The following is a 131,510-nucleotide window of genomic DNA, read 5'->3' on the forward strand; positions in this document are numbered from 1 at the left end:
TCTCTTCCTAGGCCTGGTTTTGCTAGCATGGCTAAACCCGTGGAAACCTACTTCATCTAGACCAGCTAAGCCGCCCTGTTCAAAGATGAGTTCAAAATAAATGTGTAGACTTGGCCAGTTATCTCAAACCGAATCTATTCCAAAAGATTAATGATAAAGTTAAATAGCAGAAAGGGAGAAAGACCACCATAAATCAGTTGATAAAATAATTAGAATATGGCAAGGAGCAAACATAATTTCTTTTAATGAAGAAAAATAGGTTAAATTTTTAGGTGACATTTCTAGAGGTAAGATTTAAGGGACTCAAATTTAAATAAGAATATAATCAATCATGTAAGATTATTAGAAAGACCTTGAGGCGCTGCCTCTAACAATCCTCATCTGCACCCTTCACCCAATTCTTTGGGGAAATAAAACTGCATACAGGCCTCACCTGAACAAACAGTGTCACCTCTATCCCAGCTTCAGGGCTGAAAACTAATTATGGAGAAAAGAGTGACTAGCGACATGCTTTTCGGTGATGACAGACATGTTCTGTATCTACACTAATGTAATGGTCACCAGCCACATATGGTTACTGAGAACTTGATGTAATTAGTGGCAACCATCTTGTATAGTGCAGATCCTAGAAAAACAGATGTGGGAAGTAAAATGGTACTGCAGCAGAATATACTGAGGGGTTAGAAAAACTGAACTAAATATTTCTTGTTTCCTCCCCACTTCTATTATAGCAACTTCTGGAGTTTTCGGGTTCCTCCCGAACTATGCAAAAGTTAAATGTTGGAGGTGATTCCATCTTGGAGATTCCATCCTTTTCCCATTCTACTCATTTCCCTAGAAAATTCTTGCTTTGATTATAATTTAGCCTGGCCGGTGTGGCTCAGTGGATTGAGCGACGTCCCATGGACTGAAAGAAAGGTCCCAGTTTGATTCCTAGTCAAGGCATGTACCTGGGTTGTGGGCTCAATCACCAGTAGTGGCGTGCAGGAGGTAGCCAATCGATGTCTCTCTCACACTGTTTCTCTCTCCCTTTCTCTCTCTCTAAAAAAAGTCAATAAAAACATTTTTAAAAATTGTAATTTATATGCTGGATCACCTGTTTTTCCCAACCTAACCTTCTAAGCACTGGATTTAAGTAACCAGTTGTGTACTTGACATCTCCAAATGATATCCTGCAGGTATTAGAACATATCCTCTTCTTAGACCCCCCAAAAACTAAAAGAACCTGGTCCTGCTGCAAAGTTCCAGTTTCGTAAATACATCCAGATGCTTAAGCCATAATTTGGGGAGTAACCTTTATTCTCTAATTCACCTTTTCCAATCAGTCATAAACTCTTACTAATACCTCCTCCTCAAATGTGCATTTCTGTCCTTCCCCACCACTACTATCCCAACCAAGGCCATTCTCTCACCTAGATCATTCCAACAGGCTCCCCTCTGGCTGCTTGAGCTCTGGTTCTGATTCCCTTCAACCCATTCTTCTCACGGTTGCCAGAGTGACTTTTAAAAAATACATATCAAAAAACATTAAAAGATTAAAATTAATCAAGTTATGCACAGGACTAATATTTGTTACCTTTTCTAGTAAGTTTTCTATAGCCAATTAAATAGTTCTCACTGGGTAAGGTCTCCTTTACCCTTATAGCTTTTGTTCTAATGGATCTTTTAAAATACAAATGTTATGAGTCAGTATCACAATGTTCTCTTTCTAGGAATCCTGCACTCGGTTTCCACTTTCAGTTACTAAGGCATCTTAGACAGCAGAGAGGACTTTATGAAAGGTTACAAAACACAGAAAGCATTTTCTTCATGAAGGCTAAGAGAATGAGGAATCACCTCTAAAGCTAAATGTCTCCATTATAGGACAATCATGATTCTAGAATATATTTGTTATACAGTCTAATAGTTTTAAAAAACCCAGCCCTGGCTGGTGTGGCTCAGTTGGTTGGAGTGTCACCCCATACACCACAAGGTGGCAGGTTCCATTCTGGTCAGGGCATATACCCAGGTTTCGGGTTGGATCCCTGGTAGGGGCATGTGCAGGAGGTAACCGACCAATGTTTCTCTCTCCCCCTCCCTTCCTCTCTCTACCATCAATTAAAAAAAAAAAAAAATGTAGTTTTGGACTTTATAAATAGTAAATATAAACAATGTAAATAATTATATTGAAGGTCACTACTGACCATATAAAATATTTTGTTGCATCTTTTGTGCGCCTATTTTTCTGCACCTTACACATGACAACTGTTATTTTCAGGTTTCTCAGATTAAATGGTAGTAAAGAATCGTTGCTTAATTCCACATTTTTGTGGTTCAATGACATAGCAAAGAATCATGTGTAACTTCAGTTACATGAAGCACTGGCAAATTTTTAATGGCAAAAGCCTTTCAAATACATTATCCATATTAAGTACCTTACCAAAGAATGACTAAAAAGGTAAGATAATTTTTATATAGCCAACATAATGAACAATTCAATTCAGGTCAAAAGTACATTTTCTCAAGGCTGTTTATATCTTTTAGCCTTGAATCACATAATTCAAAATAGCGCAGGATGTACCACAGCACAAAACCTGTCCATTAGTGGAAGTTTGCTCCTTACTAGCAGAAAAGTCAGAACTGTTAAATATTGTTTTTAGATATTATCATTTTTATAGAGTTCTATCTGTATCTTATAAACTGTGTACTGTACTGTGTAAATTGAGTAGCTAATTAAAAAACAAGTTCTTCCCTGGCTGGTTTGGCTCAGTGGTTAGGGTGTCAGCCCACGGACCAATGAGTCACGGGTTCAATTCTGATCAGCAACACGTTCCTCGGCTGCTGTTCATCCCTGGCCCTGGTTGGGGTTGTGTGGGAGACAACCAATTGATGTGGCTCTCTTGCATTGATGTTTCTCTTTCTTTCAAACGCCCCCCCCCCCCCCAAAGATAAATGGAAGAATATCCTCGGGTGAGGATTTAAAAAATAAATAAATTAAAAAAAAAAAAAACTAGTTCTAACACCCAAATTAAAATATAATCAAAGGACACTATTCATCATACAAAATATTTTGTTACATTCTTATTTAGCAATTACAAGACAACATTTTGAACTCTGATTGAGTTTTGAGGTAAGAAAAACACTAAATGAGGAAACATTATATATTAGTATTCTATTCTATTAAAAACAAACAAATAAATTATTTGAGCCATACATATTCCCTTTAATGGTGGACACCAGGTTTTAAGTACTAGCTAGATGAATAGACTTACTGAAGAGTTATTTCTACAAAACCATGAAAAGAAAAATATATTGACAACTAATGTAAATGTTATTTGTATATTAAGCCTGATCAGACCAGAAGGTTAAATTGTTCACATGAATAATACCAGTAACGATAAAAGATAAATTAGATAACATATGAAATATAAATAATGGTCACTGCTAAAGCACCCATAGACTCTCATTAGGTTTTCCAAGTAATTTTTAATAGTACCTATAACATATAAAATGCTTACAATGTCATTTAAATATTATTCAATTGTCAAAAGGATTATTAGGCTGGAGCTCTAATAACCTGCATGAAGATCAAATACTCCCATTAGCCCACTAGGACCACTGTGCATGAGGAGGTGGGGAATGGTCCTTTCTCAAGACTCTTTACTTCCATCTCTCAGAAATTTGACGTATATTTATTTTGTTAGAACAAGGCACTTTATTGCCATCTGCTGAGGAACTTTGATAATAAATACAGAAATCTGTGATATGAGTAAGTTCCCCCTAAGCATGTGGTGGTGTACTCCACACAACCTGCCAAACCTGTACCTGGCAGCCTTGTCTGCACTCCTCTCAATAGCAGGCACTGTTCCCGCCACCAAACTTAAAAAAGTCCCCAATCTGGCCCTGGCTGGTTTGGCTCAGCGGTTGGAGCATCGGCCTGCAGACCAGAGAGTCCCGGATTCAGTTCCCACTAAGGGCACGTACCTCGGTTGCAGTTTGTCCCTGCTCTGGTTGGGGTCGGTGGGTAGCGACCAACTGATGTGTCTCTCTCACATCGATGTTTCTCTCTCTCTCTCTCTTCCCCCCTTTCTCCCTCCCGCTCTGTCTGAATATAAATGCAGAAGTGTCCTCGAGTGAGGATAAAAATAAAAATAAAATTTTAAAAAGTTAAAAAGTCCCCAATCTGAAACACAGTAAACTACTATCCAGTTAAAGTCTTGACACTAACAAGCATTTACATTAAAAAGTTTATATTTAGAATGTATAATGTCAGCAGAATAACAAGTATGTAAAGAGAAAAGTTCTCAAGGGTAGTAACAACCAACTTCAGATTTAAAAGTTAAAAACCCACCCCCCCCCCAAAAAAACCACTTATTTATATTTTAACATATTTCAAAGTTTAAAATAAACCCACAAATTTTTCCTTAGAGTTAGTATTATCAGAGTTAGAAGACATTCTATTCTATAACAAAGTACTGTTATTTTATAAAACATTCTCATAATACTTTATTTTTTTTTATCCTCACCCGAGGACATTTTTCCATCTTTTGTACAGACAGAGTGGGAGGGAGAGAGAGGAAGAGAGAGGGAAACATCGATGTGAAAGGGACACATCGAGTGGCTGCCACCCGCACGACCAACCAGGGCCGGGGACAAACTGCAACCAAGGTACATGCCCTTAGCGGGAACCGAACCCGGGTCTCTCCAGACCGCAGGCGGACACTCTAACCGCTGAGCCAAACTGGCCAGGGCTCATAATACTTTATTAATCTAACATTCAAGATACTCCCTTAAATACCAAATCAATGTCCCAACTCTGCATATTCAAATTCTCAGAGATTTGATAACCAAATATTGTCACATGTTTTCCAATTGTCCAAACTGGCTTTTAAGGGCTAAACTAACCAAAAGAATACAGCAAGAAAAAAGTTTTAGATATTTGGTATACTACTTTGTCCTCTAGTACAGACAGAAGGAAACCTTTCTTTACAAGTTATTCATTTAAAAATTTCAGGAATTTAATTTTCTGCTTATTTTAGGACTGTGCCATTTACTTTTGTCTAATTTTAATCATGCAAGAGTAACCATATATCCTGGTTTTCCAGAGACAGTTCTGATGTATGGTTGTTGGTTCAATATAACAATTGGTAGCAAGCCTCGTCCATTTCAAAGTGTCTCATTTAACCCTTGCTGGTTTGGCTCAGCGGTTAGAGCATTAGCCTGCAGTCCAGAGAGACCCGGGTTCGGTTCCCACTAGGGGCCCATGCCTCAGTTGCAGTTTGTCCCCGGCCCTGGTTGGGTTATGCGTGCGGGAGGCAGCCACTTGATGTGTCCCTTTCGCGTCAATGTTTCTCTGCCTCCAACTCTATCTGAACAAAAAATGAAAAAATGTCCTTGGGTGAGGATAAAAAAAAAAAAAGTGTCCCATTTAATATACTTTAACCACAACCCATTCTTACTATTATAAATTCTGCAAGCTTAAATTTGGATTCAATGTACATGGCTTAGCAATAACTGAGATGAAAAGTAAAAGTTGTAACAAATGTATCAGAGAAAGACTAGATAAATTGTGGTGTATAACAGTTTGTCCATTTTAAATGATTCAGACAAGAAAATAAATTAGAAATATGCAATTACATTTTCAGAACTCATTCCAATTGCATCACCCACTTTTTAATATAAGTATGAATAAATGTTTTGTGTGTATTTTCTCCTTCAAGAATTTCTATTTTCTACTGCTTCATTTGTATCCATCAAGTTTATAAATTAGTTAGCATCTCCCCCTTCTTTCTGTATGAAATAATCATTTGGGCTTTAAAAAGTATTAAACTACCACAAAAGGACTATTTGACAGTCATTGCTGTTTTGCTACTATACAGGGTGTGGCAAAAGTATGTTTACAGTGGTGAGTACACAAAAGTTTATTCTTGTATTATTATTTTCCATAAGAACTGTAAACCTACTTTTGCCACACCCTGTATATTAACAAAAGGCAAAGTTCAGAGCAAGGTGACATTCAAAGACATTTTTAAAAAACTTACTGAGTCTCATGAAGAGACTAAATCTAATTACTTTAAAAGGAAGTTTGGAATATGCCAATTCGTCCTACTGCAGTTCAGGAAAAGTATTACCTCACATGTAGTCAACAATATCCCTTATATTCTAATTAAATATTAAATATCTTGATTTCACAAGGATATCCCAATTACAGTCCACTTTAGTTTCTTGTTACAAGAAGTAAAGAAATTCATGGGCTCCTCCTACAAGGTGGCAGCCATACCCAGGACATATGTTTTATGCTTCTTAAAAAAGTTTTATAATTCTTCAGCTATATATGGTTTCCCTTATAACATCACTTTCTACGTCTAAGATTTTGATCATTTTGCATTTGTTACAGGCCAATATGAATGAAGGTAGGGTAACCAAAATGTTTTAACAACTGTATCTATTTCCATTTTTAAGAACCCCCCCCCCCCAAGACATTAAGTTACTCCCTGTAAAGTTCAAGCATCCTGGATATGCGATTTTTAAAAACGACACATACACACAAGCTCTAGGTTGAGCTATAATAAACAAATTCCTTTTATAAACAAAATTTTAACTGAAAAGCCACAGTAGATGGGGGGGGGGGGGGGAGAAGAAAGGATATTACTCGGTAAAATCCAGTGACATCTACAATAGTTTTACAGCACATTTAAGCATTCTAGGGTTTTATATCTTCACCTGCCTTCCATTTCTTAGTTGTTCCTTAAAATTTTGCCAATTAAGAATATAGGTTCTACCTCAAACTTAATCCTGATTTTGAACACCAGGAAAAGCAAAACAACACTCCAAATTTCTATCATAGTATCATGGCCTTAATTCAGAAATGGTTTTCTTTACAACACAATGCCCATCTAAATGTAAATTTTAAAAAAAAATTAAAAAAAGGAAATCCAAGCAGCAATATGTAATTACACATAATAGTTATTCATTTTATGGGATGTGTTTTTTAGGATGATATCTAGAATGCACTTGCTATGTGAGTCTCTTCAAAAATTAAATCGGCTTAGACTGACACTACAAAAAGTAAGAGTACTGTATAAGGGGCACGCATTTACAATACTGCCAGCCTTAAAAGCAGTAAGGCAAAAGAAAATACATCAAAGAGCACATGCACATCTTACAGAACTCCCAGTGAACAACCAGTGGCTTCTATGCAATGTGCCTCTTTTCCATAACTGTATAAACAACTACCAAGAAAGGAAAGATGAGATTAAAATCAATGGTACTGAACTGAATTGTTTGAAGCCAGTGCCCCACATGTGGGGAAAAGTGCATTTAGTTCAGCAGCAATACAGCACAGTGTGAAGATTTTGTGCTTAGACGCAGATATTCCAGAACTGAAAGATATACAAGGCAAGTCAAGATATAAAACCATAGTACACTGTTAAATAACCTTGAAACATACATATATTGCAGTGTTCAAAGAAAAACATTCATTTTCATTGTACAAGACTAGGAAGAAATCCTTAAAGTCACCTACTGTAGTTTATGATATAATAAATACATATCTATATAGCATTGTATATACATATATAGAATGTGTGTGTTTATGCATATATTTTTTTTTTTGCCAAATTATTCTGTTATTTTTTGTGGACCTGCAACTTTTAGGAATGAAAACTCCTTTGCACTACAAGTTCTCTTCCCCAAACTTAAGAAAAGATATTTATATTAGAAAAGGTCTCAATACCCTCCCCCCAACCCAAAGACTCAATTCAAATATCTTGCTTTACAATTGATCTGAGAATCATAAAGAAATTCTAGAATTTTGACTGTATCTTTTCACTTTGCCAGTTGTTTCAAAAAGCAAATATCTTTTAATATTTAAACCAACTGACACAAATTCTTTAACAGAGGATATAAACTCTAGATTTGACTGATTAAAACAGAGCAAATCAAAACAACAACAACAAAAATCCAGTGATTTACTCTGACTGTAAACAATATATAAAATTTAAATCTCAAATTTCAAAATAAGTTAAAGAAAAATTCTACCTTCAGGGCCTACAATACTATAAAGATCTGATCATTGGTAAGGGGAAAAATGTATACGAAAGTTGCAACAAAATTATTTGCCCATTATTTTTGCTAAGAGAAAGTACATCTAACTATACTACCTCTGCCCCTTAAGTTTAATAAATTCATAATTTGTTTACAAAATGTTTTAAGCAAACTGGCATATCATATTACACAACAGAAAAACATCCATCAAGTTCAGCAAAGAAAACTTATATAAGCCTTTTGTACAGAATAAAAAAAAAATCTAAATGGCTATGATTCCTCTATTAGCAGAAACACATAATGCAGTCTTTATAAATCTGCCAAATATATCAATATCTACATAAATAGATACATGTATAGATATGAAACATAATGGCAGTCTATATTTGAACAGTGTGTGGGACCAGCAGATTTGTATCAGACCATGGCACGATATGGACCCTGCATTTTTAGGAACTGAATGATGAAAGAAGGACCCCCAGCAACAATCTGAGGTGGAAGGTGACTGAGTGGACAGTTCTCAATACTCATGATTGAAAGCTTGCTGCAAAGAGCCAGCTCAAAGGGAAGGCTATGCAGGTTGGGGTTGTCGTTCAAATACAGTTCTTCTAGGTTCTCCAGTGTACCTGTTTAAAAAAATCAAATCAATTATTTTTTAAAATTTGTTACTACTAAAACAATTCAGTGGCATGATGCTATCCTGGACATTATATATACCGAAATACCCATTTCCTCGTATTTTCTTGTCCTAATTTTAAAACTCTACAACTGCGGATCTCAAACTTTGTTGCATGTTCAAATCAGCTGGGGATATGTAGAAAACCCTAATAACACTCCATATCAGTTAAATCAGAATCTCTTCCTTTAGGGATGCTTCTTAAGCTTGGAGCGTTTTTGTTTGAAACTTCAGAGGTATGTTTGTTTATTGTACAGTTGGTGCCTGTAATCATTTTTCTGTTGTAGACAATGTGACAATCTCTCATTAATAAATTTCTCGCCCTGGCCGGTTTGGCTCAGCGGTTAGAGCATCGGTCTGCGGTCTGGAGAGACCCGGGTTCGGTTCCCGCTAAGGGCACGTACTTCGGTTGCAGTTTGTCCCCGGCCCTAGTTGGTTGTGCGGGTGGCAGCCACTCGATGTGTCCCTTTCACGTCGATGTTTCTCTCTCTCTCTCTCTCTCTCTCTCTCTCTCTCTCTCTCTCTCTCTCTCTGTTCCTCTCTCTCAATCCCACTCTACCTGAACAAAAAGTGGAAAAATGTCCTCGGGTGAGGATGATAAAAAAAATAAAATAAAAATAAATTTCTCATGTGGAAAGGTTTTTGTTATTTGGTGTAAATCTTTCACTAAGAGAGTTATCACATATTTTTAAATGAGCCAAAAATCAATTTATATACTCTTTTAAAATTTTTTCTTAGAGAATCTTAGGATACTCATACTTTCTAGGCAAATGTCCTAAGCAACTGCATGAGGCCGGCTGAATAAATACACTAGAAATAAAAGTGTAAAGTTGCCTCATGTGTTGTCAATTTTTCAATTTCAAAATTTGTGTTGATAGTGGTATGTAGAATAAAAATAATGGCAACCAAGTAATGGATTTGCTTACATTTAATATTTAATATTCAGAGAACGCTATAAGAAGTTACTAGCATATCATCCTTATTTTATAGGCAGGAAACTTGAAACTTAGGGTTCCCCTACCTTATCCAGAGTCACAAAGCCAGATTTTGAATTGTCTGATTCACTTCAAAACCATTCTTAACCACACTAATCTATAGTGCCTATAGAACAGCATGGTATAGATGGGAGAACATAATACATAAAATTACTAATTTAAAAACTGTGTGACCTCAATCAATTAACTATTTATAAAATTAATTACAACGTGCATTGCCTCAAATTCAAGGTGTTTAGGTGTTTATGTCAATTATATAAAGTAACAGATATAAAAATACTTAGAAAATTCTAAAGTATTCTCAAATATTAATATTGATCAAATATTATTATTAATCCTCAAACCTCATAAGGAAATGTTCTTTTGGCATAAGACATTACTAATTTAAAACAAGGCTGTGTAATTTTTAAATTTGGAAGAAATATAAAATAACTCTTTGAAATTAAGATTATACTTATTAGAAATATAAGTATGCTAAAACATTCTCAAATACAACATTAACCCTATGAAGAAACCTAACCAAAACCAACCAACCAACCAACCAAACAACCCACTAACCACTGGTGCTCTACTGAAAAAATAAACAAAAAACACCTCGAGCTTGCTGAAACCTGTTGACAAAAACAGATTTGTCATAATTATCTGAAGCACTACTAGAACACACAAAGAGAAATTAATACAAAGTGAAGCATCCAAAGAGTTCATACCAATTTCCTCAGGAAGATGAGTAAGTAGGTTCTCTCCAAGGCCTAGATGTGTGAGATTCGTAAGGTGACCAATGCCTCTGGGAAGAGTGCTCAACTGGTTGTTTGTCAAGACTAGTTTCTAAAAGATCAACATAATAAAAGATGGTTGTATATATATTTCCAACAACTGATGTAAATTTAAAATAATACATCTACTAAATCAATAACATAAACAAACAGGGAAATTAGATTGGATAAGACAAGAATCACTCAATAAGTTTTTCTTTCAAAAAAATATCATTTGGGCCCTGGCCGGTTTGGCTCAGCGGTTGGAGCATCAGCCTGTGGTACAGAGAGACCCAGGTTCGGTTCCCGCTAAGGGCACGTACCTCGGTTGCAGTTGGTCCCCGGTCCTGGTTGGTCGTGTGGGTGGCAGCCACTCGATGTGTCCCTTCACGTCGATGTTTCTCTCTCTCTCTCTTCCTCTCTCTCCCTCCCACTCTATCTGAACAAAAAAATGGAAAAATGTCCTCGGGTGAGGATAAAAAAAAATATGTATCATTTGGGTGCTGGCTGGTGTGGCTCAGTTGTTTAAGCGTCATCCCATGCACTGAGAGATTGTCAGTTCAATTCCCAGTCAGGGCACATGCCTGGGATGCAGACTCAATCCCTGTTAGGGGGCATGCAGGAGGCAGCCAATCCATGTTTCTCTTTCATCCATGTTTCTCTCTCTCAAACAAATAAAATAAAATATAATAATCATTTGTTAGGAAGAAAAAAGCAAACAGGTTAAATAAACATAAAGACTCAGCCCTCGCCCAGCTGGTGTAGCTCAGTGGTTGAGTGTCAACCCATGCATCAGGAGATTGCTGGTTTGATTCCCAGTCAGGGCACATGCCCAGGTTGTGGGCCCAATCCCCAGTGGGGGCATGCAGGAGGCGGTCAAGCGATGTTCTCTCTCATCCATGTTTCTCTCTCTTCCTCTCTCTCTAAAATCAATAAAGAAAAAAAATTGTTTTTTTAAAAACAAAAACAAAAAACTCAGCCCTAATGCTATAAGAGTAAAATCAGTCCAAGAATTAAATCAAATTCTAAAGAAAAATGTGTAATTTAGAATGCATCCCAAAAACCTGAAAGATATAACTATAAAATCATCAGGATGTTTTACCTGTAAATCCTTAAGATAAGCAATTTCATTTGGTAAGGATTCCAATTTGTTCTCTTCTAGATCCAGCTCTCTTAACTTCCTAAGGTTTCCAAGACCATGGGGAAGCTTCTTTAAAAGATTGTTTGATAATATCAGAACCTAAGGAGAAATCATCGATAGTGTTTGGCAACTCATAAAATAGAATTATATATTACCCTGTGTGACTTAAAATTTATTAAGCAATGCTAATTTTCTAAAAATTGAATATTAAAGGTAAATTTCAATTATATCACATAAAACAACTTACTATTCTAAAATGATCACCAGTTATTGGAAATAAAATAAATTTTATTTGATTAAGTCAAAACTAAGCAAAAATAAAGAATTTAACTTTAAATTAAATATATATGTAATTATTAACTTACAAAAAATATATATACAATTACTAACTACTTACACTAAGATTCATATAGTTAATGGTACTTTGATACTGAATTAAGTTTCTAATAGGAAAAAATTTATTCAAACCCCTTACAAACCATCATTTAAGAAAGTTAACAGTTGACTTCTAAACTGCCTACATCAATCTACCACAGTTATTACTTGTGGTATATTTATTTATATTGTAGGACATCCTATAATATATGAAAGAGGGAAAAAAAGGTTGAAGAGGAGAGTCCCTGTTCTCAGAGAAGTTACAATGGGAATGTAGAGGAATAATACTGGGTATGGGGATAGTGAGAAGAATACTAAATGGAAAGATCTACATAACGTTCTGGCTAATTGTTCACACAAAATTATTTTCTCCAGCCCTGGCCGGTTTGGCTCAGCGGTTGGAGCATCGGCCTGCGGTACAGAGAGGCCCAGGTTCGGTTTCCGCTAAGGGCACGTACCTTGGTTGCAGTTTGTCCCCAGCCCTGGTTGGTCATGCGGGTGGCAGCCACTCGATGTGTCCCTTCACATCGATGTTTCTCTCTCTCTCTTCCTCTCTCTGCCTCCCGCTCTATCTGAACAAAAAATGGAAAAATGTCCTCGGTTGAGGATTTAAAAAAAAATAATAATAATAATTTATTTTCTCCAAAGTTATACTACCTCCAATAAAATAAACATAAACACTAGTGCTCTACTAAATATAATAAGACCAAGAAAATAATAATAGCAATTATCATTTGAGTTTACTATTTGCAGGGCACTATACTGAATGCATCAACTACAACCTTATAAGAAAAATACTGCATATTATCCCCATTTCACAGCTGAGGCAACTGATGCTTGGGAAGGTTAAATCCATAAGTAAAGAGAGACAAAAGTGAAATTGTACTCAGATCTACTTGGCTTCAAAGCTCACGCTTTTAACCATTATACCATACTACTTCACCTTACTCAACTAAAAAAAATAAAGCATGGATACAGAGAAAAAATTTTTACATATGTATTTACTATTAGTAAGCTTTCTCATCAAAACAATGAAAATTCTAGGGACTCAGAGGAAGGCAAAATCATACTTAACTAAGGAGATGACAATAAAATGGACTTTTAATTATGGAAAAAAATTTTAAAAGAAAAAAAGGGAATAAGAAGAGGGCATTCTAGATATTGAAAACAGTAAGACTAAATGTACAGAGCTACAAATATACACGTGTTTCCAACAAACAAAATAGTCTATTTAACTAGAAAATAAAACAGCAGGTAATTAGGATGGAAAAGTAGGCCAGAATTGTATGAAGGGTTCTGAATGCCAGTCTGAGGAATCCATAATTACTTTGATGGACAACGGTGCAGAGTTCTTAAACAACTAAGGGGGAAAATATGTTCTAAAAAAGTGCTGGTTGTCTTTTTTTTTTAATGCTGTTTTAGAAACCTTTTATTTAAAAAACACTTTATAGCACTCAAACTTACCAACTTTTAGTGGGCAAGAGTAATTCAGAAGCATTGAGCCCAGATTAAGTCAACACCTCATCATCCTAACAAAAGTGAAATTGAAGAGGAGAGTCCCTGTTCTCAGAGAAGTTACAATGGGAATGTAGAGGAATAATACTGGGTATGGGGATAGTGAGAAGAATCAGGACTGTATGTTTAAGACAGCTATAATATTTCTAATTATGATCTTCACCCAAACAGAAATTGCTTTTATTTAAATTGGAAACTTTATATGTCAGCGGTTCTCAACCTGTGGGTCATTCGACCTTTCACAGGGGTCACCTAAGACATAACAGTAGCAAAATTACAGTTATGCAGTATCAATGACAATAATTTTATGGTTGGGGGTCACCACAACATGAGGAAATGTATTAAAGGGTCGCGGCATCAGGAAGGTTGAGAACCACTGTTATACGTGAGATAACTGTGGAAGGATCTAAGGAGTTCTAAATGCTCTTTTATACACACCTCAAGAGAAACAAGACCAGACACATCCTCAGGGATCTTTGTGAGCTGATTAGTGGCTAAATTCAATTCTACCATACTGGTCCAAGTTCCAAAATCCAAGGGAAGTGATGTCAACTGATTGTCCTGGTAAAGACAAAAAGAAGCATCTGAAGTATAACCACAATTAAAAAAAATTTTTTTAAGTTGCAAATATACACCTGATGAAAAGAGAATTCTTAATTAAGTAGAAAACTTTATTCCCCTTTTTTAAAATAATAAATATAGAAAGAACAAAAAGCAGTAAGAACTCTAAGCCTCCAAAGTTTTTCATACAGTAATTATGTTTTTATTTTGAGGTAAAATTGGAAGTTTGTTCCCTATGTAATTATCTGTATTAGATATAGAAAAAATATACCATATAAACCAACACTTGAGATTGCAAAGTGTTGTTCTCCCCATTTTGCAAAAATGTACAGAAATCCCTGAATAAAATAAGGATGCTCATGAGCACAATGAAAGAATAAACATCTAATTTGGGCCCCCAAGGAAACCAGATAACCTCAGCAATTTTAGAGATGCGGAGCAATAAAGTACGAGAGGGAAAAAGTCTTAATAAGACAACAAATTAAATCATTAAAACATTAATTAAGTATTCACAATTTTACTTTAAAAGTCCATAAAAAAGATGATAAAAAATATTTATCATTGAATAAAAGCAGATGATGAAATAGTATGGTTCTAATTTTGTTTAAAAATTAGATATAGTATATACAGGGGGAAAAAGTGAAATATAGGTCAATGATGCACTATTTCTTTTTTCTGCTTCCTCACATTCATTTACAAAACACATTTTCATCAATAATAACTCTTACCACATTGTTGGGGGTACTGGTATTGAGAGGAGACCATCGGTACCCCTTATACCAGTTAGGTATCAATGAATATGCCAATATATTAACAGTGATGCTACCTCTCATGGGTGGGATTATTTTATGTCCTTTTTATAAATCTGCATTTTTAAATTTTATTTTTGGCATATATAATGATTACTTGTCTTATTTTATACAAAATCATCCAGAAGAGAAATCCCAAGTAGTAAACATCCATTTGAAAACCAAGTTTTTCTCTTATTATAGTATTTTAACTTATCTGTTTAACATTAAGAAACTTATTATCTATCGATGCCCAAACTACTGATAGTTAATACAATGATAAAACGTTTTCACTACAAAAACTTACTACTGGTGCTAATATGAGGAAGAAAATGTTAGGCTTTATTTCACGTATTTCAAAAAAAACTTTTGGTAAACGTTATAATTTTGAAGAAAAATTAAGACAAAGCTCTATGCAAAGCTTTATTATTTCATTGAAAACAACAAGCCTTACCAAGCTAACATATTACATTAACATCATATCCATAAAAAATGTATAACCAAATGCAAAAACAAATGAATACCTACCTGGACTGCTGTGTTTTAAAACTCATAAGTTAACCATCAAATTAATGTCATTACCACTGTTAAATCTCATATAACCAGACTGATTAACAGTAAGTTTTATACTTGTTTAAGATTATAAGATTATTTTGAATTTCCACTAGTTCATTTATTATATACTTTCAAAGAATTATCATAAAAGATACATCTATTTATGAACAAGTATAGATAGAATCAAGAATCATTGTACATTTAGACTGTAGTTTAAAGAACCACAATTATGTTGAAATGGTTCATCAAAGACAAAAGGATGTATTATGTACAACAGAAAGAACACTATAACTGGAAGCAGGAAATACAGGTTTCCTGAATTCCTACCTCAGCCACGAATTACCTAAGTAGCCAATTTACTTATCACTTCTGGCCCTAAAGTTTGTTTTCTGAAAATTAAATCACTGAACAAATCATTTTTCACCTCTTTCCTCCTTTTGTAATAAACTTCTTTTTCCTTATTAGAAATGTAAAACTCATTCACTGTACAGAATATATATAAGCAAAAAGAAACTAAAGATACCCATAAGTAATTCTGATATTCAAAGATAAACATTGTATTTGTTATCAACACTGGCTATATATATGCATATAAATCTATAGACATTTAATATATAATTAAGCACATTAAAAACAGCTTTTAAAAGCTATGTGTGGAAAGTGTTACATGACTGAACTTTTCTCCACTAAATAAATTGAGAATGCTTCAACAGGTATTTAATGTTCTTCTAAACTAGAGTTTTATTATTATTTTTAATTTTTTTTAAATCCTCACCGGAGAATATTTTTCCATTTATCTTCAGTCAGAGTGGGAGGGGGAGAGAGAGAAACATCGATGTGAGAGAGACACATCGATTGGTTGCCTCCCGCATGACCCTGACCAGGGCCAGGGACCAAACTGCAACGGAGGTACATGCCCCTTGAACGGAATTGAACTCGCGACTCTTTGGTCCACAGGCCAACACTCTAACCGCTGAGCCAAACCGGCTAGGGCTAGAGTATTATTTTTAATGGCTTCACAATATTCCATTGAAATTATACAGGCATACCTAAGAAATATTATGGGTTTGGTTCCAGACCACCACAATAAAGCAAATTATGCAATAAAGCGACTCACACATATTTTTTGGTTTCCCAGTGCACTTAAAAGTTACGTTTATATAAAAAGCATATTATTTGGGAGAGAAAGGAAAATATTATCCATCATTAGAATTTTGTAAAAATTATAGAAAAAGCTTAATATACCATGGGAATAGGATTCAAAAATTCAGTTCTATGTGGCCAGTTCCTAAGTTCTGGCTCACAAATACATTCATAAAGTTAACGATAGCTTTGTTTATAAATCAGAATACCAATTTTATTTATTCAGCTCTGTTCAGGTCTTATGATAGCAACTGAGGTCATACAAGGAGGGTTAAGAATAAATCCTTGCTCACAAACGAGATTAAATTATTGGTTTTGTGGTGCATGTCAGAAGAAGCTGAGGGAATGGTTAGCAGACAGGTAAGCAATTAATTATATTTCTTTGATGAATAAAATAAGGGCTAAAAGTGTAGGTAGGTATAAACATGCAATGTAGCTCATTGTAGCACACACACAAAAGTTACATTTATACTATACTGTAGTCTATTAAGTGTGTAATAGCACTTTGTCTGAAAACAGCAATATACATACCTTAATTTAAAAATACTTCATTGCTAAAAAATGCTACACATAATTTGAGCCTTCAGCAAATCATATAGTCTTTTTGCTGGTAAAGGTGATAGTAACTGAAGCATGGGGTGGCTGTGGCAATATCTTAAAATAAGACAACAATGAAGTTTGCCATATCAATTAACTCTTCCTTTCAGCCTCCCTAACCTCTCTCAGCTTTCAAAGAATTGAAGAGTTAGGGTCTTGCTCTAGATTAGGCCTTGGCTTAAGGAAATGTTGTGGGTGGTTTATCTTCTATTCAGACCACTGAAACTTTCTGCCTATGAGCAATAAGACTTTTGTCTTATCATTCATGTAATTCACTAGAGTAGCACTTTTAATTTCCTTCATGAACTTTTCCTTTGTAGTCACAACTCAACTGGCACAAGAGGCCTACCTTTCAGCTTATATTGGCTTTCTACATGCCTTCCTCAGTAAATGTATTCATTTCTAGTTTTTCATTTTAAAGTGAGAGACATGCAACTCTTCCTTTCACTTGAACATTTAGAGGCCACTGTGAAGTTATTATCTGGCCTAATTTCAATATTGCTGTGTCTTAGGGAATAGGGAGTGGGAAAGAGATGGGGGAATGACAGGTCAGTGGAGCAGTCAGAACACACACAGCATTTATCAATTAAGTTGGCTGTTTTATATTAGTGGGATTCGTGGCACCTCAAAACAATTACAATAGTAACAACAAAGATTATTGATCACAGATTTTCATAACATATATAATAATTTTAAAATCTGTAATATTGCGAAAATTACCAAAATGTGACACATTTTGAGGAAATATGCACCTAAATATGCACCTAAAGAGGTTAACATGAAATGAGCAAATGCTGTTGGAAAAATGGCATGGACAGATTTGCTTGATACAGGGTTGCCACAAACTTTCAATTTGTTAAAAAACACAATATTGCCCTGGCTGGTTTGGCTGAGTGGTTAAAGCATTGGACTGCGGACCAGAGAGTACCGGGTTTGGTTCCCACTAAGGGCACATACCTCGGTTGCTATTTGTACCCAGCCCCGGTTGGGGCCGTGTGGGTGGCAACCACTTGATGCGTCTCTCTCACATAGATGTTTCTCTCTCTCTCTCTTTCCCCTCTCTCCCTCCCATTCTATCTAAAGATAAATGCAAATATGTCCTCACGTGAAGATAAAAAAACAACACAGTATCCTCCTGGCAGGTTTGGCTCAGCGGTAGTGTCAGCCCACAGACCAATGAGTCGCAGGTTCGATTATCTCAGTTGCGGTTCGTCCCAAGCCCCGGTCGGGTCATGTGGAAGGCAGTCAGTCCATGAGGCTCTCATATTGATGTTTCTCTCTGTCTCTCTCCTTCCCTCCCTCTCATTCTATCTGATGATAGGTAGAAAAATATCCTCAGGTGAGGAATAAAAATATATATATATATATATATTTTTTTTATATATGTAATTTTTTTTTCTTTACTGATTTTAGAGAGACAGGAAGGGAGAGGGGGAGAGAGACAGAAACATCAATTGGCCACCTCCTGCATGCCCCCAACTAAGGATTGCGTCCACAATCTGGGCATGTGCCCTGACCGGGAATCGAACCAGCAACCTCTTGGTGCATGGGTTGACACTCAACCATTGAGCCACACAGGCTGGGCATGTCTGTAGTACTTTTAAAAAATGAAATCTCTATTAATATTATAAGTTGGTACCAATTAAATAGAAAGCTCTGCAATAAATATGCCTATAATTATGCTTTTATGGACAGTTATAGTTATTTCTTTAGGATATGCACAGTTGCTAAGGATATGCACAGTTCTAAGATATTTGTTATCTAATACAAATTGCCCTGAAGTATCCCATCAGCAAGAAGCAAATACCCATTCTCCACATGACAGAGAAAATGTAAATATTAGTAGACATGCCAGTCATAGTAGCTCTCCCCCACCCCACCCCCAATATAAACAGAAGCTTACCTTCATATTCAGTTTACTTAATACTTTCGCTCTGGAGAAAATTCCAAATGGAATTTTATTGATTCGATTGTGTTCCATGTTGAGGGAATAGATGGTGGAAAACTGAGATGGACCACCTACTGGATATAACTGGAAGCAATTTCTAGCTAAGGTCAAACTATTCAGTTTCACAAGACTTGATAAAAGGCTCTGTAAAAAAGTGAAATAAACAGAAGAATTAGAACTGTAAAAAGACTTATTCTGTAGTGTATAGAGCAGAAATCCCAAACACAAATGCCTTAAAGGGCCTTGCAGGTAAAAAAGTGACAGAGGCTGGTTGGGCTATTCTATGTTCTGTGATGCCTCATGGAGAGTGACAGTCACTACTCAACTCTAGCTAACTGTTCCTTGCAGGAATATGGAGCCAATATAGTCAGGTTTTCATATTTTACAAGAAACAGAAAATTCACTTACTTATAGGAACTTTTCTGATTTTTATTCTTTGGCTCACTTTATTTAAGAGATGCCTCATGAGTGGCCAGTTTGAGACCTCTATAGAACAGAAACACTGGACAGTTCCTGGTTCTGCCACTTGCTGTTGACTAATCCTTTCCAGGTTTTGGTTCAGTACTTATCTCTAAACTATAAACTATAAACTATTAACATCATGCCTGGCACAGAGTAAGCAGTTATTTAGTATGATTTCTTTTAGGAATATTAAATTCAGAAGATGATTATACTTCCTGATACTGTATAATACATTGCTTTTCCATATAGTAAAATTTCTAAGGAAATATGCACCTAAATATGCACCTAAAGAGGTTAAGGGGTACATAACCCCTTATCGCCTTACCTGAGCCTCCCACCATGTAACCACAGTGTTAGGTGTTTAGGTATTACAAAAGAATCTCTGCTATTAAGAAGACTAAATCCTACTTAGAGAAATAAATCACACAGATAAGAAAAAGAAAATAATACATAAATCTACATTATATAGACTAAGCTGTTACTATTCAAAGTCTGAGTCAAAGAAGAGCAAATCAGCATCCATTGGAAGCTTGTTAGAAGCTTCCTTGTTAGAAGCAGAGTCTTAGGCCCCACTCCTGCAGAATCATAGTATGAATACTACAATTCCCAGGTGATTTGTATACTCATTAATGTTTGAGAAACACTGATATAGCTTATAAAACAATTTTGAATCTAGGCTCTTTTTTTTAAATGAGAATAAACATGCTTTTATTTATTTTTATATGTTTTTATTGATTTTTTAGAGAGAGAGGGAAAGAAACATCGATGTGAGAAACATCGACTAGCTGCCTCCTGCACGCCCCTACTGGGGATGGAACCCACAACCCAGGCATGTGCCCTGACCAGGAATCGAACCAGGACTTCTCATTCCATGGGACGATGCTCAATCACTGAGCCTTACCAGCTGGGCCTGGTTCTATCTTTTAGTAGCTTGTAACTTGGGTCAAGTTATTTCTCTGAACTTTGGTTTTACTCATTTGTAAACGATGATGTCTTATTTTATAAGTCATAGTAGACTTTTTTTTTTTTTTTTTATCCTAACTCGAGGATATTTTTCCATTTTTTGTTCAGAGAGAGTGGGAGGGAGAGAAAGAGAGAGAAACATCAATGTGAAAGGGACACATCGAGTGGTTGCCACCCACACGACCCAACCAGGGCCGAGGACAAACTGCAACTGAGGTACGTGCCCTTAGCTGGAACCAAACCTGGGTCTCTCTGGACCACAGGCCGATGCTCTAACTGCTGAGCCAAACAGGCCAGGGCCAGAGTACACTTTTTATTATTTGTTTGTTTGTTTATTTATTTATTTATTTATTTGGTGGTACGTGCCCCTAGCGGGAACCGAACCTGGGACTCTCTGGTCTGCAGGCCGACGCTCAACCACTGGGCCAAACTGGCCAGGGCCAGAGTACACTTTTTAAATAAATAAAATACATATATAGTTTTATAATATCTAGCATATTTAAGTCCCTTCTCTATTTTTTTTTTTTAATCCTCATCCAAGGTTATTTTTTCATTTATCTGCAGATAGAGTGGGAGGGAGGGAGGAAGAGAGGAGGAGAGAAAGAAACATCCATATGAGAGAGACACACTCATTGGTTGCCTCCTGCATTACCCCGACCAGGGCCAGGGACTACAACCAAGGTATGTGTCCTTGACAGGAATCGAACCCAGTGACTCTTTAGTCCCCAGGCCAATGCTCTAAGTGCTGAGCCAAACCAGCCAGAGCGAGTCCCTTCTCTATTTAAATTGAAAGAAAAGATGAGAAATGCTAGAAAAACTGGAAAAGCAGTAAAGGAGACTGAGAGTGAGCTAAATTTTAAAGGATTGTTTAAAAAGTTAAATATTTAGAGAAGTAGAAGAAAACACTCTGAAATAAAAGCCCAAGCAGGGATAAAAGCAAGCAGTGTGAAATTATGCAAGTGTATGTGTGTTTTAAATAATGTTCAAATTTTAGTTGTCCACCATGAGGAAGCTAAAATTTCAGTACCTGACATGTGAGGTGATTTGCATGGCCAGCTGAAGGAATGTAATAACTGCATAATTAAAGGTGTAATTATATGGTGAACTGAAACTTGTTCTTTATACAGAACGTTAAGAAGCTACTCAACATTTGTCTCCTGGTGTACACAGATAAAAGGAAGAGCACAGATAAGAGTGCTGAGAGCCCTGGCCAGTTTGGCTCAGCGGTTAGAGTGTTGGCCTGCGGTCCAGAGACCCAGGTTCGGTTCCCACTAAGGGCGCGTACCTTGGTTGCAGTTTGTCCCCGGCCCTGGTTGGTCGTGCGGGTGGCAGCCACTCGATGTGTCCCTTTCACGTCGATGTTTCTCTCTCTCTCTCTCTCTCTCCCACTCTACCTGAACAAAAAAAAAAAAAAAGGAAAAATGTCCTCGGGTGAGGATAAAAAAAAACAAAGAGTACTGAGAAAGTTTTGTTATGGCAGCCCATGCAGGAAAAATGTCTGTATCATACTTGACTGAAAACAAAGGAGTTTTTATTGAGTCTCATGGCAAAAATGTTATTCTTACAGCTTACTTTACTGAATTGATATCTTCTACTTAAAAATGTTAATACCTGAGGATATTGGAAAAGGGGTAATAGGAAGTTAGCTCTCCAACCTTTCATTCTTATATTGTGAATCTTTGGGGTTATCACTGCTTTAGAGTTTGACACATCTAGGTTCCCATCTTAGGATCTTCACTTACTAGTTTGATGAATTAATTCGATAATCAATATATCTCTCACCATATTCCCAGAAAAATATGTGAAGTAACAAATTTGGCCAGAAACATAACTTCTCTTATGTCTTATTTCCCCATCTATTTGATAAGAATACCCCAATAATTAGTAGGATTATAATGAAGATTTGAATGGGTTATAATACATACAGAGCTCCAAGCCTTTTGCCTTGAGCATTAAGTTCCTTTTCCCATGCATATATGTCTATATTAAAACTCGTCCATTTTCAGATAGTCTCCAAATTGAAAAGTATATAGTCATTCTGTCAGTTCTGATTGCAGCAGTATAATGAACCCCAACTAGAAACACTCTCCTGATTTTTCTTGCCTAACCCAGCTTGAATGTCTACACTAAGTGCTATCTAGTGAATTTTGTCTTCCTTACTGTATTTATTATAAATGCCGATAATTAGATATTTGTATTAGAAATATGCTCTTCCAAAGCACATATACTATGTTACTACTACATATACTATATTTGAATAAACCGCAATCAAGTGAAGTGGTGAGGGACGACTGTATATAAATAAAGAATCCTACTTCGCAGAAATTCATTTATTGCGGTAGAGCCTGGTACTGATTAACCACGATAAATGAGGCCCACTGTAATACTTCCCCATATTTGGACAAGGCCAAGCAAGGGTTCCCCTATAGTTTCTCCATCTGAAAAGGGCCAGGTTAGCCCTGGCCGGTTTGGCTCAGCGGTTAGAGCGTCGGCCTACGGTCCACAGAGACCCGGGTTTGGTTCCCGCTAAGGGCATGTACCTTGACTGCAGTTTGTCCCCGGCCCTGGTTGGGTTGTGTGGGTGGCAGCCACTCGATGTGTCCCTTTCACATCGATGTTTCTCTCTCTTCCTCTCTCTCCTTCCCGCTCTATCTGAGTAAAAAATGGGAAAATGTCCTCGGTTGAGGAAAAAAAAGAAAAGGCCAGGTTAAACACACACACACACACTCCTTTTTCCACAGCCAGACTGAGGAGAGCTGTCCTCTTTATAATTCTATCGAAAATAAATCCCTTTTTAAAATTAATTAATTTATTTTTATTACAGATGCTTCTCCTTTTTCCCATTGACACCCTTCTCCTCACCCCGGCCCCCTCTCCCCACCTTCACAGTATTGTTGTCTGTGCCTACTGGTTATGCATATATGCATAGCATATCAGTTCTTTGGTTAAAAATAATAAATAAATAAATCCTTATTTCACTCACAAAATATTATATATGAAAGTTTGGATCACAATCTCTGTATCCTAAGAGGTCCCAATAATTATTAGTTTCCCTTCACTTACAGTAAGACTAAACATATATAAATATTTTTTTTAATTTCTCACTGTGTAATTTGATATATACCCAATCTTTATATTCAGGCACAGTGAAGTTGTAAAAGCAGTCAATCTTACCTAAGCTCACAAATCACACCCTGAAAGCATCCCAACAAGATCTAATTACTGTGCTAATTGTTTGTCTTATTATAGATATACATCACTTTTAGAAAAGGGGTGATGACATTAAACAGCAGAACCTCACCCATTTTGACCATTCTAAATTACCACTATCACAGAAAAACAAAAATCCATACAGACTAGTTGTCAGGGCTCTATCTACACTCTGTGGATTCTATTCCTTATTCCACTTAAACTGCTGCTAACAATAGTACTCTTTTGCCACAAGTGAAATTCTGTCATAATAGTTTTAGTGAACTGGACCAGCGTAGAAACTACAATCCTGAAAAACTCATTTCTGTACTCTGACAAAGCTGCTTTCTGACATGCCAAATACCCAGATTAATCAGAACCCAATTAATAAGTGTACTTTATTTCTGTATCCCTAAGAAACAAGTTGAATATATTTGTTATATAAACTAATTGTTACAAACCTATAGATTCATCTACTCAAAATGTTCTTTCTAAATCAAAGTATAAATCTGAAAAACATTCATCCAAAGCACTTTTTATTCTTCAAATATACATACACAAACACCATGGGAAAACTAGCAAAAATCTAAAGATAATAGGCCATTTATATTAGACAACTTTAACTGTTAGAACAAAAATATTTTGCAAGAGCTTACTTAATCCATAAGTCCACAATTCCATTCTTTTCTGTGTTAGAATACTCTAATAAGATATTATACTGAATAACCATAAGCAAACATACAAGTTGTTGGGTATGAAAAAACAGTAGGTAGCAAAAGAAGGCAAGGCAAGAGTGAAAAAATAGTAAAGTTGAAAAGGAATTTTTAAAAAAGTATCTTGCCCAATTAATCTATGAACAAAATAAGTGAAACTATTTTTGTAATAGAACCAACAAAACCCATATTAAAACTAATGTGTTATGCCCTGGCCAGTTTGGCTCAGCGGTTAGAGCGTCAGCCCTCAGACCAGAGAGACCCAGGTTCAGTTCCCGCTAAGGGCACGTACCTCAGTTGTGGTTTGTCCCCAGCCCCACTTGGGGTTGTGTGGAAGGCAGCCACTCGATGTGTCCCTTTCACGTTGATATTTCTCTCTCTCACTTCCTCTCTCTCCCTCCCACTCTATCTGAACAAGAAATGGAGAAATGTCCTCGGGTTAGGATTAAAAAAAAAAAAAAAAAAAAAACTGTGTTAAAAAAAAAAAAACATTTTGGTGACCGATAGATGCAAAATAGGCTTTGATATTATTGTATAAGCAGGGTAATAACGGGTCAAAGAAGTGTTACAGCTAATATTAATCTTGATAATAAATAGTATATTCTATGTAGTTCATTCTTTCATTTATCATCTTTCTCCAGTACCTTTTTTTTATAATAACTGAACTGGGTGGGGTACTAAGTTTTGTTTTGTTTTTTTTTAATCCGCACCCGAGGACACTTTTCTATATTTTGTTCAGACAGAGTGGGAGGGAGAAAGAGAGAGAGAGAAATATCGACATAAAAGGGACACGTCCAGTCGTTGCCACCTGCACAACCCAACCGGGGCCGGGGACAAACTGCAACCAAGGTACGTGCCTTTAACGGGAACTGAACCTGGGTCTCTCTGGACCGCAGGCTGACACTAACCACTGAGCCAAACCGGCCAGGGCTTGTTAATTTTTTTTTCTTTATTGATGTTAGAGGAAGAGAGGAGAGAGAGAGAGAGAGAGAGAGAGAGAAACATCGATGAGGGAGGGAGAACATCGACTGGCTGCCTCCCTGCATGCCCCCCACTGGGGATAAGGCCCACAACTTGGGCATGTGCCCTGACCAGAAATCGAACCGCCGACATCTAGGTGCATGGTCAACACTCAACCACTGAGCAACACCAGCCGGGCGGGGTAGTGAGTTTTAAAACCAGCCATATAACTTTTCCTTTACTATAGCTTTTATTGCTAGTTTCAAATGACAAGAGAAAGATTTATGTGGTGCTAAAGGGGAATGTAACATATCAGTTTTCCACCTTAGTTTCTCCCTTCTACACATCAAAAACAAAATTGAATATGTTCCTTTAATTATATCTATTCTTTCTTCTTCAGAATTTTTATCTTAGTGATATATATATATACAGCACACTCATTTTTAGGCAATCTTGATCATCAAATTATTTACCCAGCTGTAAAGACTTACTAGTTTTCCCTTCATTATTTGGCAGGCTTGTTTCTACTTCTTACCTCTGGTAAAGTAGAAATGTTATTGTTCTCTAAATTTAATTCTTCAAGTGCACTGCATTGTGCTAGTGATCTGGGTATTGCTGACAGTCTGTTGTATCTTAGACCAAGACGACTTAAACTGGACAGGTTTCCTGTGAACACACACACAAAAAAAGAATTTTATTTTTTAAATATGATGAGCTTCTCACTGTCCTAAGCTATCAACCAGATATTTACAAATTACTGCGAAACCCTATTTCAGCAAAATCCTTAACTTCAGGTACCAAGGAACAACACACTCCACCAATTAGGATGATATTGAAACACTTGTGTCCACTTGTCTTAGAGAAATAATGAAATACACCATAAGTCAATTATAAAAAAATAAGTAACTAGAAAGTACTGGCATATTTTATTAGTCTTTAGATAAGACCTAATTGAGTAATATCAATCAGTGTATATTTTAAATTTATAAGTATCCCATTTGTATCTGTGATGATGATCCAACATAACAAGTAGTTATATATTAAAATCTACATTTAATTTTTAAGAAAAAATTTCCAAATATTTAATGGTATTATTTAAAATATACAATGCACAATTATTCTGTGAGATAAAGGTACAATATTTTCCAGGAGTTTAAATACAAACATACCAAAATTTCTCTGAAAAGTTGACCTGATGGTAAAATATTTCTCCAAATTATTTCTTTAATTACAAACAAAAGTCAAAGTTCTAGTATCTCTTATTATCTAAGTATGCCAGGCTTGAGCGCAAATTAGCTACTATTGAATACATAAAAAAAGCAGAGCAGAAAAATAGGCATTTTCTAGTTTTATTGCCAAGACTACATATATGGTAAGCTACATGAATCAATAGGATATCTGCTATCATAAAGATTTAAATCAAATTTAATTTCTAAAACAATATACAGTAGAAAATATTATTGATCTCCTTGTAAGTTAGAATTCTGGCAGCATACTGTTTTCACCACAAGTTGGCATTTAATTACATTTGGTCATATTCTGTTAGTTGTTGCATAGATTAGTTACCTCCCCCAATAAACTGAAAACTCTTTTGCTATATATTTCTGTCTCCCCATAGAATATGTTTTCAGTGCTAAGTACACAAGCAGACATTCATTCATACCTTCTTTATAATTATGGAAGCCAAAATATTCCACTATTTGTCCTACTTTCCATTAGGAACAAGATACAAAAACTTAAAATTATATGAAAGGTTCATAAAATTCTCTTTGACCCATTCTCATTTTTTAAAATGGCTTGTCTAAAAAAATATACTTTACTAAACATAATTTTAAAATATATATCAGATTTGTCTGATCTATCTGAATACAAATAAACTCTTCTACAAACATTTGCAGTAATTTTTTTTGGGATATCCAACCTCTACACAGCCCTTTCCAGAAACAAAGGATTAACAATTCCAACTCTCTGCCTTCTTTCACCCCACCAAATCATTTTTAAATTATAAAATATAAGAATACACCTTATTCTCTTTCCACAGACAACCATGGTTTGTAATCTAATATGTACTTATTGAGACCTTTTCTTTAAGCATTTACTTACACACAAATGTAGGGATTTTGTTTTGTTTGTATATAAATGGGATCATTCTTTATGCTCCCCCAATATAACAGGCCATAGTAAATATAGATAAACCTCATTTCATTTAACCTTTGTAAAGTATCCTAGTTTTGTACCATTAACTCTTTAACCATTTCCTAATTGGATGGCATTTGTTTCTAATTTTTAAAAAGGAATTCTGTAATCAACAACCTTATATATATATCTTTGTATACATGTGAAAGTATTTCTGATATATCAGAAGATACAGATATTTTAAATCTTAATAGATAGCATCACAGGCTATATCAGTTTCATTCCCACCAAAAGTGAAGGACAGTGCCCATTTACTCATATACTTTTAAAATAAGTAAGGAGGAAAGATATCAATATTTATCCCTTGCTTATTCAATGCCCATGACCACTATAGCTACAGCAAGGCTGGTAAAAGTGGAACTGTTCCTACTAGCTGTGATAATATCTGACCGTAAAGAACTTCAAAATCTTTTGAATGAATTTTAATTTGTATGAAGTTGAAGATAAAAGAGGCAGTCAATCTTAAAAACAAAACAAAACCTAGAATAAATAAGACCAATCCTTTCTTTCCTTTGTACCACTGCGTCCCCTATGGAAGAAAGCTGTTCCACTGTAATAAAATGGTTGACCCATTCATTAAGGGGTCTTTGAAATCTGCCAGAAGAATAAAGGGCTTGTTAACAGTAAAAAGTCCCCACAATTTTGCTCCATCAATTCGCATGCCTCATTCAATCACTGTTTACAGTAAAATAGTAAACAAATACAATATTTTAACCATTTTTAAAAAATTTTCACTGAAACCTAAAAGCTTTTTTTAGTAACAAAGAGAGTATAGTAACCAAATGCTTATCAACTCAAAAGCCCAGTAAATAGAACCAGATTCCTAAAACTTCTAGAATTTAAAAATTACAAAATGAAAATAAATGATGGTGAAATTGCCATATAACATCTAGTACCAAAATTCATGGTTATTTAAATAAAAAATGGTACCTCCAACTTTTCTAAACCTCTTCCTTTTTCCCTGTGTGTTTGTGGTAGAAGAGGCTGAACTTTTTAAAATGTAACGTATGAGAGAATATGCTATTCTGATGAAGAAATCCACATTTGCAAAAGCTTTATCACTTTCTTGAGAGCATGGCATGTTCAAAGACTCATCCACATTTTGCCAAAATCTACTACTCTCAGAAAAATTAAAAAGGTGGGAAAAATTAAGGATGAAATATCAAAACTCTCTTATGCCAGAAAAAACCTGACATCAGAAGTCTGGCATTTACTGTGATTCACCCCCTGCAGTGTGGTTTCAACCTCTAACCTCTTTCAATGAGTGGTTTTAACCACAAACTAAACTGCAGCTTAGAAATCAAGCCATAGCTTGCTTTAATATTGAGCCATTGCAACTAAATAAAATCAATGTTGCTGAGGTTCTGTGTATAAGTGTAGGCTGATCACTGCCAATCACTGGCATTTAGCTTTTAAGTACTTAACTTTGTTAAGCTGTTCTGTGCTCCACTTTGACAGCTTGCTTTCTTATGCTGTCAGATTTTTAAAATATGTCAACATCAAATGGCGATGAATTAAAATTAAATGCTTTCATTTTCAGCAAATATAATCAGCATCTTTAGGTTAATTCAACATAACTTTTGAGTAAGACTCTAACTTATATAGCCTTAATCTTATTTAATAAAGTAGCAGAAATGCAATAGAAAATAGAATTCAAACAATGAAATAATATCAAAGGTAAAAATTTTTTCAACATTAAACTGAAAAACCAAAAGCACACTGAAAAATAAGCAATACAAAAATTCTTAAGTGCCAAAACCCCAAAAGAATGCCACTATTAAAAAGAAAACCAGTAAAGTTGTTATATGCAAGCTGCACTATAATTACCTAAAACCTAACTACTAAAACTCTACTTGTTGATAAAACCATGATTACTGTAACATTTCTTCAGAACCCAGTGCAACAAAAAGACCTCTGTGAATTGTTCTGGGCCCTAGCCTGAAAGGCAAGGTCTTATTGCATAGTTCCCTCTTTATCTCATTTTGAGAAGAAATAGAAAGTAAAATATTTTTTCCTATTTCAGACAAAATCCCCTCCACCCCCCGCCAACACACACACACACACCACCCCCAACCTCATAAAACCACCAGAGATCTCAAAAGGCTTTAAGATGATCAGGTTCATAGTTTGCAACCAAATGACTGTTAAAATGAAGTTTAATATTTTCTTTAGTTTATAACTGATTCTTGAGTTAGAAAACATTTACATGAAAGAGAACACACTTTTTATTCGCCAACAAGGCACACTAATGGTTAAATCAGAGAAACTATGTTTTTAAGTACGCTGTCACTTAACTGCAACCAGCTGCCCCCTCCCCATTTCCTTTGGCCTCTTCTCTACATTATATGAGCTGTCAGTGATCCTGCCACTGCTTAGCATGGAAGTAAAGGGCAGTGATTACTGCCAAGGAGTGATAACTACTCTAAGAGTGTTCATGTTAAATAAAGAAGCAAAACATCTCAGTCTACATTTTTTTTATCCTCACCCAAGGACACTTTTCCATTTTTTGTTCAGATAGAGTGGGAGGGGGAGAGAGAGAGAGAAAGAGAAATATCGACGTGAAAGAGACACATTGAGTGGCTGCCACCCACACAACCCAACCAGGGTTGGGGACAAACTGCAACCAAGATACATGCCCTTAGTGGGAACCGAACCCGGGTCTCTCTGGACCACAGGCCAACGCTCTAACCGCTGAGCCAAACCGGCCAGGGCTCAGTCTACATTTTTAAAAAAAGAAAAGGCACCCTCCCAGTGGTCAGAGCGTCGGCCCGCACACTGGAGGTTGTAGGTTTGATTCCTAGTCACGGGCATGTACTTGGATTGCAGGCTCGGGCATGTACTTGAATTGCAGGCTCGATCCGTGGCCCTGGTCAGGGCACATGTGGGAGGCGGCAACCAATCAATGTGTCTCTCTCACAACGTTTCTCTCTCTCTCTCTCTCTCTCTCTCTCTCCGCTCCCTCCCTTCCACTCTATCTAAAAAAAAAATCAATGGAAAAATATTCTTGGGTGAAAATTAACAAAAAAGAAAAAAAAAATCCTTAACTGCTTGTTTCAAGTAATGGTAGACTAGGTGGGAATTCAAGCAAACCCTGCCACTGGGGGGGGGGGGGGGGCCAACTTAAAACACTTCTAAAACAAAAATCAGACAGCTAACAAAATATTACCAATTTCCAAGCCAAACAGCTAGGAACCCAGAAACAAGCAGAAACACTGGAGAGGATTATATCCTCTAGCACTTCCCTAGCTAGAAGATACAGCTGGAAAGGCTAAGGCATGTTTCTGCCAAGAGTCAAAATCTAGTAATCAGCCCTGGCCAGTGTGGCTCAGTTGGTTGGGTGTTGTCCCATGCACTGAAAGGTTGCCTGTTCAATTCCTGGTCAGAAAACATGCTTGGGTTTTGAGCTCGATCCCCATTAGGTGGTGCACAGGAGACAGCCGATAGATGTTTCACTCTCACATCAATGTTTAACAATAAAATCTTGTGGTTTTTCTAGTGGAAAAATAAATATGGTAATCAATATCAACTAGGACCCTATAGGGTGGGGCCCTACAGGGCTGTACCCTAGTACTAAAGGTGAACTGAAAGTAAAAACAGCCCTACAATTAATTAGTTTGCAGCCTGCCTTTGAATCACTCAGAGGATCAGAAAAACTCAAGCCTTAGAACATAAATGAATTAACATGGTCCCTTAGGTACTGATAGAAGGAAACAAAAATCCTTCTGGAGAAAGATATATTCATAGGCCTCATTCATATGATTTAGTAACAGAACTTCATGAATATTCATTACTGAAATTATATAAATTGAGTACAGATATCATTTTTCTGAAAAAAAAAAAAAAAAAATTATAGTAACCTTATACCACATCAATAACTAAAAAGGTGTCCAAATTTTTCAAAATTCCCTTTATTGTTTGTATAAATTATTTATAGGAACTTAGAAAAAGAAACAAAACTGTAAATATAGAATATACCACAGTAAGCACAATTCAACTTTTTTGCAGATTGGCTAAGTCTTTGAACACATTTTGCACTTCAAAACATTATGCACATCTCTTCTCTTAGTCCTTAGATATTACAGATGAACACACTTTAAACTATATTGGCCACGTTTTAAAAACTAAACAGCAATTTTATTTTTCAGTGTGGTCTACTTTAGCAAAGCAGGGACCACACCCTATATAATAGCATGCAACATTCTGAAATCAGCAGAAACAGAAAACCCACCCATTCTGCAATTTAACCACAGAGCCACAGCAGAATATATACATACAACTTAATTTTCTATCTTCTTTATAATCCAGTTAAACTCACTTCCCAAAATCAAATTATTTTCTTTGCCAGGAAATGGAAATAGTGATTTTTAAAATACTACCTTCTAGAAGTTTTACTACTTTGACAATGTTGAATTCTAATCTTTAAATATTATCAAAATGGATCAAATGTGGTATTTTAATGTCAAAGTAGCTATAAATGATTATCATTATCTTCTTTCTCTTCTCATACCATACCTATTGTATCTGGGAGGTCTAGCAGTTCATTGTGCTGCAAGTCAAGGTTGGTTATCTGTGTGCAGTTTCCAATCTCCTTTGGAAGATGTTCAAGTTGATTGTGAGCTACATCCAGCGTAATGAGGTTACATAATTCACCTGTAAATTGACCAACATAAAAATTTAGTAAGAATATATTAAGTAATACAAAAAAACCCTTCATTTTCTATATCATAAGTGTAGTTTCTTTTGGAAAAAGTTAAAGTCAAACAGAAAATCTAAAACTGTTATTTGAAAATGGCATTTTACAAATACTGAGTCATTATGTTGTACACTTGAAACTAACATGTTGTATCTCAATTATATCTAAAAAAAGAAAATGATATCAGATAAAATTAAAATGTTGACTGTAATCACTTTACCATTTATAACATATATTTGTTCATTCATGGTTTTTCTTTTAAGGCAACGGCTGGAGACAATGAAAAAAGTAAGATGAGCAAATCAAGTGCATAAAACTCTGAAAACTGGGTGTGGTGTACATTAAGCCACAAATAAAGACAAAAAAGAGAAGAGAGAGAAGTTAGATTTTATCAAAATTAAAAACTATGTGCATTAAATGACACTAATACGAGAGTGAAAAGCAACCCACAGAAGGGGAGAAAACATATGCAAATCATATACCTGCTAAGGGATTAATATATAATAAACTTCTACAAGTCAACCAAAAAACTACAACCATTTTAAAAGTGAGCAAAAAACTTGCATAGCTATTTGTCCAAAGATACACAAATGGTCAATAAACACATAAAAAGATGCTCAGCATCACTAATCATTTGGGAAATGTAAATCAAAAGCATAATGAGATACCACTTCACACTCATTAAGATGGTTTTATAATTAAAAAACAGAAAATAAATGTTGGCTTGGAACCTTTGTGCTTTAACTCCAAGAGTCCCAACCCCATATTCTCAGGGTGAAGAGAGAAAAATCCCTTTATGTTTCGCCTAGGCATATCACATTCAAAGGGCAGAAAAATCAAAGACAAAACATTTTGAAAGAAGCTAGAGGAAAAAAACATCTTCCGTACAGAGAAATACATTAAATCCCTTTAGATTTGTGTAAATCACCACATGATAATATTTATTTATTTTAAGCATCTATTCTCTCCAGAAAGTATCCTCCAGTAATACGACTCTTTGCAAAGTCAAAAAATCATGTTAATACCGACACATTAAGAAGAATGTCATCTAATAATACGAATACTTCTGTCTCACAATCTAGTCATTCTTTGAAAATGCTTTAAACTCAGAAATTGTGATTTAATTTTTTTAACAGCATCAGCACACAAAAATAACATGTAAAATTTGGTCTGTTAATGCATCGACTACAATAAACTCACAACTAAGTTCTATATATTACTGTGAGTTATATTTGATAATTAATTTAGATTTCCGCAGAAATCCATGTATAAATTTTAAGAGACTCATGGAAAACATATTCTCTTAAGATAAACTTCAGGGAGTTTATCTTTATAAAACATATGAAAATCTAAAATATTTTCAAAACTAATCCAAAATTTCCTATTTAATGCAATTAACAAAACATTTTTAGTGTGATTTTGAGGAAAACAAAGGCATTTAAAATCTCTCTCTTTATGCCCAACCGGTGTGGCTCAGTTAGTTGAGCTTTGTCCCATGCACCAGGAGGTCACTAGTTTGATTCCAGTCAGGGCACATGCTGGGTTTTGGGCTCAATCCCCAGTAGAGAGCCTTCAGGAGACAGCTGACCCATGTTTCTCTCTCTATCTACCTTTTCCTTCGTCTTTCTGAAATCGATAAAAATCTCTCTCTCTAGAGTAATACTCAGCTTTCCTCCCTCTATCCCTTTCTCTCTCAAAATCTATTCAAAATCTTAAAAAATAAATAAATAAAGGCTTTCAGACAAACAAAAGCCTACAGGATTCATTATGAGAAGACCTGCACTACAATATATATTAAAGGAAGTTCTTTAGGCAAAAGGAAAATATTAAATAGAAATTCAGATCTACACAAAGAACAAAAAGTACTCCAAGTGATAAACAGATGGGTAATTATTAAGTTCTTTTCTCATTTTTTTAATTAAAAAGATAACTGAAAAGTATACTGACATGTCAAAAGGCACAGGAACCAACCTAAAAGACTTCATAATTACCAAGCCTGGAACAATTTGAGCACCAAAATGATAAAAATAATACTGAAATAAAACCCATAGAATAGAATGAGTTCAGACTTATATAATTATCTGAATGAATAAAGAAATAAATAGAAGGAAAAGCTCTTTCTTGTACAAGAATTTCAATTAATAAATGCAAAAAGTGCCCAGGCCAGTTTGGCTCAGCGGTTAGAGCGTCGGCCTGCGGTCCAGAGAGACCCAGGTTCGGTTCCCACTAAGGGCATGTATCTTGGTTGCAGTTTGTCCCTGGCCCTCCTTTCATGTCGATGTTCTCTTGCTCTCTCTCTCTCTCTCTCCCTCACGCTCTATCTGAACAAAAAATGGAAAAATGTCCTCGGGTGAGGATTAAAATAAATAAACAAATAAATAAAATTAAAAAAATAAATAAATGCAAAAAGCTAAGGGAAGTAAAAAGATCACCATCAAATACCATAATAATTGTTTCAGGGACGATCTACCAATGAATGCTAAAATTAGTGCGCAAAAGATTAATGTACAACATCAAACTAGTCATGAGAAAACACCATACAATTAGTACACTTCAAAAGTATCAATGTCATGAAAGAAAGGGAAGAACATTTAGTACTTCTAACTGTCAGAGGTTGGAGGAGACTACACACATGACTCTTAAAACGCAATGTGGGATTCTGAAATAGAAACACATTAGTTGAAAAACTGGTGAAATCAGAATAAAATTTGTAGTTTAGTTAATAGTATCATACCAATGTTAATTTCTTAGTTTTGATCACTGTATAATGATTATATAGGATGTTACTATTAGGGGAAGCTGGGTAAAGGGTATGTGGGGAATCCTCTGTACTAGTTTTGTAACTTTTCTGTTAAGTCTAAAATTTGTTCAAAGTGGAAAGCTTAAAAAAGATACAGTTTAGCCCAGGTGGTATGGCTCGGTGGTTGAGCATCACCCCATGCACCAAGAGGTCACCAGTTCAATTCCCGTCAGGGCACATGCCCAGGTTGTGGGCCAGATCCCAGTGGGGGGCATGCAGGAGGCAGCCAATCAATGTTCTCTCATGAATGCTTCTCTCTCTCTAAAATCAATAAAGAAAAAAAAATTTTTTTAAAGATACAGTTTAAAGCAAAAACAATAGCCATGTATTATTATGGGATTTATAATATATGAAGAAGTAAAAATGAATGATAACAACTGCACAAAGAATGGGAGAAAAAGAGTGTTTTATTTTAAAGTTCTTAGGATATATGTGAAGTTGTATATTATTATTTAAATATAGGCTGTTAAATTATGATATATACTATAAATACTAGAGCAGACACTTAAAAAAGTATCAAAGATGCATAACATGCCAACAGTTGAGATAAATGGAATTTACAACAAAAATCCAGAAGAAGGTAAAAATGAAGGGGGAAAAGGACTAAGTAACAAATGGCACAAATGGAAAATAGCTCGATTTTAATTCAATCATATTAACAGAGTAACTGTATTAAATGTAAATGGTATAAACCCTTCAATTAAGCCAAAAACTGTCAAGACAGGATAAAAACACACCACAGCTAATTATATGCTGTCTATAAGAACCCATTACTTAAATATAAAAACACAAAAAGGTAAAAATAAAAGGATGGAAAAATGATATACAATGGAAGCACCAATCAACAAAGAAGTTGGAATAGCATTCATTAATATCAAATAAAATAAAATTTTGAAAAAGAAAAATTCCCAGGAATATTACCAGAAGTAAAGATAGATATTTCATAATAAAATGTCACCTCGTTAAAAAGAAAATAAGCCCTGGCCGGTTTTGCTCGGCTATTAGAGCATTGGCCCACGGATCACAGAGTCTCGGGTTCGATTCCAGTCAAGGGCACGTACCTTGGTTGCTCTGTGGTCCCTGGCCCTGGTCAGGGTTGTGTGGGAAGCAACCAATCGATTTCTTTCTCTCTCTCTCTCTCTCTCTCTCTCTCTCTCTCTCTCTCTCCCTCCCTCCCTTCTTCCTTCCCTCCCTCCCACACTATCTGAAAATAAATGGAAAAATATCCTCAGGTGAAGATGTTTTTAAAAAGGTAATAAAATCTTAAGTATATATACATCTAATAACAAAGTTTCAAAATACATAAGCAGCAAAAAAAAAAAAAAAAATTAATAGCACTAATGGGAAAAAGACAAATCTATTATAGTTGAATATTTCACCACTCATTTCTCAATAATTGACAGAAAACTGACAGGGGTATAGAATAAATGATTAACATTATCCTCTACTAGACCTTGTTCCAAAAAATAACAGCATAATGCACATTTACCAAAACAGACCGTATTTTATAAATCAGTAACAACAATATCTGAAAACATCTCTCAAATACTTGGAAATTGAACAATTAACTTCTAAATAATCTACAGGTAAGAGAAGAAATAAAAGATATTTAGAAAAATATTTTCAACTGAACAATAATGATAATAGAACATATCAAAATGTGTGTGAAAATAGTGCTTGGAGGGTGATTTATAGCTATAAATGCTTATTCAACTGACCCTAGAACAGGGGGGGACGAGGGGGTATATGGGATACCAACCCCTGTACAGTCAAAAACCCACATATAACTTTTGACTCTCCAAAACTTAACTACGGTTGTCCCTCAGTATCCATTGAGGAATGGTTCCAGGACCTTCACAAATGCCCAAGTCCCTTATACAAAATGGCATAGAACAATGCACAGCTGGCCCCTCACATCCAAATATGAATGGAAAATATGGTTTTCCATCTGCAGTTGGTTGAATCCCTGAATGTGAAATCCATGGATACAAACAGCCAATTGTGCATTTATTGAAAATAACCCCGTATAAATGGACTCAAGCAGTTCATCAAACCCATTTTGTTTAATGATCAACTGTATAACAAATAGGTTTGAAATCAACCTAACAATTTAAGTAGACAAAGAAAATCATATTAAAACTTAAGGATCAAAATATTAAAAACAGAAAACAAAACACAGAAAGACTTACAGATCAATATCCATGCCGTATACAGATGTGAAAATCCTTAACTGAATTTTAATAAATTAAATCTAACAATATATGAAAAGTCCCTATTAAAATGTACTTAGTAGACACTCAAATATGCTAAGTATTTAGGTTTGTTTGTTTATTTCAAAAGTTGTGACCTTACCTATACTATCATTTGACTCTTCATTAAGGATGCTTATATTTTAAAAATAACTCTTGCTCCTGAATTTATAGGAATATTTTTCAAATACTGAATTTAGTTCTATAAAAATCACATCAAGTCTTACTAACATTTATTTGTAAAACTACATAATTAAAAAGGGCTGGAAATACCTATCACATAAGCTTGAATAGATTTAGGGACTTAGGTCAAAATTTATACATTATTTAAATTTGTCTTATAGGTTTAATTCTTTTTACTGCAAAGAAGACTTCAGTAGCTCCTCTAAGCTACTGCTTCTGCAACTTAGCAACATGGACAACAGTGTCAACATTGCTTTGAATGAGTAACATGCTGTCATCAAAGTACAATGACTGCCCTCTTCCCCCACACCTCAGCAGTACAGTAGTCAATAGTATCCTATCAAATCATTCCTCAGATAGCTCAGAGGCTATTTTCTCTGTTCTCCTCCTGCCTCCATTAGCAATAATAAGATCTTTTCCAGGTTTTTATTGTTTAATGAAAGACCTGACAATTTGATAACAATAAGTTAACAGTTCATTTCTAGGTCTCTAAGGTCTCCTATTAATCCCGGTCAAAAGGAATTATTTATTAACAATCTGAATTCCCTTTCTTGGTTTATTTTTCTTGCTAAACAAAGTTACTCATTAACACTTGTACAAAATACTCAAATGAGGTAATTAAATAATGTCACCTGGACCATGAAGGCAATTTTATAACCCCTGGCAGTCCTGGGAGAATTTCAAAAATTTTAGGGAGTAAGGGTTATAGTTTGAGTTAATATTGGAAAATGGGTAATAGTACTAGGCTTCATTAAATTCACTTTACTGAAAACTTATTTATTATCTCTAATAGTTCATAGAAAATTATATATTTGGGAGTTAAAATCTCTAAAATACTTCAACCTCTTTAAAAAATTATTGTGTTTTTTTTTTGTATTTTTGTATAGATATTGATTATATATTATATATTGATTGTATATCTAGCTTGACTTACAAAATGTAACACTGTAGTACAATAGTTACTATACTGCAATGTGTTACTGATTCAAATGTGTAAACAAAATTGCTGATTCTACTTTCTCATCTGAATCCTATGAAAGTTGTTTATGAGTGAAAATGGTATGGGTTCTCAAAAGGCATATGCTTCAGCATATCAGATCATTCTACACAAAAAGGGTTATTTTGACAAATTCACATGAAACTTTACGTTATATAAATGATACAGCATTTTACTGAATATAAAATGTAGAAAGAATAGCTTTTAAAAAAAATCCTTCTTAGCTATCTTACAAAGAATAATATATTAGGGGGAAACTTTAAAGAAAGAGGAGAAATACTAAACTAGGCCATAATTCAATGAAGGAAAGAAAGAAAATAAATTGTAGGAATATTAATATGAGACAAAGATGGAGTTTATTTCTGGTTTCAAAGAGTAACCATTTCCTTCCTAGAATAAGAAAATTCTTTAAAACTTCCTTATCCAAAATTTCCTGAACCAAATTGATCAGTTATTCATACTCACTACCTGATGGCCCTCTAATCCATCCAGGCAAAAAAAAAAAAAATTATTTTTATTATTATTATTATTACTTTTTACAAAATCACATCTCTAACATGAAACCTAAAGGAACCAGTTTCGGGGGACAGGGAATGATTATATACTGTTTTTCCTCTGAAAACATAATTTCTTGACTCTCTTGGTATACATGAAGAGTCTCTTTCAAGGTAACAAATGGTGAAAGGAGGTATGGACACAAAGAATGCAACATTGATCTACAAAAGAAAGCAGTAACTAAGGTTTCCATCTCTCTACTTAATACAAAGACATACTTTATACAAAAGAAGAAAAGTAAATGAACATTATCAAATGTAGAGTTTTCTTGGCTACTTTATATATTATCTCTGGCTCTTCATATGCTTACATGTACTATCTGTTCAGTATTCTTTTATTGTTTTCTGCCAATGTTCACCCATGTGAATATTTATCCCTGGTATCAAATCACATGGCATTAATAAAGATGTCATCAATGCTTAAACAGATAAATGTTCTGATTTTAATATAATTTCCCTATAGGCAGCAGCACAATACAACCTTGTGCAATGGTTAAATTCCAAATATATTATTTAAACTAAATAGTCACTGTATTTCAAAAACTTCTAATTTCTCACATTCCTTAAATATACTGTTGAACACAAACTGGATGGCATAACTGAAAGTGGTATATTTATAAAACAAAATAATAAAAACCATTTAATATGCATACTATAAATCTAATATATATCAATAATAATGTGAATCTAATACTTATAAATGAAAGTTTAACAGAATAATAATTTACATAAATTCTGAATTCTAAATTCTCTTATAGGTTTTCACAAATTATATTAAAGGTGTGTAATATTTTTTAAAATGTCAAATTTCCATCTTACTTGATCTTTGTGCCTGGGTCTTATTTTGTAAACATTCTCAAAAGTTGATTTTATGTATTTTATTTAGCAAGCAGTAAAGACAGATCTGCATCACAGAAAATAACTATTTTTGTCTTTCTTTTATAATAATAAAAGATAGCTTTCAAGATTTAAGAACAAATCTGTAGTCATCAGGAAACTGCAAATCAAAACCAAAATGAGATGCCACTTCATACTCATGGAATGGCTATAATAAAAAAGAAAGAAAATAACAAAGATGCTGAGGATGTAGAGAAATTGGAACCCTCATATACTGCTCCTGGGAATGTAAAATGGTTCAACCACTTAGGAAAAGAGTCTAGTAGTTCCTCAAAATATTAAATACAAAATAACCATATGACTCAGTAATTCCACTTCTAGGTATACATACCCAAGAGAAATTAAAACAAATGTCCAAACAAAAACTTGTACAAAAATGTTCATAGTAATTTTATCTATAATAGCTAGAAAGTAGAAACAACCCAAAAGTTCAACATAACCGATGAATGGATAAATAAAATGTGGTATACTCATGCTATGGAGTATATTCAGCAATAAAAGGAAATGAAATATTAATATATTACAACATGGATAAATTTTGAAAACATTATGCTAAGTGAAAGAAGCCAGTCACCAATACCTTATTTTGTATGATTCCATTTATATGGAATGTCCAGAATAGGAAAATCTACAGAAACAGAAAGTAAAGTAGTGTTTGCCTAGGGCTAAGGGGTTGGGAGAAAATAGGAATGAAGTGACTGCCAAAGGGTACAGAGTTTCTTTTTGGTATGATGAAAATGTTCTAAAAATTGTTTGTAATGGTTGCACAGTTCTGTGAACATGCTAAAAACCACTGAATTGTACACTTTAAATGTGTGAATTGTATGGCATACGAATTATATCTCAATTAAGCTGTTAACATCTTCCCTGACTCAAAAAAAAAAAAAAAAAAATCTAATGCAATAGCTTTCAACTGTAGCTACACTTAGAATAGCCTAGCTTATTCTTTAAAAGGACAGATCTCCTAGACCTCCCACACCACTAAATCATAATCTATGGGAGTGGGACCCACTTTTCCAGACTAGTGGGGGCAGTACAACGAGATCTAGGTTCACATACTGACTCTGCCAACTAACTTCCATGATATTCAGTGAATTATCTAATCTCTCTATATTTTCAGTTCCTTCTTCAGTACAATGGGGGGTAGAAGTACCTATTTCCTTGGGTTACTGTAACGATTTAATGCGATAATTTATGTAAAGTACACATGTACAGAACAGTGTACAGTATATGACATATTGTGCTCAAACAATAGCTATTTTTCTTATTACAATTATGTTACTTTTACTGAGTTTTTTCTTGTTCCCTGTAAGGAAAAGACAATGCAACCTTTTGCAGTGTTCATCCCAAATCTATGCATCTAAGTTAAACCTTATAAATCTTAACTCCATATAAGAAGTATTAAGTCTTACATTTAAAAGCAGTTTACATTCTACCTGAGGCCCTTCTGGAATACAATAACATTTATGAAATTAGTAGTTTTACAGAAATACAGAAATTACAGCATAAACTTTAATAATGTTACTAATGGTGGGAGCCTGCTCATTAAAAAGCATATTCTATGGTTATTTTTTAAATTACAAATTTAGGAATAAAAGTAAAAAAATTAGGCACACAAATATCAGTTATTTAATTAAATAAAATTGCCACTTTAGAAAACTACATTCATTTCTTAGTAAAAATGCTTAAAGACCTATAGGCTCAAGGACAAATGAAGTAAATTTAAAATCCCATGAAATAATTCCTTGCTTAAGAATTCCTTGCCCTGGCCGGTTTAGCTCAGCGGTTAGAGCGTTGGCCTGCGGTCCTGAGAGACCCGGGTTCGGTTCCCGCTAAGGGCATGTACCTCGGTTGCAGTTTGTCCCTGGCTCTGGTCGGTTGTGTGGGTGGCAGCCACTCAATGTGTTCCTTTCACATCGATGTTTCTCTCTCTCTCTCTGTTCCTCTCTCTCCCTCCCACTCTACCTGAACAAAAAATGGAAAAATGTCTTCGGATGAGGATAAAAAAAAAAAGAAATGTGTTCTTGCCCTGGCTGGTTTGGCTTAGCGGTTAGAGCGTCGGCCTGCAGACCTGTTCCTGCTAAGGGCATGTACCTTGGTTGCAGTTTGTCCCCGGCCCCAGTTGGGGTTGTGTGGGTGGCAACCAGTTGATATGTCTCTCTCACTTAGATGTTTCTCTCCCTCTCTTCCCCCCTCTCTCCCTCCCATTCTATCTGAAGATAAATGCAAAAAATGGCCTCGGGCCCTGGCCAGTTTGGCTCAGTGGTTAGATCGTCAGCCTGCGGTCCAGAGAGGCCCGGATTAGGTTCCTGCTAGGGGCACATACCTCGGTTGCAGTTTGTCCGCGGCCCTGGCTGGTCGTGCGGGTAGCAGCCACTCGATGTCTGTCTCTGTCTCTCTCTCTCTCTCTCTCCCCCTCCCACTCTATGTGAACAAAAAATGGGCAAATGTCCTCGGGTGAGGATAAAAGAAACAAAAAAGAAATGTGTTCTTAATTCCCAGGTAATCTGATAACATCTCGGGGTGGGGGTGGGGGGACTTCATATGAATTAAAGCCAAAGTTTTAGAGTAGAGCACAATATATACGTAAAACAACAACAGAGACAGGAAATAACATTTTTTATTTCCATATAAAAAGTTAGCATTTCTTTCTCCAAAAGCCTATAATTCTTTTCCACAATGAGCCATACATACAGGTCAAATTTTGACTGAATCTGGTATAAAATCAAGTCTTTCAACAACCATATTCCTATCTGAACACATGGAAAGGAATGTTTTCATTCAAATTTCTGTGAACACTTTAATCTCATGAGTGAGTGACTATGCTTTGTTAAGTACAGTGCATTGCTTCAGAAAATCTATCTTGGATTTTTCTAAGTACATTTTTTTTTTTTTAATTTTTTCTAATCCTCACCCGAGGATATTTTTCTATTTATCTTCAGCTAAAGTGGGAGGGAGAGAAAGAGAGAGAGAGAAACACTGACTTGAGTGGGACACATCAACTGGTTGCCTCCCGCACAACCCCAACCAGTGCCGGGGACCAACTGCAACTGAGGTAGAACCCACGATTCTTTGGTCTGAAGGCCGATGCTCTACCAGTAAGCCAAACCAGCCACGACTAAATACATTTAATTGAACCAAAATTAAATTAAGATTTTAAGTGTTTGGTTGGAGTCTAATGTAGTAACACCATAACTAAAACTTAAACTGGATCTTTTTCAAAACTAGATTAAATCTTTTAAAATACCCACAGAATAGCATATCTCTACAAAGCTGCAGAGCCTAAAGACAGAAAGTTTCATTTATCACCCCACCATAAGACCAATGCTCAAACCAACAAATATTTAATTCAACTGTTTTATACAGAATAAACTGGCCTTTCATACAAAAAGAAAACTTTCCTTAAAGAGTTGCATAATCAGTCCTGGCCGGTTTGGCTCAGCGGTTAGAGTCAGCCTGCAGTCCAGAGAGACCGAGGTTCGGTTCCCACTTAGGGCACATACAACAGTTGCAGTTTGTCCCCGGCCCTGGTTGGGTAGTATGGGTGGCAGCCACTCAATGTGTCCCTTTCATGTCGATGTTTCTCTCTCTCTCTTTCCCTCCCACTCTATCTGAACAAAAAATGGAAAAATGTCCTCAGGTGAGGATAAAAAAAAAAAAAAAAAGTTGCAAAATCAATTTTATGTCATTTTATTAAAATTTATAAAAAAGGGCCCACAAAGACAATACCTTTATCTGTTTCCAAAAATTGATAAGCCAATGGTTTACTATATTCCAAATGTTTCTAAAGTTTTCCATAAGTAAAAATATCAAGACAATAAACAATAAATTTCTTTTTAGTGATTTGTTTACACATGTGTATATCCTATTTTTATCCTACTACCATTCTTTTAAAAACATTCCTTTAGCCCAGCCAGTGTGGCACAGTGGTTGAGCATCGACCCATGCACCAAGAGGTCACTGGTTCGATTCCCAGTCAGGGCACATGCCCAGGTTGTAAGCCAGATCCCCAGTGGGGTGTGTGCAGGAGGCAGCAATCCATGTTTCTCTCTCTCTCTCTCTCTCTAAAAAAAAAATCAATAGAAACATTTTTTTTGAAAAACATTCCTTTGTTTTAGTACAATTTAGCATTATATAAAAAAACGGGAATGAAATTTATAAGATGCTAACAGTGTCGCATTTAGTATATGAGACTTCTCTTCTACTTTTCTGTATGCTTGGACTGTTTTTAATGAACATGTGGGTACTTTGAAAATGAAAAAAGTTCTCCAATTTTTATATGACATTGTTTTTTCACAGGCTCTTTTATGCCAATCTTTTGCACTAACTTAGGTAGAAAAGTGAGGTAAATTTAAACAGACGTTTTTCAGGTAAAGAAGGAAAAGTCAGAAAATGGGAAAATGTAGCCTTAATGAATCTAGTAAGATTACACGTGTACTTTAAAAACAGGTGGTAACAACTTAAAAATTTGGCAAACATCTTTTCTCTGCTTCAAATTCACTTTTTCTTCAATGAAAATGAAAGCAGATTAGGTTTGTGGAGAAAAGGCCTAATTGCATCTATATTCTAACTCACTTTATTAAGTCTAGAAAATATCTCAAACCAAGTACTATTATTATTGCTGAAATATTAAAAATAAGATGGAATTTAGAAAATAGATGTTTTAAGGCAAGTACCAGATGTTTAGTGATATGAAAAAGCACCCAATTAAATTATTTAGCATAATAAATATACTACAAATATAATAGTAAACCAAAGACTCTTACCAATTTCAGCAGGTAGTTGTTTGATTTTGTTCTCTCGAATGCTAAGCATGCTGAGTTTTGACAGGTTTTTGATGTCCTTTTCCACAGTAGTTATACGATTAAAGCGAAGGTAAAGAGTGGTGAGAGAATCTAGCCTATACACCACTGAAGGAATTTCTCTCAGTTTATTATGCCGTAAATCAAGCATCCGCAGCTTTTTCAAGTTATCAAGAGAGTCAGGCAAACTGGTAAGTGAATTTTCACTTAGAGCCAGTGTCATGAGATTTACTAGACAGCCCACTTCTGCTGGAAGGGACTGCAATTTGTTGCTATATAAATAAAGTTCTGTTAATTGAGTCAACTCTTTGATTGATGACGGCAATATGTGTATAGACCTCTTGGATAAGTCCAAACGCATTGAGTTCTCTTCCCGACATTTGTTGAGCTCTTTAATTACCTCTGCATTGCTAGATTTTTTTCTAGTCCCAGGTGCTGGATTTGGCCGTTTGATAGTATTGTCAACTGAAAAAGCCACCCCTGGTTGGGCAGCACTGGAGTCCTTCTTTCCATCTTTGGCATCTTTCCCTTTGGTCTTAGGTTCTTTTTCTTTGCTCTCTTTCCCAAAACCTCCAGAGGCTTTTGCCTCCTTTTCTCTTTCCTTTGCTGATGGTACTTTGGGATCTTTCTCTTTAGAGTCTTTTTCTTTTCCTAAACTACTACTCATGGTGACTCAAGCTTGGGCAAAACTACATGAACTCCTTTTATTTTATTTGCCAACAACAGTAATTGGAATTTAAAGTTGAAGAGACAAAGATCCTATGGAATCAAAAAGGTTCTGGCTTGAAGAAGTAATCACCATAGAGTAACAGCCATCTGTTGTTACATGTTGGATCTATTCCCATTTCTGATAACTCATTCCATCTGGTAAAATGGTGCTGGTCAAGCAATGATTCATTAGAATTCCTGAAACACACACAAAGAATATTAATATATTAGATTATAACTTATATTAGGCAAATGAGCTCTGAAAAATAATCATACAATTTTGCCATTTTCCTATGATATTATACAGTAAATATTTATCAAACACTTATTATGCAAAATCCTTTGAAAAACTATAAAAAATTAATAAGGTAGGTCCTATCCTTAAAGAATTTACAGTCTGAACAGGAAGAGGTAAGATAAGTACACAAGTTACTACAGTACAAAACTTTGTTCGGAGTTGAAAAGGGGGACAAGTCACAACAGCAGCTAATGTTTGAGTGCTTTCTATGTACAAGCACTATTGTAAGGAATTTACAAATATTAATTCATTTAATGCATTTAACAGCTCTTTGAGATAAACTGTTATCCCTATTTTATTTTATTTTTATTTTTTTATCCTCACCCGAGGACGTTTTTCCATTTTTTGTTCAGATAGAGCGGGAGGGAGAGAGAGGAAGAGAGGGAGAGAGAGAAACATCGATGTGAAGGGACACATCGAGTGGCTGCCACCCGCACGACCAACCAGGGCCGGGGACAAACTGCAACCAAGGTACGTGCCCTCAGCGGGAACCGAACCCGGGTCTCTCTGTACCGCAGGCCGACGCTCCAACCGCTGAGCCAAACCAGCCAGGGCTGTTATCCCTATTTTAGTCATAGGGACACTGAGGCACAGAAATATTTTTAACTAGCTTGGTAACCTTGGAGAAATGAAAGAGCTGAGATTCCAACATAGGTAGTATGCATCTACAGCCTATATTCCTAACCACTACACTAAAACTGCTCTATCTGCAACTAATTACAGAAAGGATTTCAAAGGTGGTGATGATAGAATATAGAGTAGTCTGGTTAAAGAACAAAATGAACAAAGTGAAATATGTATAGAGAACAGCAAATAGTGCAGGAAAAAGGGCATTAAGAATGTGCACTTAAACAAGCACTCTAGATGACTCCGATGCAGGTAGATCTGGGGGCCATCTTTCAGAAACAGTAACAAAAAAGCAATCTCCAATGATATCTATATCCTAGAAACCGGAAAAGTTAGGATTCTTAAAAGTAGAAAAAGTTCACTGGTGAAATGACTGACCAAAGGGATCCACAAAGGCTGGAGAGATGAATAAAATCTTTGTAAAGGAATTAGTCCTCCCTAAACATTTCTAAATTTAAAATACAATTTTTGTTTTGTAGTTCTATTATTAACTTTATAACTAATTGATCTTTATTTGATACTAGGGCTTAAAGATCAAAGACACAATTATAACATTTTACCTGATTAGCTTCAAAAACTAAAAGATGTTAATACAATTTTATCAAACCACAAAATGTATTTGATAGTCCACGTCAGCAATCTTCAAACTTTTTTTTTTTAATCCTCACCTGAAGATGTGGTTTTTTAAAAACTGATTTTAGAGAGAATGGGGGGGAGGGGAGAGCAAAACATCAATCAGTTGCCTCCCATACCGTACCAATCAGGGATCAAACCTGCAACCTTTTGGTGTATGGGAGATGCTCCAACCAACTAAGCCACCTGGCCCAGGCGGTTTTCAACCTTTCCCACCGCATGGCACAATAAACTAATTACTAACATTCTGCAGCACACCAGAAAATATACTTTTCTGCTATCTGACCAAAAAAAAAGTATAATTTTGATTCATTCACACTGGACAGCTACTGTGTTGGCTGTTATTTTTTTATTTGACAATCCAAGGGAAAAGAGGTCAATGCCCCTGACCAAATAATCAGGTACCGCATGTTTTGAAAATTCTTGCAGCACACCAGTGTACTATGGCACATCTGTTGAAAATCACTGGCCTAAGTGCACAGGATTGTGCTAAAAACTTCTATACAGAGGATGTAAGATCTCTCCTATACAAGGTTACAGTTTAGACAGCCAAAACATTCACATATAACAACTAAATAACTGATAATATTGATATTATTAACTCCTCAGATGAGTAAAATATACTATAGCACTTTTGAGAAATCATTGGTTTGAAATCACTCCCATACTGAAAATACATATACATACTTACATGTGTGTGTGTACATAGTTTCTCCACCATCAGGCTTCGATCTAGATTTTCCAGGTTTACAATTTGTACCAAAACACTCTCCATTCCAGTCTTACATACTACTGACACAGTTTGCTCAAAATGATTTTTTTGCATTACCATTATCTTTATTCAACTTGCTCTGTCTGCTTGGTGATCCTTTCCTCCTCTATGCCTCTACTCCCTAGTCTCCCTGGCTATTGCATTTACACACTACCCTCATCAGTTTTCTCAGTTTCCTGAACATATGGTACTGTTTCCTCCCTCCATGCCTATATTCTTGTCTCCTCCTTTGCCAGTATGCCTTCCCCTATATATGTCACACCTCTTCCTTTTCCAGGCAATACCTTTCCAGATGAATCCATAAACATCTTTTAAGACTTCTAGGAGTCACTTCTTCCAGAAAGTCTTTCCTACATTGCTCTCATGAGGCTAGGTACCTCCCAGGAGCTTTCATGAACGTCTATCACTATATAACATAGTGTGTGTGTGTGTGTGTGTGTGTGTGTGTGTGTGTGTTTTAATTATTGGTTTTATTTTTAGTTCCTAGGTAAATCTTTACACACTTCAAATTCTTGTTAACTTTCACAACAGCAATATATATTTGTCTTTCATATATATTCATTTGTTTCTGTTAGATCTGTATTTTTCTTATTTCCTTAATAAAACTGCAATAACATTTTTGAGTGTCAAAAATTACAAACGCCCATTCTCCATCCTGGTCAAATCAGAACTAAAGCAACTGAGCTTTGTAGAGCAAGGTGAACATCTACCCCAGTGATGGTGGAAGGTGAAAAATCACAATGTCCCATAGCAGAAAGTCAGAGCCCAGGCAGACTAAAGAGGGTAGAATACAGAAAACCTACCCCCATGTTGGATTTCAGAGCCTGAGTGAGATGAGGAAGACAATTCCACAGGGGCAGCTCAGTAGGGAATATCAGAAACCAAACAGAACAAAGTGGACATCATCATATGTTGGCAATCCACAAGAAGTGTCAGAGGCCAAGTGAGGTGGGTGTACTCACAGGGAGTTGGCTCAGCATGGAGAATCAGAATCTGAATGGAGTCAAAAGAGTGTACACAGGTGGTGATGGACCAGTGTATGGTACTGGAGTGTAAGGGGAGTAAATAATGAAAATGTCTACATGGAAGGCTGGGGTGGTTAAGGGGTAGGCTATGCCACAGAGAGTTAAGAATACAAGCAAGGTGAAGAGGGCATCCATGATACAAATACAGCACTAAAAAGTGAGCAGACAATTCACAGAAAATACTTAAGTGGCCAATGCATACTGTTTCAAAACTACTCAATATCACTAAAAATTTGGGAAATATTAAGAGATATTACTGCCATCAGGTTAGCAAGTAAGAAGTCTGATAAAACCAACTGTTGTTGGAGAATACGGAGCCCCGCCCCCCAAAAAAACACTCTGCTGGTAAAAGTATCAATTGTTTAAACTATTTTGGTGAACAATTTGGCAAAAACTTTATGAATTCAAAAATGCCACATCCACCCATTTAGATCCATCAATTCTACTGCTAGGTATTTACAGCATGAAACTCCTGCATGCTTGCATGAGGAGCCTCAGTGGCAAAGTCACTTTCCACCGTGGTAAAAATCACTATACCTAGAGAAAGAAACTCGGACAAATCTCAAAAACAATAGTGAACAACAGCCCTGGCCGGTTTGGCTCAGCGGTTAGAGCGTCGGCCTGCGGTCCCGAGAGACCCGGGTTCGGTTCCCGCTAAGGGCGCGTACCTCGGTTGCAGTTTGTCCCCGGCCCTGGTCGGTTGTGCGGGTGGCAGCCACTCGATGTGTCCCTTTCACATTGATGTTTCTCTCTCTCTCTGTTCCTCTCTCTCCCTCCCACTCTATCTGAACAAAAAATGGAAAAATGTCCTCGGGTGAGGATTAAAAAAAAAAAAAAAAATAGTGAACAACAACAACAGAAACAGAAAAATGTTAAGTTGCAGAATAATGCATAAAGAAGGGTTCCATGGCCCTGGCCGGTTTGGCTCAGCGGTTAGAGCGTCGGCCTGCGGCCCAGAGAGACCAGGGTTCGATTCCCGCTAAGGGCACGTACCTCGGTTGCAGTTTTTCCCCAACCCTGGTTGGGACGTGAGGGTAGCAGCCACTCGATGTGTCCCTTTCACGACGGTGGATCTCTCTCTCTCTTCCCCCCTCCCCGCCCCCCCTTCCTCCCTCCCACCCTCCCCTCCCCCACTCCCTCCCTGCCACTCTGTCTGAACAAAAAATGGGAAAATGTCCTCCGGTGAGGATAAAAAAAAAAAAATGGCCCAGAGATCCCACTTCTGGGAATCTATCTGAAGAAACCCAAAATATTGATTCAAAAGAATATATATTCATTGCAGTATTATTTTTTAAGAGCCAAGATTTGGATAGAAAAGCTGCCTGGACACTTGAGGAAGATGGCGGCAGGCAGGACTGGAGCAGGGCTGAGTGTGAGCGTGAGCCAGTGCGACAGAGCGCGTGAACGGCGTGTGAGTGACCAACCTTGAGCAGCGCAGAAACGCGGGGCAGAAGGCTCCTTGCGGTGGACGGAGAGCAGCCGGCTACCACAGTGAGCAGCTCGTCAGCGAGCTTCTCCCCGCGTGGCCAGGGGCCCCGCCATTTTGGAAGATCCCCGGAAGATCCCCGGTCTTCTCTGGGAGGAGAAAGCCGGAGCCGCTAGGGCGGAGCAACCTAAGTCCACCAGAGTGACTTGCACCGTCAGTCCAGTGGAGCCCGCTGTGTCAACATGGACCAGCCCACAGCAGTGGCGCCTTCAAGGTGCCTGCTGCGGTAGCCGGAACTAGCCAGGACCCAAGCACCTTCCCCCACAGCAGCAGTGACTGGGCAGGAGTGAAGCCCCACCCCCAACGGGAGCTGAGACACACCCTCAGCAGCAGTAGCGCCAGCTTGGGAGCCCAGCACCTTTCCCTACAGCAGCAGTGACTGGGCCGGAGTGGAGCCCCTCCCCCAACAGCAGCAGAGGCTTGGGAGACGACACCCATGCCCAGGTAGCAGCAGCACAGATGAGCAGCTGAGACCCATCCCCAGCAGCATCATCAGAGGCTGATAAGGAGCGTGCCCTACCCCAAGCAGCAGCAAGGCTCGGGCAGCAGAGACCTGCCCCTGAAAACTGTGGCAGCGGATTTGGAGTGGAGCCCCTCCCCCTGGCAGCAGCAAAGTCCCAGGAGTGGAGCATCCTCAGGCCCCAACAGCAGCAGAGGATTAAGACCTGAGAGCACCCCCTGGCAGCAGCAGTAGCAGTGCAAACCAGGAGCTGACACTTGCCCCCAGCAGCTACTGATCAGGAACTGAGCTCCACGAGGCAGCAGCGTACCCCAGCAGAGTACCAGAGAGACCCATGAACCCCCAGTAGCGTACCAGTGGAACCCACACCCCCCAACAGTGTGCCAGCAGCACCCCACGCACCCCAGCAGATTACCAGCAGGACTCACAACACACCCCAGAAGTACACCGGCTGGACCCATGCACCCCAGGCGGCAGCAGCACAGATCGGCAGCTGAGACCCATCCCCAGCAACATCAACAGAGGCTGATCAGGAGCGGTGCCCCAGTACAAGCAGCAGCAAGACTCGGGTGCCAAGACCTGCATGTCAGACCAATATCAGCCACCAGTTGTCAATCCTCCAGGTCCCACAGCAGTCAAGAAGCACCATACACCAAAACAGTCTGGGAGGCACAGCACACGCTGACCTGCCTACACATTCCTACATCCCCCACTGGGCCTAGAAGTACCAGACTGTTAAAATGGTGAGACAAAGAAACAACTCCCAAATGAAAGAAAAAGAGGAATTACCAGAAAAGGAACTATAGGAAATGGAAGAAAGCAACTTGTCAGATAAAGAATTCAAAGCACTGATTTTAAGGGTGCTCAAACAATTTAGTAAGAAGTACAAGCAACTTAATAAGAATTATGAGGAGCTCAGTGGGAACTACATCAGCTGAAAAAAAGAGGTAGAAGCTTTGCATAAAAATCAAGAGGAAATAAAGAATGACATAGCTGTTATGAAAAATACCTTAGCCTTGGCCGGTTTGGCTCAGCAGTTAAGAGCGTCAGCCTATGGACCAGAGAGTCCCGGGTTCGGTTCCCACTAAGGGCACGTACCTCAGTTGCAGTTTGTCCCCGGCCCTGGTTGGGGTCATGTGGGTGGCAACCACTAGGTGTGTCCCTTTCATGTCAATGTTTCTCTCTCTCACTCTCTCTCTCCCTCCCACTCTATCTGAAGATAATTGCAAAAATGTCCTCGGATGAGGATTAAAAAAAAAAAAAGAAAGAAAAAGAAAATGCCTTACAAGGGTTCAATAGCAGATTAAAGCTGAAGACCAAATCAGCGACTTGGAAGACAAGGTAGAAAAAAACACCCAAACAGAGCAGCAAATGGGAAAAAAAAAATTAAAAAGAGGAGAGTTTAAGGGAGCTTTGGGACAATACAAAATATAACAACATTCACATTATAGGGGTACCAGAAGGAGAAGAATCAGAGAAAGGAATAGAGAACCTGTTTGAAGAAATAATGACAGAAAACGTCCCTAAACTGGTGAAGGAAAAAGTCACATAAGTCCAGGACACACAGAGAGTCCCAAGCAAGATGAACCCCCAAAGACCCACAGCTAGACACATCATAATAAAAATGGCAAACATTAAAGACAAAGAAAGAATCTTTTTTTTTTAATCCTCACCCGAGGACATTTTTCCATTTTTTGTTCAAATAGAGTGGGAGGGAGAGAGAGGAAGAGAGAAAGAAAAACATTGACGTGAAAGGGACACATCAAGTGGCTGCCACCTGCACAACCAACCAGGGCCGGGGACAAACTGCAACCAAGGTACACGCCCTTAGCAGGAACCAAACCCGTGTCTCTCTGGACCGTAGGCTGATGCTCTAACCACTGAGCTAAACTGGCCAGGACAAGACAAAGAAAGAATCTTAAAGGAAGCAAGAGACACAAAGTTACCTACAAAGGAGCTCCCATTATACTGTCAGCTGATTTCTCAATAGAAATACTGCAGGCTAGAAGGGAGTGGCATGAAGTGTACGAAGTAATGCAAGGCAAGGGTCTGAATCCAAGACTACTCTATCTAGCAAGGCTATCATTCAAAATTGAAGGAGAAATAAAGAGCTTCACAGACCAAAAAAAAAAAAAGCTAAAGCATTTACCACCACCAAACCAGCATGGCAAAAAATGCTGAAGGGACTGTTGTAAGAAGAAACAGAGAGCGAGAGAGAGAGGAACACAGGCATAAAATAAAAATGGCAACTAATAACTATCTAACAATAATAACCTTAAATGTAAATGGCTTAAATGTTCCAATCAAAAGACATAGGGTTGCCCTGGCCGGTTTGGCTCAGTGGTTAGAGTGTCGGCCTGCGGTCCTGAGAGACCCGGGTTCGGTTCCCGCTAAGGGCGCGTACCTCGGCTGCAGATTGTCCTCGGCCCTGGTCGGCTGTGCGGGTGGCAGCCACTCGATGTGTTCCTTTCACATCGATGTTTCTCTCTCTCTCTCTCTGTTTCTCTCTCTCCCTCCCACTCTACCTGAACAAAAAACGGAAAAATGTCCTTGGGTGAGGATAAAAAAAAAAAAAGACATAGGGTAGTTGATTGGATAAGAAAACATGACCCGTCCAGCCAGTGTGACTCAGTGGTTGAGCATTGACCCATGCACCAAGAGGTCACTGGTCAGGACACATGCCCAGGTTGTGGGACAAATCCCCAGTGGGGGGCTTGCAGGAGGCGGCCAATCAGTGTCCTCTCTCATTGATGTTTCTATTTTTCTCTCCCTCTCACTTCCTCTCTCTCCAAAAATCAATAAAAAGGGAAAATAATAATAATAAAAAAAAAAACACAAAACACGACCCATGCATATGCTGTTTACAAGAGACCCACTTCACAACAAAATATTCACACAGGATGAAAATGAAGGGATGGAAAAATGTTTTCCAAGCAAATGGAAATGAAAAAAGCTGGTGTAGCAATACTCATATCTGACAAGATAGACTTCAAAACGAGGGCCATAATAAGAGACAAAGAAGGTCACTCCATAATATTAAAAGGATCAATCCAACAAGAAGATATAACCCTGGTAAACGTATACGCACAAAATACAGGAGCACCAAAATATATTTAAAAACTTCTAGAGGGTTTCAAGGGAGAGATCAATAGCAATACATTCATAGTGGGTTGATTTAACACCCCACTGACACCACTGGATAGATTTTCTAGACAAAAAATTAACAAGGAGTCCTTAAATGACGAACTAGATCAGTTGGGCTTAACTGATATTTACAGAACATTTCACCCCAAAGCTGTAGAATATACATTCTTCTCAAGTGCACACAGGACGTTCTCAAAGACAGAACACATGTTAGGACTCCAAGTAAGCCTCTACAAATTCAAGAAGATTGAAATCATATCAAGCATCTTCTCAGATCACAATGGCATGAAACTAGAACTCAATTACAACAGAAACACACAAAACATTCGAACACTTGGAGGCTAAATAGCATGTTATTAAACAACAAATGTGTTACCAAGAAAATCAAGGAAGAAATGAAAAATTTCCTGAAAACCAATAAAAACGAACCCACAACACAAAATCTATGGGACGCAGCAAAAGCAGTCCTGAGAGGGAAGTTCATAGCACTACAGGCCTACCTCAAGAAAGAAGAAAAATTCGTAATTAACTTTCTAACCCTACAACTTAAAGAACTAGAAATTAAACAAAAAGAAAAAGCCAGAGCAAGTAGAACGAAAGAAATAGTAAAGGTCACAGCAGAAATAAATGACATAGATACCAAAAAAAACAAAACAATTCAAAAGATCAATGAAACAAAAAGCTGGTTCTTTGAAAAGATAAACAAGATTGATGGACCTTTAGCCAGACTCACCAAAAAGCAAAAAGAAGACCCAAAGAAACAAAATCAGAAATGAAAGAGAAGTTAACAGCTGACACCACAGAAATACAAAGGATCATCAAAACATACTATGAACAATTATACACCAACAAATTGGACAATCTAGGCAAAATGGACAAATTTCTAGAAACGCACAATCTCCCAAAACTGAACAGTGAAGAGATAGAAAACTTGAACAGACCAATAATAACAAAGGCAATTGAAGATGTAATTAAGAAACTCCCTGTCCGGCTGGTGTGGCTCAGTGGTTGAGCGTCGACCCATGCACCAAGAGGTCGCCGGTTCGATTCCTGGTCAGGACACATGCCCAGGTTGTGGACCCGATCCCCAGTGGGGGGCATGCAGGAGGCAGCCAATCAATGTTCTCTCTCATTGATGTTTCTATCTCTCTCTCTCAAAAAAGGAAAAAAAAATTAAAAAAGAAATGCAAAACCTCAAATCTTCAACAAAAAAAGAAACTCCCAGCAAACAAAATCCCTGGCCCGGAAGGCTTCACAGGGGAGTTTTGTTTTTTTTTTTTTTATCCTCACCCAAGGATATTTTTCTATTTTTGGTTCAGATAGAGTGGGAGGGGGAGAGAGGAAGAGAGAGAGAGAGAAACATCAATGTGAAAGGGACACATCGAGTGGCTGCCACCCACACAACCAACCAGGGCCGGGGACAAACTGCAACCGAGGCACATGCCCTTCGCGGGAACCGAACCCGGGTCTCTCAGGATCGCAGGCCGACGAGCCAAACCAGCCTGGGCTTCACGGGGGAGTTTAACCAAACATTCAAAGAAGATCTAATATTCATTCTCCTCAAACTATTCCAAAAAACCCAAGAAGACGGAAGACAGAAGACTTACAAACTCATTTTATAAGGCCAGCATAATCCTAATTCCAAAACCAGATAAAGACACTATAAAGAAAGAAAACTACAGGCCAGTATCCCTGATGAACACATGCCAAAATCCTTAACAAAATATTAGCAAATCAGATCCAACAATATATCAAAAAATTATTCATCACGACCAAATGGGATTCATCCCAGGGATGCAAAGATGGTACAATATTCGCAAATCAATAAATGTGATACACCACATAAACAAAATGAAAGATAAAAACCATATGATCATATCAATAGACGCTGAAAAAACATTCAACAAATCCAGCACCCATTTCTGATAAAAATGCTCAGCAATGTGGGAGTAGAGGGATCATATCTCAACATAATAAAGGCATATACAAAAAAACCTACAGCCAACATCATACTCAATGGGCAAAAACTAAAAGCATTCCCCTTAAGAATGGAAACAAGACAGGGATGCCCACTTTTGCCACTCTTATTTAACATAGTACTGGAAGTCTTAGCCACAGCTGTAAGAAAGAAAGATCTCTTATCCTTTGAGATGACATGGAGGGACCTGGAGAGTATCATCCTAAGCGAAACAAGTCAAGCAGAGAAAGACAAATATCACATGATCTCACTTATTTGTGGAATATAATGAACAAAACAAACTGATGAACAAAACAGACCCAGAGACAGAGAAGCAGGGCACTGACTGATAAACCTCTGAAGTGGGGGGAGAATAAACCACAGAACTTATATGCATGCATGTATGCGTAACCAATGGACATAGACAACAAAGCTGGGGATGGGGCGGGGGGGGAGGGGAGGAGAAACATCTGTAACAAAAATAAATTAATAAAAATAATTTAAAAAAAAAACACTGCGTGGCCAGAGTGGCTCTGTTGATTGAGCATTGCCCCATGCCCCAGGAGGTCACCAGGTCAATTCCCAGTCAGTGCACATGCTCAGGTTGCAAGCTTGATCCCCAGTGGGGTGTGCGGGAGGTAGCCAGTTGATGCTTCTCGCTCACTGATGTTTCTCTCTCTCTCTCTCCCTTTCTTTCTGAAATCAATAAAAACACATAAAAAAAAAAAAAAAAGCTGTGGTATATTTACACAATGGACTACTATTTGGCCATAAAACAAAAAAAAAGAAGGAAATATTACCTTTTGCAACAGTTCATGGATGGACCTGGAGAACATTAAGCTAAGTGAAATATGTGAGTCAGAGAAAGACAAGTACTATATGATTTCACTTATTTGTGTAACCTAGTGAACGAAATAAGCTAACAAACAAAATAGAAACAGCCTCATAGATACAGAGAACAGACTGACAGCTGTCAGAGGGGAGGGGGATTGAGGGGCTGAGTGAAAAAGATGAAGGGATTAAGCAAAAAAACCCATAAAAACAGCCCTGGCCAGTTTGGCTCAGCTGTTAGAGCATTGGTCTGCGGTCCAGAGAGACCCGGGTTTGGTTCCCACTAAGGGCATGTACCTTGGTTGCAGTTTGTCCCCGGCCCTGGTTGGGTCGTGTGGGTGGCAGCCACTCAATGTGTCCCTTTCACGTCAATGTTTCTCTCTCTCTCTCTTCCTCTCCCCTCCTCCCTCTCTGTCTGAATAAAAAAATAGAAAAATGTCCTCAGGTGAGGATAAAAAAAAACCCACAATAACAAAACTCATAGACACAGACATCAGTATGGTGATTACCAGAGGGAAATGAGGTGGGGGGATGGGAGAGGGTAAAGGAGGGGATAAATGATGATGGAAGGAGGCTTGACTTGGAATGGTGAACAATAATACAATATACAGATGATGTATTATTATAGAATTGTACACCTGAAACCTATATAATTGTATTAACCAATGTTACCTCAATAAATTCAATAAAAAAATTTTTAAAACAATGGTTCTATTTGTACAAAGTTTTAAAACATACAAAAATATATATTGTTTGTGGATTCTTACATATATATTGTTTGTGGACTCTTTATTCTTACAAATAAAGGATTGAGAAACATCAAATTCAGGATCATGATTTCTAAGCTATAGTTGAGGGTAAAAACCAAGGTAAGGTAGTATGTTAACCCAATATTTGGTAAGTTGAATCACCGAGTCCAAAGTTATGTTTCCATTTTGAAGTAAATGTTCGAATGAACTCTGAGTCCTTCCCCTGGCTGTTTGAAAGATCTAGAAAGGTATCTTCACTAGTCATTAGAATATTAATTTATAAATACAATGAGAAATAGTATTATATCTATCAATGAAAACATAAAGAATGGTGCTGGTGAGGATACAGAGAAATAGACAATCATAGTTTGCTGCTGGGCATATGATCAAGGAAAGCCTTTCTGAAAATGTGACTGCTTCATAATATGATTAGGGCATTTTTTTTTTTTTTTTTTTTTTTGTACAGATAGAGTGGGAGGGAGAGAGAGGAAGGGAGAGAGAGAGAGAAACATCGATGTGAAGGGACATCGAGCGGCTGCCACCCGCACGACCAACCAGGGCCGCGGACAAACTGCAACCGAAGTACGTGCCCTTAGCGGAAACCGAACCCGGGTCTCTCCGGACCGCAGGCCGATGCTCTAACCGCTGAGCAAAACCGGCCAGGGTGATTAGGGTATTTTTGTTTATTTGTTTGTTTGAAGAAAAACATGAATGTATGTGAGAGTCACAAATTTGTGTAGAAAAAATAAAAGAATATATCCCAAACTTTAATTGCTTACCCTCTCTGGAAAGACATGGGAGTTAGCGGTGATGAGAGAGACAGACAGAGGAAATGGCAGGGAATAAGGAAAAGAAATGGAGGTTGAGAGCAAGAGCTAAAAGAGTTTGGACTCTGCCATCTAGGACCTTATGAACAGTACATGGAGGACACTAATGACATAGATATGCATTCTGAGCCTGACTGACCTGGAAAGGAAGTTATATGTTTGCATGTGCCTCAGTGTGCCAGTACTGAACAAAGACAGATGGGTCATGAAGCCCTCAGCTAAACTTTTTCTCAAAGGCAAATCTGCACTCTCTTTCACCTGCCCAGTCCTAATGGTATTAAGACTTGTTACCTCAGTTCAGGTTGAGAATTTATAAACCACTATCAATGTGATTACATTTGATTTCCAAATTAATCCTGTGAAGTAAGCACCCCAAGTAGTGTTACTCCCATTAACAGATAAGTTAACCAAGATTTATGGAAGTTAAATTATTTGATCAATAGGATGGTGTGAATCTTACACTAACTCCACTAATAACAACAAATAATACTTATCGAGTACTTACTGCATGCCAGGTGCTGTGCTAAGTGCTTTCAACTGTTATCTCATTAAATTCTTGCAATAATTCTGAGGAAGATGACTCCTCATTTAAAGATTATGAAACTGAGTCTCCAAAGCAATCAAATAACTTGTCAAAGATCCCACAGACCACAAGCCTGACATACTTCTGACTCCAAACCCATGTCTTAACCACTATACTATTTCAGAATACATTCAGTAGATATAAATAATCATGTACACAATCAGGATTAGATACATAAACCAAGGAAAATTATTCACAGAACAAGATTTGAAAAGGTAGAATTGCTTTCTAAAGCCTGAGGAAACATTGACTAAACAGAGCCAACAACAAAATATTATAGAAAATTTAATTATCTATCTTTAAAAAATTATTTTCCCCACCTCATTTAAGACCTAATCCTATAGAGTACACTATTAATTTACTGGTGGTTTTGGCATTTAAATATGTCTATATGTGGAATTCATATAACCTTGAGTTCAATTATTTTTACTGAGCAGTATCTTTCTGAAAAGTATGATTAAAAGAATATATTTTATAAATTAGTTTAAATTCAGTACCATAGAGTTTAACTCTGGAGTCATTTAGGTCCACTTATCCATTAATAGTAGAATATATACATAAATGTTTCCCTAACTGACCACTATGGAAGTAATAGATGATGCAGCTCAATTCAGAAAAGAACCTGACTCAAGCATCCTTGGTCCATGTACCAATTCTTAAAAACTAGCACTGATTATTCCTTAGTAGTAATATTGTTAAGAGTGCAGGTATATTTTAAAGCTATTTTTCTCTTGCCTAGGAGAAAGAGAGTAATTCAGATAAGCGAGGGGGAACTGCATGTTCAGACTTACTTGGTGTGTTCTATCTATATTTAAATCTAACTTTACATTCAATTCTCATGGTAAATAAAGCTATTGTCTAGCTATTTCTATCTCAAAAGAAATATGATTAAAAGTAATATTGGGGGGGGGGATGCAGTAAAAAAAGAAGATGACGACCAGCCCTGGCCAGTTTGGCTCAGTGGTTGGAGCATCAACCTGAGGACCAGAGAGACCCGGGTTCAGTTCCCGCTGAGGGCACATGCCTCAGTTGCAGTTTGTCCCCAGCCCTGGCTGGGGTCGTGCAGGTGGCAGCCAGGCGATGTGTCTCTCTCACATTGATGTTTCTCTCTCTCTTCCTTCCTCTCTTCCTCCAGCTCTATCTGAAGATAAATGCAAAAAGTGCCCTCTGGTGAGGATTTAAAAAAGAAAAGGACCAAAAGATCTGGAGCTAGTAGATCTGAGTTCTAAATCCATTGATAAGTTACAATGTGACCTTAGGCAAATGCTACATTTCTAAGCCTGCTTTTCTATCTGGGAAAAAAAAAAAAAAAAAGAGCTTGGGGGCTACATAATCTCGTAGGTACCTAAAGCTCTAAAACTCTGATTGCTAAGTCTTAACAGAAAGCAGTTTCAAAGATCAATTTGGGGTGTTAAAAAATTACTTTCTGAGTATAGTTATATACCATTTATCCATATTAAAAAGTTTATTAGGCCCTGGCCGGTTTTCCTCGGTGGTTAGAGCATTGACACATGGACCAATAAGTTGCAGGTTTGACTCATTTTGATTTGTCGCTGGCCCTGGTTAGGGTCATGCAGGAGGCAGCCACTCGATATGTCCCTTTCAGGTTGATGTTTCTCTCTGTCTCTCTCTTTCTCTCCCTCCTACTTAAACAAAAAAACAAAAACAAAAAATAGGAAAAATGTTCTCGAGTAAGGATAAAAAAAGTTAAAAAAATAAAAAGCTTATTAGGTCCTTATGACTGCAGGTAATCATAACTGTCAGGCAAACACACGTTTTAGAATACCTAACAATATGCTAATCTGAAAATGTTCAGTAATACATTCTCTGAATTTCCCAAAATCTATTTCTACAATATTTAGGTTTAGGATAAGGTGTGTTACAAATATTATTATTATACTGTGTTTTTACAGCAGAAATTACCAGTGCTTCTTATATAATATATAAAATTTCCCAATTTATAGGTTATAGACTAGTTATCAGTATTCTTCATATGAAAGATATTTTCTGTTATTTATTAATGGAAATATTAATATAGATGCCATAAATATTTCCTTTCTGTTGATTTTTCTTTTAACTTAATCATGGCATTCATAAACACATATAAAATCTTAAAAGTCTAGAAAACACCCAATGTATTAGGATGGTTTTCACTTTACCTCTGCATCATTTTTTAAACGTATACAATAAGCATTCACTCCTTTCATAATCAATGAAAAAAAAGCTATTTTCATTTTGAAACAGAAAATATCCTAACAGTGCTAGTTTGGTTATGTTGACTTTTAAACTGAGAAAGGATACAGGTCATTAAAAATTCATTTATAAAGAAAATCTGAATATGTAATACCAGAGGAGGTCAACATAATATCAAAGCCTATTTAAATTAGTCTACGAGCCCTGGTCGGTTAGGCTCGGCGGCAGAGCATCAGCCCATGGACCAATGAGTCATGGGTTCAATTCCAGTCAGGGGCACATACCTCAAGTTGCAGTTTGTCCCCAGCACTGGCCAGGGTCATGCGGGAGGCAACCAGTTGATGTGTCCCTCTCACGTTGATGTTTCTCTTTCTCTCTCTCTCTCTCTCTCCCCGCTGCCTCTCTCCTTCCCTCCTTCCCTCCCTCCCTCCCCCTCACTCTATCTGAAGATAAATATAAAAATATCCTTCGGTAAGAATTAAAAACAAAATAAATTAGTCCATGATAGCCCATGAAGAACTAAATATATCCAGCACTTCAGATCTGAATTATAATGTACATTCTTTCTACAAGAGATATTCAAAAGTCCATGGAGTGATCTGATTCACTGAAGTTATAAACCAAGTTTTTGGTTACTGACAGTTCAGAAAACCATTTTCTCTAATTATAAATATTTAAATTTTTAGAAGTATAAAAAACTATTTTCATTTAGTCAAGATGCTGAAGCACAAAGAGAAGGCCCTTACACCAGTCTTGAACATTGGGAGAATCAGTAAAGGTTCCTTTAACAAGATAACAACTAAGCCCTGACCAGGTAGCTCAGTTGGTTAGAGTATTGTCCAGATATGCAAAGGTTTCAGGTTTGATCCCCAGTCAGGGCACATACAAGAATCAACCAATGGCCCTGGCTGGTTTAGCTCAGCGGTTAGAGCATCGGCCTGCGGTCAGGAGAGACCCAGGTTCGGTTCCCGTACCTCAGTTGCAGTTTGTCCCTGGCCCTGGTTGGTCATGTGGGTGGCAACCACTCGATGTCCCTTTCACGTCAATGTTTCTCTCTCTCTCTCTCTCTCTCTCTCTCTCTCTCTCTCTCTCTCTCTCCCCCCCTCCCTCCCACTCTATCTGAACAAAATATCGGGGAAAAAAAGTGTCCTCAGGTGAGGATAACAACAACAACAACAAAAAAGAATCAACCAATGAATGCATAAGTAAGTGGAACAACAAGTCAATGTTTTCTCTTTCTCTCTCTCTCTCCCTCCTCCCATTCCTCTCTCTCTAAAATCAAAACTCAATCAATAAATTAATTTTTTAAAAAAGATAACAGCTGCCTTGGCCAGTTTTTCTCAGTGGTTAGAGCGTCAGCCCGCGGACCAGAGAGTCCCGGGTTCGGTTCCTGCTGGGGGCGCGTGCCTTGGTTGCGGTTAATCCCCGGCCCCACTTGGGGTCATGTGGGTGGGAGTATGTCTCTCTCACGTCTATGTTTCTCTGTCTCTTTCCCTCTCTCCCCTTCCCCACTCTGTCTAAAGATAAATGCAGGGGTGTCCTCAGGTGAGGATAAAAAAAGATAACAGCTAAGGAGAAATCAGTAAGGACAAGAGGGGCAGTCAAGAATCCTGGAGTCATCCTGACTCCTATCCCTCCTTCAACTCTGACATTCTAACAATCACCAAATCCTATCCATTCTTTCCCCCACATTTCTCCTGACTCTTCAACTTGTCTTCATTCTCACTGCCACTACTCTGCTCCAGGGTTTACCAAATTTTTTCTAATAGCTTTGTAACTGGTCTTACCACATCCACTCCCCCCACCCTGTTCCTAATATAATCACTAAACTGTAATTAAGAGTAATCCTTCAAATACTCACATCTAATTGGGTTAATGTTCAATTTAAAACACTTGGGGGAAGAGTGGGTGGCCCCAACAAACAAAGTCCTCAGGATAAAATCCAAAATTCTTAGCAGTAATTACCAATCCTTTCCAGATCTGGCCCCACCTTACTTTTCCTGCCACAACTCTTGATATTTCCCATTTTGCACTCTAGTCACATGAACTTCTTTCAGATCCCACAGCAGGTCCTGCTATCTCTGTCCCCAGGACTTTACACAAGCTATTTCCTTCGGCCAAAAACACAGGTTTACAATTCTTCACTGAGAGAATTCTTGTATTCTTCAGATCTTAGCTCAGAGGTCTGGGAAGCCTTTCCTGATTACTCAAAAGCCTTTCTGAATACCCCTTCCTCCATGCTTCCACTTAAAACTACCCCTTATAACACTTGTCAACTTAGTTGTCTGATTCCCTCATTTAAAGTAATGGGAAAAGAGGGATCCTTCTTTTTCACAGTTGTATCCTAGTACAGTACTGAGAAATTGCCCTGGCTGGTTTGGCTCAGCGGTTATAGAGTCGGTCTGAGGACCAAAGGGTGGTGGGTTCGACTCTGATCAAGGGCATATACCTGGGTTGTAGGTTCAATTCCCAGCCTCATTTGGAGCCATGCAGGAGGTAACCAATCGCTATGTCTCTCTCACATTGATGTTTCTGTCTCTCTCCTCCCCCTTTCCCCATCTACTCAATCTAAAATTAATGGGAAAAACGTATATATCTTCAGGTGTGGATTAACAAAAAGAAAGAAAAAAAAAGAAAGAATGCATAACACATAATAGCAGTTACATTCATTAAGAGAATTATAAATATTAGTTAACTTGGTTTTACCTGCCCTACTAGATAGCAGGCTCCTTACATATAGAAGCAATTTTTACTCTATAAAGTGCTCTACAAATTAAAAGATATTGTGAACTTTTTATTAAGTACACAGTGACCACTCAATAAACACTTGTTGGATAAAGACAGGTGAACAATAAACAGATAAAAGTCTTGTCTCATGCATACTTTCCCTATATTCCACTTAAAGCTAACTAAAAAACACTTAGATTTTTATATGCATACCTAAAAACTGCAAGATTTGGATTCTCCTTTGTTTAGAAAGATATGAAACACTTCTCATTCTATTAAGTATCTTAAAGGACAAACATAAACTGTCTCCCCTCCAAAACACATAAAGTTATATATTTTTGTTATTCAATACTAAAAAAGGAATCCTCAAAACTGGAAGAACTAAGATCAGGAAAGCACCCCAAATTAACATGCTTGAGGAACATTATTGTTCAGAAATAAAAAAAAAAGTAAATAACCCCACATTCTTAAGCAGCATGAGCGAACCTGATGTAAGAGTAGTCTTCATGAAGGCTAAAGAAATGGCTGGCTATGAACAGCTCACAGCACCTTCAAACTCATTCATTCAACTTTTTTTCTCCTTTGGTGAGGAGAAAAGATGAAATAATTTGGATTGACATGGAGAGTGACAGGGTTAATTTACTTTATACAGTAGCAAATACATGAATTTTTCTTATGAGAAAGCATAAGACTTAAGTAATTTTGATTCCGGGCAACAAAAGTTATGAGCAAAGAACTGAAAATTCTTGTTTACCCAACCCACAATATAAGCCATAAATGGGATTACAGCTCTGTACAATACTTCAACTTACCATATATATAAATTGCAAGATTCTCCAGCAAAGTATCAAAATAAAAGCAGTGGTGGTGCAGGGGGAATTTTAAATGTCTCAATATAACTTAAGATATAATAGCAAATAGCAAATATTCTTGACCAAACATTGTCTGAAAAATTCTATGCCACACAAACACTCCCCCCAAAAGATTTACCTCTGAATATTACTTAAATTGCCTTTCCTGCCAGGGAATTCAAAACACATCACACACAACCCAAGTATTCCCAAAATATACTTTACTTTTCATTTACCAGGGACAATAAATCAATAACTGGCTACTTAATTGTTAGGATAAAGTAAGAGAGATTAAACGTCATTGCTATCCTAGTTATGCGCACTAAGGTAACTGTAATGTTCAATAACGTATTTTCAACTTAAAAAATCTTATTTTCAGTACTTTTAAGCTAAGTTAATTACATTTAACTGCTTCATTTTTGTTTGTATAAATCTACACATTCCTTCACTAGGTCTTATCTGATTATAAAGCCTTTCCATTACTCACTCTATAAACTATTTATCAGAAACTGTCAGAAAAATATAAACAAAAATAAATGTACTATATGTAACAAGATTAGGAGTGTGTGGTCTCAAGGTAGGTATTTTACATTTAAGAATCAGTTTTTAATAAGTTCCCATTACTGTAAAACAAATAGCCTTTTTCATGTCTTGAAACTTTTTAGATAAAAACCATATGCTCAACTAATTATTTTATTTATCTGCTTATCCTGATAGTTGTTAAAATTGGATCTACATAATACATTTGGGGCTTTAAAAATATATCTCTTTTATCTCTGTATTAAATTTTTTTAATATCTCAAAGCAAAAACTCTTTCTCATGTAAGATCCAAAGAAATATATTGAGCAGCCAGGCCCAGTTTAAACTAAGGCTAATAAGAAATTTCTCCCATCAGAAGCTAGTCAAAATAAAAAAAGGCAGCCCTTGCTTATATTTTTAAATATACATAAAATGACATTTTATTACTTTTGTAATTTAACACATTAAACCCAACCAGTTCCGAAATGGTTAAGTACTATTTACTATCTTATGACTATAATCCCCAAATATGATTCCCACATAGTTTATAGAGGCTTTAATGTAAAAAAATTCTTACATCACAAAGATGTAAATCATGAAGTAATTTGCAGATAGCAAGTGATATGTTACTTAAACAATGACAGAAAGAAAAAACATTATTTGGCAATACTTAATTTTAATTACTTTCAGAAGCAACTCAAATATTATCTAATTGTTAGTTATAAAAACCGGTTAGTAGTATAATCAGAAAAGAGATGGGCTAATGAACAAGTTGGTTTTATTTTTAGGAAATGAATCTAAAATTTGTGAATTATCAATTTTCATAGAATTTGAGTATAATACAGAAAAACTTCAGTAATATTAAATTTAATTTCCATTTTCTTTGATGAAACAACAATCTTCAAGCTCTTGCCATAGGAACCTTACTATTATGTCAATTATTACCATATATATACCCACATAAATATGAAAATGTCAGATATAATTGAGTTCCAATTAAAAAAAGGCCATACTTTTTTTATATTTTTGTATGCGAATAACTAGTCATGTATTAAGGCAATACTTTCAGAGCTAACTCTACAAGAATTACATAGCTGACTTTAAAGCAAATGTATTAAGTCCTTCCTTTTTCATATCATGAAAATCCTTAAACTGAAACATTTAACTCTAATATCCATTCACAGATATTATCATTAGTGTGGATCAACTCAGTCCCTTTTTTATTAACAAAATAACCTGGCAGAATTGTTTTATCAAAATCCTTTACATAGTTTCCTGAACAATGCATATAAACTAGTAAATTTCATTCTTTTTTTTTTTTTTTTTAATCCTCATCTGAGGACTTGCTTAGAGAGAGGAAGGTGGGAAATGGGAGGAGAGAGAGGGAGAGATGGGGAGAGAAGGGAAGAGAAAGAGGGGTAGATGGAGGAGTGGGAGAGAGAAAGAAATATAGACTGGTTGCTCTCTGTACACTCCCTGTCCATTCCCTGACCAGGGATCAACCCAGCAACCTTTTGGTGCACTGGGGGGCCATCAACCAACTGAGTCACTCCAGAGGGGCAGTAGATTTCACTTTTTATAGTTAGTTTCCAGTTTTAGTAGCTGGTTCTCATAGACTGGCATAATGTTGCACAACATTCTGGGGGAGATGTTTATAATTATTTCCACTGAAAATTTTAAGTTATGTACATAATCATCATGGAAATGTTTAATAGCATTGAAAAATGTTTTTGTTTCAAAAATAGTGATTTCATTTTTTTTTTAATCCTCACAGGAGAATATTTTTCTATCTTCAGATACAGTGTGGGGTGGGGAAAGAGAGAGAAACATCGACGTGAGAGGGACACATCGATGTGAGAGGGACGCATCGACGTGAGAGGGACGCATGGACAGGATGCCTCCCGCACGACCCTGACCAGGACCAGGGACGAACCACAACTGAGGTGCTTGTCCTTGGCCAGAATCGAACCCGCAACTCACTGGTCCGTGGGCTGACACTCTAATCACTGACCAAACCAGCCAGGGCTATAGTGATTCCATTTTTAAAGTCATTTCTCTCAAGGCCCAAATCGATTCTTGCTTTTCATGCCTTATTTGTAACCTAAAATAATTACCGCCTAATTTATGTCATTCACTCACCGGCCATCAGTATATATGATCATCCTTAGGTCCTCAGAGCCCAACACAAAGCCTGATACAGTCTCACATATTTTCAGGCTTCAATAAATTTTGTTCTTGTCCCAAATACTCATGTTCAGTGTGTACTACTATACACTATTATATAATAGGAGGTGGGAAAAATTAAAAAATACTGCAGCACTACAAATCATTTAGCATGCTGAGTTCCCACAGTTGCTCAGTGGGTGTTCTGAAACTAGGCCACATTTCTAGTATTAAGAATTTCAAATCACTACTTCCAAAGTACAGAAATAAATGTCTTCAAGATTAAATCATAAAACCTTACTATTTTAAGCTGCCTAGTATATAAGCATCTTATTTCTGTAAGCTTAAAATTGTAATTAACATGATAAACTAATATTAGTTTAGCAACAAAATAAGAAACAATCAGCTCTTCTATCTATCCTTATATAGTTATAGAATAGATTGCAATATTAAGATAAAATGCAATTTATCTGAACCAGAACTTAAGTGAAATTTTATCCCAGAAGATATACAAAACTGAATTGAATATAATCTATTTCAGGTCACCCAATCTGCTGCACTGCACATACTTGCAGCAAAAAAGTAATTATGACTCCAATCTAATTTTTCCAGTCCAGGTTACCAGGAAATGCCAAGAGATTAAGCTTACTCTCTTTATCAGAATAGAAGTTGCAGAAATGCGTCATTTTGTCATACCATTGCAACAGGTATGTTTTCATTCAAAACTGATGAAGAAAAACATGTTGTTACTCAATTTTACATATTTCACAGCTAACAAAGAACACATCTTAGATAATAAAATATACTACTGCTAATTGTAAAGCTATAACATTATACTGCACTGATTCTGTACTGTCAGGTAATTATTTGCTTCTATTTAATTTTACTCAAATACTTAAGGTGCGTACTGTATTTCACCTCATTAAGCACATCTGTCCAATGACAAAAGCATGACACATTAAAAATTTTAAATTGTAGCCCTGGCCTGTGTGGTTCAGTTGGTTGGAGTGTCATCTGTGCACAGAAGGGTCATGGGTTTGATCCTCAGGAAGACAGATGTTTCTCTTTCACATCAATGGTCTTCTCTCTCTCCCTCCCTCCCTCTCTAAAATCAATTAAATACACACACACACACATATCTCCTCAGGTGAGGATTAAAACATATTTTTTAATTTTTCAATTGTATCATTTTAGATGGAAACCTTTCTGAAATACAATACATAGTCCTGTGTCATCTTTAACAAAATTTACTAACAGCAATTAATCTCTTCTTCATAATCTTCCATCATCATTATTGCCATACTGTTCTGTTTTACATATAAAACAAATGGTGTCTTGAAATATTCTAAATAGGTTTATCACAGCATTAAGTTGCCTTAAACTGATATTTTTTTAAATCTTGCTTTTTAACTGCTTTCCCTCTGCTCTTATTTTCAATTCTCTTATGGACTCTAGGAGTATCCCAGGCCTTTTTACATTTGGTTATCAAACTTTTTAAAATCGTACATTGAGAGAGAGTAAAACAGCCTTGGATTAAGTCCTGAGGGGTCTATGAGCAGGAAATGTGTTTAAGAGCAATGACACTTCTTTATCCCTTTTAGTGGCCTGTTTTAGGGCTCAAGATTATTAATTTAAACTAATTTTCCATTAGGAGCCTCCAAGGGCTAGACATTGCATACCAGAGAAACAGTAAAGATAGATATACTCAATGTTCATCATGAAGCTTACAGTCTAGCAAAAAGACAGACACATCACTAAACACATCACTACAAAAATAATGAGGGTAGAAAGTGCAGGTGCTAAGGGATCTTTACCAGAAGAATCTAACTAGGCATCAAAGAAAGCTTCCCCAAGGATGAGATACTGAAGGCTGAAGAGTGATTAGGTTAGCCAGGTGAACAGTGCATTTGGTTTTATCCAAAGAGATGATACCAGTAAGTTTTAGTTTTCTAATAAATAACCTTGAGATAAATGAGGTGTTATAACATTTATAAGGTAATTTAAAAAGAAACTTCTATAATGAAAATAACTAAAGGTATCAAAACCGAAAGAAAAGCAATATGAGGCTGTTTTAAATGGGAAACTATGGCACTATTGCACTTTGTGGGGCATGGCGTTTGGGATGGCAACGGAGGCCTCATTGTGCCCTTGAAAAAGTATGAAATCATACCATATGAAATATTACTTAATATTCCAGTTCAGAAAACTTCTAAATAATAAGACCATAAAAAGACTTCTACCAGAATATAATTACTGATCATACAGCATGATCTAACTAGTGAAAAAAGTGGCACTTTTAAATAAGTTTGGAAAGAGGTTGTTTTTAATTCTCAGAACAGTGAATTTTAAATGTCTGTATAATAAAAACCTACCATGACTGCTAAAGAAATTCATAAATGTTACTCTTAACATTATGGATAAATGCTGAGAAAGAGGTATTTGAAACATCCAAGTTTTAAGGCTGGGAATTATTTTACATCAGATTAATATGTTCTCCTTGGTATTTAATTAAAATATTAAATATATACTTTTAAGTAATAACTGGAAGCAGCTCCCCTACATTAATGCAGATCAAAGCCCAAATTAAATTAGGCACATAAGAAATAACAGTCTCTAAAAATATGAGCTTTCATGAAAGCCTACTGCATCACCTAAAATATTAGGTCATATATGGAATCCAAATTGCTATTCACTTGCAATTCTCCAAATGAACTTTAATGTCATTAACTTCTATGCTCTTTCTAACCTCTATCTATCCTCCTTATTCCTCGAGAGTTAGTTCAGGCCCAATTCTCCAGTAAGCAATGCTAAGTATACATGTAGTCTGAGTCTTACTGAAGTTGCTGAGAGCAGGAAACACAGTATATTTATCTCTCCATCCTCAGAGTGTAAGCTATACATGGCACTCAGTAGAAGGTCTATGACATTAGTGAATATGGAACTGTAGTAAGAAATATTTATAGAACAAAATTAAAAAATTAACATAAAGGCTATTTGCAAAACTGTGCAAGTCTTAAAAGCAGGAAGGAGTGCTGTATAACACAAAACTGAGAAAGTCCAAATTTGATGAAATTCACTCTAAATTCTAAGCCATTATCAGTGTCTGAACAAGTCATTTCCACTTTACCTCCAAGACATTAGAAAAACTAAAAGAAAAAGTGATCTTTGTTAACTGTAAAATTACTAAATTAAAATTGTAGGATTTACAAATAGTATTTGAAGACAAATAAAAGTGCTTAAATTGTGAGTGTTCACAGTGCTATAAACATTAGAAGATAGACATGCCAAATAATTCATAAAAGCTTTTCAGGTTCATTTCACATAGGGACCAATTATACCCTTTAAAGGTCTCCTGTAATGTTTTAGCTTCAAGCAATATGTTCATTCTTTCCACAGAAGAACCTTTGCCTTTTACAGCATGCACTACTTTTTGCAACTAGTGCTGATCTTTAGAGAAGTTGCAAGAAGATATAGAGTGTGAAATCTAATTAGTTCTTTTAAATATTGATAATGGGAACTTCATATTTTCTCAAAAAGCACACTATGTTACCAACATCTGAAAAACTGAAGAGCCCTTTGTAATTAAAATAAGTTTTTCACGTGTTAGAACTTTGATTTGCTAAAAAGTTGCAAACCAGGGAAAAATACCCAACAAAGACATAGTAAACATTAGTTTACTTTAAAATAATGCAGCTATATATCTTAGAACATAAATCAGTTTCTTAGACATACGTGTGTTCTTCTCAACCTACAATGATTGACAATCATATTTCAAAACACTCTACAATATATCAAGTTCAAGCACATCATAGGTCACCTTGTAACTTACATATTCTTCACATGTTAAAAGTGTAGACAAAGAGGTAGAAAAATACAAAAACTTAACTACTGTATTAACAGAGAAAATATTTCCAGAAAGATCCATAGGGCATAATTTTGATACAGTGTAACATGTAGACAAAACAAAATTCAGAAGACAGGGATTAACAGAATAACAAATCATATATAATGTATATATATGAAAGATTTAACCTTAAATTATAATATGCCTAATGCATAATATGCATAAAACGTAAGTCTAACAATAAAAATAGCAATCAATTTCATGCTTGCAGTACTAACTTCTCAAGGACCACATAAAAATACGTAACGTATCTCTCGGCTGCTAAATTATAGCCAATTTCTATCTAATTCATCTATTAACAAAATATTTACCAATTTCCTACTAGTCTTTTTAGAAAATACCAAAGTGTTTATTTGATATCTAAATTTCCTCTCCTAATTGATATTTTATAAACTATTTAAAGAACACTTCCACCAAGGCCAAGCTATAAACATCAGAACTCACTGAAGGACTTGTGAGTCAACTTGTTTGGTTTTTTATTTATTTATTTGGGGGAGGGAGGGTCTTGGTTTTGTTTTGTTGTTCTAAGCACTGATTTTTATGCTTTTACATACATGAATGATATAATAAACCGAATTCTAAAGATATATTCTTTTATTTAATCTTCAACCTCCAAAATATATTAATCTTTATATCTGCACATACAGGTTACAGTTTTTAGTAAAAAACATAACAGATTATTTTTATATTTAAATATCTTCTTACTAAAAAAAAATATCTAAAAAGTATTTAAATTGTTTAAAGAACATAAATCCTAGAGGAATATTAAATTATACAACATATATTGATAATCTAGCATATCTTCAAAACAAATATAATAGCAATTAACTGCCTGTTAAAAGAATTCCAATGTTATTCACCCTTCCCCTACAATCTACACTGGTAAACCAAGGCAAAAAATATATATACCAGCAGCTATTCAGAAATCACGTTTGGGAATATTTTACAGAGAATTCCAGTTTATGTCTCTCTGAATGTGGAACAAGCTCCAACCTAAGACACTGAAGAAATAATACTGTTTAAAAAGCATAATCCCAGCAAGTCTAACAAAAGAATGTATAATTTTGCTATTCCTTTTGAAAAGGGAAATATTTCAAATTTCTGACTGGTTTGGAGTTCACAAGTTTTTATATGACTCTTACTTGCTACAATTATAAAAACATAGCTCTGATAAAATTTCTGAACATGGTAGTCTAAAAACTAAAAAATTATCTAGCTGCAAGCTATTAACATAGCTCTTATTATCTCTCTTTAATCCAAAACAATTTATAAGAAATAAGAGAAAATTTTAAACACTTGAAAACTATATTAACAGAGATCAGAAGACAAATGTCAACACGACATAAATGTAATTGTTTCTTCAAAAAACTGAACCAACATCTTGGGGCAGGGGTGGTAGGAACCTTAGAGATAGGTGAGGTACATAGCTCAAAACTGGCATTTCAAGAATATAGTTTTACAAGGAATTCCTATCATTTGGAAAACATGAACTGACCTTGAAGCATTATGTTCACTGAAATAAGTCAGACAGAGAAAGACAAATACTGTAATCTAAAAAACAAAAACACCTCAAAAAAAGAGATCAGACTTGTGGTTACCAGAGGTGGAGAAGGATTGGGGGAGGGGGAACTGGAAGAAGGTGGTCAAAAGGTACATTACACAATAAATAAGTACTAGGGATGTAATGTATAACATGATGGCTATAGTTAACACTGTTGTATGATATACAGGAAAGTTGTTAATAGAGTAAATCCCAAGAGTTCTCATCACAAGGAGAAAAAATTTTCCTTGTTTTCTTGTTATTGTAATGTATCTATATGAGAAGATGGATGTTACCTAAACCTGTTGTGGTAATCACTTCACAATACATACAAATCAAACCAGCATGCTATATGCTTTAAACCTATTCAGTGCTGCATGTCAATTATTTCTCAGTGAAATTGGAAAAAAGATTACTATAGTTTTACATGTTAGCTTTATATTACATGTAAGCCATTTGAAAGTTACAAACCTTAGACAAAGCCTTTATTTGTGGTCTGTTTTTCAAATGTATATTCATAATGAAATATAAGCGTTACAGTGCACCTTATGTCCAAACAATTATTTAAAAGGCTTATCATACTCAGTCTAAGTTCCATATACAGGGAATGGTCATTTACATACTTTATGTCTCAAAATTCTTGTCACTGTCACATAGAAAAACCTCAATACGATAAATTCAAACTATAAACATAAGCTTACTGAATGTTACAAATTGTACCCAATAGCTATATCTCTTTAAATACAAAGTAACAGTTACAAGGGCTATGGCAAGGAAAAGTTAAGTCTAGAGATTAGTACAGTAATAAACTGAGGTATTTAAAATCAAGACAATTTTTCAGTGATGATGTTACATTTAGATACAAAAATACTTGGTTACACAAGTGTGCCCTAGGATCCTGAAAAACATAACAATGAGTTTAGAGACAATAATCCCTCTGAGAAGATATCAGAAGCTGCTGACAGTTAAGAAATGTACAGAATTGTAGAAGTATAAGCTTATAGACTGCTGGTAGTTATGATGGAGGCAAATACTATACAGTCCACATCTGCAACCCACTTTTGTTTCAGCATCCCCAGAGACTTAGAAAACATTTCTTTGGGTAGGTTGCAAAACATTGCTTCCTCTTTTATTTTCATCACCCCCATTATGATACAAAGTAACAGATAGACAAGAAAATCAAATCAGCAACTAAGGGCTGAAAGCTTAAACACACACACAAAACCATCCTTTCAGCTCCCGAATCGGTCTTCATTCCACCTGTTTGTAAATCCACACTAACACAATAACAAAAACCTGCTGCCGGGAGGGGGGGGGGGGCAATTAATGGTTTGGAGTTCTTCTTCTTCTACATAGACGGGGGAGGAGGATGGTACAAAACAATGGATACTGAGGGGCGGGGGGGGGGGGGATCGTTTTGTCCTGAAATCTCTAGCATTGGCGGGGGCAGGAGTGCGGGGGGGGGGGCGGGGGAGTACTTTTCCTCTATCCCTGAAAGCTACCGCGAAAGAGGTTGCCATCAGGCATGCCTAACAGAGCAGTCTTGAATGCCTACAACTCGCTTCACCAGCCAACACACCCCACACCTACTCACCACTCTTGACCGAAGGGAGAGGAGACCAGGAGAGGTGGTGGGCTTTGGGGAGGGGGCGAGGAAAGACCCCGCCCCGCACCACTACCGCTGCGCCAGGGACCCCGCCAACCATTTACACGCCCTCCGGACGCCCACGGGTCTCCCTGCAGCCTGGACCCGGTGGCTCCGGGAGCCGAGTGCAACAGCACCGTCCTCCAGACGCCCCCGGCCCGCGCCCTCGCCCTCGCCCGCGCCCTCGCCCTCGCCCTCGCCCAGGCGCTGTCCCGGCCGCCCGCCGCCACCGCAGGCCTGGCCCCGGTCGCTGTCAGAGCCGGCCGGCTTGCTCTTGGCGCCCGGCTGCGGAACCTACACGGAGAGCTGGGTCCAAGGGCCCAGCCCTCCGGGCGACAGCACCCAGGAAAGCCGGGGCGGCGGCGCCTCCCAGGGCCCCGGCCCCTGGGGCCTCACCCCGGCCCCGCCGGCTCGCGCCTGTCAGGGAGCGCGGGGCCTCCCCCTACCGACAGCCAGCCGACCGCCCGACGGGCAGGAAGGAAAGCAGGAAGAACCGGCCCACCGACACCCTCCCGCCTCGGCGGCCCCAGGTTACCGTCAGGAACCCCGACACCGCCATCCTCCTCGCTCGTTCTCCTTCCTCCTCCTCCTTAGAAGCGACGCTGCCCAACCGCCGCCCCCCACCCGCCCCTCCCCCACTCGCCCCGCCCCGCCCCTCCCCCACTCGCCCCGCCCCACCCCTCCCGCCCCTCCACACTTTCGCTCCTACCATTCCGCCCCACCCCTCCGGCGCAAGCAGATCACTTGCTGGGGAAGACTATCAGGCGGAGCAAGGGAACCGACGCTGCCCAATCAGAATAAGGCACTAGCGCCAGCGACGCTACCCAACCAGAGTGAGGCATTGGCTTCAGCTTGCCTCTCCCCGCCCTTTTCCTTTCCTCCGCTCGTCTACGCCCTCTCCCGCCCACTGGGCGCCGCTGGCTAGCCGGGTCACAGAGTAAGCCTCCAGCAGGGTAGAGTGACGACACTCAACCGGAAGTTACCGTTGAAGCTAAAACAGCCATAACTGATCATGGCAGCGGGAGTTTTCTGGCCTCCCGTCTCCAGTGTGACGTAGTTTTCCCTTCGCCCAATCTCTTCGTTGCCCTGGCAACAGTTGAGCCGTCTGGGAAGAAAAGCATCTGTAAGTAGACCCAAAATGGGACCAAAGGTGACCAGACATCCCATGTTAGACAAATTAATTCACATTCCGTACTACCTGCCTGGGATGGAGGAGAGGAGAGAGCAGGTTTCCAGGACCTTAGTTTGCCGGGACGTCTGGTCACTTACCTATGTGGACAAGAGTTTAGGGCTCCGATAATCCCTGTCCTGCCCGGAAGTTGCGTTTGGCACTTCTGAATGGGGTCATGGCGGAAGGGTGGGAACAGCGTGCGACCCCCGCGCCCCAGGGAGTGTCCATTCCGACTAGAGTCACGAAGTGATGTGAGTGTCCCTCGGCCTCCACAGTGGTGCAGGCCAGGGCCGGACGGTACCTGGGAGACTGAGCGCCGCGGAGCTCAGGGTTGCTTCCGCTGGAAGAAGCTTTTCTTTCCGGGCAGGCCGGGCGCCGGCCCGCCCTCCCTCCGCCCTCCCTCCGCCCCTGTGAGGCTCCCTGTGGGGCGAGGCCGCTCTACCGGCCTCCCTGGCCCAGCTGCGGCCAGCCAGGACCGGAGGGGCCTGGGCGCGGCCTCCGGGCGGAGCCCCTATCTCCCGCACGGAGCTCCGGATTACGCCCCCTCAAGTTCCTATTAAGTACTTTCACCCCCTGACCTTTGGAGGACGAAGAATTAGGGAGCTTGAGGAAATCATTTTCCATTCCCAGCTATAAAGGAAAAGGGTGGTCCCCCACCACTGCAGCACCACCTCTAAGTCTTATTTCCCCGCCTCCTTCACATTGTGAATTTTCTCCCTTTCCTTTGTTTCTCCTCTCTTAAGGGTCTGTAAGCACTGATTGCAGTTCTGGATGAAGGTATATTGTCCAAATTCTGCATGTTTACGGTTTCTTAAAGAATTTCATGCTTGTGAATACATATAAAAATACAGTATGCGTTTATATGGCTCTTTACAAGAGTTGTCACACACTGTCTCGTTTAGTCCCTTCTCTAGGCTTGAATCAAAAATTGTCAGTCATTTTGGCGATACCGGGTTGGATGCCCAAAGCTGCCTAAAGCTGTGGAGGAAAAGACCAGGAGAACTTTCAGGTAAATTGAAAATTGTTGATACTCAGCCAGTCAACAACAAGAGTACAAACCTACCTTCTTAATTTCTACTTCCTTAGTACTCATATTCCAGCCAAAATGAACTACTCTTGTTTCTTCTAAGGTTAATCACTGAAGCACCTAACTTTTGTGATTTTGTGTCATGGTTTTCCTTGGAGATATGTTTCCAGATTCTTCCCATTAGGAAGTAGTTTTCTCTGAGCTTACCTAGCACTTTTTGTGCCTCTTATATGATAAAACCTCTATTTTATATATAAGAGCTGCTTATGTTCTTAGCTTCATTACTGTGTTTATGCCTAAATAGAATGGTTTATATCAGGTTCATCTGCCTATCATTTTATACTGCACATGATATTTTGTTAAATGCTTACTGAAAGATTGAATTTTGAGATGTCTCCTGGATGCCCAGGACATTGCCAGCAAAGTTTTATGGAACTTCAGTTTATCAGAAATTCAGCATAGTCCCTACAACTCAACCTTTTCTTAGGCTTCCCCTCTGGAGACTTTCCCACATGATCTATTCCCCAATTTTTTATTAAGAGAAATATTCAAACAATTAAAAAATTGAAAGAATATTTCAATTTTTATTGAAATATTCATATACCCTTCACCTAGATCCAACAGTTGTTAACATTTTGCCATATTTACTTCATCCCTTCCCACTTTGTCATTGAACCACTTGGAAATAGGTTGCAGATACCTATTGTTAAGTAGACACCCCTAAAATTTCCAACATGTATTTCCCAAGAATTATAAAGTTATCCTGTGAAACAGTATCATTATCACAACTAAGGATATTAATAATTCTGAAATATTTAAAATCCACTATGTAAATTTTCCTATTTGACCGAAGAACATCTTTATACCTTCTCTTCCACTCCACCTGGCAAAAAAAAAAAAAAAAAAAAAAAATCAGGATCCAGTCAAAGTTTCTATATTGTATATGGATATTGTAACTCTTTAACTTTAATGTAGAATAGTTCCCCAATTCTTCCCCCACCCCTTGTTACACTGGCATTTTGAAGAGTTCATGCCAGTGTCTTTGTCTCCTTTTTCTTAGTTCTTGTAAATCAAAAGTTGGTCTAGAGACTTGACTAGATTCTATTTAAAATTGTTTTTGCAAGCATACTTCACAGTATTCATACTTTTCCAATCATGGTTAAGCCTTTTCAAATGCAGCTACATCTACCCATGTTATAATTTGAATCTCAGCACGCACATCTTTCTGTATGGTGTCTTACAGTTTAGCATTTAAGCCTCCTGTCTGTGTAAAGTATGCATTAGTGCTCTGAACTGGCAACAAAGACTGCCTACCTTTAGTAAAGTGTTGTTGTTACTTTGCCTACACTTGGAGCTGATGCAATGTCATCTGCAGCAAAGTGTACTGATGTCAGCATAGTTTCATGAGTTTCAACTCATGGCACTCCAAGGACTGTTGATGAAAGGTGTGTGGGCCCTGCAATTCATATACAGATGAATCTTGATGTTATCAAAGCAGATACCTAGGCAACTGCTGGCCATCTGGCCACATTCCAATTTAGGCTATGTTATTTTTCCCCCTGAAATTCTCTTGCATGTCCTAATTGGTCTTAGTGTTCTTGTGATAGCTTTTTGGTAATATTCCTTAAAGCCTATTAAAAACTGCTAAATCGAGATTATACTTAATGCTTTGTATGTTAGGAAAATTCTTTGCCCAATGGAGAGAGAAGTACATGCAGAATTTGCTTCATAATCATGAGAAAAACTCCCAAAACTGCCAAGCTCAGTACTCCTCATGTCCTAAACTTATTTTTGATCATGAAAGATAAGTGAAAGGAAGAAAATGCACTTAAGGGAGCAGAAGGAAATGCTCTGAGAAGGCAGAAATTGAAAGTTAAGTAATGTACTCAATAAGTCACTTGTTTTGTGTAGAAGGAAATTTGCTCATGTGGGACTATAAAACAGTTTTAAGCTGACTCCAAATTCAAGTAAGGCAAAATAATATACCAATTAAGACCACAGATTTTAGAATCAGACCTGGGTTTCAGGAACAGGGCCATTCACTAGCTGATGACTTTGGACAGTTTAATCATTTTATTTATCATCTATTAAATGGAGCCATAAAACCCCCAGGATTGTTGAACAGAATGACTCAACTATATGTAAAGTGCTTTACTTAGTGTATAGCACATGGTATATAGTCAGTGTGTGGCAGTTATTAATAACTTCTAAAGCAGTCCAATTTGGGCACATGGGCATGAAATATTTATAGAGTAAGAATGAATCTAAGACAGTGGTTCTCCAAGTTTAATGTGGGGAATGTAATAAAATAATCAGAGATTCTGATTCAGAGAATCTTGGGAAGCCTCCAGAAAAATCTATATTTAACAGTTGTCCAGGTGATTTTGATGCAGGTGATCTGAGGATCAGGCTTTGAGAAACACTGATAATTAAACAATTATTTCCCATTTCTTGCATACTGTTGAAATAGCTGTATATCTAAGATGCAGAGAATGTAAAACATTCTTCAAATACCTTTTTAAAAGATTAATAGCTAACATTTTAAGGGCCATTTTCCAGTATTGAATTTTTTTAAATAGCACAAATTATTAGAAAAAGACATTTTGCATGAATAGGATGTTGTGTCATTTTCTACTAACTTAATAGTAGTGTCTGCTACTGGAATATACCAAAACCAGTTCTGTCATCCAGGTTCACCCAAGATGAACAGTTCCTGTTCTTAGGCCTAGGCACATTCCAGAAACTAGACACCACACATTTTATTCACATGAGTCTGGAATAATTAGCCAAATTGAAACACGTTGCAACATTTTTCTACCATCAGATGCCAGGTAGCAAAACAGAATAGAATCTACTATGGTTTCCAACTACATGACATATGACGTTATTTGGCATCTCCAGATGAGCATTATCAATCCAAATTAGGCACTCTGCTAGCATGTGGGCAGCCACTTGAGTGAGAGTGAGCATTACTTCATTGTGTCTGCTAAAAAACACTTTCTTTTGGGGCTCTCTCTTACCTTTTTTCATGCTAGTTTACATTCAGAAATCTGCATTTTAAAATGCATCTACTAGTCAATCACAAGTCTTGGGTAAGACAAGAAAGAGAAAAGTTTTGCTCTTTTTCCTAACATTTCTGCTACCCGACCAGCCTGCACTAGCCAGGAACTGGCTTATTAAATACTCACAAAAGAAAAATGTCCTGTCCTTTACATAAACCGGATTGCTTCTGGTGTCTCCGTCAGTTCCCAGATTCTATTTTTGTTTCTTAATACCTATTAATTATAAAATAGGATGGTTTGGCATATAATGTGTTGCAGTGGCTTGGTGTTTTACTGAAGTTGCAAAGTTAAGTGCCTGTAGTGGCTGGGCAGGTAAGGTAAAAAACAATATGCTGTAGTGGAAACTGGAGAACTCCTCATGCTCATCTAAATGGGGCATCACTTCCCAGACCTACCCATTTTTTGCCATGTGGGAATATGGGCCTGGTGTTGCCACATTTATCAAGAGGAGTTGAAATTTTTACTTTATGTGAAGTCTCCTGATTTTTAAACATTAGTTCAAATAATTTTTAAACATTTTGCAAGCCAGCAAAGCATTTAACAAGATAGAACCAAGGGCTACCAGTTTATGACCCCTGTGTCTCTTACATGAAAACATGACTGATGCTTTGGTTGAAAATCTCAGAATGCTTTAGCATGTACTTCTCTAGTTAAGCAATAAGTGACTTATCTATCACCTCCATCAGAAATTCAAGATAGATTCTTATGTACACCAAGCTTCTATTCCCTTGATTCCAGTTTTGAAGGTTTTTACTATTGCTGCCAACTTAAAAGCGTTCATATTTTTTTCAGCCTTGCACTATATTATGAAATAAGTTTGCTTTACTATATTTTTAAAAATATATTTAAGAACATAATTTGGCAACACAAGCTCTTAAAAAGTAAACAAGTAAAACAGATTTTAAAAGGAAAACACTGTCATGCTTTCTTATAGGTACCATGGTGTTGATGAGGATTCAAAGAATGTTTAGAGTTGGAAAGTACTTAACTGGAAATCTAGAACAAATCCTTTATTATAGCAAAATTAGACCTAGGACAATAAATGTCAAACTGTATTTCTAAGCACTTTTCACTTGAACTTTGAAACCCAGGACAGATAAATACTAAACATGTTTTTTTATGAGAAAATCAACCCCCAATTGGTTAAGAAATATATTCAAGGTCACACAGTAATAGAGCCAGAATACAGCTCTGTATGCCACTTCAAGTATAAATATGATTAGAAAAAAAAAAAAGAAACCTAGGAAACAAACTCCAGTACAAGCTTTTTAAAAATCATACATTGGATTTTACTGTCACAGTTTATTTAAAATACTTGGAATCCTAGAATACTCTGAAGCAATTAAGTTTAAACTTTAAAAATGGGATTTTGTACAATTAGGATAAGCTGATAAGTTTTATATAAATTAATGGATGGAGAAAAAGAATTATGATGAAGAGCTAATGACTGGTTAGGGGCAGTAGGCACATATAGAGGATAACTACATTGATCCACAGAATGCCTTCTTGGGGCACCGAGCAAAGGTTAAAAATGAATTCGAGGAGACCAGTGTGACCTAGGAGGACAATTATAAAAATATCCAAATACTGTCCTGAGCATTTTTAGAAACTAAGTCTGGGCTTAATTTTTATATTTCTAATCTATAGTATATGATGCTTTGAATTACCAGGAATTGAATTTGGATTTTGGTAATCTGTTCCCCTTCTCTGCCCTATATGACTATAGCCTATATTTACCAGGTGCCTAGATGAAACTAGGGTACAATATAAAGCTAATAATCTTGTCTAGCTCTTTAACCCATGATTTTGGTCTCATCATATTCTCATATATCTGTGAAAAAAATAGAAAACTTATAAGTGTTACATGTTTCTAATTAAGGTTGAGACTTGAAAATTCCAGTGTCATCTTTTAAATATACTGCTAATGCTATAAACAAAATCCACAGACAAAAAGCAGTCTTTTATCCTGCCAAATTTCTTTTGGGTTGGTATCAAACATGACAATTGGAATGCTGAATCCTCAAATTAAGGAAAGAGTGTGTGAGAAGAAAAAAAAACCACCTGTCAATTAGAGTCATACATTAGTCTGATTTTGACACAATTCTCAAACTAAAGAGAAAAGAAATACAGTACTTTAGTTAGTTTGCTGCACTTATATTTTTATCATGAAAGTTACTGTTTGACTCATTTTACATTCATTCTCCTCTGCTAAGGTCATTAGTGGCTTCAAAACTTTCCATTTCAGCAGAAATTGAAGATCATGTTACTTTAACCTTCATTGGCTTCTACACTCCATAGTCTACTCTAATCTTATCTAACATCATCTTAAATGTTGTTGATCCTGAATTGGGGCACCATACTAAATCCATTTGTGGGTCTTCAGGCCATTCCTACAGATACAGCATAGAAAATACTAAACAGACCAGGCTTTGGAGTCAGGAGTTCAAATCCTGTTTCTCCAGCTATGTAATGTTGGACAGGATAACTTTTCCTAGACCTGGTTTGGGTCTGTTAAATTTAATAATGTATGTATGAGGGGTGCAATGGGAGGTGGATAAATGGATTATTCAATTCCAAAGTTACCTCTTAGGGTAAAAGTTATTTTCAAAATTACGATAGAAACCCCTTAAAAATGTCTGTGTAGTTCAAATACATGATTTTTACTAAAAAACTGCTGTTAGTTATTGCTAAGCAAACTAAAAATTAAGAGCCACTATGATGAACTAATGGAAAGAAGCTAAAGTAGATTTGTGGACATTGAGAGTATTCTTCCTTTAAGATAATTTTTAAGACAAGTATAAAAGGGATGAGTGGCAATTATAAAATGTTCCTGCTTGCCTGTGGGTTTTTATTCATTGTTTTATTAATAAGCCTCTATAACTCTAATACATGTCAATAGACTTATTCCTAAGACTCTGATTCAAAGACAACACTAACAGTGTAACAGTAAGTCACTGACATTCACTGAGCTTTTACCATGTGCTAAGGACTGGTCTAATGGCTTTATATGAATTACGTTATTTAACATACTAAGTCAATGCTATTATAAGCTTTATCTTACAAATGAAACTGAGGCTTAGAAAATTAATTTGTTTAAATGACTTATCTAACTCCAGATCCTTCTCTTAGCCACCACAGTATACTCGTCTCTATTTACCACCAGCCCTACCATCATCTACCATCTTTCCACATCCTTCCTAGTGAGATTATATCCATTTCTGTAGCTTAAACTACTGTACCATTGACTGTCAGAGCCTCCAGTCCTTTTTACTTTCCTATTGGACTTCCACACTCAGTGAGGCTGAACTTAAATTCATAGTTTTTACCATTCCTTCCTAACCTGTTCCTCCTGTGTTCCCAACTTGAATTAATACCTGCAACTATCCAAACATGTTAGCTTGAAATTTCAGTCATCCTTGATCATTTCCTTATCACCCAAAAGATGGGGGCAGAGGGAGTGGTGGTAGTGGTTTAAATCTCAACTTCAAACTCCAAGGCATAGCCCTCAAGGCTGAGAATGAACTGGCCTCCACCTAGCCAGACCCACCACAGTAAATACACTGTGTGTACACAGTTTTGTTTTTGTTTTTTAATCCTCACCCAAGGATATTTTTCCATTTTACCTTCAGGTAGAGTGGGGAGGGAGAAAGGGAGAGAGAGAGAAACATTGACATGAGAGGGACAGACACATCAACTGGTTGCCTCCCACACCACCCCAACCAAGGCTGGGACGAACTGCAGCTGAGGTATAATACCCTTGACCAGAATCCAACCTGCCACTCATTGGTCTGCGGGCTGACATTCTAACTGCTGAGCCAAACCGACCAGGGCTTGTTTTTAAATCCTCACCTAAGGATATGTTTTTATTGATTTTTCAGAGAGAGAGAAAATACCAATATGAGAAACATCTATGTGAGAGAGAAACATTAATCACTTGCCTCCCGCCCAAACCCTGCCTGGGGATCAAACTTGCAACCTAGGTAAAAGCCCTAACTGCGACTCAAACCCGCAACCTTTTGGTGTATGGGATGATGCTCCAACAAATTGAGCCACCTGGCCAGAGCTGGGCTTTTTGTTTTTTAACGCTTCTTTCTTTGAATATATTTTTCACTGTCTAGAACACCCTCCCCTTGCTATATAACCACTACTCTTTGTAGTAAACCCCCATTTATCTTTATGGATGAATGTCCCAGTGTCATGTGTAGTAATTCTTCAGAGATCAGCCACTGTCTCCTATTCTGAGTCAAGTCACTCATGGTTTTGGTTTCTTAAGGCACAGTAGATAAGCTTTTATTAAACTATCTTATATTCTATAGTAACTATTTACATGTTTCTCTCCACCTCACCTTCCCCAGATTCCTCAAGGAGAAGAACTGGTTCTGATCCACTGTTACCTTCTTCATTTAGCTGTGGCAGGCACATTATAGACATTCAGTGTCTTTGTTGAAAGAAAAAACCTGCATAGACATATATGATCCCAAATTCCTCTTCTTCTGTTACATTAATTTTCCACTCTGAAAGAAGCATTCTCCTCACTAAAAACAGCATCCTTTTCTACTCCAGTCTTTACCATCCAGTGTTCACATCCAGAGCTCTGTCCTTATTAACAGATATAGCCATTAACTTTTATTTTTTATGTTCAGTAATTATTTTATTAGTAATTAGTTTCGATCAAGCTTTCACTAATTGTAATAACTTAATCCAGCATATTTTCTTTTTCATTTAAATTTATAAACATTTTTGTAGTGGAGAAGTATGGTAGCATGATTATTAAAATGTGTTCAAGCATGAAAGTATATTACATTAAAATAAAATTAAGTGGAATGGAAATAGAGGTCTAGGGAGAAAAAGGAAAATATCTAACTAAAAAATAAATTCTTCCTTTTATAAGTAATGGATGATGGTAGCTATCAAACTGCTATGATATTTAGATTATATTTGATACACTTTTTTCAAAAAAAAATTTATTTATTTTAGAGAAAGGGAGAGGGAGAGATGGAAACATCAATGAGAGAGAACATCAATTGGTTGATGTTGAGCATGCATGCCTCCCCCCAACTGGGGATCAGGCCCACAACCTGGGCATGTGCCCTAACCAGGAATAGAACCAGTGACCTCTTGGTGCATAGGTCAACACTCAGCCACTGAGCCATACCAGCCAGGCTGATACATTTTTTAAAGACTGATATAAAAATTATTTTTAGTTCAGCTGGTGTGGCTCAGAGGTTGAGCATTGATCCATGCACCAAGAGGTTGCCAGTTCGATTCCCAGTCAGGACACATGCCCAGGTTGTGGGCCTGATCCCCAGTGTGGGGAATACAGGAGGTGGCTAATCGATGTTATCCCTCATCAGTGTTTCTCTCTCTCTCTCCCTCTCCCTTCCTCTCTCTCTAAAATCAATAAAGGAAACACAATTTTTTAAAATTATTTTTAAGTATGCTGGAAATTATATCCTTTATCACTAAACTTATAACAAATTTATGTCACTTTAGAAACATGTAATGGAATACATAGTTTTTCTACCTAGTTTTTCAAAATCCCTGGAGGTTATGAAAGCATAAAATTTGAAGACCACTGATATATATTCTCAAGCTTCAGAAACAGGCTTTAGTGCTCTTGTCTAGTCCCACACCCATAATTTAGTTTGGTTACCAAACTAAATCACCCTAGAGATTAATTTACGTTATCAACATGTGTATGACTGATTTAAAGTAGTAATCCTTCCTAGACTTAAGTGTCTTTCAACTCTCAGTCCTACAGCTTAGTAAAATATTTCATGATAAAAATTTGGTTTTCCTCCATATTCTTCTAATTTTAGACATCCAGCTCAAATGGCTATGACAGGTTTGCTTACTTTGTCATGACTTTGAAATGCACTACCCATCTAAAACCATTATCTCTAGGAGAAATTACAAACTAAAGGAACCATGGGGGAAAAGCAAGCAGCAGATTATTTTCTAATTACTCAGACCAAGAGCTTCAAAAAATGATTAATTGACATTGCTTTCCCTCTAAGAAGTAAAAGTTTGGGTTCTATTAATGTTAAGAATTTTATTTTATCTGCAGTTTAATGTTTTCTCTTAAAATATGCCTTCAAGGGCTGTATTATTTTATTTTAGTTAATCCTCACCTTAGGATATTTTTCCTTTTTTAGATAGAGTGGAAAGAGAGGAGGGAGAGAGAAAGAAACCTGTATATGAGAGAGAGACACTGATTGGCTGCCTCCCACACAACCTGTCTGGGGCCAGGGATCAAACCTGCAAACCCAGGTTCATGTCCTTGTTGGGGAATTTAACCCTCAGCCCCTCGATCCGCAGGCCTATGCTCTAACCACTGACCCAAATCGGCCAGGGCAAAATCTGTATCATTTTAAAGTCTGGCATAATATTCCATTGTATGGCTGTTCCATAATTTAACTTTTGACACATTGCTGAACATTTTGCTGTTCAATGCAATGCATTAATGAACAGTTATTTTTACATCTTTATATACCCATGCTTTGTTTCTCTAGGGTTCATTACTATTAGAATTTTGGGTCCAAAAAAACTGCATATTTAATTTTAGTAAATACTACAAAATATTAACAGCTACTACAAAATATCCCTCTGAAAGAGTTATACCAACCCACCCACCCAATAACAAAGAGCTCCCATTTCTCTATACCTTCTCTAACTGCAGATACTATCAGGTTTCTTACTTTTTTGCAATTTTGAAAGACATAACCTACACACCAAAATGAGAATGATTTTTAATGAGGCCGTAGTGACTTTCACACTTAAATTTCATTACCAAGACCCCCAGCATTCCTAAATCCTCTTCAAAATATCTCCTAGCATTCTATTCTCTCCCCTCACTCTAGCCTGTAAGCTCCAAAAGGGCAAAGTTTTTGTTTGTCTGTTTTCTTCACTAATGACCAGTACCTGGGCACATGGTAGAGAGTTATTTATTGAACTGAATGACATAGCAGTTGTATGATAAGCATGAATATCAGACATAGCTAGTTATCTGTCTCCAGTGTTGCACACACCTTACCAACAAGAATGTATCCTTAGAGCAGGCCTCAGCTCCTTGGAACCTGTTATACCAAGACAAAAGACCCATGTTTGGCTATTAACAGGCTATCTGGAGAAGGAAATAAATGCTCCTTCCTACTCTGACTCCCTAGGCAGTTGATTATCAAGACAATGTAGCCTTGCCAGTGTGGCCATCCAGCTACCACCATGCTTGTTTTAGCCCTTCCCTTCCAGTTTCTCTCCTGTCAATGCCTAGGGGGACCTAAGAACAAGAACCAACCCTAGTAAAGCAGACACTCCACCCAGGCAAGTGATGGCACTAATGTTCCCCACACCAGGCCTTTGGCCCCACACCCTTTCCCATAATAATGGCAGCTTAGTCAAACAGGGAACTAAGGTTTGTTAGAGCACCAAGTTTCACTGTTTTCCTCAGGCCAGATTTTGGCTGTGAAAGAGGTATATAGACCAGAGAAAGCAAAATATATTGATTGAATTCTAAGTGGTTGGTATTACTAATCTATAGAACAGCCAAGAGTTTAGTATTGATAAACCCACCAGTTTAGCATTTTGGAGATATAAAAATGTTTAGCTATTATGTATTTCCTTCACATTTATCAACATTAGAATGTATACCCTTCCTTTCAGAAGCAATGTCAGATTAGGCTCAAATAAGGACCCAACACATATCTTGTGAGATCTCTAATGGAGAGGCTACATGTTTTTAGTATATGTTGATTAATCAGGGATCTGCAACGTTATTAGCCTTCAACTAGTGATGAGTTGCTTTATTCTGGTCCATTTCCTACTTTATCATCATTCCCAGACAGAGCAACACTTTTATTAGGCATGTCAAAAGTAATAGAGTGGGAATAACTAAGACTAGGAGAAGCTTCACTTGATTACAACTCATTTGCAGTGAGTGGGTGGTTAAGGCAGGCACCAAGCCAGCATCACCACTTTATAAATAATAACTCTTTCTTCTGTGGTGCTGATGTTGTGAAAGAGACATGGTTAAGGTTGCATCAGTATGACGAAACATCACAAAATGGGTGGGACTGTCTGGAGAAGCATCTGTTTGGAAAGGAATCTACAACACCTTGAATATACAGCATAGTTGTAATCTGGGATGTAACAGTGGGAACAAATGTCATCGGCCAGAGATGGCATACATGCTGGGATATTCATAACAGAATACTCATAAGAGTATTTCTTGGGCTCAGCAATTAGAGCGTCGGCCTGCAGTCCAGTGAGGCCTGGGTTCGGTTCCCGCTGGGGGCACGTACCTCGGCTGCAGTTTGTCCCCGGCCCTGGTTGGCTGTGCGGGTGGCAGCCACTCAATGTGTCCCTTTCACATCGATGTTTCTCTCTCCCTCTCCCAATCTATCTTAAAAAATGGAAAAATGTCCTCGGGTGAGAATTAAAAAAAAAAAAAGTATTTCTTGGGCTGGCCAGTGTGGCTCGGTGGATTAACCATCATCCCATGGACTGAGAGGTCCTGGTTCGATTCCCAGTCAGGGCACGTGCCTGGGTTGTAGGCTGGCTCGTTGGGGGAGGAGGGGGGCATGCAGGAGGCAGCCAATGTTTCTCTCTCCTTTCCTCTAAAATAAGTCCATGAAAACGTATTTTTTAAAAAGACTATTTCTCAATACTTCAGCATGTTGTGTGTCTGTATTGAGGAAAATAGTAAACTGACAATTTCACCTGTTTGCTACTTCCTTACAACTTGGGAGCTGTGCAGCCAGTAACTGGTCCTTAGGATTCCTTTTGTCATTACAGCAACAGTTAAAATAGAAAACAGCTACTATTGAGAGGAGTATGTTAGGAAATGTTTACCTCCTACCTCATCCTTTCCCAACTACCTCTTACCACCTCCCAAATGGCCGTTATTTATGTCACCCACCGTTCAGGGGAGATGTTATCGGTAAACCAAGGTGGCTGCACACAATTGCCTTTGTTTTTCTTCAGCTGATAGCTAGTAATTTTCTTTAAAAAAAAAAAAAAAAAGGCACTATCCCTAGGAGGGAGAAATTTTTAGAATATGCAGACTTCCAATTAACACCACTATAGACCAGTGAAAGTTGACAAAATCTAGATGCTTTATATGAACTATCTCAACATTGTTTCAATTATAAGATCCACAGGAAATTAAGGGGGAAATTGTATGATAGGTAGTTCATTTTTATAGGAATTGTGATTTTCTTCAGTTACAATGGAAATTTCTCAAGCAGTATGTTGGGAATTCATTCTTGAATAATACTAATAATTGATTTCTCATTTGAAGGAAAACCTGTACCAGCAATTCAGCCATGGCAGAAGTGAAGTCCATGTTCAGGGAAGTCCTTCCAAAACAAGGTATTTAAATCACAAATTCTTAGGTGACAATATTATAGGACCAGAAAGTAAAAGGCAGTGTCCCATAGTAGGCTCAACTAAAAATTTGAAACTACTTTGGTGTTCTGTATCCCACATTTACTGTCCATTGCTACTATGCTTCTTTCATGAGTAGGTTGTAAAAGAGTAATCCATCACTTTATTTTTTTCCAGTGAAGGGATGACAAATGAAGCACTGTTTCTTAAACCTAGAAATCCTGTTATATATACTCAAGATTACAGGTTACAATACAAAATTGTCCATAAGAGCACTGTAATCCACCATAATATTAAGTTATGAATGTGTGTAAAAGGAAACCTAAATCAAGTAACAGTAAGAAATACTAAAGGTTTCAGTTAAACATTCAGTAATTTGAATATTCGTGTTAAATTAATACCATACTTCACTATGTATTTTTAGGCACTATACAAGTATTTTTAGGTACTGTGAATTTCCCCAAAATCTTTTCAAATTAAACATTTGACACAAAAAATCATGTCAAAAAGTTCTGGTAGCTTAGAATCTTGGGAAGTTGGAAACTTGTCTTCCTCATGAACTCCCTAGTATTACATGCTTTTAAGGTTTTATATATTGAAGAAATGTTACAGGAGTAAACTATGAGAACAAGATATTTTCATTAACAATGGATTAAGTTTTTATTTTAGATCTTCACTCTGACTACAAATCCAAACCACCAAATAACTGGTTTATCCCAAATTCTTATTTCTTTTTAAACTTAGGGCAATTATCTGTGGAAGATATAACCACAATGGTGCTGTGTAAACCCAAACTTTTACCTTTAAAGTCTCTGACTTTGGAGAAACTGGAGAAAATGCAACAAGCAGCACAAGAAACAATTCGCCAACAAGAAATGGCAGAAAAGGAACAGCAGCAAATAACTCACTAATAACTCAGTACTTCTGTAGAACACCCTACCTTACTGTTAACAGTAGCTAGAAAAGATTCCACCTGTATGCTGAAAATATGTTAAAACTGATATTCATGTAGATAATATAAAAATAGCCAAGACTAATGAAATTTGTATGGTGAATTGAAACACTCTAGTTGTATTGACTATATATGACATTAAAAACTAACCCAAATCTTATGGTTTTGTTTTTGCTCTTTATACCCAAGTTTTTAGAACTGCAAATTAAATTAGTGTTCACCATTCCTATTACTCTTTTATAGATAACATTCTTAGGCAACAAGTGACTAAATGCAATTTTTCCAAGAAATCTTTACATATTTACTAAAAACTGTATTTAAAGATATTTTAATCTTGCATTAAGTATGCACGCTGGGCTTTTACATTACCTAATTTTTAAACTTTTTATGAATTTGATGTGATCTATCATGTTTAAGGCCATTTTTCCTGACCAGCTGATTCTACTACTGACAAAACTCTATTTCTTAAAGTAAATAGAAACTACTGTGGTGGTATTTCATCTTTTTTTTTAATCCTCACCTGAGGATATTTTATCAGATGGGGTGGGGGAGGGGAGAGAGAGATCAATTGGCTGCCTCCCTCAACCAGGGCCAGGGTTCAGAACTGCAACCCAGGTAGGTACTCTTTGGTCCTTGGGCCCGATGCTCTAACCACTGACATAACCAGCCAGGGCAAAATAAACTTCGTTTTAAGAAACCCTCACCTAAGCTTCTAATTATACTGATTTTAAGGACTTAATGAATTACTGGCTATCTTTATCATTCATGTTTCAAAACCCTAGAAATGGAAAGTAATGTTGACTTTTAAAAGAGCTCACGAGGTAAACATGAAATTCAACTTGTAGTGATAGTTCTAAGACTGTACTGAAACCTGTAACAGGTATATTCCTAAAACTACCTCTGTAAATTCTGAATTCTTGGTTGGTTGGCTGCAGTCAACAACACAATATAAATTAAGGCCTTGCTGAGTAATTAAGGCTCTGCAAAAGAGGTTAGAAATGTGGTCATTCTTAAATAATGATTTATTGGTAGCTACTATTTTTCTCAGACACTGAATAAATGCAAAACTTTGAGTCTCTGAAGAATAATTTGTTGTAACAAACATTTGCTAATAGAATTTACGAATGATGAGAGGTAGTGTGTATTTTAGAAATTTCATTAGACTATAGATAAAATGTTTTAAAAGTATATATGGGGTTCCCAAGTATAATATTAAAAGAAATTATTTCCTATTGTACTTTTGATTTAGAAGTTTGTAAGAAACAAAGTTTAAAATTCACTAGGTTCAAATGAACTCCAATGATTTTAAATTTACTTTGTGAAATAAAACTATTTTTTAAAAACCTAAAATAAATGTACTCTCAATAAAGAATCAACACTGCTTCACATGTTTTATTTTGTCATACATTCTTCTAGAACCGGGTTCATTTTTCCAGTTTTGTAGAAAAATAGATGTTCCAGCCACCATTTACTTAACTGTCTAGTCTTTAAGACCAATCAATGTTCCCTGGAAAGATGAATAAGTCTCATGACTAACTCATTTTCTTAAAATTCTTTAAGACAAAGAAATAACTTTTTTTACTCCCAAAGCACAGTATTTCAACAGCAGCAGCCAACATGGGGTTTTAGCAGCTTAACTTTACCCCCTAAATAAAGCTTTGTATAAACCAGTGATTTTACTACAAAAACACTGTCCTTGAAAGAAAGGAGTAGCAATCTGACGTCAATGCAAAACTTGGAATGATTAGGTCATAAACATGGCACTTACAAAAGGTAGCTTATGAGAACATTCCACTTAAGAAGTGGTTACTTTTCTGTCCCTCCTTTACACCGTCAAAAAAAAAGAAAGAAAACACTTCCTTTAAAAATTCCCCTTAAATTTAAGTCTATAAAATTCAGAAATGCCTTGTACCCAAAACAAGTGCTTAAAAAAAAAAAAAAACTGTGCTAACAACCCTTACAATTCAGATACACACACACACACACACACACACGTGTGTGTGTGTGTGCATATTTTTTGTAACATCTAAGATCGCAAGAGTTCTCATATTCAGTAGCTCTCTGGTTTAAGACGACCTCCATCTCCTTCACTTACAAAACGTTTTCTGCCCCTGCAATGCAAAGAAAAAACATGAAAACAGATACAAATTCTGACTACAGTCAATTTAAACAACTTTAAACTTGGTATTTCCTAGTTATTCTTTAAGTTTCATAAGGTTTCTTTGTTTAAAAAAAAAAAAAGTCAATATGCCTCTAAATCTTTAAAAGGACTCTTTCCCTAATATATTATTCTAGGATACAGCATATCAAATGAACTGCTAATCTGAGTTTTTAGTTGAAAAGCTTAATTATTGAAATAAATTCATTGTTCAGAGGCAGTCATGTTTAAAAAGTTAAAATATAAATAAGGCAAACATGCTATTTAGAAATTTGGTATTTATTTCTACTATGTAATTAATACATTATTTGAAAGCTAAACAGTAAGCCAAATAGAAAACATATAATCTGGAACCATGCAAACTAGAGCTATGCAATCTACCAAAAATACCCACGTTTAAATTTTTTTTTTTTTCAGATGTAGAAAATTTATAACCTGAATATGGAAAACTAAATCAGAATCAAATTAATTCCAGTCTATGCCCCATTTTAGGACTCATGTTATTTCAAACTCAAATGGCCCTGCTGTATACTGTAACCACATTCTAGCTACATATAGTAGCAACATCCCAGGAGAAATAATTTACCAGCAGCCTAAAGCAGTAAGCATAAAACATAGCTTAAGCAGAAACTCTTATTTTCTGACCCCCTAGTCCAACAAGCAAAGGCACTTGAGACCACAAACAAATGTGCACACTTTAGGAACTAAACCAGCAAAAGGAGAGAGGATAAAAAGTCAAAGTTCTATGGTATGGGACACATAAAAAGTTTAGGTTATCTCCTCAAATGATACTTGAGAGTCAAGCAGTGATAGAAATAATGAGTTAAGACTTTTGAACAGAAGCTGAAGTGGTTACTTTTAAAAAGCCAGTGCCAGGGTCTTGACCTCTTTTCATATTAAGTCTTACTGGAAACCAGCTATGGGGAACACAGCAGTAAGTAGCAGAAATCTTGCCAAAGTTCACAGTTCTACTGATATGTATACCACTTAGCACATCAGTACATAAAGGGCACCATTCCCCAAGTAGAGATCTACATTTTCAAACATTTTTATGAAAGCCAATAAATTGTCCACTGGTATCTTTTCCATCTCTCATAATGGCTTCTATTTTCTCTAGAACAAAGGACACTACCTGGAAGTATTTTTTTGAGATTTAACAGTCACAATTTTTAAATTAAAAATACACAAAGCTTAGAAATTTGATAAAATTGTAAAAACTTAAAATGCACATAAACCAGACCCACATAAGATTAGCTATTACTATAGTTAGATCCTAGTATTACAAATATAAAGTAAGATCCAATTAGCCTCAATTCTCCATTCTATAAAGGAGCGAAAGGAAGCAACATAGAGTACAGGAATGACCCTAGATCTCTGAAGCCAGAAAAATCTGGATTTATCGATGACTTGGCCTTGACCATGTGTGACCTTAGAAAAGGTACATTACACTTCCCTAAGCCTAAATGTTCTCATCTTTTTTATAATATCTACACTGAAATAATATTTAAACTACTTAGAACAGATCCTGGTACACAGAACTCAACAAAATTAGTTTCCTTCCAGTGGCTTTATGAGGTTCAGATTCACAAGGGGACAAAATAAATTCACCCTTGTTTCTCCATAAACACAAAATAGATGACTTTCACTCTTGAGTGGCTCCAGGGAAAATAGCATTATTTTTCTAACAAACTGGAATGACAGAAAATTAGTTTAGCCTTTCCAAGCACCTCAGCCAGTATTTTAGGTTGAGAAAGTAATAAAGTACCTTGAAGGACAAAGATCTCTTAGTTGTTTGGAAATTATTCCAGCCTGAAAACATTCTTCTACAAATCTCTCCAGCACAGAGTATGAATATGGGACATCCAGATTAATGTCCGGAATTTCATTATAAATTCTCTCATAACCCTAGAACAATGAAATTGTACACAGAACTGTTAGCCCATATGAAATACATGCCATACAACTCATCACTGTCATCAAGCTATATTTAAGGCCAAATGTTCATATAACAAGACTAAAGTCAGGTCTGAACCTTGATAAGTACGGATAATAGGTACATTTGTTATAGGATGTTTTATTTAAAACTGTTCTCTCAAAAGATCTTCAGGCAGACATCAGACACTGGACATATTTCTTCCCCATCTACTTCTCTATGTACAGGGGTGGGCAAAAGTAGGCTTATAGTTATAACACAACACAATAATACAGAATACACTTTCATGTACTCAGAACTGTAAACCTACTTTTGCCCACCCCTGTACATTTACATTTTTTAAAAAAGAAAAGAACTTCCAACATTTCAATAGCAATGCATACAATTTTAAATAGGAATAAATTAAGTACTTTTAAGTCTAATTTGCTAAATGAAATGTTCATGTTTCTCTCTAGATATAAAATAGAAATTATTTTATCTTAGAAACAACTCCTGAGGAAGAACACACATCTTTTTTTTTTTTTTAATCCTCACTTGAGGACACCTTTCCATTTTTTGTTCAGATAGAGTGGGAGGGAGAGAGAGGAAGAGAGAGAGAGAGAGAGAGAGAAACATCGACGTGAAAGGGACACATCAAGTAGCTGCCACCCGGACGACCAACCAGAGCCGCGGACAAACTGCAACAGAGGTATGTGCCCTTAGTGGGAACCGAACCCGGGTCTCTCTGGACCATAGGCCAACGCTCTAACCACTGAACCATACTGGCCAGGGCTCTTTTTTTTCGGTACATGCCCCTAGCGGGAACCAAACCCAGGACTCTGGTCCACAGGCCAACGCTCCAACCGCTGAGCCAAACCAGCCAGGGCCACAATTACATTTTTTAAAATGCAGGTTAAAAAACTGATTGAGCCCTGGCCGGTTTGGCTCAGTGGTTAGAGCGTCGGCCTGCGGTCCGGAGAGATCTGGGTTCAGTTCCCGCTAAGGGCATGTACTTCGGTTGCAGTTTGTCCCCGGCCCTGGTTGGTCGTGCGGGTGGCAGCCACTCGATGTGTCCCTTCACGTCGATGTTTCTGTCTCTCTCTCTCCCTTCTTCTTTCTCCCTCCCACTCTATCTGTACAAAAAATGGAAAAATATCCTCAGGTGAGGATTAAAAAAAAAAAAAAAAACTGACTGAAGCCCTGGTTGGTTTGGCTCAGCAGTTAGAGTGTTGGCCCAAGGACCCAAGAGTCTCAGGTTCAATTCTGGTCAGGAGCACATACCTCGGTTGCAATTCAGTCCCTGGCCCTGGTCAAGGTCGGGCTGGAGGCAACCAACTGATATGTTGCTCTCACAATGATGTTTCTCTCTCTCTCTCTCTCTCTCTCTCTCTCTCTCTCTCTCTCTCCCCCTTCCCTCCCTCCCTCCCTCCTTCCCACTCTGTCTGAAAATGGAAAAATATCCTCGGGTGAGGATTTAAAAAAAAACAAAAACGATTGAAGTGTTGTTACTTTTCAAGAAATAGCTGCAAGAGATTCAAACATAAACTCTGCCATTTTAAAAAAGAAAAACTATAGACACACACATTACTACTAAACATATCTAAACATTAACAATTCATATCTTTATTTAATCATTACATATTTAAAGTATAAGCCTAAAAAGTATCCAAAATAATGTTATACTTACTCTTTTCATTTGGTCTAAAGTAATGGTAGAAGATTTCCAAAGGGATTTTAATAAATCCAAAATCATTTTAAATGTACTTTCTCCAGTTGACTCCAAAACCATTACAATGGCCTAAAAATTGAATGAATGTATGAATGTATTGTGATCAATTCATGTAAGAAACTGCTCCTAAAATGTTATCAGATCCCTTTTCTCTAATATATAACCATAATAACCACTATAAAAAATGTAAAAACAACTTTCTCCATTAACATTTTTTTAATCCTCACCCAAGTATATGCTTTTTGTTGATTTTTTTAAAAGAAAAAGATATATGTCATTAAAGAAGCATTATGTCACTGTAGTCCAAAAAGAATACCATAGCCTTAGCCAGTGTGGCTCAGTTGACTGAAACATCATCCTGTGTATCAGAAAGTCTTGAGTTCGTTTACTGGTCAGGGCACATACCTAGGTTGTGGGTTCTATCCCCAGCCAGAGTGCATGTGGGAAGCAACCGATCTGTCTCTCAAAGTGATGTTTCTCTTTCTCTCCCTCCCTCCCTCTCTAAACTCAATTTTTAAAAAAAGGAACACAATAATCATCTTTGGGATGTCAAAGTAACCTTACTTCATATACAAGCTCATGGTGAAAATGAGGTACTTCCAGTTCCTTAAGGCAATGTTCAGCTTCAGATATGTCTCCAGAGAGTAAATACTCTTTCAGCAGCATATCAATCTATTAAATTGAAAAATTGAGATGTGTTAGAATTTGATTTTTGAAAAAATTGTGCTTTGCCTCAAAGATTTACTTACCCTCATCTCAATGTATTACATGACAGAATCACAGGTTACAAACAGCTGTCTAAAAACTTATATCCTTGATATGACACTATCATAACAAAATTTTTTCATGCTTAAAAAGTAAATCTCCAATTTTTAAATGGTTCATAATTATGAAGAAAATGAAGTGATTCAGGCCACAGTCTTCGCGGAGAGTCGCCGTGGTTTCCTGCTTGAACAGTGCTTGGACGGAACCCGGCGCTCGACTCATCCCCCTCAGCCACCTGATCCAGCCTTCGGCCACCTCCTCACAGCACCTCGGACATCCCCAAGGCCCCGCTCCAGCGCCGCGCAGCTGCCTCTCCTTAGCCGCCCACCATGACATCCACCGCATCCACCTCGCAGGTGCGCCAGAACTACCATCAGGACTCAGAGGCCGCCATCAACCGCCAGATCAACCTGGAGCTCTACGCTTCCTACGCCTACCTGTCCATGTCTAACTACTTTGACCGCGATGATGTGGCTTTGAAGAACTTTGCCAAATATTTTCTTCACCAATCTCATGAAGAGAGGGAACATGCTGAGAAACTGATGAAGCTACAGAACCAACGAGGAGGCCGAATCTTCCTCCAGGATATCAAGAAACCAGACCATGACAACTGGGAGACTGGGCTGAATGCTATGGAGTGTGCATTGTACTTGGAAAAAAATGTGTATCAGTCACTACTGGACTTGCACAAACTGGCCACTGACAAAAATGACACTCACTTGTATGACTTCCTTGAAACTCACCACCTGAATGAGCAGGTGAAATCCATCAAAGAACTGGGTGACCATGTAACCAACTTGCGCAGATTGGGGGCCCCTGAAACTGGCCTGGCTGAGTATCTCTTTGACAAGCACACCCTGGGAGACAGTGATGAGAGCTAAGCCTTAGGCTGGCTTCCCATAGCCAGGGGGGTGACTTCCCTGGTCACCAAAGCAGTACGTGCATGTTGGAGTTACCTTGACCTTTTCTATAACTTGTACCAAATCATCCACTTACATCTTTTCATTTGTACCATTCCTTCAAATAAGGTAATTTGGTACCCCAAAAAAGAAAAAAAAAAAAATGAAGTGATTCAGTGTGTCTTAATAATCACTGAGATTTACAAGTAGACTTAAGATGTACACGGCCTGAGTTGTGACCATAATTCTTTAAGGCTCCCTGTAAAACAAGGGATCTTAAATACCACTAGAGGGCACTAACTGAAAGTCTCAAAATGAATATTTATAGTGGCACAAACCCTGGCTTTCATCAAGATGACCTTAATATTGCACTGGGAGCCAAAAAATAAAGTATCAAGGCTTTACTAAACAGGGTAAAGATTTCCATATACTTTTCTCTACAACTGAAGATTTGAAGCCCAGCATCTAAAACGATGATCAGTAATTCAGCTTCCCATTATATATACAGCTAAAGAGGCAAAATCTCATCTTTCCTATTAAAATTTATACAATAGCCCTGGCCAGTTTGGGTCAGCGGTTAGAGCGTTAGCCCACGGACCACAGAGTCCTAGGTTTGGTTCCCGCTAAGGGCACATACCTTGGTTGCAGTTTGTCCCCGGCCCCCATTGGGGTCGTGTGGGTGGCAACCAATAGATATATCTCTCTCTCTTCCCCCCCCCCTCTGCCACTCCCGCTCTACCTGAAGATGAATGTAGAAATGTCCTCGAGTGAGGATAAAATAAAATAAATTTCTACAATAACATCTATGGCCCCAGAGAAAATGGCGAAAAGCCCCTGGCTGGTTTGACTAAGCGGTTAGAGCATCGAACCATGGACCAAAGAGTCCCGGGTTTGGTTCTTGCTACAGCCACATACCTCAGTTGCAGTTCATCCCTGGCCCCAGTTGGGGTCGTAAGCGTGGCAACCAGTTGATGTCTGTCTCTCACATCGATGTTTCTCTCTCTCCCTCCCTCTCTCCCTCCCACTCTATCTGAAGATAAATACAAAACTGTCCTCGGGTGAGGATAAAAAAGAAAATGGCAAAAAGTTTTTCAGTAATGAGAATGTCAACTAGGAATGTTATTCCCTATTACATTACCTGTTAAAATCAACTTTGCACCTAGTAGATTCTCGATGCTGGCTAACTGAAAAAAAAAATCTCATGTGTCTCTACTTCATATTTCATATTTCTACAAAGCATTTCATAAAAGGTAAAATAAAATTTGATTAACAGTACATCCTGATAATTCCTATTATGCTTTGAAAAGTAAACCTTTAAAACATGTCATTTGAATAACATTTTCACTCTATACTTAATATTTATTATTTAAATTATATTACTTAGTTTTTTAACTCTGTTATATAACAATGTATTTAAATGTTTTCCATCAGGTTCCATGCATTTTTGAAACTGATGAATTATGACTACATGTATACATTTCTAAAAGTCCTCTTTGTCCAACTCACCCTTCCATGTAAAAGTAAATGAAGATCCAAATAATGTCAAAATGAAATACTGGGTAGTTTTACTTCAATTTTTATCTTTTTTTTTTTTTTATCCTCACCCGAGGACATTTTTCCATTTTTTACTCAGATAGAGCGGGAAGGAGAGAGAGGAAGAGAGAGAAACATCGACGTGAAAGGGACACATTGAGTAGCCGCCACCCACACGAACCAACCAGGGCCGGGGACAAACCGCAGCCAAGGTACATGCCCTTAGCGGGAACCGAACCCGGGTCTCTGCGGACCGCAGGCTGGCGCTCTAACCACTGAGCCAAACCGGCCAGGGCTTCAATTTTTATCTTGACTGAGGTTTTTTTGTCCAGATAATTTACATACATAAAATAGTTTGGGAGCATCTCCAAATAATAATTTTGGGCCCTAGCCGGTTTGGCTTGGCAGTTGGAGCGTCGGCCCGCAGACCAGAGAGACCCACGTTCGGTTCCCACTAAGGGCATGTGCCTCGGCTGCGGTTTGTTCCTGGCCCCGGCTGGGGTTGTATGGGTGGCAACCACTCAACGTCTCCCTTTCACGTCGATGTTTCTCTCTCTCTCTCTTCCTCCCTCTCTCCCTCCAGCTCCATCTGAAGATAAATGCAAAAATGTCCTCAGGTGAGAATTTAAAAAATATATAAATTAATTTGGGGGAGTACAGATATTTCTCAACTTACGATGGTGTTATGTTCCAATCAGCACATTGTAAGTCAGAAATACATTTAATACACCTAACCTACTGAACATCATAGCTTAGCCTAGCCTACCTTAAATGTGCTCAGAACAACTTACATTAGCCTACAATTAGGCAAAAATCATCTCACTTCCACTGCCCAGCATCACAAGAAGGTATTATACTGCACATATCTCTAGCCCAGGAAAAAAAATCAAAATTCAAAGTAACTTCTACAGAATATATATAGCTTGCACATCATCAAGTCAAACCATCTTAAATTGGGGAAATATATTACCATCTTAACAATATTAAGCCTTCTAATCCATTAATATGGATACCTTTCTACTTATTTAGGTCTTCTTTCATTTGTTTCAACAATGTTTTACAGTTTTCAGTGTATAAAACACTTTTAAGTTTATTCCTATTTTCATCTTTTTTATGCTATTGTAATTATTTTCTTACTTTCATTTCATATCATTCATTGTTAGTGTGCAGAACTAAATTGAATTTTGTATATTGATTTTATATCCTATACCTTGCTGAATTCACTTATTAGTTAATAGTTTGGCTTTTTGCTTTTCTTTTTTTGTGGATTTGGTTTTCCTTATACAAATCACGTCAGCTGGAACTAGAGATTTTTACTTCCTTTATAATCTAGGTATCTTTTATTTCATTTTCTTGCCAAACTGCCCTAGTATCTTGGCTGTTTTTATACCTCAATTTGTTCTAATAATTTTTTAATTAAAAAGATATTGCAATCATGATATTATGAACACCAACCAATCTATCTTCACACAAAAGCAAAAATGGTTAAAGCTCTAAATTTTAAGTTCGTTAGCACTCAAGGTATACATATCATTAAGACATTAAGTATCAAAACTATAGTCACAAATAAAGATTATGCTCTAAAATTAGAAGCAAATGAACTATAAATCTTCTAATTTTCTTAAAAGCCTGCAAATAAGATTAAATTTTTTTGTTTCTTGACATAGAACATCATTTTACTGCCAGGAAAAAAATAATCCAAAAACTAAATATGGCATTTTAATGTAATATATTAATTACTTTTTCTTCATTTAAGTATGGTTTTACTGATGATTTAAAGAAAGAGGGGGAGAGAGAAAGAGAGAGAGAGAAACATCAATGTGAGAAATGTCAATCGGCTGCCTCCTGCACACCCCTCACTGGGGAATCGAGCCCGCAACCCAAGTATGTGCTCTGGGAATTGAACCAGGATCTCTCAGTCCATGGGATGATGCTCAGTCCACTGAGCCACACCAGCTGGGCAATTACTTTTTCTTTAAAGCATGCATACAGGTGGTGAACCTCCTTACAAAATATTACCATGTTGATCGACTCTCATGTTCATAATTCATCATTTATAACCTGAGACTATCCAGCTTCAAATTGCTCACACAAATATGGATATTTATTGGTAACTACAAAGTCTTCTTTCAACAATATTCGAGAAATTTTAAATACCAATATAAGAAAAAGAATTCATGCATACCTTTGAAGTTCATATACAGCTTTCCTTAATCATAAAAGCTCTTTAACAGTTTTATTTATTTATTTTTTTATCCTCACCCAAGGACATTTTTTGGTATTTTGTTCAGATAGAGTGGGAGGGAGAGAAAGAAACATCGACGTGAAAGGGACACATCGAGTGGTCACCACCCACACAACCCAATCAGGGCTGGGGACAAACTGCAACCGTGGTACGCGTCCTTAGTGGAACCGAACCCGGGTCTCTCCAGACCGCAGGCCAACGCTCTAAGCGCTGAGCCAAACCGGCCAGGGCAACAGTTTTATTTTTAAGTCAAGGAAAACCATACAAATTTAATAACAATTATATAATTATTGGATAACTTATAGCAAAAAAGTATAAAGCCCAATATACAAGGATTATTCAAGTTTCCACTTACAGCTATAAGACTGAACTTAATTTTTGTCCAAAAAATTACTAGAGGGCATAGTTTATTTCCCTAGAGGAATACATATAAATTAAGTTAAAGATAATAACCAATAGTTACCTCTTTAACAAGATGATTAACAGACTTCTGCCCACCTCCAGAGCCCCACACGCTATCTTTGCGCTTTCCAACTTTAGACATACTCAGGAGCACAGTAGCCTTGTCCAGAGCAGCCCTACCAAAAAAAAATTAATTTAATTTTGACATTTGGACATGCTACAGATTGACTAAGTCATAGACAACGTTAAAAAAATCACCACCACCACCATAAAATTCAAGTCTTTTAAAACACTTTTTAAAAATAAAAAGCTGGGAGAGCAAAATTAAAAGTTGCTTCTCATGTTAATATTCTTATACTCTATTATTTTCATTTCTCAGGCAACAAAAACCTATTGTTATTACAAAATACTTATTTTACTAAATTTTACTTTGATCCATGCCTTTCCCACCAGAGCAACCATTCCACTATGACCTGAAGTAGTCCTAGAAAATTAACATCTACACCTAAGAAAACCTAAGACATGGCTAAGTCCACATCTAATTTGAACATAGTTTTAAAAAATCATATAGCATTAACTCCCAAATATCACATTTAGCTTATAATTATACCAAAGAACAAGAATGAAAAACATTATTTAAGATTTCTATAACAAATATAAAATTGAAAGGGGACTTTGTTATAATATTGTCCATCTTATTATAGATTAAATAATTACAGAATGTTAAAACCTGAAGGGACCTTAGAGATCACTCTAAATTCAATCCTTTCATTTTATAAACAAGGAAACTGAGGCCCAGGAAGAGTGGCTTGACAAGAAGATGGCTAATGGTTTAGCTATAACCCAGAACTTCTGTATTACAATACTGTTCTCTTCCTATTATATCAGGCCAACAATCTCTCAATTTTAACAGTAGAGAATACAAACAAATGACAAATAGATATCCACACTGTCTGATTAAGTTATGTGTCATTTTGATAGAATCCTGTAGAATTTCCCCCCCGTTTTGAAATTCTGAGTAGGAAAATTAATTTACTTACCTGGCTTGTACACAATCTACAGTTCCTTTGTAACTATCAATATAGGTATTACATAAAATTCCATCTCCAACAGCTCTAGCAATAAACTGGCCCACCAACTACAATAAGAAAAAAGCAAGCTATATAAGAAAATCTAAAATAAACCTTCATAGGATATAATTTCTAAATACATAAATGATGAATGGTTGAACTACATAGTCAATACCTAAAACAGACTGGAATATTTTAAAATAATCTATTCAGCACCTACTAATTATGCTTGGCACACACTCCCACATCTTAACCTTCAAGTGACATGGTGGGGAACACATCTGTTTTGCTCAGTACTGAATCCCCAACCCTTACCTTGCACAATGCCTAAAACAGAGTATGTGGTCAAAAACACTTGTAAGTCAGTGACTTAAAGAGAAACCTCTTCTCTGGAAAAAAATTAATGGGACTAGGTTTATCAAAAAACTGATTAAAGAAATTTATCTTATGGTGAAAAGTTATATAGAAATATCTGAAAGTATATTCATAACATTATTTCTTATAAAAACTGGAAAGAACTTTAGTGTCCAACAATAAAGGTACGGTTAAATGGTGCATATAGCCCTGGCCGATTTGGCTCAGCGGTTAGAGCATCAGCCTGCGGTCCAGAGAGACCTGGGTTCGGTTCCCACTAAGGGCATGTACCTCGGTTGCAGTTTGTCCCGGCCCTGGTTGGTCATGCGGGTGGCAGCCACTCGATGTTTCCCTTTCACGTTGATGTTTCTCTCTCTCTCTTTCTTCCTCTCTCTCCCTCCCACTCTACCTGAACAGAAAAAAAAGAAAGGGAAAAAAATGTCCTCGGGTGAGGATTAAAAAAAAAAAAATGGTGCATATATAAGATGGCACTTAGGAATTAGCCTACCTATGCTCTATTCCTAACGTTTAAGTAAAGTACTCCTACCTTGATTTAAAATTTTGGTCAAGGAACTAGAAACAATTCACACATTTTTTATGTCAAATCAGAAAGTCATATTATAAGGTCAGCATGTATTAAGTCTAATAAAAGTATAAGGCTTTGAGAACAGAAACCTAAACAGAAGCATAAAACCATACATTTTCTAATTATTTCCCCACAAAGCTACAAAAGGGAACAGTCTTACTTATGATTACTTTTATAAATAAAGATTCGTTGAGCAAATTCAATCCTCAATAATAACAATCTAGATTTTTTAAAGATCCCAGCTCATAAAACAGCTTACTTCATATATTGAGAGTTTATAGACAGGGGAAAAAAAGTATTACCTAAAAACTATCAGAGCATTATGGGGAAAGTAAGATATAGAATTATAGTATGATGAAAACTATGTTGAAGGGGGAGCTCAGGGAAAATAACACTGAAATGTTAGAGGGCTATCTTTGTGTGATAGGAAATATGGGTCGTAGTTTCCTCTTTCATCTAATAAAATATCCTAGGAATATATATTATTTCTATAATTGGAAGGGTAGTAGGGGAAGAGAATGAACAAGAAAAATCATACAAACCTGTGGTGCTCTAGGAGTATCCAATGCTAATTCAGGTAGATCTTTCAACAATTTATCAAATGATTTTTCTACATCATTTGTGCTCATTACTGTTCCACAAAGGTCAGAAAGAAGCTTAGATGTCATTTCTCTATGACTAGCCTTTCCCTCCAATGCCAAGGACACTGCCAACACTGGTACTCCACTTTTCATTTCACCAAGATTTAAATCTCTTAGCATTTCCTATTATAAAAAAAAGTATTTTATTTTTTGAAAATTCATGATTATTTATGTCCTTACCACCTCTCCCCATTTGGAAAAAATCAGAGAAGCAGTCCTATTTTGAGGGATAGGATAAATATATCTTACTCCAATGTAAACTGCATATTGACCCACTTTGTCAAGCTTTAATTGTCTGAACATCGCTGAACACAAGAATGTGAATTACAGCCTTGGCCAGGTAGTTCAGTTGGTTAGAGCCTCGTCCTGATACACCAGGGCTGCAGGTTTGATACCATGTCAGGGCACATACAAGAATCAACCAGTAAGTGCTTAAGTGGAACAACAAATCAAGGCTTTTCTCTTCCTTCCTCTCTAAAAATCAATCAATTTAAAAAAATATAAATTACACCTAAAATAGTTTATTAAACCACGTAACCTTGCTAAGTTTGGTGTTAGGAGTTAACTAATCCTCTGCCTTATAATCTATTCACATTATTTCTAGGAATACTGCTATATAAGCATTTATAAGAAATTCATTTTACATTATCATAGCTATTTATACTCTACTTTTCTTCAAAGTTTTCTCTTCACACAAAAATTTACTTTATACTGTCATGTCAAGTTTAAAATGAGATCTTAAACCATTGTTTTTAAGTGGGATTATTGTTTTAAATGTTGGAATAAAGTCAAAATTTTCTATTAAAAATATTGCCCTGACCTGGCCAGTGTAGCTCACTAGTTGAGCATCCACCCATGCACCAAGAGGTTGCCGGTTCGATTCCCAGTCAGGGCACGTGCAGGAGGTGGCCAATGTTCTCTCTCATTGATGTTTTATCTCCCTCTCCCTTCCTCTCTCTCTCTAAAATCAATAAAGAAAAAATATTTAAAAATATATGTATATTGCCCTGGCTGGTTTTGCTCAGTGGTTATAACATTGGGCCCTGGACTGACGGATCTTGGGATTCACTCAAAAACACATGCTTGGGTTGCAGGTTCAATCTCGGCCCCAGTCAGGATTGTGAGGGAGGCAACCAGTCGATGTCTCTCTCTCACATCAATGTTTCTCTCTCTACCCCCCCTCCACTCTCTCTAAAACTCAATGGAAATTAACAACAGAATTAACAACAAAAATATATACGTATAATAGCAGCTAATACTTATTGACTATTTATAATATATCAGTCATTATAATAGCCACTTTATTTTATATTATCTTATTTAATACTCAACCCTTTGAAGGGATATATTATCACCATACGCATCATAAACAAAGCACAGAAAAATTAAGTATTTGCTGAAGGCACACAGCTGGAATAAACAAGTTGGAAATGGAATGTAGTCATTTTGACCCTAGAGGCTAAATTCTGTTACTTAGGTACTAGAGTACCTTCCTTTTTACTTTAAGTTTTCTCAGAATATTTAAATCATGGTATATTACTAAAGGAGTGCCAGTACTATTTTCACAAGCCCTAAATGGTGTCCTTGTTAACTGTCTCTTCCCACTCCATCTTTCTCCACTGCACCTGAACAGCTAAACCATTGCTTTTAAACATGATACTCCTCCTTCCTTAAAAACTCTCTCCAACCATCTTACCATGGCAAATTCTAACCATCCTTAGAGGGCTCAGAATCATCTTTTTTATTACTCTCCATTTTATGCTACCGTAACACTCTGCTCATAGTACTACTCAGTTAATGAACACATAGCATACTATGGGTCCCATGCTAGGTAGATAAGAGGTTTTCAACCGCCCCTGCCCTCCTAGGACTTAGTTCAATTTTTCTTCTATGTTTCATAGTATATTTTAATAATATTTTATCATTGTTCTCATTTCACCGAGCTTCAAAGGGGCAAGAATCACCTACTAATTTCTCCACATGGAATGCACTGAACAAGTATTTGTTTCACATTCAAATTCAACAAATCCAAAGATATCAAATCTTCATGGTATCAGACAAACCAAAAAAGCCTAATCTGAATTAAAAGGATCTAAAAAGTCTTCCAAGAGTTGGTTGCAATTTTATTACGTTAAGTCAGTAAAATCCTAATAAGAAAACCATTAATTTTATTTTACCCTTTTACATTTACTTTATGAAAAATTCATAACACAGTAAATGTTCCCATAACAAATTATCAATTTGTTATCTTGGTTTCTGAATACATTTTTTGAAGGTCAAAAAAAATATATACAACTTAGGCAATTTTAACTGAGATGCCAGAAGAGGCTTCAAACGGTCCATAAATACCTTGAAATTGTTAAAATTATATAAACTATCAATTATAAATATCTTATAATTATAAAAGTATTGTGTTCTGTCATTTTTCAGGTAAGGTAATGGCACATAGCTCTCCTCAGATCTCAAATAGGTAAGAATTCATCTAAATTTATGAAATTTTACTCCATTACTTAGTTAGAAATTCATTTATACAAAATTCTTATTCAGCAATCCAAGATCATTCTAGATAGAATGTTTTGCTTTTAACAGTGTTATGTATGAAATAAATTATAATTGCAACTTTAAACCTACTGCAACTTCATTAGTATCTCCATGCTCAAAATATTCCTGTATGATTGGTGTTAAAGTCTTCTCAAATGCTGTTTCATCCAAAGGCAAAACTACAGTTTCATAAACACAGTTCTCCTGAGGAGGGAAGGAGGAGAGTTATAAATTAAAGAACAAAATATTCAGATAAACTGAAACTGTTTTATAATTCTATATTCCAACTGATAAGTGATCCCAATTCTGGAAGATAGGACATGCTTTCATTACTTATAGAATCTGTCACTGTTCCTTTACAAAATCTAAATATAATAAATCAATTAGCACCACTAACCACAGTAAATATGACTTGCTTCCCAACCTCCCCAGTATCTTCTGTTAATTCTTGATACCTCTCACAAAAGAAATCCTTCCGTGACCAGAAAGTTTTAAGATGGCTTCTGATCATACCTAGTGTTTTGGAACCAAAGCTTTCATGATTAGTATTACCATAATAAAAGTCCCTATAACAAAAATCTATGTAGTAGTGACAAATAATTCTCTAAGGGAAAGCACTATTAGAAATTTCAAAAAGAAGTATCCCTCTTCTATGCAAAAATCCCTGAAATGTTTACATGCAATTTGTGACTAGCTTCCGTTTAACAACATTAATTTGAAAAATTACATTTTAAAACTAGAATATTTCGCAAAATTTCTACAGTACTTTGAATCCTACTGGTTTTAAAATATATTTTTCATGTTCTCTTAGAAATACTTCTATATCCAACTGTTAGTTAAAATGGGTAAGTACATACATATAAATACACAATAAAAACAATCTAACATATACCTTATAATTTCCTGTCAAAAATTTCATCACCACATCTTATCTTATACAAAAGATAGTACTATATCCAGATCTGTGGAGGTTGAGGAGGAGGAACATGCACAACCGGAATAGTAAATGGAGGTACAGGATGAAAAAAAGCTTGGCCATGAGTTATTAATTATTAAAGTTGGTAAAGCTAGGAGATGAGTACAAGCAAATTCATTATACTATTCTTGTATAAGAAATTTTCCATGTCCTAGCCAGTTTGGCTCAGCGGTTAGAGCATCCGCTCATGGACCAATGAATGAGTCACGGGTTCAATTCCAGTCAAGGGCGAGTACCTTGGTTGCAGTTCGTCCCCAGCCTTGGCCTTGGTCTGGTCGTGCGGGAGGCAACCAGTCGATGTCTCTCTCACGCCAATGTTCCCCCACACACACTTCTTACCTCCCACTCTATCTAATGATAAAATAAAAAACTATCCTCAGGTGAGGATTAAAAAAAGAAAAATTTTCCAGTAAAAACATAAATATATGTGAATTCGTTAGAAAATCTATTAAAAATTTATATTCTCAGCATTATATCAAGAAAAAAGATCCACATTTCAAAATGACCAAAGTTATCATCCTAAACAGCAATATTTGAAAGGAGCTTAAAATTTACAAGTCTTTCATGATATTCAAATATATATATATTCTTCTCAATTTTTGTTACCACAGAAACTAAATTAACTCAAAAGACTTTATTGTGCCCTGGCCAGTTTGGCTAAGCAGTTAGAATGTCAGTCTGCAGACCAAAGGGTCTTGGGTTCAATTCCAGTCAAGGGCATATACCTGGGTTGCAGATTCAATCCCTGGTTGGAGTTATGTGGGAGGCAACCAATCCACATGTCTCTCACATCAATGTTTCCTTCTCTCTCTCTCCCCCCCCCCCCTTCCTCCCTTCCATTCTATCTAAAAATCAATGGAAACATATCCTTGGGTGAAGATTAACAAAAAATTAAATAAATAAATAAATAAGTAAATAAATAAAATCACCACAATTTAAAGGGAAAAAAAAGAATTTATTGAAAAATACCCAACTTGATAATCCTAATTTGTAAAGATCTACTTTTGACTCATTTCAGAAACCAAGTGAAAATTATGTATACATTACTGTCAGTTATCTTGCTTTCCTAATCCAAAATTAATCTAACAGTCTGAAGGCACTGAGTTAAATATGACTTGCATTATAATAATGTGTGTGTGTATATATCATTATATATATTCAAAAGTTATATATACACACATTAGTACATATAATCATACATATGACTTGACAGTAACAGACTGTAAATTCAGACACAGAACATATGATTTGACAAATGTATGAGTACACTACAAACATGAGATCAAAAAAGTTTATAAGTATTTAAATATATATGTAAAAAATCAAAAACAATGATACCTGGTCATCATCATAGTTAGGATCTTTCACATCTACCTCCTCCACATCATATACCTGCCCAGGTGTACCCCAAACACCTTTGCCTCCTGCACCACCTAAAAAGTTTTGAATTGAGAAAGCAAAGAGACAAAGTTCATAAATTTTTATTTTAATTAAAATTTGAAATAACTCTAGATGCTCAGATTTTAATTAAAATAACAGCTAAAAAATTATATTTTAATTTTAGGGGTTTTTTATTCCAAGCTGAGAGTTATATTTTAAACCTCTTTTTATTCAGATCACTGCTGTTTTGGTAATGCTTAGATATTTTATAACCAACTTCAAAACATTAAGTTGAAATAGCTTATAAATTAAAACTAAAAAGGCAGCTGCTTTAAAATAAAAGCAAAAAAAAATAGCAACAAAATAGCTATAGTGGGGACCTCAAAGCAGGTGATAGTTAGCTCTAAATTTTTTTTTTGGTGCGTGCCCTTAGCAAGAACCGATCCTGGGACTCTCTGGTCCACAGGCCGATGCTCCAACCACTGAGCCAAACTGGCCAGGGCTAGCTCTAAATTTTATTTGGCATGTGAGACCAAAACAAAAAGAAATTATGTTGAGCCAGTAAGATGTGGCATAGGAAACTCAGTAAGAAATTAATTTACAAAGAAGCAACGTGACCACCATCAAATGTTTTAAAGTCAAATATTCTTTAGATATAAAAGCATATGTTAAACTATACTTTACAACTAGCAGTGTTACAAATAATTACTATTTAAGCATTAACAGCACTGATCATTATTTCTACTTCTATATACAAGCTGACCAGTAGCAGTTTAACAAATGCAACTTTCAAAGTTGCTCTTCTACATAAACTTACTGAAATGTTTTTATAAGACTTACTATAGTAAATTATTTTCAAAGAAGTTTACAGTATCACCAATATTTTTTGGAGGTTTTTATTTTATATCCAGAATATAATCCTTCCCACCAGAGCAAAACAGAATCTGAGAACTAGGTTCCATTTTGATCCAACCAATGGCTACAAAGCTATTCAATAAGAGTAATTACTTTGGACAGGTGACAAAAACATTTTGAAAGAATCCTAGGCTACAAGTTGAAGCTCCCACCATTCAGAAGCTGGTGAAATCACCAAATTGTATCAAAATTCTACCATAGACAAAAGCTAACAGGTCCCTCCATTAACAAATATTTAAGTACAGATACCTACACAGCTAATCATTACTCCTACCACTGGAGATACAGCAGTGACACAGACAATTCCACTCCAGTACCCAAGATAAATGGAGCTAAAGAGAACTCAGAACCAGATCTATGAAATCATTAAGATTCTGAGAAAAATATGTATTACCAAATTCGTATGTATCATGTATTCTTCACAATGGACATAATTTGATTAGACAATAGATATGATGAATTCCTGACCCTATTTCTTTGAAGCCAAGTTAGAGAGTACATGCACAATTCATAACTGTGAAAAACATCAGTGTGTATTTTGCTAGAAATAAAGTTCTCAAAAAATCAATCTATTCAAACAGGAAAAAAGGTTCAACTTAAAGAAAAAGTGGGATGGTCCTCAGTTTAGTACTATGTAAAAAATATATACAAATCACAAAATCTTCTATGTTTTCATTGTTTACATTTTTCTAATTCGTAGAACAAGGAAATTGTAGTACAAGAACCAGACAATATATTTTTTTCCATTTGTGTCTTTGGGATGTGGTATATACCAACCTTTCTTTGGTAGTCCCCGTCCTTTTCCAGATCTGGATCGCCTATCTAGCAACCTTCCCTTTGGACTGGTTGGTACAGTTACTCCACTTCTAAGGGCTTCACTTCCATTATCACTGACTGAATCGCCTCTGCCAGAGTCCCGGGATGAGTTTTTCCGTAATCGCCTTTTTGCCTTGGCATTAATTCTAGCTTCGTTAATGGAGGATGCTGAAATCCAATTTCCATTTATCTCATTCTTTATATCCTCAGTCCCAGCATTTTCTTCATCACCAGAAAAGAGAGAGTCACTTAAGTTATCAGGATCTTAAAGAGGAAAATGAAGAAAGAAAATTCTAAGTAAGTATTTTAACCATCTACTGTTATACCAATTATAGTCGTAAATTATATTAGCTTGAATCACATGAAGTTACCATTTTTGTAGGTCAGTAATGGTCACATGTTGGCAGTTTCATATGGTTCAATTTAATCAATGATAACAATAAGATTACTTTTCACATTATCAAGGCACTGAATTTTAATAAACAAAGTTTACTAAAAGCATGTTATCTCGTGTTTAGATCATACAATCTATCTTAATATAAACACCAAATATAAAACCTTTAGATTTTTGTGAGCTAAGAGAGCTATGCAGTTGGAGATAAAAGACTAAGGATCATGAGAGAAGGAAGATAAAACTAATACGTACAGAATGCCTAATATTATCTATCAGGCACTGTGTTGGCACTTTGTCATGTACCCACAAGTGTGAGAGCTATTTACTACATCATTTATACAGGCAGATAAGGAAATTAAGGCTGAAATTATTTAAATAACTTGCCAAACATTTCATGATTATTACATATACTTAGGAGATATTACTAATCTGACAAGTAAGTGATCACATATGATTAAATCGAACTGCTCATTGCTTTCCAAGATAAAGCTTGCTTTTAAAGCTATCATCTCAGAGTCCTAATTCATCTCTCCAAACCATCCTCTGAAAATCTTCTAGCCTATGTAAGATTTGTACACTATCCCCTAGAAGACAGCAACGTATCTAGAGTTCCCAATGGTCTCCTGTTTAAAATGTCATCTCCCTGCTCTTTTAATTATCAAAATCCTTGGATATAGATCAAGTACTACTTCCTCTGTAAAAACTTTCCTAACAATTATACCCACAATAACACTAATGCTCATATCACTCATTAACTGCATCACCAAAATCACTTTATTTCTTTTTATATAGCAGTCCTGCTTTCCCAAGTAAGTCATACGCCTCAAAAGAGGAACTGTAGCCCTGGCTGGCTTGGCTCAGCAGTTAGAGCCTCGGCCTGCAGACCAACGAGTCATGGATGCGATTTCAGTCAAGGACAGGTACCTCAGTTGCAGCTCAGTCCCCAGCCCTGGGGAGGCAGGAGGCATCCAATCAGTGTGTCTACCTCACTCTCTCTCTCTCTCTCTCTCTCTCTCTCCCTCTCACTTCCTCCCTCCCACTCTTATCTGAAGATTAGTGAAAAAATATCCTCAGGTGAGGATTTACCAAAAAAAAAGAGGAATTGTATTTCTTGGTACCCTAGCAACTAGCAGAGCATCCTTCATACTATCAACTCAAATGTCTGCGCAGATCAAATGACACACTCAGCTTTGGTCTGAAAACTGTAAGTCAGAAAGCTACTATATTAGTTACCCCTGGGACAGAGATTTTTTTGTGTTTTGTTTTATTATTATTTCATTTAGGCTAACTCAAGTCAGAGTTGAATTCCTCAGATGGTTTTAAATATTTCTAAATGTAATCAGGATGATTAAAACCCATGTGCCTGGGCTTTAACATGTTTTAATATGTCAAAACTATATATTTTTTAAATCAACCTTTAAAAAGTATAGATGTGGTAAAATCTTTGTAATTCTTGACAAAACATATAAAATTTAGGAGCATACATCATGGTAATTATAAAACATTAAGTAGCACTAGCCAGTTTGGTTCAGCAGTTGTTGGAGAGTGAGCCTGTGGACCAATGAGTCACAAGTTTGCTGCCGGTCAAAGGCATATACCTCGGTTTCAGTTGGTGCCCAGTCCTGGTCAGGGTCTTGTGGGAGGTAACCAGTCAGTGTGTCTCTCTCACATTGATGTTCCTCTCTCTCTCCCTCTCTCCTTCTCCCTCCCACTCTATCTGCAGATAAACAGAAAAATATCCTCAGATGAGGATTTTAAAAAAAAACACTAAGAAGAGTCAAATTACTTCATTAGTCTCATAAGTATACTCTCCATGCCTTCGGTCCTCAAACCATTCTCTAAACTGCATGGAGACTAATTTTCTAAAACATGCCCTCACTGAAAACCATTTGAAGGTATTCTCATTGGTTCAAAATAAAGTGTAAACTCATTATCTTGTAATTTATGATCTTGCCATTTACATCACCAAAATAACTGCTGACCACTCCACAAATGGTCAGAGCTCAGCGACTTGGTACCATGAGGGGAGGGGTGAATTATGATATGCGAATGTGACCATTACTGACCTACTGACCTAATGGGGGATTAGTTTAGCAGAATACAGAACATAATAGAAAAAAAAGAGAAAGTGTAAAGTGGGAGATCCGCTAAGTAAATGTTGCAGTAATTCAGTCACAAACTAATTGGAAAAAGCAAGGATAGTAACTTTGGGGTAAATAAGAAAGTGATACTTTTAACAAAAAAATACACAAAAGTGAAATGACATCTTAAGAGTTTTTAGAAAAGGAAGCCAAGGTTAGGAGGGTGAGTCTGAAATATCATCATAACCAATGTCATAACTAAACTAGTAGTCATAGCAGTAGTACTGCTTCTTTTGTCATAACCATCACTATTATTACCTACTATAAATATACCCTAGGCACTTTTTACATACATGGTCTATAATCCTCACAAAACTCTATAATGAAGATGCCTATCCTCATTTACAGAAGGAAGATGTTTCATAGAAAAGGTACATATCTAAAACAGATTGTGGTGAGGATTCAAACCTACATGTGAATCTTGGATGACTGCAATTCTAGGAAATATAAGTTAGAGTACAGCTGAGTGGTGATAGCTAAAGAGAGAGGATGAACAAAAGATTAAGAGAAAGGAGAAAGACCAGAGTTCAAATTAGATGGAGTTTCAAGTAAGAATCAGTGGTTAAAGAAAACATTAAACATCTCCCTGTAACATAATTTTTTTCATTATTCTACAATTAAGGTTAACCACTAAACTCATCTGGAAGAGAAAAGACCGAAAGTATAATTAAATGCTTTAAACTGTCCCTTGGAGTACATATAGTACCATACTTAAATGTTCCTTCTTCAACTATTTTAATATCTTTTCAAATACAGGGGTAGGCAAAAGTAGTTTTACAGTTGTAATAAAATAATACAATAATTAATAAATAATAATACAAGAATAAACTCTTGTGTTTCATGTACTCATAACTGTGAATGGCTATCATACCGGGCAGTTCAGAAAAGAAGTAATTACCACGTGAGTATGTGCGTGTGTGTATACACACACAATGGAATATTACTCAGCCATAAAAAAAATAAAATACAGCCCTGGCCGGTTTTGCTCAGTGGTTAGAGCATCAACCCACGGACCAGAGAGTCCCGGGTTTGTTCCCACTAAGGGCACATACATTGGCTGCAGTTTGTCCCTGGTCTCGGTTGAGGTCATGTGGGTGGCAACCAGTCATTGTGTCTCTCTCACATCAACGTTTTTCTCTCTCTCTTCCTCCCTCTCTCCCTCCTGCTCTATCTGAAGACAAATGCAAAAATGTCCTCAGGTGAGGAATAAAAAAAAAATTTAAATATGGCCCTAGCCAGTTTGGCTCAGCAGTTTGAGCATCAGCCTGCAGACCAAAGGGTCATGAGTTCAATTCTGGGTAAGGGCACATACCTGGGTTGCAGATTTGATCCACGGCCCCTATGGGGGTCATGCGGGTAGGCAGCCAATCGATGTCTCTCTCACATCAATGTCTGTTTCTCTGTTTCTCTTTCTCTCTTTCTCTCTCCCTGCCCCCCTCCACTCTATCTAAAAATCAATGAAAAAATATCCTCGGGTGAGTATTAAAATTAAAATATTTTAAAAATGAAATGTTGCCATTTATGACAACATGATCTTGAGAGTATTATGCTAAGTGAAATAAGTTACAAAGTACAAAAACCATATGATTTTGTTCATATGTGGAATATAAAACAAAAATAAACAAAATTCAGATATATACAACAGAATGATGTGGCTACCAGAAGGGAAAGAGAGTCAAATAAACAGAAGGAAATTAAACTTCGGTAAAGAGCACACAAAAAGAAGTGAAATATAAATATATTTAAATTTAAAAAGATAATTACCATTTCAATTATTAATAAAATTATAAAGCAAATAATTATTTAAAATATATCAATAGGAAAAGCTCTCACTGTTGGGAATATTTCAAAATCCTTATTAACTCTCTACAAAGATTATTCTGTAAGCCAGAAATACATTTCAAGTTGTCTGAAGTAACTCATCATTTGGACATCTATTTCAAAAAACTATCTTTATAATAATGTGCTACTAAAGTATGATGGAAAAGAAAGGAAAATACCCTTAAGCAATTTATAAAATATAAATTATTAGTTGGGAAAGATATTGAAGATACCAATAATAATTTGTTACAGGAATCACTAACTAGCTCATGTGAAAATATGAATGAGCAATTCACTATTCTCCATTCTACACAATATAGTTTATTATAAATAGTGTAGAATAAGAATGTATGTAATGTGAAACGATGGGCAAAAAAATAAGGACACGTAATGAATTTATATGAATTTAAGAATCACAAACTTGATTTTAAAAATGAACATTTTCTTGTAGCATGAATAAGATGGTTTTTAAAGTAAAGGCAGTTTTCCTGGCTGGTTTGGCTCAGCGGTTAGAGCGTCGGCCTGCGGTCCTGAGAGACCCGGGTTCGGTTCCCACTAAGGGCGCGTACCTCGGTTGCAGTTTGTCCCCGGCCCTGGTCGGTTGTGCGGGTGGCAGCCACTCGATGTGTTCCTTTCACGTCGATGTTTCTCTCTCTCTCTCTGTTCCTCTCTCTCCCTCCCACTCTACCTGAACAAAAAATGGAAAAATGTCCTCGGAGGAGGATAAAAAAAATAATAATAATAAAGTAAAGGCAGTTTTAATATGTTTTCATAAAATGTGGCCTGAAACTTGCTTATAATATAATCAAGATTCAAAATATTAATACTTACCTGTAGGGTTTACATTCAGTATCTGCTCATTTTCCACATCCATTATTCCTTAATTTCTCTTGCACTGATTAAATTACCAAATGGAAGTCTTCCTTTGGGATCTATTTCTTTAAAAAGAAAAAAAAAAGTTTCAATATCTTCCAAACTGATACAATTAAGGTAAATTCCATTTACTTAATAACACTGTTTTTTTAAAAATCACGTAATTCCATAAAAAAAAAGAGTTCACTTCACTTCAAAGACAGCTTACACTAAATAATATTTGGTTTTTCAATCTTCTTGACAAGTTTATGTGTCAAAAAACAAACCCAAAAACCCATTATTTCTGGGTGTGCCAAATTACTCCATTAACTTGGAATTAAAAGATATTGCTGTAAATGTTTACTTCAAGTTAAATGACTACACACACACACTTCCAATATTTTAGGAATAACAGGCCTCATAATTAATCTGATATAAATCAATATTAGATAGTTTGCTACCAATGAATTATGAGAACTACTACAAAATGCAAACAAGAGTTTTGGTCAATCAGGAGTATCACGTGACTGTGTTGTTTTTCTCTCTACAACATATCTAAAGGCAGAGATATATCTGCCATTCCATCACCTAGATATCTATAATTACTATTATAACAAATTTGAGATGGGGAGACTTTTTTTATTGTTTTCCATAAGAACAGTATTATTTTTATAATCTGAAAAACGCACTTAAAAGTCTTAACCTATTTTTTAAAAGAGTAAGTACAACAGTAGCATCTCAATATTTTAAACCCCGGTTTCAAAATTGCTTAAAAATTACTAATGCTGGAAGGTTTTGATGAAATCAATTACCTTTTATTTAGAAAATTAACTTAAGGGATATAAATTCAATGTTATGTAAATGACTATCCAAATAAATTTTCATGAGAACTGTTGTCAGAAGGTGCAACCAAATAAATTTCAGTATCTGGAAATATTTCTCAAACAGTGGTTTGTAGTACTTAAGTATTTAAAGTCCTTCCAATCATTTACAATAATTTCAATAGCAATGTGCCCTTCCTTTAAGACATAAAACGCACAAATTAATGAAAATGACTACTGAACTACAGAAAAGTGTGTTTTTATCATATAACATAACCAACAAATGTCATTTTAGAATGATATATGATGTCTCCTATAACTCAAAGGTGAAACTGACTTAAATTCTTCAATATATACTATTTTAACATCTTATAAGTTTTATAGCCTTTTCTCCAGAAAAGGGTATTATTTTGTAAAACAAAAACAAACACACTTTTTGTTAAAAGCATAAATTCTTAATATGACATAATCCTTAGGCTACTAAGATGCTATCATGTCGATTCAGAAATTAACAAAATGGTGACATTACTCCAATTCTATTCTGAATAAAGAGGTGTTATTTTATATAAATACCTTTTAATACCATAATTCCCAAACTCTGGATTTAGGAGAAAATATAACCTTAAAAATATATACAAGAGATACAAAAAAATATGCAAACAAAAACAGTTTGCATATCTAAACATTTAGTGTCCTTCGCGGGTGAAAATGCCATTTGTTTCATTTCTGTACATGAATTACACATTAAAGTGAAAATGTCGTATATGTATGAGTTTTTTACACTAGTTACATTAAAGTCTTTTTCATATTTGATGCAAGTATAATCTGAAAATATACTTTCTACATAACAGCTAATAAAGGAAATGAAATAACTGATGTTTCCAAACCACTTTATAATTTAAAAAAATTTTTACATGTATTATTTCATGTACCTCTCAAAACAATCTAAAGACAGGTCCTCCACTTTGCACACAACTAAACAGGTTCTGAGAACGCAGGTGATCTGTCCACAAGAGACAAGGCTCCTCAGTGGAAAAACCAGAGTTAGAACCCAAACCTTCTAAATCCAGCACTGTTTGCACACAGTCAATACCAAATTTTAGTATACTACAGGAAGATTCGTTTTTAGGGTTAAAAGAGAAAAGCTTATTAAAACAAAGATTCCTGTTGTTACAACAAATTTTTAAATATTGTTTTCCAAATGTTAAAAACATTTAAACTATTATACAGAAAACATTAAGTTGGGCAAAGAAAATTATCATGTAATGACTATCATCTATATTGTTCCAAGTTTGTTTTTATTAAGTGCTCATAAAAAATTAAAATTAAAAAAAAAAAAAGCCCTGTGTCTTCAGGCAATGATAATGCAATCAAGAACTCAGTCACACTTGATAGCAACACAGTTATTTGGAGAAGGATAAACATATGTTCCCTGTTTTCAGTCTCTTCAAAGCAGTGGGAGTTCTCCCCCCTCCTACCCATTTTACTTATAAAATTTGCCCCAAATTTAAGAAAATGTAAAGCAAAAAATTTAAACCCCCCATCTTTCACACTAAACTACAAAATTAAGTTTCAATAAAACAAAACTATACATGTTAGACAAAATAAGGCTGAAATTTAACATTGTTCTCATTTCTCTAATGTGTTTCACAGAAACACACTCAGAAGTCAATTGCCAAGACATTCCTTAAAAGATAGAGCCTGGGCCTCTGATCCCCCCCCCCCCGCCCCCAAATCTATTTCCTGAAATATACCTGATAATCCACTCTGACAATTTTTTAAATTCAGTCCATATGTTAACTAGAAATTTATTTGTATTCCTTCCAGGGCTACAATCACAGTTAATTAGCAATTTAAAAGGAAATCAGCTAAGAGAATTTAACCACAATGACGCAAAAGTGAGCACTACAGAAAATATGTCATTTCTTTTTGCACAACTAGCAACTATTTTTATTACTACAACAGAAAAGCCAATCAAAATATAATGCAAAGATGCCTGCTGAGATATTAGGGAATTTAATAAACCTATTGTGAAAAAAGGTGAAGGGCATAAATAGCAATAATTAAATTTACAACACATCGGCAGTAGTTCCTTTTTTAAAAAGTATACAGCGGTTTCCTAAAAAGCCTTCCATTAGCAAAAATGTCAAAATTCTAAAACTCAACAGTGAAAACAGGCGGTGACCGTTTTTTTCCACACGAGGCTGCATTTTTAATTGTTTTAATTATCTGTAGATACCATACTGTTGCTGGCTACTTAGCCAGTTCTCCCAAGGACACGGGGAGACGGGCGATGTTTAACTTCAGCAAACCGTTTTGAAGCTCTTGCAAAAACAAAACAAAACCCGCGCGTGTACGTTGCACCAAATTGATAAATGCAACAAACACCATGCTTTTCACAGAAAGGGGGCTCCCTTCCCGTCTTTGTTTTCTCTGGGAGATTTCATTTAAACTAAAAACAAAAAAGCAAAAAAGCAAAAAAAAAAAAGGACCCCCTGCCTCCGGAGGGGAGAAGCGGCCCGCGGCGGGCACGTGTCCGCCCCCGCCCCCGCCCCCGCGCGCGCGGCCTCTGCAGCGGTCGCCACCTCCCCGCCGCGGGCGCAGGCCCGGACCCCCGCCGCCGCCGGTCCGCACCGGGCCCGGGGGAGGGGCTGGGCAGCGCCCGGGCAGGCCGGCCTCCGCAGAGGGCTCCCAAGGAGGCCGGGGGCGAGGACGCCAGCCACCCTCACAGGAGCTCAGTCAGGCCAGAAACGCGCCCCCAACGCCCACTGCCCGAGACAAAATGAAACCCCGGCCTTCGCGGGGAGCAGGAGGCGCCCCTCTCCGGCCAGCGCCTCGCGCGCCCGGCTACGGGGGATGGGGTCTGGGAGGGGGCGGGCCCGCGCCGCCGCGCTCCGGGCCCAAGTCCAGAAGGAGGGGACCGGGGTGGGCTCCCTACAGCCCCGGGCGTTGGGACAGGCGGTGGGGGCGGCGGCGCTCGGAGGCGGCGGCCGGACCCCGGCCCCGCCGACCCGGACCTGACCAGACCCGGCCAGGGCCTCCACGCCCCCTCCCCCTCCCAACGTGCGGCTGCACCCGAGGGGAGACCGGGGCTGGGGAGAGGGCGCAGTCCTCCCAAGCGTGCGAGCCGCGCCGGTACTGACCCCTCGGGCCGCTGCCACCGCTGCTGCTGCTCGCCAGGTCCTTGGTACGCTGACCTGTCCCTGGTACGCTGACCTGACGCCCGCTCCTCAGCCTCTGCCGCTGCCTCGGAGCGTCTCTGCCCGGTCTCGCTCTGTTTTTGTTTTGTTCTACCCAGTAACACGGGGGCGAGACGCCGGCGTTTATTGGACGAGGCGAGGAGGCCGCCTGGCCAATCGTAGCGGTGGAGCTGGAGCCGTGGAGGAAAAGGGAGGGAAGTGAAACGTGGAAAGCTGGCTAGGGGCGCAGGAGGGCGCATGCGCGTCTGCCTTCCAGAACTTGCTGGAGTGGGAGCGGGGCGAGCAGCTGGAGTGGGGAGAGGTTGGGAGGTGCGGCGAGAGATAGAAGCATGGGTGAAAGAAAGGACAGTGCGTTGGTGTGGGGAACCCGGCTGAGGCTCCCCTGACCTGCTACCCATTTCCTTCACAGGGTAGTCAGCAAACTCAGCTAAAGCAAAGGCTTTGGGCTTCCTGAGGGTCCCTGCCCTCATTTCCGGACACTCCCCTGGGGAATGCCCTTGATCTTTCCAGTTCCTTCTCTGGCTGGCCCCTGCTCAGTCCTGGACTCCTAGGTGTGCAAGCCCCGTGCTAGGGACTTGATCTTAGTGAATGCTCTCCACCATTTCGCAAATGAAGAAACAGACTCAAAAACTCTTGGGCAGGGAGGGGCGGCGGATGAGAGGCAACCATGGTTTCTCTCATACATCAATGTTTCTCTGGCGCTCCCTTCCCCTCCCTCTAAAATCAGTAAAACATATCCTCCAGCTAGAATTAATAAGAAGAAGAAGAAGAAAAATAAAAACCTCTTTCAAGTCCCTCTGCTATTCATGGATAGTCAGGCCAACTAGCATTGAAACTCCCTCCCAATCCCACAGCTGGGTTTTGAAACTCTGAGTACAATTTCTTCTTAAAACTTCTACCTCTTTTACATTTCTTCTTCTTTTTAAAAACTATTTTGAGGAAATTCAGTGCTGTTTATGACCCAGCTATTCCACTTCTGGGAATAATTCAGAAGAAACCCGAAACACAAACTTTCGTGACAGTATGGATGGACCCGGAGAGTATTATGCTAAGTGAAATAAGCCAGGCAGAGAAAGACAAATACCAAATCATTTCACTTATATGTGGAGTCTAATCAACAAAATAAACTAAGAAACAAAATAGAAACAGACTCTTAGATAATGAAAACTCACAGCTGTCAGAAGGGAGGGTGTTGGGGGGCTGCCTGAAAAAAGTGAAAGGATTAAGCAAAAGAAAAACAAAAACAGACAACAATATGGTGATTACCAGAGGAAAAGGGAGTGGGGGGGTGGTAACAGGATAAAGGGGGGTTAAATGGTAATGGAAAGACACAACTGGATGGTGAACACACAATACAATATACAATATGGATGATTATTATAGAAATATACACTTGAGCCCTGGCTGGTTTGGCTCAGCAGTTTGAGCGTGGGCCTAGGGACCAATGAGTCTCGGGTTCGATTCCTATCAAGGGCACGTACCTCAATTGCAGTTTGACCCTGGTCAGGGTCATGCGGGAGACAGCCAGTCGACGTGCCTCTCTCACATCTATGTTTCTCTCTCTCTCGCCACCCCCCTCCCTCCCCAAAATAAAAAGAAATGTACATTTGAAGCCTATATAATTGTATTAACCAATGTCACCCAAAAAAATTTAATTAAAAATAAGACATTTCCACCTCATGTAGCTGTTCTTTGTGTCTTTCCTCCTGGCTTTGGTTCTCTTTCCTTCTCATTCTTCCTTGTTCCCTAAACCCTGGGGTAATGGCCAGAACCTTCTGTTGTTTCTGTGGTCTCAGGAGAGGACTCAGGCACTATCTCCCGCAGGATTTCCTGATTGGTTGGTTGGTGTCTCCAAAACCGAAGTGCTTCCTCTCTCACTAGGTGAGCCCCTTCCCTGACTTACCCCTTCTTCGAAGTCATTGAAGCCTGGGAATCATCTCTGCACATGCACACACACACACACACACACCTTCACTAGCTACCCATTGCTGGCCTGGAACAGTAGTACCCGAGCCAGGAATTCAAGGCCCCTCAGTGTGATTTCAAGACTCTAGCTATATCTCTCCACATGAGTCCCAGTCCATACATCCCCTTGGCTGCAACCCACTTGAACCACTCATTGATCCATATGCTTCCCCACTTCCTGAAGATTCTTTATCACATCGCCTTGAAATGCCTCTCATCTTATCTCCCACCATTGCCTGGTGCAATCAATCCTATCCATGCCTTACCTCCCACATAGGCCTTTTAGAGCCTCAAGACTTGATATGATCTTCCTGTCACCTGATTCCTCACAGTACTGGCTTATTGTACATCTGGGGGCACTGATCACATTCTACCTTTCATTATGTTATCTGAGTCCCTGTCCTAGCCTTTCTCCTGTTAGACTGTCACATTGTTGAGGGCAAGACCTGTGTCTTGCTCATCTATTATTGTTTTAGTGCTCAAGAAGATACCTTGCGTAATTATTTTATTCGTTCAATAAATATACCTTGGTCTGAGTTCACAAAGGTCCTTAGCAGTTGGTGCTCCATCTAATCTCTTGGCAGGGCCCTCCTGGCATGGCCAGAATCCAAATGAGCCTCATGAGTCACTTTTACTTTTTAAAAGCAAAGCTTCCTGTTCACTCCGTTTTGTTTTGGTTTTCAATCATCCGCAGCTGTCTCCATTCCTTTCCCTGCCAGGGCTCAACTGTCCTTCACCGATCAGTGACTGCTGGCTTCTTTGTTTCATCTATCCCTCTCTTTATCCACATTTTTCCTTTTCTCACTCCTTTTCAGGTCCTGACCCTTTCCTTCTTCCTCCTTCCTACCAACCTCCTCTGACCCCTGTTAGGCTGTTTCACTTACTCACTTACTTAACATTTATTAAGCTGTTAAATAAATAGCCAGGCTGCAATGGGCAGGCACCCCAAGAACTATGGAGTCACAAAAGAGTGGGATACAATTAAACAATTTTAAAAGAACCTAAAACCTCTATCTTTTAGCAAATTACCCGCAAAAGAACCCATTATGGAGTAAATGCTCTCTTCCTTTTTACCCATCATCTTAAGGACCACATACAATGCCTGGCATACCAGAACACCACCTTAGGGAATGCTCCGTAGTTGGATGTGATTGACCAGTTTGAACCAGGCAGTTGAGAAATGGGGTTCTAGTCCTAGCTCCCCTACTAAAAACCTAAAATAAGTTGAGCTCCTCTCAGAACCTCTGTTTTTTTACCAGTAAAGTTTAGAGATTGGGTTCAATTAGTAGTTCCCAAGGTATTTCCCAAAGCCCATGGATTTGTGGAGCTTTATCAGCTATCACAAAAAAATATGGGGGAGGGACTGTTCCATAATCAAATCGACTTGGAAAGAAATTGTTTTAACAAAGTTAAAACTGTTTATTTTCCCCCCAACTCTTCTCAGTCTATTTAATAAGCTAATATGCCTTGAGAATCTTGGGGGACCAGAGTAGGAAGCTAAATAATATTAACCACAGAACCTTTATTTTTTTCAAGTACAGATGGCAGCCACTATCACCAACATTCCTCCAGCTGTATTGAACAAGGGTTACCTGCACTTTTGCTAAATATTCAAAAATAATTTAAAAAATAAAATAAAGAGAATAAGCTGGAAAATGGAAAAGCATCCAAGTGTGAAGAATGTTTACCCACCAAATCAATCCACAAATATTTATTGTGTGCCTGTTCTGGGAAAAGATGGAGCTGATCCACCTGTGTTCTTGGCAAAGGTACTGGATTCTACCTTAGGGTAGGTAATGTCTAAAGTATAGAGCTGCCCAGCCTTCTGGGCCACATTTTCATTTCACATTATAATTGCTTACTAACTCTCTGTTTCCTGAAGTCCTGTGCCTAGGGGCTTATGTTAATTTAGTTGCTGGATGAGAGAAAAGGAGAGAGCCCTTTCTCTTAACTCTTTCTATACTCAATGATGGAGTTGTAATTTTCATTTTCCTTTAGAATGACCCATTCCGGTTTAGGAGAGAAAGGGCCACCGCGTTGTCTGGGATGAGACAGCTGTTCAGAGGTGGCAATGGAAACTCTGCTGTGTGATCAGATAGACATACCTAATGTCCTCCCCGTACGCTCTACCCCTCAGGATTAAGCACTACTGAGATGCCTAGAGGGACACAAAGAATGTTTAGTTGTTTCAGTTTGTTAGTGTGTATGTGGGTGAAGGTGGAGGATAGTTTCTAGTTTTTGCCTCTTAAGACAAGTTATTAATTGTGTACCTAGCCAGCTGTGTTGCTTTGGGCATTCCACTTCTGGGTCAACTGAATGTTTCAGTTTCTTACATTGTAGAAGGAGTTGGCCTCAGCAGGAAGTCCTTAAGGAGCCATTTGCGTTCTGACACTCAGATACTGAGAAAGGCACTGAGACAGCACCACCAGAGTCCTTTAGTGGGGGACAAGAGATGAGCAGATGTGCCACTAGAGACTAGGAAGAATTCCACCAGGTGTGGACAGAAGGACCGTCACTCTCAACCCAGGGGCTTTCTCTGAATGCAAAGCTCAGATAATATCACCTCCCTCCATGCCGAAGACAAGAGCAAAGGCTGGTGTAGGATCGGGAGTGCTAATGAGTTAATGCGGGTAAATTACTTGGAAATGCACAGGTGCTAGGCAAAGGATAAGCACCTTAAATTACTATCATTGTCCTTGGAAACCTTCAAGGTCTTTTCAATTCTTTAGGCAAAGTCGTATTTGAGAATGAGTTCATCAGTAAACACTGTTCATGCCCCCTTGAAAACGGTCAAGAAGACGCCATCTCTGGAGACTGAGGGGGGCCTTAGCTCACTTCCTTCCCAAGAATTTTCTGATGCTACTGTCATTCACAGCAATTTCATCTACCTGGGCTGACGTCCTGCCTCCTATTTCTTCAAACCCAGGAGTGAATTTTAGGAATTCCTGTAAGGCACTGAATTTACCTTAAAATAGTAAAGATATGAAACATGCTCTGAAGAAAGAGAGCTGTATAAAGAATCCTAATGACAATGACTGTAGCTGACATCGGTGGTGTGTTTTAAGGCTTCCGGAGCACTTTTACTCCCGCCCGATGAACCAGAGGAGCAGATATCACTCTCTCTGCTTTAAAGATGAGGAAAAAGAGGCTCGAACAGGTCACTGGTAATCATGGGACTTTTATGCTAAAAGGAAATGTGGGGATCCCTAGTCCAAACCCTTCATTTTACAAATGGAGAAGCAGAGACCCAGAAAAATTAAATGAGTTGCCCAAAAGCTACACAGCTAGTTAGTAAGCAGAGGCAGAATGCAAATGAGATCTCAGTGTCCCAGCATTGCACATGCTAAGGATCATGTTGACAGCAGAAGTCCAGACCTCCTGATACCCAGGCCTAGGCTGGATTCTTTCTGCCACTCAACCTTGAGTCTTTTGATAAAAAAGTTATGTATCTGAGTTTATTTCTGGTCTCCAGAGACTCTTGTTATCAGATGAGTCCATTTTAAGATCCTGGATGTGAGGAAGGGGATGGGGGATGGGGGGATGGGGGGGTGGGGGGAGGCTTTGAATGATGTTTAGAAGCTGTTGATGGGGGCATTTTCAAGATTCTCTTTTCTAGAGTTAAAAGCATAGAGTAATGTGAAGCATACCACAAAAAAGGAGATGCAATGTTTTAAAATAGTATGTACCAAGAAAGGCTAATAAGGTTTTACTTCCTCAATTCAAGTTTCAAGGGTTTTTCTTGGTGCATATCTTTCTGTCTGTCATCCCCCACCCTCACCCCTGCCCATCTACCTTGGGATTTAGAAACAAGCTCAATTAGAATTGAGGAACTCCAGTAGATTATCTTTCCCCCAAAGCCCAGAAAGGTTAACACCTGGTCTGAATTTTAAGCCTGTGAAAACTCCAGCTCCTCCAAATTTTGCAATTACCCTGATGCTTTCCAGTGCTCACCAAAACTGTCACTCCCCGCATCTGTTTAACTGGGTTAAATAAATGTAGAGAAGAACTCCTCCAGTTGTATCTCTGGAGGTTTTATTAACATTCTTCTGGAACACTGAGTCCTCAGCCAAGCATCACACTTCTCAGAATTCATCCTTTTTCTCCAATGAGCCCTGAATGAACATAAACTGCCATGATGCCCTCCTCCTGTCTGCAATTTCTGTTTGCCTTCCAAACAAGGCAGTAGAGCCCAAGAAGCCTGGGGTGGAAATGAGGGACCCTTCATGCTGGAAAATAGGAGGAATAAATGATCATTCCTGTGATTAAGAGCCCGAGCTACAAAGAAGCACAACCAAGGAAGGCTGGAAAGGGGTGGAGGGCAGGCTCTAGAGGTCAAAGGCAGGCAGAGGGAAGAAAAGGAAGTTAATTAAGGGAACTGATCAAACCTCTATTTATTTTGGGTGAAAAGAGATAAAAGTAGTAGAAAATAAAAAGAGAACAGGGACAAGCCAAAAAAGACAGTTTTTTTATTGTTAAATGTTTATAATAAAAATGACATGAGTCCCATGGAAGGTCAGAGACAGAAAAAGGTCCTGGGAGATGGCCTAGTAAGGCCAACTTGCTCAGAATACAGATGAAAAACTGAGACCCAGAGAGGGAAAGAGCCAAATTACAGACAGCCATAGTACCTCTCCCCACTATGTACAGCTGCCTTCCTTTTTCCAGATGGTTCTCTGAACACATCTTGTCCTTCAGCTCCCTTCCTTTCTCTCTCTCTCTCTCTCTCTCTCTCTCTCGCTCTCTCTCTCTCTTCCTTTCCTCCTTTTCTTTCTTCCTCTTTCCCTGCCTCTTTCTTTCCTTCCTTCCTTTCTCTCTCTTTCTCTTTCCAAAAAGGAAAGCTTCCAGGGGAAAAAATACCCACATTTTAAAGCAGCTCCAGGAAATCCCCAAATTCTGCATTTAAAGCAATATGATTGTCAGCCCTTCAACACAATTGACAAAGCCAGCATCGAAACAGGAACTAGCAGGCAACAAGGCACCCTCCAAGAACCAAGAATTCAAAAGAAAGAAGAGCCCTGGCCAGTTTGGCTCAGCAGTTAGAGCGATAGTCTGCAGACCAGGTAGTCCTGGGTTCGGTTCCAGCTAAGGGCACGTACCTTGGTTGCAGTTCATCCCCAGCCCCAGTTGGGGTTGTGCAGGTGGCAACCAATCGATGTATCTCCTCTCTCGTGTCAATGCTTCTCTCTCTCTTTCCCTCCCCCTCTATCTGAAGATAAATGCAAAAATATCCTCGAGTGAGGATAAAAAAAAAAGAAAGAAAGAAAATAACTCCTAAGGGGGCGATTTAGAGTCTTATCACCATATCTTGTGTTTACATGTGTGAGTGCATGTGTGTGTTTCTTTGTTTGTTTTTAGAAAGTTCTTTTTCAGGACATTGAATCTAGGCAATGAGTTATTGAGGAACTTCAGAGGGTACGAGAACATCCTAAAATTTTGTGCAACTTTTATTATGAATATGCATTTTCTGGCAAAAGGGGTCCATAACCTTTTTTTCATGACACTCAAGACAGTCACATCCCAAAAAAGATAGAGAACTTCTGGAATACAGCATCCTCTTCGGAGTGGGTGTCCCACCAAGAAATGCCACCAGACTTCTCTCTGTGTGTCAAACCAGGAACAGAATCAAAGTGCCTTCAAAGTAACCACAGCAGGGAAACAAAATGAAACAAAATTGGTTTTAAAGATAGCAGAAGTCCTAAAAAGAAATGGATGCCATTTTAAGACATCACAATCGTCATTCGAGTCAGGTATGGCAGCTACCTTCCATTATGTTGTCCTCAATGGGCCAGAAATATAAGCTGAACCTCCCAATGTTTCCTAAACAAAAGTCATAGTTCCATCACCCACGAATTTATCTTTACAACTCGAACTTATTTTAAGAGAAGAAACAGTATATGGTGTCTGTCAAAATACAGCAGGTCTTCAAATAACATTTTTTGTTCAATGTTCTTTTGTTATAACTCTGATGAAGAAAAAAAATAAAGAATTCCTGGCTAGGGAATTCTGTTCATGTGGAGTTAGCACATTCTGCCCATATCTATGTGGGTTTTCCCTGGGGACTACAGTTTCCTCCCAGGTCCCAAAGATGTGCACATGAGTTGAACTGGTGTGTCTAAATTGTCCCAAAGTGAGTGAGTGTGGGTGTAGGTGAGTGTGCCCTGTGATGTAAGGGCATTCTGGCCAGGGTGGATCCCCACCATGTCCCCAGAGATGCCAGATAGTCTCAGGTCTCCAGCCACCTTGAATTAGAATAAACAGGTAGGAAAAGAATTATCTTATTTGTTTCTCTTAATCTTACATTTTTATAGCTCGTAATTATTATTATTTTATTAATTAATTTATTTTTGTTACAGATGTTTCTCCTTTTTCCCCCATTGACACCCTCCTCCCGATCCTGCCCCACCCCCCGCCACAGTTGTTGTCTATGTCCATTGGTTATACATATATGCATATAAGTTCTTTGGTTTATCTCTTCCCTCCTTCCCACCCCGCCCACCTCCTCTGAGGTTTGTCAGTCTAGCTCATAATTATTTTAATATTTAATATTAGAAGTGTTTTGGATCTCTTTTGAAGTTTGATATTTTTTGTGACCAGTAATATGCTGTAGGAACATAACTCTTGTTTATATCAATTAGCCTATGGTAAAATTGGTTTTGTTCTGCATCGTTTTGCCTAAAGTCACAGAACCTATCAACAATGTTAAGTGAGATCTTACTGTGTGCTTCACAGATGTTCCACCACAAAAGAGTTCTAGGATGAAGTAATTGGGGAAAACGTATTGTCTTCCCTCTATAGAGTCACAATAAATAATGGTGTTTTAAAGGTTCTGAAAAATCCTGTTAGTAAACCCATTTAATTCTCTTCAAGCCAATATTTGCTGAACTTACTTGACCATGGCACTCTTTTTTTTTTAAATTAATTAATTTTGTTATAGATTGTCACTCTTTTTTACATAATATTAACTTCTGTGGGATACACAGTGGGAAGCACTGGTATAGCAGAATAGGACCTGGGCTAGAAGGCAAGAGGCTCAGATTCTAGTCCTAGCTCTGCTACTAATTGGATGTGTGACCTTGGGCCATTTAACTTCTCTGAAGGTATAGAATTTGAAAGGTCTCCCAGATTCTTTCTCGGGCTGTGATCCATCCAATATGATCTCTGGGTTGGGTAATCGCCTAAGACTGCTTTTAGCCATTTTCAGTGATTATGCATATTTTCATCCAGGAGACAATATGGTACCTGCTACTCTTAATAAGTGACTGCCTATTAAGAATCCTTTGGAAGGATAAGGTAAATGTCAAGGTACAAGAACAGGATGGAACCAACACTGCCAAGTTGGGTTGGCTTTATTCACCGTGACAAGTGCATGTGGTAGCCCCAAAGGCATACACCTTAGTCAACACAGAGGCAGCGTACTGGTGGCCATACACATTTGATGGGGCTGGTTTTTTGGAAACTACACAACCTCTTTGAAGCCAGCCAGGTTTTTCCAAGCATGATCACATGATTTTTAGAGCAAATGCTCCTTTTTAAAGGACCGGTTATTCCCACAGGCATTATTATCCTCTGGGAGAATCCCCTATCTCAAAGAAAAGGAGTGCTGACTCCAGCTCACTTTCAAAGGTGCTTGAGTCAGTAACAGCTCTGACAGCAAGCTTTCCCAGGGTGTACTAGAGGCCTGGGAACACTTTAAGCACCCCCTGTGAAGGTCTTAATTCTTGCACAATCAGTGGGGAAGTAGCCCAAGGTGACGCATTAAGATTACATGCACTTTCTGCATCCAAGGCACCGCAAGCTCTATAAAAATTTTGCAGGCATAACATAAGGAAGATGTCGTAAAAAGCAGGGGCCCAGAACTGCAGGCAGCAAGGCCAGAGATGTGTCAGAACTTGCTCCATGGAAGGGCTTTCCCCAGCCACCACTGTGGCAGTGTGTGTGTCCTTATAGCCATCCAGGTGGGGCCACGTGTCCAGGCAGGCTGTGCTGCTGCTTACCTCACATAAATCTTTCAAAAATAAATCTATCTCATCATCCCTTTGCTCCTTGGTGCCCCGTGAAATTTAAACATTTTGGTAAAACATACCCACATCTCCCTAGCTAGGACAAACTGCCTTGTGCTTGAAAGGCTAGGATAAACACATGGAGAACGATACAGCTGTGTAAAAGAACAGGAACAATCTCTCTGTACTCCAGGGGGAAATTCTCCAAGACTACATGAAGTACAAGTCAATGTTAATATATGCCATCTTATGTTATAAGAAATAGGGAGACAGAAGAATATTTATTCAGGTGTGTTTATATTTGCATAAACACTGAAAGGTTATACAAGAAACTAATGTAACTTTTACATCTATAAGGGCAATGGGGACACAGGATATACAGGGACCAGGAGGGGGGCAGACTTCTTAGCACATACCTGTTTATGTTGTTGTAATTTTTGAACTTACTAAAAAGTGTAACAGCCTGGGCTCTGGAATCTGTGAGACTGGGTTTGAATACTGGCTTTTCTGTTTCCTAGTTTTGAGCAAGTTTACTTCTCTGACCCTCAGTTTCCTCACCTGTAACATCACCTGGATCTTTACAGCACTATTGCTTTAAGGCTGTTGGTCAGAAATAATGTTTGTAAAGTATTCAACAGAATGCATGGTATATTATAAGTACCTAATTATTTGGGTTGCTATTATTATTTTTCCTTATTGAATTCTGCGATCCTTCAGATTTGGATAAAATAATACCTCCTATGAGAAGTTTTCCCCGGTCCAGGGCAGAGTATGATATGCCTGTCCAGTCTCATGCTGGTCTCCCAGGCCCGCTCTGTTTTCATGTTGGTTCCCCACTGGACTGCTGAAAGGGGGGGGGTGGGGAATCCAACCCTTGCATCAGGCACATAGTAGGTGCTCGTCAATAACAGTTGGAGAAAGAATAAAGGAACAAATACAATTTTGATTTTCTGTACAGGAGTTTGTCTGGGATTTCACTTCCTGGTTTAGCCCAGCAGTTGCCTGCCTGTCATTCACTGGGCCTGCGGGGAGTTGCTCAGGAGAATAAAACTGCAACAATCAGGCTTCAGTACTTGCAGCTGAAGCCTGGCTTTGCAGAAAGTAAGCCAAGAAGGGGGACTGTGGCAGTGTGTAGGGGCCTCAGGAATGGCAGGAAGCTGGAGCTCTCCAGGGACCTCAGCCATGCCAGATCCCAGGCAGAACGTGCAGAATAACACTCCAGCTGTCCCAGGAACACTCTGGCCCAACCTGCTGAGGCAGGATTGATATTTCTGCCTCAGCCCAGGGGCCAGACCCAACAGCCCCTGAGCTGTTTGCACTCTCACTGAGCCTGCTCCTGGGGTGAGGACTGGTTGGGAGGAAGAGCTGACAAAAATAAAACCAGAGTGGTGAGTTGCTGCACAGGAAGTTACAGGTCTGGGAACAAGAA

General features: G+C 37.5%; 3 protein-coding genes and 1 pseudogene across 7 annotated transcripts; 2 read left to right on the forward strand and 2 right to left on the reverse strand.

Moving 5' to 3' along the window:
* Positions 1-6,598: 6,598 nt before the first annotated feature.
* Positions 6,599-74,977, reverse strand: SHOC2 (SHOC2 leucine rich repeat scaffold protein). The gene is made up of 9 exons (XM_036265390.1): positions 74,908-74,977; positions 44,694-45,635; positions 32,067-32,204; positions 25,894-26,024; positions 19,027-19,215; positions 13,918-14,040; positions 11,551-11,688; positions 10,404-10,521; positions 6,599-8,651 (listed from the first exon to the last, which is right to left on the reverse strand). The coding sequence occupies exons 2-9, from the start codon at positions 45,394-45,396 to the stop codon at positions 8,443-8,445; spliced, it is 1,749 nt and encodes a 582-aa protein (XP_036121283.1). The 5' UTR covers positions 45,397-45,635; positions 74,908-74,977; the 3' UTR covers positions 6,599-8,442.
* Positions 74,978-75,329: 352 nt separating this feature from the next.
* Positions 75,330-91,336, forward strand: BBIP1 (BBSome interacting protein 1). Of its 4 annotated transcripts, XM_036265394.1 has the most exons (5): positions 75,330-75,495; positions 76,287-76,320; positions 76,446-76,552; positions 88,928-88,998; positions 89,758-91,335. In XM_036265394.1, the coding sequence occupies exons 4-5, from the start codon at positions 88,953-88,955 to the stop codon at positions 89,922-89,924; spliced, it is 213 nt and encodes a 70-aa protein (XP_036121287.1). In that variant the 5' UTR covers positions 75,330-75,495; positions 76,287-76,320; positions 76,446-76,552; positions 88,928-88,952; the 3' UTR covers positions 89,925-91,335. The 4 variants fall into 4 exon arrangements, with proteins under 4 accessions (XP_036121287.1, XP_036121286.1, XP_036121288.1 ...); XM_036265393.1 differs by lacking the exon at positions 76,287-76,320; XM_036265395.1 differs by lacking the exons at positions 75,330-75,495; positions 76,287-76,320 and adding an exon at positions 75,696-75,794.
* On the reverse strand, positions 91,333-120,185 carry PDCD4 (programmed cell death 4). Of its 2 annotated transcripts, none has more exons than XM_036265392.1 (12): positions 120,060-120,185; positions 116,075-116,181; positions 110,849-111,109; positions 109,115-109,209; positions 106,891-107,004; positions 104,161-104,382; positions 102,649-102,746; positions 101,670-101,784; positions 96,329-96,436; positions 95,723-95,833; positions 93,889-94,028; positions 91,333-92,076 (listed from the first exon to the last, which is right to left on the reverse strand). In XM_036265392.1, the coding sequence occupies exons 2-12, from the start codon at positions 116,115-116,117 to the stop codon at positions 92,016-92,018; spliced, it is 1,368 nt and encodes a 455-aa protein (XP_036121285.1). In that variant the 5' UTR covers positions 116,118-116,181; positions 120,060-120,185; the 3' UTR covers positions 91,333-92,015. The 2 variants fall into 2 exon arrangements, with proteins under 2 accessions (XP_036121285.1, XP_036121284.1); XM_036265391.1 differs by having other exon boundaries at positions 110,849-111,151.
* LOC118632624 lies at positions 96,641-97,480 on the forward strand (annotated as a pseudogene).
* Positions 120,186-131,510: the final 11,325 nt, after the last annotated feature.

This window comes from Molossus molossus, unplaced genomic scaffold (genome assembly GCF_014108415.1).
Source record: "Molossus molossus isolate mMolMol1 unplaced genomic scaffold, mMolMol1.p scaffold_m16_p_17, whole genome shotgun sequence".
Lineage (NCBI taxonomy): Eukaryota > Metazoa > Chordata > Mammalia > Chiroptera > Molossidae > Molossus > Molossus molossus.

Bases quoted from the DNA above. Each gene is read 5' to 3' on its own strand.
- SHOC2 (XM_036265390.1), bottom strand. From the start codon at position 45,396: ATGAGTAGTAGTTTAGGAAAAGAAAAAGACTCTAAAGAGAAAGATCCC. The intron at 32,205-44,693 runs GTAAGAGTCTTT...GTCAATTTACAG, and splicing joins ACAACTACCTGCTGAAATTG to GTGAATTATGTAACCTCATT. The intron at 19,216-25,893 runs GTAAGAAGTAGA...ACTTTTTTACAG, and splicing joins ACATTTCTACTTTACCAGAG to AGCCTTTTATCAAGTCTTGT.
- BBIP1 (XM_036265394.1), top strand. From the start codon at position 88,953: ATGGCAGAAGTGAAGTCCATGTTCAGGGAAGTCCTTCCAAAACAAG. The intron at 88,999-89,757 runs GTATTTAAATCA...TTTTAAACTTAG, and splicing joins GGAAGTCCTTCCAAAACAAG to GGCAATTATCTGTGGAAGAT.
- PDCD4 (XM_036265391.1), bottom strand. From the start codon at position 116,117: ATGGATGTGGAAAATGAGCAGATACTGAATGTAAACCCTACAG. The intron at 94,029-95,722 runs GTAAGTATAACA...TCATTGTTCTAG, and splicing joins CTTTAGACCAAATGAAAAGA to GGTTATGAGAGAATTTATAA. The intron at 92,077-93,888 runs GTACTTTATTAC...TTTGCATTGCAG, and splicing joins AGAGATCTTTGTCCTTCAAG to GGGCAGAAAACGTTTTGTAA.